Below are 144,179 nucleotides of genomic sequence, written 5' to 3'. Positions count from 1 at the left end.
TCCTACCTTTTGGCATGTTTCACATGAATTTACATACTCTTTAGTATCCTTACTTATTCCAGGCCAATAGAATGCTGAAGTGACCTTAGCAAGAGTCCTCTTAAATCCAAAATGCCCAGACAATGGTAGGTCATGGGCAAGTCTTAAGACTTCCCTTCTAAAGGGCTCAGGAACTATTAATTGCTTTTGTGACTGTAACAATGATCTATTCCTTTTAGGTATAAACTCTCTATAAAGAAGATCATTGTGCCAAAATATCTTACTGTCTCCAGGTTTATCCAGTGGCAAATTAACTTTCTCAGCAGTTTCACGACATTGTTGTAGATCTGAAGATGTCTTTAGCAAATTCCTAAAGACTTGTGAATCAAATTCCTCAGGTTGAGCCATACTTTCAGTCCCAAACGGAGACTGGTCACTTTGATCTAACTGCTGTGAAGCTTGCTCCCTCACTCCCTGCTCTCCTGCCTTCTCCTGCTGAGTATATAGTAGAGGGCTTCCTCACTCTGACTTGGCACTTGCATCTCAACAACCCTAGCCTTGCTTCTAGTAACCACTGGGAACTGCCTAATGCATTCCCCTGCTTTTGACATTTTAAAATGGACATCCATCCCTAGCAAAAAGGCAGGATCATCTCCTTGATGAACCAGCAATGGAATAACATCAGTCCAGTCCCCTACTGTAACCTTGGCATAAGTAACAAGCTGCTCTTTAGGCTGGGCATCATAAGTTCGAATTTCTATCTTCCCTTCTGGTTTTAGCCCTAAATCATGAAATGTGGTTTCACAAATAGATGACATATCAGCCCCACTGTCCCAAGTTGCTCTAAGGAGAACCTTCTCTTGTACCTCTACATAGACTGTTCTCTTTTTAGAGCACCATTCAGCTTGTTCTTGGCTGATATAGCATGAAATGGGTTTTTTAGGGACAGTAGATAAATCAATGCGGTTCACCTCAATTCTATCTTCTGATAGTTGGACTGTACCCTGGGACTGGCTTTGCTGTTCTCTTCCTAATTGCACTTCTCTAGCGGGCCAGTCACTACTTCCCCCAGGTCTTTGCTTACATACCATCTGGGTTTGAAGTGCTTCTCCTAAGGGGGCTGTTGCAAGACTCTCTTGGTGTTCTGTCTCCCTTTGCTTTTCTTGATGTTGGTCTTGATTTGCCAACTGATTTGTCAGTGGCTGACTTGCAATTCGATGGATCCTTGGTTGCTGCGAAGCACCCTTTTTCGCCAATAAAGGGCATCGAGCTCGAATATGTCCCTCTTGCTTACAGTGATAACAAACTCCCACTGTTGGCATAAGGCTGATGTGTTCCTTCTGTTCCTGACCCAAAGCCCCTGCTTGTGCTAAAAAGCGTTGTCTGGGAATTGGAACTGATGGTCTTTGCTGGTACTCTTCAGTTCTTGTTTGTCGTGGGGGCAGGGGTGGCCAATCCCTCTCAGACCTAATAAACCCAACTCTCTTGGACTGTAAAGGTTGACTTGCAGCAGCAACTTCATCTAACACCTCTGCAAGTATTCGTGTATTCATAGGTCTCTGGGCCCGAGCTAAAACTGCATGCTCTTGAGGAATGGCTTGAAAAATTTGTTCTCGTACTATCAACTCCAGCAGATCTTGAAATGTGTGTGCCTGTGCACTCTCTGCCCACCTTACACACATTCTGTGAACTCTGCTCACAAATGCACTGTAAGACTCTTCTGGTCTCAGGTTGACAGCACGAAAGCGTCTTCTCAGTTGTTCTGTAGAGAGCCCAAATTGCTGGAGGGCCAAATTCCTAAAATACTGATAATCTCTTGCTTGATCTGGGGCTAGTTGAGCTAACAACTCAGCAACTTCTCCATGCACACAGCGCCTAAGTACTCCCATATACTCTCTCTCAGGGAGACCATAGTCCTTTGCTGTTACTTCAAACAGGGCAAAAAAAGCTGAAATATCTTCACCTGACCTCAGCTCTGGGAACTTTAGACGGGACCATCTATCATCCTGGTTCTGGATGAGATGAGTCTGGAGCATATTCATCTGTTGTCCATTTTGCCCAAGAAACTGAGCTAGCAAAGTACATAGCTGATCCATTGGTGCTGCTGGTGGCACTGCTAGAGAATGCGGGCCCTGAGGGTCTGCAGATGACATTGAGTTAACTCCATTACCTGCCGGCTGTGCACTATCTGAAGACTGTAGTTGTTTAAGTGAGGTGCCCACGTAATCTTCCTTTATTCTATTTCGTGTTGCACTCTGCCATAAACATGGGTCTGTTTTCAAATACAGCTCCCGTCTCTGAGAAACACTTGGCAATTCTCTGTAGTCCAACATACTCGTTCCTAGGCCCTGCAGATCATCTTCAATGCTGAATTGTGGCTTCAAGGGTGATTCAGGAAAAAATTCTTTAGTACAGCTAGACAGCCCAATAGTCTCTGTTTTATAAATCACTTGGTCAGATGAGTTGCCAGATAGCGAACCCCCTTGACCCAAACTCATGTTAACTTTACTAGGAAGACAAGTAAAAACAAAAAACAAACTTGCTTTGTTTGTTAATCCTCAGAGCTACTCACAACTGCTGCAGTACGAACACATCCAGGGTCTCCTTCGCTGCCACCATGTATGAGCCAGCAACCTCTTGTCCGGGTTTGGAATGCTGATAACAGCCCTTCCAGCCCCCCCCCCCCCTGGGCAAGGTACAGCTCCTTTGACTACAAGGTTGAAAGCTCTTCTTTGTCCAAACCTTATTTCATTGGCCTTTGGTTCTCCCCTGGGGAAGTCGCACCACAACATGCACAGCTCCTCTCGTTAATTTTATAAAACAAGGTTTATTTTCAAAAAGATAAAAGCAACGTACTCCATTCAAAACAAGCAAAGAAAATAATTCCACTAACTAGTAAAGGCTGTCGAAAGAGAGAGAAAAAAAAGATCTTTTCCAAGCCGAGACAAGTGCCTTAAAAAACCTCCCCCACCAATCAAGGTTAAACACTTAATCACCCTCTGGCAAGTAACGTTCTTAAAGTCATATACCTGTTACTTCCATACAGGGAGGTAAAAGGAGATAAAGATGTCAGCTGATTCCTGCCTCCCCACTTTGTAGATCCCCACTTTGCCCACTGTGCCAGTGATCCCCTTCATGGGACTTGTGGGTACTGTAATGCCTGCTTCACTTCCTGGTGCTCACTTTCTTCTTCCTAAAACATCTCTTTCCCAATGCAAAGAGCCAGTCCTGGCTTTTCTCCATCTCATTAGAGCAGGAGTTGCTTCCAAAGAGTCCAGGAGGCCATCAGCTTTGTGTCTACAGGGAGCACCCATTCAGAAACAACTCTTTCCAGCATAGGAGGACGCTTGGCTTCTTGAGACCCACAATGGGAGGATGCCAACCCTCTACCTAACGTTTTGTGATTGGTCCCAACCCCGCAGCTACCATTTTGTTTAGTGCTCACTACCTGCACTCAACAAGGTTGGGGATTCCTGTCCTGTGCTGTTTTTAAGAGTCCACTGACTTCCAGGAATAAAATTTCAGGAGACTTAGTGGGCTGCAATGGAATGTGGGCGGGGGATTGGGGATGGCCAGACGCGACTGCCCTCTCTTCTAAAGGTTGCAAACATGTCAGCAAACTGAATGCATATTAGCCAACTTAAATCTAAATTTATTTATTTATTTATTTATGTACATTATTTATAGTCCATCTTTCAAAATGGGACATTCAATAACGAATGCATTAAGATATTAGATGTCTGGAACCACAAGAAAGAAACAGAAGCACAGCATATGGCACATTAAGTGGTGCAGAAATTACATAAGATGATCCTACTTACAATATTCTAATCTATATGAACCAATGGGTTGAAATTAAATCGAAAGAGTTTCCGTCTAGACATTAGGAAGAATTTTCTAACAGTTAGAGCGGTTCCTCAGTGGAATAGGCTTCCTCGAGAGGTGGTAAGCTCTCCTTCCCTGGAGGTTTTTAAGAAGAGGTTAGATGGCCATCTGTCAGCAATACTGATTCTGTGACCTTAGGCATATGATGAGAGGGAGGGCATCTTGGCCATCTTCTGGTCACTAGGTGTGTGGAGGGTGGAGGTAGTTGTGAATTTCCTGCATTGTGCAGGGGGTTGGACTCAATGGCCCTGGTGGTCCCTTCCAACTCTATGTTTCTATGATTCTATGATGCACCCCCCTTTCAACCACTTCAATATCCCACTCTCTCAGCCCGACTGTATACGCTGAGGGAAAAGCGTTGGCCTGAGTATATTTGTGAGATTATTTTCCTTCTCCTCCAGTCCCACACCAGCATTTACCTCAGAGAGAAATATGACACAATCCTGAACAGAGATTTTGGAGAGGGGAAAATGAGGAACTGAGGCAAATAATGGTAACAAGGCAGGAAGTCCTAGAACGTCTAGACAAACTGCAAACTAACAAGTCACAGGGACCAGACGGTATTCATCCTAGAGTTCTTCAAGAACTCAAGTGGGAAATTGCTGAACTTCTAACAAAGATATGTAATATGTCCCTTCTATCAGCCTCTGTACCAGAGGACTGGAGAATGGCCAATGTAACACCCGTTTATAAAAAAGGTTCCAGGGGGGACCCAGGAAATTACAGGCCAGTTAGCTTAACGTCTGTTCTGGGTAAATTAGTGGAAAGAATTATTAAAGATAAAATTGTCAAGCATATAGAAGGGCAAGGTCTGCTGGGCAAAACCCAACATGGTTTCTGTAAGGGTAGGTCCTGTCTCCCTAACCTATTAGAGTTTTTTGAAAGCATCATTAAGCATGTGGACAGGAATGAGCCTGTGGATATTGTGTATTTGGATTTCCAAAAAGCTTTTGACAAAGTCCCCCACCAAAGACTGCTAAGCAAACTTCATAGTCACGGGATAAGAGGACAAGTCCTCTTACGGATTGAGACCTGGCTGAAAAATAGGAAGCAGAGAGTAGCAATCAATGGTCAGTTCTCACAATGGCGGGATGTGAGCAGTGGGGTGCCTCAGGGATCTGTGTTGGGACCGGTGCTTTTCAACCTGTTCATCAATGACCTGGAGTTGGGGTTAAACAGTGAAGTAGCCAAGTTTGCAGATGACACCAAATTATTTAGGGTGGTTAAAACAAAATCGGACTGTGAAGAGCTCCAGAAGGATCTTTGCATACTGGAAGAATGGGAATTAAAATGGCAAATGAGATTCAATGTGAGTAAGTGTAAAGTGATGCATATTGGGACAAAAAATCCCAACTTCACATATACACTGATGGGATCTGTGCTGGCAGCAACAGACCAAGAAAGGGATCTTGGGGTGGTAGTGGATAGCTCAATGAAGATGTGAACCCAGTGTGCGGCTGCTGTAAAAAAGGCAAATTCCATGCTGGCCATAATTAGACGAGGAATAGAGAATAAAACTGCTGATATCATACTGCCCTTGTACAAATCTATGGTGAGACCACACTTGGAATACTGTGTACAGTTCTGGTCACCACACCTAAAAAAGGATATTACAGAGCTTGAGAAGGTGCAGAAAAGAGCAACCAAAATGATTAGGGGACTAGAGCAACTGTCCTATGGGGAGCGGTTAAGATGCTTAGGGCTGTTTAGCTTGGAAAGAAAGCGGCTGAGGGGAGACATGATAGAGGTCTATAAAATTATGCATGGTTTGGAGAGAGTGGACAGGGAGAAGTTTTTCTCCCTCTCCCATAATACTAGAACACGGGGTCATCTGCTGAAGCTGGAGGGTGAGAGATTCAAAACAGATAAAAGGAAGTATTTTTTCAAACAACGCATAGTTAAATTGTGGAACTCCCTGCCCCAGGATGTGGTGATGGCTGCCAGCTTGGAGGGCTTTAAGAGGGGAGTGGACATATTCATGGAGGAGAGGGGTATTCATGGCTGTTAGTTAGAATGGATATTAGTCATGCTGCATACCTATTCTCTCTAGTATCAGAGGAGCATGTCTATTATTTTGGGTGCGGTGGAACACAGGCAGGATAGTGCTGCTGCACTCGTCTTGTTAGTGGCTTCCTAGAGGCACCTGGTTGGCCACTGTGTGAACAGACTGCTGGACTTGATGGGCCTTGGTCTGATCCAGCAGAGCCTTTCTTATGTTCTTATGTTCTTATTACTTCAGAGAGATAGCTTAGGTGTTTTCTTCAATCAAGTTCCTTTCATTCTTAATTTCAAGCTTAGTTCTGTCCCTCAGAACTGTTTCTTAGATTCAGATTCACAGACTCTGTCCTCAGCCTAGCTCACAGGAGCGAAGGAAGTCTGAGTTCCTCCCTCTCCTCAGAGAACCCACAGAAGTTTGGGGAAATATCCAAAATCCCTCTTCCAGTCCTCTCTGACTACCCCACCTCAGTGGCTGTAATCCTCCACACCTCCCTGCTACCTCAGAATAGCTCTACCTCAGAGACTAATTCCCCTTTGTGACCTGAGAATGGGCCCTCTCTAACCCAATCCTCACTCCTGTCACTACCACAGGTTGTGTGTTTCAATAGCTTCGGCTTTAACAGAACCCTCAGGTTCACAGAGTACAGTCTGGCTTCTGCTCAGTTTCACTACCAAGCTCAGAATCTATCACAGCCTTCTCTGGCTGGTTGCAATCTTAGGACTCCTTTCACAGTCTCCTCTCAGGCTGGTTCCCAAGCTTCCAATCTATCACAGCCTCTTCTCAGGCTGGGTCCCAAACTTCGACTACTTTCACAGCCTCCTGTCAGGCTGGTTCCCAAGCTTCCAATCTATCACAGCCTCCTCTCAGGCTGGGCCCCAAACTTCAACTACTTTCACAGCCTCCTGTCAGGCTGGTTCCCAAGCTTCAAATGCTTTCTGTCTCTCAGAGCTCAGAGTGTCAGCTCTCTGGCTCCGCCCACAACAGCTGTAAATACTACAAGGCCCAATCATTTATCCAGGTAAGTTTGTGAAACCATTTTGTACTACGTAGTCTTATTACCTGCCAAGAAAAGCCCTCTTGAATAGTTCAGTTTTGCGGAAGGCCAGGAGAGTGGCAGCTATCCTGACCTCCTCAGGCAGGAAAGTTTCTCAGCTCAGTTTCCTTGCAAGCAAGCTGATGCAGTTTCATATTTACCTATCAAAGGATCCAGGAAGGTTGAAGAGGCAGGACTCTCACAGGTTTGTGAGCCTCTCAACCCTCAGACTCCTAGGAAGAAGGAGGAAGGGAAGGCAGAGCACCGCAGTTTGTGGCCCGGAGCTACAAAACAGGCCTGCAGTTCCTTGGCCCTTCGGAAGAAAAATGTTTTAAAAGTATATTTTTTCAACAAATTCTTCTAACTGGTCTTGTTTGTCCCGGGTGTGTTTGTCGGGTGTGTTTGTAAGTCTTTGTGCTTGGTCAGCAATCAGCAGTGTATTCTGCGCTCTTCCAGTGAGGAATTTCCAGCTGGGGCTCAAGGAAAAGTACTCCTGCATAGCATGATTGTGCATGCTAACAGTGTGTGTGTGTGAAGGGGGATCTCTTCCCCTGTATGTGTGTGGAACCCAGTCCTGTGCAATCTGGTTCTTATTCTCAGTAAGATAAAAGTAAGATAAAAATCCACAATCCATGCTTCTCCTCACCCCTATAATATCATGTAGGCCAAACACAGCTGGGATCCTCTGGTGGGAGAGGTCTTCTGTTGTAAAAATCCATTTGGACAAGCTTCAAAGAAGTTACCCCCTGAACCAAATGTTTCTCTCAATATTATTATTTGCCAGTGTTTACAGCTACTTGTCCTTAGAAGTGCCTCATGAAATGTACAACCATCACCCAATTCTGTGTTGTTGCAGTTTCAGCAAAAGTCACAATTTCTGATGGCAAATGACTCAGGGCCTGAAATCTATTTTGTTCAAAGATGGAGGCTTTAACTAGGCCAAGCCAGGGCCAAAAATGTACTGGCTTAACAACCGCTGGACCAGGCCTAGTTTGGCGACGGCATGAAGCTGCTAATTTGATCACAGAAACAGTGCTGGCATGTTTACTACCCCCCGGGCATTTTGCTAATCTAAATTATCTGAAGCTGCTGTAAACCTTGCAGTGGGAAAGGGCAGGCAAGTGGTGTACCCATCTTTTATCTCTTATAGGGATAACTGCAACCATGAGGGGGAAATGGTGAGAGCTAAATACCTGCTCCCCTGTTGCTGCTTCTCAGATCAAACGAACAGATCAATGCAATCGCTATAAAATAAAAAACCAAAAACCAATTGTAGGGAAATCCAGTCACTGATGTCCCAGATCACTTATAGTTTGGGCGCTGAGCTACCTGTGTACCAAATTTCAGCTTTCCTGCTAATGCTGAAGCATGCAAACTATTTTCAGTGTACATTTGTTTAAAGAGACACATGTATAGATTTATCACAGGGTTAAAAGGCCAGCATTGTTTGTGAACCAGAAATGACTCTGTTTCATTGGTTCTTGTAGGTTATCTGGACTCTGTTTCAGTTCCTATATTAGGGGAAGCAGCCTGAATCATCCAGTTTTGCCAGGGATGGTCAGAGTTTGGGAGCTAAGTAGGGCTGGTCACAGTCAGTTCTTGAATGGGAGACCACCAAGTAAGACCAGGGTTGCTTTGCAGGCAATGACAGATCACCTCTGCTCATCTTTTGCCTGGAACACCCTGTGGTAGGGTTTCCAGGTCCCTCTTTGGCACCGGCGGGAGGTTTTTGGGGTGGAGCCTGAGGAGGGCGGGGTTTGGGGAGGGGAGGGTCTTCAATGTCATAGAGCCCAATTGCCAAGGCAGCCATTTTCTCCAGGGGAACTGATCTCTATCGGCTGGAGATCAGTTGTAATAGCGGGAGATCTCCAGCTATTACCTGGAAGTTGGCGACCCTACCCTGTGGATGGGGCTACTATGAAAGGGTTGTGAACTGCACGTTCTTTTTTATTATTATTATGGGAAGACCATGCTGAGATTATGAATCGCTTGATGTGCCGGTTCTCATTCCTTCGTCTCTGAACTAGCCTTCTGTTTACAAAGTCTACATATGCATCTGAGCAATCTCTTCTTATTTCAGTTTATTCTCCTGTATTCCTTTCAGAATTTAGTTTCCATGCCTTCTTTAATGCCTTCTTTAAATTTAATCAGGAATAAAAGGGCAGCCACCATAATTCCTGCTAATGTGCTCGTCATCTGTTTACAAACCAGACAGGATTCTAACAACAATCTGATTTCTCCTTAGGCTTCTGTTTTCTATCGACAAGAAATGAAATGAAAGGATATGCATCTGTTTCCCATTTTGTGACCTTTGGTTTGTCCTGAACTTTCAAAGGAGGCTATTTAATGTGTCACAGACTATTGCTGATCATTTTGAAGACATTGATGAGACATAACTTTGAGTCACACGTAACGGCAATGGGTCTAATGACCAGTGTACTCCATTTATATATTTGTAACCCTTTCAGATTAACACCTGTCAGCAAAAAGGGCTAGGTCCCAGCTATGCTTTTCTGGGGTCATAGGAGGATCCTGGGGAAAGACAGGGCAAGATCTGCTTCTGCCAATAGAATGACAGCAGAATCATCATAATGAATAATAAAAATGAATAATAAAAATGAATAATAATAATAATAATAATAATAATAATATTGAATACATTCAGTGCTCACACCATATCCAATACTGTAGAGAGACCAATACCATATTAAAAAAAGGTAAAGGTAAAGGTCCCCTGTGCAAGCACTAGGTCATTCCTGACCCATGGGGTGATGCCACATCCCGACATTTTCTAGGGCAGGCAGACTTGTTTACGGGGTGGTTTTCCAGTGCCTTCCCCAGTCATCTTCCCTTTACCCCCAGCAAGCTGGGTACTCATTTGACCGACCTTGGAAGGATGGAAGACTGAGTCAACTTTGAGCTGGCTACCTGAAACCAACTTCTGTCGGGATCGAACTCAGGTTGTGAGCAAAGCTTTGGACTGCATTACTGCAGCTTACCACTCTGCGCCATGGGGCTCCTAATACCATATTACACTGGTTAATTTCCTTTCCCTAGATTTAACAGCCATTAGCTATTCATCTGCCATTTTGCACTTTAAAAAAGGAGGAAATGAAGATTAATTTTTTCGTGACACTATAAAGAGAAAAGTTGCCACATCTCTCACGCAATTCACTGATCTACTTGATAGCAAATAACGCAGTATCCACTTCTCAGAAAGTGTCATCCAAGTGTTTTATCCAAGGAGTGATATATTTATTTTATGCAATATTCTTTTGTGAACATGTTAAAACAATATGGGCTAGGGAGTCTACTTGATCCGGACCAAATGATCATTTGTGTTCTTCTGCGATAATTTTACTGTATCTTCCTTGCATCTCATCTGAATCTAAGGCATTACACCTTGCCAATAAAAAAGCTCATCTAAATTTATGGATTCTAACCAGGGGAAATAGTCTGGCAAAGAAAAAGTTCTGTTAAAGGGTATCTGGAAGAAGAGAGGTGAACATTTATGGTTTGCATCCTTAAACATTAAGGACTAATCCTTATTTAAGATCATGTTTTGTGATTGTTTACAGCTTGCTTTCCGAGTACTATTACTTGCAGCTTTTAATCTCTCTACTGGGAGGGAAAATCTTTTGTTTAACCGACTAGTCCAGGAGAACACAGTGATAACTGAGATTAACAAATGAAACGTATCAGGAGCTGTTGATGGCTCAAAAAAGGAGTACTAAAATTTAATGACAGATTAATATATAATAAATGATAGGTTTGGGAGCCCCAGTTCTAACAGTAGACTGGAGGAGGAGATACATCGTGGAATACAAAGCAAGTTTCTAAAAAATTTAACTTGAAGACTATCAAGATGATCTATATGGCCAGTGTACCAAACTGGAGCAGCATGTCTAACAATCAAATGTGTGATTGCTCTATATAGGGTCATAAGGGCCGGTACAAATTGCCCTCCTTTGCAAAAATAGAATTTTTTAAGGAAGATAAAGGAGGAGTTTAACTTTTGCATTAATGTATGGATATGCAAGTCCCAAGAAAGATTGTGCATGAACATAACCCTGAGGTACTTAACATTTCTTACTATCTCCATAGAATTTTCCTGCAGGGTTGAGAAATGCACCCTTTTAAGTTTAGATTTAGTGAAGATTAAAACCTTACTTTTATCAAAATTTATTGCTAAATATTCTTTAGAGCAGTAATCCTAAAACTTGTTTAAAATTTTCACTACACCTGGGAGTACTAGATCGTCTGTATATGCTAAGTATGGTATTGGCAGGACGCTTAGCTGAGGAGAACAGGAACTACAATCCTGGCTAGGTAGAAAGTCATTTATGTATAAATTGAATATATGTGGGGCCAGGATGCAGCCCTGCCTTACACCTCTTCTTACCTTGATTGGGTTCGAGAGGGTAGAGGTACCTGGTATACGAATCCATATAAAATTTTCAGAATATAAATTACTAATAAGCATCAATAATCTGCCAAACAAACCCATATTAAAGAGTTTTTCCCAAAGTCTAACAAGAGATATGTAATCAAATGCCCCACTGTAGAGAGACCAATATCATATTACATTGGTAAATTATGCATCAGAAGAACCATAGTGTAGATTATGGCCAAATCCATTCATTTCAGTGTGTAATCCCTTTGTCAGTTTGCATAAAAGTGGCTGCAGCATGGGCCATTTTTTTTTTTTTTTTGGCAACTGCGTGTAACAAAACCAGGATAGTTGGTAATTTTCAATTAGCAGCTCTAAACAACTCAATTGCAAATGATAATGTTTGCTATTATGGTATATTGATGAGAAATTCTCAGAACTTACTATTGGCTGTTAGTTCATAGCATGCCTAACTGCAAGAAGTGAACCCAGTATTTTACCTCTCCTGTTTTTCAGATCTCATTGTGCTGCTTTTATACAACTGTACACAAACAGAGAAGCAGCAAAGCCCTCTAGCGTCCTTTAGACTGATGCACATACAACCAGAAGGATAAATGCTTAGCTTTAAAAGAACAGAGCAAGGCTCCCTGACAACAATGTCAAGCCAAATCATTTTTATTGATTTAAATCTTTTTGCCTGAGTTTAAATATTTAATATTGCCTACCGTCTAACAAAAGCCTTTCTTGTACTGTGTTCCATACATTCAGCCTCGTTTTTTAAGGGAACCTTTTCATTACTTAAGCTGCTTTTATACAGAGTTACTTCTCTGCTTTAGCATCCAATATGGAACACTTGGGAGGGGCATATACACGTCGTCCTGCTATGGTCCAAGAATCCTTCCCTGTCCTCCATATGCTCTTTCCCAAACCTGCTTCTCTCCAGTCTTTTTGGGAAGAGTGCAGTCCAAGTGCATTATCATGCCATCTGGGCAGAAACATGTACACTTCCCAAGGCACTGCCCACATCAGTGCCATTTCCCTTCCAGCAGTGCCTCACAACCACCATTTCCCCTGCTGTGCCATTGGAGAGCTTTAAAAAAATATATAAGTAATTGCTACAGCATCATAATGTTAGAGCACTATAAAACTGTTGCACAATAACAATTAAAAATTTTCAAAAATCCTTACAGTAGTGTGGCAGAAAACAGTTCAAAGAAAATGGTGGCTGATGGAGGAAACTATGCAGAAAACGCTCATAATTGTTTTTAATGCCATGTTCCTGCATTTGCAGTAGCTGTGGATGAAAAACAGAGAATCTTTGTTATGCAAATGCACCTTTAGAAAGAGTTTTTTCCTCTCTAGCGATACATCTATTTTAAAGGAGCAAAAAAAAGCCTTCTCCCCCTTCCCCATTTCACACAGTCACTCCAAGACTATATCCTTGAAGCAACACATTCTTCATTATGTTTGCATAATTCTTCACCTAAAGAAGAAGAATCCGACAAATAAGTGCCATAGTGATAAGAGGAAAGTCACTGTTTCTTAGCAATAATCGCCTGAGTTGCTTACCATAATTGTTTTTAATGCCATCAAGTTGCCGCCAACTAATGGTGACCCCAGAGGGTTTTCAAGGCAAGCGGTGTTCAGAAGTGGTTTGCCATTGCCTTGCTCTGCATAGCAACCCTAGACTTCCTTGGTCACCTTTATCCAAGTACTAACCAGGGCTGGCCCTGCTTAGTTTCTGAGAACTGATGAAATTGGGCTAGTCTGGGCTATCATTGTCAGGGTCATAGTTGGAGGGGCATTCAGTCTGTAGCACAATAACAATTAAAAATGGAGGGTCATAGTTAGAGGGGCATTCAATCCCTCCTTGACTGTTCAGACCTTTCCTCTGAATTTTCAGCTTTCATTTCTTTTTTAAAAAATAGTTAAACTTTATTAGTTTTTTATTTGGGGAGAAACAAGAACAACCAATTTGCAGGCAACATTTGAATCTTATTGTTCAATTAGAAGTAAACTTCTGGTTTCTGGCATTTGTCCAGTGGATGCAAAAGTATGTGATGATTGACAACCATTTGCCACTGAAATGCTCTTTATTGTGTTAAAATGTTGAATACATTCAGTTCTTTCAAATATCTCAGATGAGAGGTATGTATGGTTTTTGATGTTCATGTTTTATTTATTTGTAACATTTTTATCCTGCTTTTGTTTCTTGGAACTGAAAGCAGCTTACAAGCTTTCCATTTTGGTGTGACTATCATGTCATGTGCCATCAGACCATAACCTGGGACCAGGTGAGTTTTGCAGTTTGCTTACATTGCCCCATCCCATATTTCCTGAACTCATCATGACATATCTGGCCACAGATCTTAACCAACACAAGACTCTCAAGGGATCTTGTTGGTAAGTTTTCCCCCTGCAGATAAATTTGCTCACCAGAAGCCAAGTCTAGTAACTTGACTTCTGATGAGCAATAATAGCCATGAGGATCAACCCATCATTTTGAAAAGGCACTGAAGGAGGGAGTACAAGCCAAATCTTACATCCGAGACAAATTGAATATTTTTTAAAGTCTTACAGCTTCTTCTGGTGTTTGTTATCGTCCTTCTACCTTACATACAATTTAAAAAAAATTCTGCATGATCTGTATTTTTTAAAATTTAATGAATTCTCAGCTGTGCTTAGGAAGCAGACTTGAACATGGAGGAAAGAGGTAATTTGTAATACTGTAGTATTAATAGTTTTGTACCTTTAGTAATACTTTGTATCACTATTTAAGGTAGTGTCCAAGCTACCAAACTATGTACACTGAGATAAAGATACTAAGATTTGTATTTACATAGGGTTGCCAGTTTCGGGTTGGGAAATTCTGGAAGCTTTGCGGGGGACGTGGAGTCTAAAGAGGGCAGGGTTTGGGGAGGGGACTTAAGTGGGGTATAATGTCATAGATTCCACCTTCCAAAGCAGCCATTTGCTCCAGGTGAACTGATATCTGTCATGTGGAGATCAGTTGTAACCCCAGGGGATCTGCAGCCACCACCTGGAGGTTGGTAACCCTATTTAATATACAACGGATGCTCTGTAAAGCTTAAATTAAAACAGGGAAGCATTCAGGTGTAGAGTGGCACCTCTGCTGCAGTTGCTTTGAGCTCTCTTGTAGCCCTGCCTGTGGCTGGCCCTCTGACCCCTGCTCTAGGCAGTTGTAGGCACTGAGGGAACTCATCCGTCTGTGACTGCTCAGCCTACTGCTGTTCCTCCTTTCCACTGCCTGCTGTTTCAAAGTCCTCCTCGTCTGAGGAAGCCTCAGCAGGCTGTCCCATGACAACTTTAGCCTCAATATAATCTGAGAATAATTCCATTTGTCTAACCACCACATCTTTTTTGGGGGTGGGGGGGGGCAGATATAGCAGGAAACTTTAAAGCTAGGTATTTTCCACAGCCATTAGAGATCCATCACAGGCTTTGAAAAGGCATACGCTTTAATAATTGCGATCACCACATTGGCCACATTCAGAAGCCACACAAAGCAACCACAATTAAACTCCAATTTGCCATCATGGGTGTTAACTGTAACGTGTCCCTTCTCAAATGGTCTCGAAAACAAACTTCAATTGAAAATAAACTCAGATTGCTTTTGGCATCTGGCTAGAGGTGCCAGGGCCACTTGGAGTTTGTTTGCTCCCACCCCAAGCTGGAATTCTAAACCAGGAATTAATCCCGGTTTAAAATTGCTGTCTTCGATTTTTACTTGAATTATACTTGTTTTTCTGTTTTTAAAATTAGACACATTGGACAGCAGAGGGAGCTATATGAGAAGGAGGAAGGATTCATGTCTGCTGAAGTCAGTTGAATATTTTAAAATGTTCATTTTAACACTAGCAAAACAATTGAACGGTACAATCTTGAAATCTTTAGCACATCGAAGTAGCAGGATAAATTACAGGCAGCTGTGATTTAATTAGGCAAACCTTCCTCTGGCACTTTGACCAGTCACAGACATCATAACCACTCTAATTGGCTTCACATGGACTACAATTCTATTTCTACAGTATCATATTAGTTCCATTGGCCAGTCTGGGATGATGTGATCTGGATTCCTTGATTCCAGGAGATCTCTAGGCCCCACCAGGAGGTTGGCAACCATAGCCTAAAACCATTTTATCTGGCTCTTCAGTGTGGTTTAAAAGTTGTAAGAAGCTGAAATCTCACCAATTGGATTGTTACAACCCTTATGATTTTGTATACAACATGTAAATGTCTAGTTATATGTAACACAGTTCCTGGGCTTTACTTTATTAATAAAACTTCTTTGACCTGAGATCTTGAGTCGTACAGTAGCATTAAATTAGTCGTACAGAGTTAATAAACCATACTAAAATGTATAAAACATGAACATAAAACATCATAGTAAAAGCTAGCATTGTTTCTTAACTCTGAGCATGAGAGCTCTTTAAAGATATTTCTGCAGACAAAAATTTAGATAGTGATCTTGTAGTTCCCTAGCAAATATCAGCTAACAGAAAGGAGACTGCCTTTGGTTCAGGAGCAAGTTGATACTCAGAACAGGGGTAATCCACAATTATCTAAGTTAGGCCCGATGCATACAAAATAATAACACAGGGTCAACAGTCAATCTTACCAGTAGAACAGCTACATAAGTGATCAGAGAATGGAGTTCCCCTATAGCCGTGTTGGCGAACCTATGGCACGCGTGCCACTTCCGGCACGCGTCGCCCTTTCCGCCGGCACTCCCGGCTCTCCGCGGCTCAGCTGTTCCTCACCCCTCCCTCTCAGCTTCCTCCAAGTCGCTGGCCTTTCCGGCTTTGCCCTGCCCACCTCCCGGGTGCCTCGTGGTTCCCAGCAGTCCGAGGCAGGAGCTGCCTGCCTGCCTGCTGCCCCCAGAGGCCCTCCCACGCCCGGCAGCAGCAGCTCGGCTGAACTTTCAACTGGGCGCTTACCGGCTATCTCTCCAACCCGACTTCTACTGCAGCTTCGTGGAGTGCTGCCCCGGTGAGCAGAACCGGCCCAACTGAACCGGTAGTGCTTCGAGGGAGGCCGGGTCCGCGGGGGGGGGGGGAGCCTCGGTGCCAGTTTGGGGCCAGGCCGGTGGAGGAAGCGGAGGCTGGGTGGCGGAGAACAGGGCGCCAGGACTGAGAAGAAGGAGCGGCGATGGGGCCGGTTCCATGGGCTGGTGCCACGGAACTGGGATTGGGCGGCCGGGGAGGACAGGGAGAATTGGGTAGCGGGGGGGGGGGAATCTGGGACAGCAGAACTGGGGCCGTTGCAACGTTTGCGTTTGCTCGGCATGCAGAAGGCCCCAGGTTCAATGCCCAGCCTCTCCAGTTAAAGGGACCATGCTGGCTGCTTGGGGGCAGCGGACGGAGGAGCGGTGGGGGGAAGGAGGATGAAGTCGGCTCCCTACTCGTGAGTCGCCTGCCCCCGTGGAGCGTGCATGCGTCTCCCCGAGCCCTCCCACCAGGGCGTCCGCCCGCCTCGCACGCGAGAGCTGCCGGGTTGGTGGGCGAGTGGAGAGCAGCGGCTCAAGTTTCAGTAGTAAAGCTCAAATGGCTTGTGGGGGGGGGGGAATCAGCCTCCGTTTGCAGAGTCTGGATTTTTTTTTGGGAGGTGTCGTTTGCCAGTGGAGTTTGCAGGTGGGAGAGGGAAGGGTCTGCTTCAGCGGGAGGGGTTGGGGTGGGGAGCAGGCGTCGCTAGGGTGGGAGCTGCCCCCTGGGGCAGGGGGTCGGGTGAAGTGGTTGGATTTTGGTCCCCCTCCTTGCTGTCCTGGAAATAGGGAGCTGATATCAGAGCAAGGGGGAGGGGTGGGTTCAGAAGGTACAGGGAGAATTGAATTGGAAGTAGCAAGAAGTGCAGGAGGTCCTGCGGGGGTTAGCCATATTCTGGGCGTGGAGCAGGGGTCACTGGGGGTGGGGGGGCCTTACCATTTGTTACATTGGAGCTCCGTATTATAGTTATTGGCAACTTGCCTGGGGAGGGGCCGTGGTAGAGCATCTGCTTGGCATGCAGAAGGTCCCAGGTACAATCCCAGCATCTCCGGCTAAAGGGACTAGGCAAGGAGGTGAAAGACCCCTGCCTGAGACCCTGGAGAGCCGCTGCCAGTCTGAGTAGAGTAGACAATTCTGACTTGGATGGACCAAGGGTCTGGTTCAGTATAAGGCAGCTTCATGTGCTTTAAGCCTCTTATTTATGCAAATTCCCCAAGAAGGGAATATCAATGTCTTTAGTGTTAACTAATAAATGTTTGTTATTTTTAGAGATAGATTTGTATTGGGTGCTTCATTTTTTTTTTTAAATGTGTTTTTCTTTTAAGGCAAAAGATGTTAATAATGTATGTGTTGTTTTTTCTAAACTAAAACCTCAGTATTCAGATTAAATTGCCGCATTGGCACTCGGCGATAAATAAGTGGGTTTTGGGTTGCAGTTTGGGCACTCGGTCTCTAAAAGGTTCGCCATCACTGCCCTATAGTGTCCATTCAGTTCTGCTGTAGGCAGAGTATTCGATCTGCCCAACATGAATGCACAGCAGCTGCTCAGGATGATTGAAATAGCATCCTTGTCACCTCTCTCTGTGGTTTGGCTGGTCCAAAGGTAGTGTGTTGTTTCAATTGAAACAGACAGTGACAGTTCTTGGACAAATGTGCTCCATCACTGGGAAGTTTTTGTTAGATGATACCAGTCTCAATATAACATTTGTCCACATCAGTTAGGGTTGGTTTATGCAGCAAATTCTGGCCATGGACTACTATCTTAAGAATAAGGTACCTTCCAAGAATAGGGAAGCTGACTACTCTTAATAAATTGATTTTTAAAATATATCCATCCATTATAGAATCATAGAGTTGGAAGGGAACATAAGGGTCATTTAGTCCAACCTCCTGCACAATGCAGGAAATTCCAAACTACCTCCCCCCCACACCCCAGTGACCCATACTCCATGCCCAGAAGATAGCCAAGGTGCCCTCCCTCTCATGATCTGCCTAAGGTCATAGAATCAGCATTGCTGACAGATGGCTATCTAGCCTCTTTAAATCTGTTATGTTGTGGTTTACTTTATTTTTATTATTACAAATGGAAAGAAAATGAAATTGTTTGCAAAAAAAGAATTTGGGGTGTGGATATAAGTTGATTTCCAAGAAGTGTTATCATTTCAGCCACCCTTTGAGCAGAACAATACTTAAATTTTGTGATACCCAAAGCCAGTTTGCCCCGACCTGGATAGCTCCAGGCCAGCCTGATCTCATCAGAACTCAGAAGCTAAGGAGAATTGACCTGGGCAAGTATTTGTATGGAAGACCTCCAACGAATGCCAGGGTTGACATGTGGAGGTGGCAATGGCAAACCACCTTTGACCATCTCTTGCCTTGAAAACCCCACCAGGGGTTACCATAAGTCAGATGTGACTTGACAGCAAAAAAAAAGGGGGGGCACTTCTCAGAATCAGATTGTTAGGCTAGCTTTCTGTCCTCACATATAGCTAAATTCCCTTCCCCCGCCTTGCAACTCTAAAAGGATTGTTCAATTGCTTTTATTGCTCAGTTATAAGCAAGTAATGTTTTAACTTCCTTCTTTTGAGAAACATCAATTTATAGGCTTTAAATTACTATAATTTAGCTTCTTAGACAGGGCAAAAAGAATTATTAGCAGCCAACATAATAGCAAGCCACTCATGCTTGACCACTTTGTCTAACCCAAACTGCAAGCGCTGTCTGTTTCTGTGCCTTGCCCCCTCCACACACACCCTCAGCATCCTGGCACTTTGGCAGGAAAAGTCAATAATAAATTGATTGCAGAGCAACGCAAGATTTCAAGAAGGAAACAGACCCCACATTTCTCAGGGGAAATTATAGGACAGTTTCAACAGGGCAGCAAAAAACTTCTTTTCATGTTCTTCTTCCTGATGAAGCATATTTTATGTCCAGCTGGACATTTTGTGTCCAGTAAGCAAAAGCTCTAGACACAGTAAAAATGTGCATTATGGAATCTAGCTGAGAATTGTGATTTCAACTCCACGGATTCATAGGTGGACAATAGCTACCCCCCAATATTCATGTAGTGTAGTGGTTAGAGTATCTGACTAGGATCTAGGACACCCAGGTTCTTGATGCCTGCCTAGGATTTCAAAATAAAGCACCTGGCAACCAACCAACCAAAATATTTTTGGCTGGTTTTGGTTTCATGGATCATAGGCTGTGCAAGCCTGTGAAATATTAATAACCAAGCTAGTTGTTCATTCAACAATAAACTTGGAGCCAATTCGACTTGTGGCTAATGAGGAGTAAAGACTATTTATTGAATGAAGAAATGTTTTGTATCTCCATTTGCTGCCTTTCCTCTTTTGATTGTTTCTCCTGCCCAGGACGTCTGTCACATCATGCTTCTTGGACCTTTGAAGTAAAATAAACACACATATTGTAGAAATATGATCACATCTTCATTAAGTACTGTACATGATTTACTTAAGCTAATAACTGTTCGCACTGATTTCAGACGGGGGGTTAACTTTTCACATCTGAAGAGAAACTCAGCTAAGTTTAGAACTTTCTCTAACTCGGCATATCAAGTTGAACTAATAAAAGGTATGATTTTATCTTGTTTTCACCTTTATTTATGAAAAGGATCAAAACATACATCATTAGCATTTCTACAGTTTTGATTATCTGAATGTCATTTTTATCTTCAAAAAGGAATCCATGGAATAAAAAAAAGATGTTCTGTGTATTCAGGACTAATTAATATTTGATCCATTGTAACTTATTTCTTATACTGTGATTACTCATTCATGTTATGTACAGAGTTAACTAGGAACTTTGGACTTCTACAGTCTCACAGCCATGGTTGTTAGTATAATATCCCATTAGTTCCATTTATTTTTTTAAGGGCATATGCCTGGTCAGATTGTTCAGTTAGATCTTAGGGAAGGTCAGGGACCTAGACAATATCTAACTCTCAGTATGGCTAAATCTGTGGAAAGCCAGCATGGTGTAGTAGTTAAGAGTGGTGGACTCTAATCAGAAGAACAGTGTTTGATTCCCCACTCCACCACATGAACGGCCGACTCTAATCTGGTGAACCGGGTTGGTTTCCCCACTCCTACACATGAAGCCTTGGGCTAGTCACTATTCTCTCTGAACTCTCTCCGCCCCACCTACCTCACAAGGTGTCTGTTGTGGGGAGCGGAAGGAAAGGAGATTGTAAGCTGGTTTGATTCTCCTTAAAAGGTAGAGAAAGTCGGCATATAAAAACAAACTCTTCTTCTGCTACTTAAATCCTAATACTGCAGCCATGAACAGACAAGACAGAGCTTTCTACAAACCTGCAAAAAGCCCCAGGTTTGCAGAAAACTCTGAAATCTAAATATATATATATATTAAAAATCCCCCCCATAAGAGAAGCAATGCCTGTAGCTTTAAAAAATGAATATTCTCACTAGGCAACCACAACAATACTGCCAGTCTTCATATCCTGGTTTTTGTCAGTTGAAGGCAGGGGGAGGGGCAGAGCACTTTCCAAGACTGTTTTGGCCTTTGAGGTAGGACTTATTAGGGCCAGGCCTAGCAGCCATGTGACTTGTATGACTCCCCCAGGACTGGCTGCTTGCTACTGTTCAACAACAGCCAGCCCATGAATGCCAGTGTGGTGTAGTGGTTAGAGGGTCAGACTAGGATCATTGAGACCCAGGTTCAAATCCTCACTCTGCCATGGAAGCTCAATGGATGACTTTGGGCTAGGCAAACATTCTTAGCCTAACCTACATAAATGAAGTAAGTAAATAATAAATGTAGCTGAAGATGAGGAGACAGATAAAAGATAGGTTGGTTGGTGGGTAGGAAGAAGAGAAGGAAGCAGAGAAAAGTGAAGATATGGGGGTTTCCAGGAAAAGGGAAACAGTGTGGGGAGGAGGATAAGGGGGAAACTGAGGCTCCTCTCACAAGTCATTGTAGTGGAGCCAGCATGGTATAGTGGTTAAGAGTGGTGGTTTGGAGTGGTGGACTTTAATCTGGGGAACTGGGTTTGATTCCCCACTCCTACACATGAAGCCAGCTGGGTGACCTTGGGCTAGTCACAGCTCTCTTAGAGCTCTCCCAACCCCACCTACCTCACAAGGTGTCAGTTGTGGGGAGGGGAAGGGAAGGTGATTGTAAGCCAGTTTGATTCTCTCTTAAGTGGTAGAGAAAGTTGGCATATAAAAACCAACTCTCCTTCTTCTTATTCTTGTGGGTTACCCACTGCACAATTGGGCTGGGCCTGGCAGCTAGCACTAAATAACTGTCATGACCCCCTCTGATCTGCCCAACGACTCTGACGGAGTCCTCAGGAGAAGAGACTAAGGAGGGCCAGAGGAACTAGGCAGAGCCCAGCACTGCAGAGCTCCCTGCTGACAATGTTCTGGCAGAGCCAGCAGCCACCCGGCCAGAGCCTGCAAGGGAGACCTTGCCACCAGCCCCTGAAATAGGGTTCAGTATCTTCTTCAGGCCACCTGACTGCAGAGAGAAGGACAATGACTTGGCTATAGTTTTCACAGTTGGTAAAAGCTGCCAGGGAAAGGGAAGGAGTGAAAGCTGAAGACAATCAGATACAGGTAGGTTGGCTGGTGGGTGAGAAGGAAGCAGGAAAAGGCTATGGAGGCTTTAAGGGAAGGGACAGAGGTAATTGTAAGTACCCTGTAAGTCCTTGCAGATCTCCCACTTGTATAGATCTAATGAAGCAGGGGAGGGAACCAACCTCCCTACTTCTGTCATCTATTTTGTCTTAAATAACCGAGTTAAAAGTGATCTGCTTCTCTATAGACCTTGCTCTACATTCTGACAGAACTACAATATCTCCTTTCTGTCAGCAAAGCCAGAAAAGCAGATTGATTCTTCATGGAAATGGAGCTTTTATTTCATTAAAAATAAAGTTGCATCTAATGCTGCTATTCCGTTATGCATATACAAAGGAAATCAATTACACTACAGTTTATGGGTGGGCTACCAGTTGACTTAAGGAATACAAAATATATTTAACATTGGTTTCAGTGATTTACATTCAGGGGACCAACCATAGTCGAAAGTCCAACAGAGATATAAAATCACCCTTAAGGATCTTTCCCCTTCCTATAAAAGTTCATTTGGTTGGACTGTGAATAATAACTTGTTTTGAAATGGCTGTTAACTAAAAAATATTTGACTTTTCTAGCCTTCTGTCTTCTGAGCCTGCTTTTAGGTGTTAGTCCCATATTGCCTAAAGAAATACAAGGCTGAGGTATCAAAGGTCACTTTGGGGGCAAACCTATGCATTTGGGGGGGAAAGTGTTAAATGTAGCTAGAATTTTCTATAAGTTTTCTTTGTTTTTATAAGTTTTCCCCCCATTGAAAACACCCAAGTTCTATGATGCTATCTCTTTTTAAAGTGGAATTCTGGGGGAAGTGTGGAGAGAGCAGAACATTGCAATTGTGCTTTATTGCTGAGTATGGTAGTCTATTCAGACCTCTGCTTTTGATCAATAAAAGTTGATTTTACTGCATTGCCCTGAAATGGAATGTAACTTGCCCCGCTTATCTCATTAGGATTTACCTTGGAGTAACTGTGCATAGGTTTTGCCTGTGTTCATTACCTGGGAACTGTCCACAGTTCTGGAATCAGCCTGAGTGTTTATTTTCTACATGCTTGGTCCTGACTAGTTGATATTTCTAGTATCTTCACTGGTAGATAGACAGGAAGCACATATGCTAATATGGAGAAGAAGTTAGAGAATGGGACTAGGATTGGGGAGTCTCCGGTTCAAATCCTCACTCAGAGATGAGGCCCACCAGGTCATTGTGCACCCCTCTCTCTCTGCTTCACCAATCTCAGAAAGTTTTAATTGGGATAAAATGAGGGAGGAAAGATCCACATACACTGTCCTGAGCTACTTAAAGCAAATGGGATAAAATATATATCTACAGAATAGAAACACTTACCTTAGGAAACATTTCCTCACAGTGTCCATACCTGTAAAAAAATTAACTGTGATGATAATAATGGATCGTAGAGTCATAGAGTTCGAAGGGACCACCAGGGTCATCTAGTCCAACCCCCTGCACAAGGCAGGAAATTCACAACTACCTCCTCCATACACCCTCAGTGACCCTACTCCATGCCCAGAAGATGGCCAAGATGCCCTCCCTCTCATGATGTGCCTAAGGTCATAGAATCAGCATTGCTGACAGATGGCCATCTAGCCTTTGCTTAAAAACCTCCAGAGAAGGAGAGCTTTCCACTTCCCGAGGAAGCCTGCTCCACTGAGGAACTGCTCTAACTGTTAGAAAATTCTTCCTAATGTCTAGAGGGAAACTCTTTTGATTTAATTTCAACTCGTTGGTTCTGGTCTGACCTTCTGAACAGAAAACAACTTGGCATCATCCTCTATATGACAGCCCTTCAAGAACTTGAAGATGGTTATCATATCACCTCTCAGTCTTCTCCTCTTCAGGCTAAACCTTTCCTTCAACCTTTCCTCATAGGACTTGGTCTCCAGACCCCTCACCATCTTTGTTACCCTCCTCTGGACAAGTTCCAGCTTGTCTACATCCTTCTTAAATTGCGGTGCCCAAAACAGAACACAATACTCTAGGTGAGGTCTAAGCAGAGCAGAGTAAAGTGGTACCATCGCTTCACATAATCTGGAAACTATACTTCTGTTGATACAGCCCAGGATCCCATTTGCCTTTTTAGCTACTGGATCGCGCTGCTGAGTCATGTTCAGTTTTTGGTCTACTAAGACCCCAAGATCCTTTTCGCACACACTACTGCTAAGACAAGTCTCCCCCATCATATAATTATGCATTTGATTTTTCCTACCTAAATGCAGGACTTTACATTTATCTCTGCTGAAATGCATTTTATTGGCTTTGGCCCAATTCTCTAGCCTGTCAAGATCATCCTGTATCCTGGCTCTGTCTTCTACTGTATTTGTCACCCCTTTCAATTTACTATCATCTGCAAATTTAATAACCATTCCCTCTATTCCTTCATCCAAATCATTTATAAAGATATTGAACAACACAGGGCCCAGGACATATCCCTGAGGTACTCCACTAGTCACTCCTCTCCAAGTGGATGAGGAACCATTAACAAACACTCCTTGGGTGTGGTCTGTCACCCAATTACAGATCCACCTAACAGTAACAGAATCTAAACCACATTTTCCCAATTTGCCAACAAGAATATTATGGGGAATCTTATCAAAAGCCTTACTGGAATCAAGATAAACTATGTCTACTGCATCCCCCTGATCCAGCAAGGTAGTAACTTTCTCAAAAAAGGAGATAAGATTAGTCTGACATGACTTGTTCTTGAGAAACCCGTGCTGGCTCTTAATAATCAGATCCATCCTTTCTAAATGCTCAAGGACTGCCTGTTTCATGATTTGTTCAAAACCTTTTCCTGGTGTAGACGTCAAGCTGATGGGTCGGTACTTACCCAGGTCTGCCTTTTCCCCTTTCTTGAAGATGGGGACAACATTTGCCCGCCTCCAGTCTTCTGCCACCTCACCTGTTCTCCAAGAATTCTTAAAAACAATGGACAGAAGCTCAGAAATTACATCTGCAAGATCTTTAAGTACCCTTGGAGGCAATTTATCTGGCCCTGAGGACTTTGTTTCATTTAAAGAAACTAGGTGTTTGTGCACTACTCCAATGCCAATCCTAGGCTGCAATTCCCCTCCCTCAGCATGTGTTTTGTTTATGCCACATTGAGCCCCATTTCCCTCACAAGAAAAGGGTGAGGAAAAGTAGGAACTGAGCAGTTCTGCCCTCTCTTCATCTCCTGTATCAATTTCACCTTCTGGTCCCCACAATGGGCTTATCATGTCCTTGTTCTTATTCTGTACATAGGAAAAGAACCCTTTTTGTTGTGTTTAGCATCTCTCGCTAGTCTAAACTCATACTGGGCTTTAGCTTTCTTAACACTCTCCCTACAAGCACTAGTTATTTGTTTATATTCCTCTTTGGTTATAAGGCCCTCCTTCCACTTCCTAAATTAGTCTTTTTTATTTCTCAAATCTTTAAAAAGCTGTTTATGGAGCCACCCTGGCCTCTTTAGGCTCCTCCCATTTTTCCTTCTCATAGGAATGGTTTGTGATTGCTCCTTCAGTATTTCATTTTTAAGAAACTCCCACCCTTCTTGAACTCCCTTCTCCTTAAGTATTTCTGACCATGGAATTCTACCCAGCATAAGTTTAAGTTTGTTAAAATTTGCTGTCCTAAAGCACAACCTATATGTCTGACTACGTACAGTTTTTCCTTTCCCCAAGATTGTAAATTCCAAGATTACATGGTCACTACTACCCAGAGTGCCTACTACTTTAACCTCATCAACCAGTTCTTCCCTGTTGGTGAGAATCAAGTCTAAGATAGCAGATCCCCTTATTTCCCTGTCCACTTTCTGGATTATGAAGTTGTCAGCAAGACAAGTCAGGAATTTATTGGATCTTGCATTTTTAGCAGAGTTAGACTTCCAATAGATATCCAGGTAATTAAAATCTCCCATGACCACCATGTCCCATCTCTTTGAGAACTTTGTAATCTGGTCTAGGAGTGTCTCATCCAAGTTCTCTGCCTGGTTTGGCAGTTGATAGCAGACCCCCACCATAATATCACTATTATTTCTTACTCCTTTTATTTTTACCCATAGACTCTCGACTGGACTTCCATGCTCAGATTCATGTATTTCTTCACAAATATACACATCTTTGACATTTAATGCTACTCCTCTCCCCTTCCTTATCTATCTATCCCTTTTAAACAAGTTGTACCCCTCAATCTTAATATTCCAATCATGAGTGACATCCCACCAAGTTTCAATAATGCCTATTAGGTCAAAATCCCCTTCCTGTATTAGGGCTTCGAGTTCTTCCTACTTGTTTCCCATACTCTGTGCATTAGTGTACAGACATGGTTTATGTGCCCCAAGGTTTTCGTTTCTGTACTTACCCGCGGGTTTATGTTTCCTCGTATACATGCCACTCCCTGCAAATCTTTATTGTTCTCATCTCCAGTTATTGTTATCATGCTAGGCTTTAAGTTTTTGTCTCGCTCCCCCATATGAATTAGTTTAAAGCCCTCCTGATGAGGTTTGCAAGGCTCTCACCAAACACATTTTTCCTACCCTCGTGAGATGCAAACCATCTCCTGATAGAAGAGCTTCTTCTCAAAAGCATAAGCCATGGTACAGAAATCCAAACCTTTCTTGATGACACCATCTACGCATCCAATCATTAATTTGTAGTATTCTTCTTTCCCTTCCTAAGCCATGACCTTTGACAGGCAGAACTGAAGAAAACACAACCTGTGCCCCCAGGTCCTTCACCTTCTTACCCTGAGCTGCATAGTCTCTTTTAATACATTCTGGGCTGTGTCAGGCAATATCATTTGTTCCCACATGAATGAGCAAGAAACAGTAATAATCTGTGGGCTTGATGAGTCTTCCTACCTATTCTGTCACATCCTGCATGCATGCACTAGGGCTGTTGATTCGGTTCGGCCCGAACTGAAAATCAGCCGAATTTCCCCTGATTCGGTGGTTTTTAGTTCGGGAGGAACCGAACTCAAAACTGGCGGGCAACCGGGGGGCCGAATTCAGCGAGTTCGGGAGTTCGCGAATAAATCCGGCAAATTCAGGGCAGTCAGTAAGCAGCATAACCGTCAGTAAGCAGCATTCTCCTCCCCCGGCCAATCGGTGGCCAAGCTGGGTCTTCTTCTGGCCAATCAGTCAGGATTGAGTACTGGAGGAATCAGCTGATGTGCGGCCCAGCCAGGGAGAGAGAGAGAGAGAGCGAAATCCTCATGTGTGTGTGTGGGGGTGCTTGTGCACATTTGCTCCTTTCTGTGGCTGCAGGGGGCGTATTTTTGGGGTACAGACACAAAACTTTCAGTGGAGCTTCAGATGAAGCTTCTTAAGATACCCCCCAAGTTTTGTAAACATTGGGTCAGGGGGTCCCGAGATATGGGCTCCCCCCTTTTTCTTTCCATGGCTGCAGGGGGCGCATTTTTGGGGGTACAGACCCCAAACTTTCAGTGGAGCTTCAGATGAAGCTTCTTAAGATACCCCCCAATTTTTGTAAACATTGGGTCAGGGGGTCTCGAGATATGGGCTCTCCCCCTTTTCCCTCCCCCCTTTTTCCATTTATGTGGCTGCAGGGGGCGATTTTTTGGGGATATAGCCCCCAAACTTTTAGCATAGCTTCAGACAATTATTCTTAAGATACCACCCAAGTTTTGTAAAGATGGGTTCAGTGGGGGCAGAAATATCGCCTCCTCCCTTTTCTCTTTCCGTGGCTGCAGGGGGCGCATTTTTTGGGGTGCAGATCTCAAACTTTGAGCGGAGTTTCAGACCAGTGTTCTTAAGAGACCACCCAAGTTTTGTGAACATTGGGTCAGGGGGTCCTGAGATATGGGCTTTCCCCTTTCCCCTATTGGGATGAATGGATCAGCCGATCCTGTGTGCATCTTCTCCAGAGCAAAATGTCCCGTGCCTAATTGGAATCATCTTGGATTACAAGTCCTCCCCAGCCCCTCCTGATGGAACAGAAGACAGCCACAGTAAGACCCCTTTGGGGGCTTTAATCTATAATTTTCTCCTGTGTATGTGTGTGTGTGTGTGGGGGGGAAGCAGTCTGTGTATGTGGGGGGAGGGAGCAGTTTCTGTGGGTGGGGGGGAAGCCAAAGGGGGCTTTCGTCGATTCTGCCTGGGGTGTGTGTTCCCCCTCGAGTCTCTCGCTCCCTGGTTTGAGGGGGGAGGTTTCAGTTGTGTGTCTTCTGGTTTTCCCTGTTGCAAAGGTGTTGTTTTACAAGGTTGTGTTGCTTTGCAAACTGTTGTCGGGGCTGGGAGCTTTGTGCGTGGGCGGCAAGCTCTGCTGAGAGATGCTCATTAAGGGTGGGGGGGACCCCTTTCAGGGCCCATATCTCAGCCCCCCCGACCCAATCTTTACAAAACTTGGGGAGTCTTTCAATAAACGTCCTTTGAAGCTCTGCTGAAAGTTTGGGACCTCTAACCCCAAAAATGCCCCCCCCCGAGCCACGGAAAGGCGCGATTGTGTTTTTAATGGCTTTATTCAGCCGAATTTTTTTCTGAACTTTGGATTCCCGTCGAATTGAACGGATCCGAAGTGGGGGAGTTCGGACTTCGGCATATCCCGAATCTAAACGGGCCGAATTCGGCCGAATCCGAACTATACCGAATTTTTTTAAATTCAACAGCCCTAGCGTGCACCTGGTAGACAGCAGACCTCTCATCAAAGATGTTATATATATATTTCACTGCTGTTTTCTCACAGAGTTTCTCTGATTAATCAAGGGAATTTTTTCCTGCCTTGGTTTTGAAACTAGAGTGCTTTTATGTTTATGGAGCATCCACATAACATTGTGCTTTAATCATCCTTTTTCCAGGTTTTCCCCATCCTCAATATGGTCTTTCCCAAACCTGCTTTACCGTGATCCCCCCCTTTTTTGGAAAGAACACAGCACAAGCACGATAGCACATCATGTAGAAGGAATGGTGCTCACTTTCCTGCTGCACAGATCCTGCCCACATCTGCCTCCATGGGTACCATTTCACAATAGTACTTTTTAGCTCAGGAATTTTAGTGGGTATTGTTTAAAACAAGCAAGCAAGCAAACAAACAAACATAGAATTGCTATTGCTCTGTAGTACTATAACAATCTGTCATTTTGTATCTAGTTCCATTTCAAGCTTTAATTCCTCTGAATTCCTAGTTTTTATTTTAAAAATATCATTCATTGTATAACGGGAAAGGCATAGGCAGTTTTTTTTCCAAATTGCTTGGAAAGGAACAAGGGAGGGAAATATGCAAGATGGCTGGAAGAATACTATTTTTTGTGTTGATATTACATTATTATTGTAAGGATCTATTGCCATTTATCTATTTCAGATTTTAATAGAGCCATTATAACACCATTGTGCATGCTTGAGGAACAACAACAAAAAGATTAGTAAGTCACTAATGGCAGCTGTGGCATCCATGTACCTAAGAGCCAATGTGGTCTTGCAGCATATCAAGTATGGCAACACTGGATAAAAGACAGTGGAGAAGTGTGCAGAAACTCACACTGGAAACTCCATCACCAGTGCACATGCCTGTGTATCTGCAGCAGCACTTAAAACAATGTGGAGAATCCTAGCTATGTGAAAATAGCTTTTGTCTATGGAAAAGTAAAATGTCAGTTTGTTTTCCCCTTTGCTGCCAATTTTCTTTTTTCATTATTTTTCTTCACTTGGTTGCCCCCCGCTTTTTCCCTTCCTGTTGATCCTTCATCAGCATGGATCCCAAGCAGCAGAAACCAAACACAGCATACTGCAGTCAGTAAAACAAAATACAACAAATAGCCTTAGGGGGAAAAAATAAGCTGCTGTACTTCCCCAGCTGGACAAAAATAATATAAATGAGGACTGAACAAGTGAAAAAATAATGGTGACTGGGCTTAAAAAAAACCCACAACTTTCCACCAAACCCATCACAGTATTTCCAAATGCTGAAATTAACAATTAATTGCTATAAAGGAAAGCAGAGTTAAAAATACCACAGCAGATGTTTTAAACAATTGGTATAATTTTCTTTAGATTTCAGAAGCTAATCATTGCTTCTTGAAAACTTCAAAGGCTTTTAAATGGACAGTCAAAATTTAAGAATTTTCTTATGATATATATCACAGCCAGTTGTATGCTTTTTTTTTTAACTAAGAAGGACATGTGAACATGTGTTGCTGCATTGTACTGAGTCAGGCCATTGGACAAGCTACCGTAATTCAGTACTGCTTACACTGCCTGGTAGCTGCTTTCCAGGTTCTCATGCAGAGAAAGGTCTTTCCTAAACCAGCTACCAGATCGTCATTAAACTAGATATGCCAGGGATAGATCTAGGGTGTTCTACATGGAAAGCATGTGCTCTACCACTGAGTCATGGCTTAGTGGTAGAGAAGGTCCCACTGAGTTTAATAATCTTACTCCAAGGTAAGTGTACCTAAAACTGCACCCTTAGGGTAGTGACCATTATGGCTACATTTTTGGGGTGGACATTTACTGAACCCATCCATTGGTCAATTTTGCCCATTAATATCTACTCTGCCTAGCTTTCCAGTGTCTCAAAGGGAAGGCACATAAGCTACTAGAATGTGTCCCTGCACAGGACTGGAAAGGACTCGTGACACTGATTCCAGTAAAGCAATACATATTCCAAACCTTTCCACTTGGGAAGGACAAAGGATCTTACAGATGAAGAGGAGACACAGGACTGAACAAGGACAAGGGCCTTGCATCTCTCTAGTTCTGTATATGTTTACTCAGAAAAGATTGATAGAAGTTGTCTCCTAATTGTGGTGAGGTGTGGGGCAGGCGAAAACACACAGGCAACCCCCAACAAATTCTACGTAGTGGGCAAACAGGATTTTCCTCAACATTTTGTTGTCCTCAATGGCCATATTGCACAATCCATGTGAGATCCCCTACGATTCCTTGCCTTGTTGCAGATGAGGAAACGAGTCATACAGTGACCTTGGAGCCCTAAAATAAAGCTTTCCAATGTTAATAGAGGTAGCTGGTGTCTACCAAAGTGGTAGATTTAAAAGCTCTGCCTATGCCCCCAACCCTCTTTCTCACCTCTCCCTCATACACCTTCTTCTTTCACCCAAGCCCTTTCCTACACCCACCTTACAGATTGTGAAAGCAGCTTGTCCAAGGCCAGCTAGCCAGGCTGAGACCAAGTGCTACTTTAGTTATCAAAAGAGAGCATCCACAAGGACGGATGGGGAAGCATTTCAGATTCCCTGGCACAATATATGTGAGGCAGGTGCCTTGGCATTAGGAGGTTGCCTTAGCAAAATATAGCAAATTTCTGCGCAAGAATCTTAACAGCATTCCACATCGGCTGGCAAGCTGAAAAAGGATTGACTGAAACGCGCGTCCTTGCCGCCGCTTTGCTTTTTCTAATTTCTTGCTTCTTTGATGCTTCCACGGGACTGCACTGTAATTGTTGCAAGCATTTGCTGTTTATACATTCAGTCAATCTTGCTGCAGTCCTCTGGCTAATATTGCCAGCTCCACAAGGACCGTATGAATATGTTTTAGACCTGGGTGGCTTGTAAATAGTAAATAAGCCCCAGGAGGCTTATTATAAGTGTATGTTTGATGCCTTAAGCCCTGCGTGGCTGTTTTCAAGTTTAGCCCTGAGTGGCTTTTTTTGTTTTTGTTTTGTTTGTTTCAGGCATGTGGAGCAACATGTCCTTTTTAAACAATTATTTTCAATAATTTTTCCAATAGGGATTGTTTTCAGTTTGACTATAGAACAAGTGATAATACAAAATATACGTTTTGCATTTATTACACAGTGTGTGTTTAACATTATAATCGTATGAGCCTTGTGCTGTTGTACTCTTAGTCTTCACTATTTCAGCATAGGTGTTTGTTCCCTTAAGTTTACTACCTGGAGGTTGGCAACCCTAGAAGGATGGCGTTTGTATTTATGTACAAGGCTTGGAGAGAAACAAGATTTACTTGGAGATGGGTGTGGAGGCAAGGAGGTGCAACTTGGCTGGTGGGGGAATGGCATGTGATGCAACAAGCTGAGTTTTGGATGAGGTAAAGGAAGCTGCACTGGACATTCTGCTCTATAGACAAAGGAAATCCCTGCCTACCCTGAATTTACCAACCTTTGGCATTTTCTGGGAATAAAACTCTGCTGAGTGTGAGTCTCTACTGCTGCCTTGGAAGCAAACACAAAAAGAAACTGTCCTGTCAGCTAAGAAAGAAGTCCATTGGTACCTTAAAGCCTGTGTGTGTGTGCGCGCGCTCGTAAAGTGCTGTCAAGTCGCCTTAAAGCCTAACAATATTTATTTCAGCATGAGTTTTTTTGAGTCTGAGCTCACTGCTTCAGACTTGTAGCTACCACTTCAGAATTGTCAGCTAAGAGACAGGCCAATTAACTTTCTTTACAGCCCACCTCCACTAAGACTCTCCTATCTCTACTGAGGAGAGTTCCCAGTACTTTTTGCATTAGCCACTAAGGGCAAGAACACTAATACATTTCTAAGGGACTGCTACGTATACTGGTAGAGAGCCCCCCCCCCCAAAAAAAGTAATGTCATATATTATAAGCAGGGGTAAGTTTTTATCGATCTCATCAATGGCCAATCCCCTTCTGAAAGCCAGCTGTGGCTTGATTTAGGGGCAGGACCTATGTGTACATGTGCAGTAGGAAAAGGGTTTTGTACAGACATGCAAAATGAGGAAGAGACGTTTTTCTTTAAGCGAAGTTTTGCTTCTTGATTTGACAGAACAGCATGGAGAGAGCTAATATGATGAGGTGATTAGTGCTGGACCACACCTGAGGGGGATCTGGGTTCAAATCCCTCTTCACCATGAAACTCTGGAGGACCTCGGGCTGGGCATTCTGTCTCACCTTATCTCACCTCACAGAGTGGTTACGGGAGCAAAAGGGGAGACCATGTACACCACTTTTGAGGGGTGTACATGTACACCACTTTTGGGGGACCATGTACACCACTTTTGACTTCTTGGAGAACAACTAGCACTGGTTTAAATCAGGTTTGGTGTTTTACTGCCCTTTGGGCAGTAGAGGCACCATCAATCTTTGTGGTGGATAAAGGTAAAAGGTAAAGGTCCCCTGTGCAAGCACCGGGTCATTCCTGACCCATGGGGCGCCGTCACATCCCAACGTTTCCAAGGCAGACTTTGTTTGCGGGGTGGTTTGCCAGTGCCTTCCCCAGTAATCTTCCCTTTGTGGTGGATACTGACCGTTTATCTAACCTTCACATGCAGATAAAGAGGATTTGTTGGCTAATTAAATTTGTGCCTATATAGTAGACTTTTTTTTTTCCTGCCGTCAAGCCACCGTTTTCATGGCAGGAGGCTAACAGAGGTGGTTTGCCAGTGCCTTCCTCTGCACAGCAACCCTGGACTTCCTTGGCGGTGTCCCATCCAAATACTAACCAGGGGCGACCCTGCTTAGCTTCTGAGATCTGACAAGATCAGGCTAGCCTGGGCCACCCAGGTCAGGGTATACCTAAACACACCTGGGCGTATACATGTGAGTACGTGCGTGCGTGTGTGTAAAGAGCCGTCAAGTCGCAGCCGACTTATGGCGACCCCTTTTGGGGTTTTCATGGCAAGAGACTAACAGAGGTGGCTTGCCAGTGCCTTCCTCTGCACAGCAACCCTGGTGTTCCTTGGTGGTCTCCCATCCAAATACTAACCAGGGCCGATCCTAGTAGAAAAGAGCAAGAGTCCAGTAGCACCTTAAAGACTAACAAAAATATTTTCTGGCAGGGTAGGAGCTTTCGTTGAAGAAAGTGAGCTGTGGCTCACGAAAGCTGCCAGAAAACATTTCTGTTTGTCTTGAAGGTGCTACTGGACCCTTGCCCTTTTCTACCACTGCAGACATACGAACACGGCTACCCATTGGGAATGATCTTCAGGGCCGACCCTGCTCAGCTTCTGAGATCTGACGCGATCAGGCTAGCCTGGGCCACCCAGGTCAGAGTATCCCTACACACACCCGGGCGTGCACATGCGAGTGCGTGCGTGCTCGCTGAAACGTTCAAAGAAAACAATCCAACAGGGACGCGCTCCCAGGATGGGGCCAACGGCGCGCTGCAGCGATGCAGGCTCCCTCCTCGACCCGGCTGCGCCGCGAGGCAGGCGGGGCCGTTCCAAACCGCCGCGCGCCCCTGGCGCACTTGCCATGGGAAAAAGCGGCGTCGGCGGCGTCCCAAGAGGAGAGGAGGAGACCGCCCAGCCCGCCGCCACCTCCGCCTCCGCCTCGAGCTGCACCTGAGCCTCGGCGTCAGGGGAGGGAAGGCCGGCGATCACGTGGGCTCCGCCGCTGCCGCCATTGGCTGGGGCCTGGCCACTCGCCGCGCTCTGCGCCGGGGAGCTGACTGGGGCGGGGGGGGGGGGCGGCGGCTTCCCCTGCTGTTTCTGCCCAGGCCGAAGAAAACGCGCTCGAGCCTCTCCTCGGAGCCGCCGGCATGGCTTCGCCGCCGCCGGAGTGAGTGCGTGAGTGCGTGCGCGCCCTTCCGCGGTGGCCCCGGCGAGCAGAGGTGCGTACGAGCGGCGGCGGCGGCGGAGCGGCTTTTCGCCTGCTCGCCCTGCACTGGCGCGTGGCGGGGGGCTGCAAACGAGAGCCGGCCTCCGTGGCCGAGGAGAGGGGCGCGGGAGGCGGCTGGCTCGCTTTAGGGCTGCCCTTCTCGCTTCAAAGCCAGAGCTTGGCTGGGAGATATGTGGAAGACACGAGGGGTGGGTGGGGGCGGGACGGGGGGGGTCTCGGGGTAATGCACAGGGCTTCTTCTGCATCAGAACATCACCCGAGATTCCCGGTCAGAAGGTGTTGTTTCCAAACAGGCTTTATTTAGCCCAGACAGCCTCCCCCCCATCCCTGTCATTTAAAGCCAAGTACTAAAATGAATACCTACTCTTACAGATCTTCATTTACGTTGTAATCAATATATATATATATATATATATATATATATATATATATATATATATATATATATATATATATATATATATATACACACACACACACACACACTGTTTTATTTTTTTTAATGTATTTTTCTTATATATACTGTTTTACAAGTAATTTATTTTAAAAATAAATTAAAAAAATAAAACAGTATATGTGTGTGTATATATGTATGTATATATATATGTGTGTGTGTATATATACAGTTTTATTTTTTTAATTTATTTTTATTACATATACTGTTTTGAAAGTACAAGTTGACTGTGCAGTCTTACTTAGGAAGAGGATCCATTAAAGATGTTTCTGAGCATATGTCAATTGCTTTAAATATGCTCTTTAACAGGTATGGCATTTAAAAGGTCGGCCTTATCGCTCTCTGCCTAATTTATGCTTGGTAGCCCTGAATGGATTTCTCATATTTCAGAAAACTTGAAACGTTTGGAGTTCAGACAGATTGTTAGTTTCTTTTTTTTTGCACCCATCCAGTAGCCCAGGTGGATTTAAGGGCAGTGCGGTCTGACATATTTACTTGGGAAGCAAACCCAGAGCTGATCTAACCTGAATGGTGTCCCACCAGATTGTAAGAATAAAATTTTAAAAATGCAAATATATGCTAATGAGGCGTTTAATGTGAACAGGCAGCTGAAGTCAGATGACTCTGATAGATGAGAAATACTCAGACCCTTTGTCACAATACATGGAGATGAAACATCTTGTTCCCAGATCTGATGCTTCCAGCTCATGGTGATAGTGTCCAGAGATGCAGTTGTGTGTGTGGGGGGTGGGGGGAGAGGAACTGGAATACACCCAGCATTACTGAAGGCCTGTATGTTAGGAAGGTTAATGCCCTCAGATGAAATTCCTTTGATAAAGTTCTTCGTTCTTTTTCTTCTGCTGCCAACAGCACGTTGCCTCAGGGACACCTATAAATGTTTAGAGTAGCAGCTGCTGCTTTGAATAAAAAGGGTGACTAATTTTGCAGCAGATGTAAAAAAAATAGGATGGATTGGAAAGTTAGTATTGAACTGGGAAGAAAATATGGCCGTGCCACTAGATAGAAAGAAATGTGCAGCTGTATAGATGTGCAGGTGTCAACAAGGGAATTGCAGTTTGGAATTGCACCAGGGTAAGAATGCAAAACCCTTTGCCCCGGGTGCTTGAATTAAGTGTTGCTTGTTTAATTCATGATGCTTCCCGAAGTAATTTGTGTCCAGAGCAACAGCAGTGGCTTTCACATTGTTTCGCAACAGCAGTGGCTTTCACACTGTTCTCATACTACACAAAGTAAAGTAGAGGCTTGTTGCCTCTCTGGTATCACACTTACAAGAGGTAGCTTATGATGAATAAGTGGACTTTTTCATTGGCTTATAGGTGCTGTGCCGTTGCTATTAAATGCCAGCTTGGCAAGGGATTGTGAAAGTGTTCTTGAACTATCTCAAAGTACAGTGAAACACTCTTTACTCTCTGCCTCCCCACCCCTTTGAAGACAAAGGCAATTTATTATGCACCAGCTGCAGGAGAGAGGGTTACACTTCACTATGAGTTTCTGGCTGAATGACATCTACCTTCTGGTCTCATCCAAGTTTGGGCATTGTGTTTAGGAATACAGCCCGTCGTAGAAAAAACATTATGGTCCTGGCAGGTTAATGCACACGATTAGTAACCAGCATTTAATGTGGCAAATACAGCAGATGCCAAGGTGTGTTAGTACATGTCTAACATTCTTTGATGCCATTTGTTGAGATCTGTACATCCGATGCAAGTATGATATTGACTCATTGGTATAAGCATGGTCGAAAAGATTGTAGAATTACAGCAGGCTTGCACAGCTCACTATTTATTTGATTTATATTCTGCACCTTTCCCGGCAGAAGCTGGGCTCAGGGCCGCTTACAACAAACAACACAACAATCAGAAAACAATAGTGACTACGAAAGTTTGTCTTTCCTAGCCCTTACAAACCAGAGAGGTCGCTCCTTCAGGCAGCAGCAGGGCTATCTGTCCATCATCTGACTGAGTGAGGAAGCCCTTTTAAAATTTTGGTTACATCCTGTAATTACACTTTTTTGTAGTCCTTGGGAACTGGGACTTTTTTGTAGTCAGTGGGTCACATAGAGACCGAGATTAGGGAGTAGTGGGATTATTTTAGAAAAGGTGGTCAGAGAGTATTGGGATGTAATGACAACATTTCACTGAGAACTGACTGGCTGATATGGCTGAGAGAGAAGGAATTGCTGACTCAGTGGTTATCAAAAGCACGAGGCTGTATCTGAGTTGACTGTACTGAGCCTCCCCCTTCCCCATGAATGGCCTTGGGCAAGAGCAAGTGGGGAGAGAAAGAAGAATGTGTTGGCTGCAGATTGCAACTGCAGGCTGTTTACATAGGGGACAAGGGGCAATTCTTGCCATTGACTATAGCATGTCCATCTTCCATTGCTCTCCTTTCAGTCCCTGTGGATTTACAATAATCTAGTGCAAGGTGTGAGAGCACAAGAATCTGAGGAGAGCGATCTTTGGATCAAATATAGTGCTTATAGGTCAGTTGCAAATGGAGGGATTGAGGTTTCCTGTGTTGTTGGCCTTCATGCTATAGCCATTGAAACTGCAACCTCTGCAGTCAGGTTGTGTGTAGATGACACTAAGTCTCACTGAGTTCCCTGAGATCAGGACTAAATGTATGGAGGGTAATTTAAGGGGCAGAACTGCCATTGGTGGATGATTATTGTTTTTAAATGCTTAATGTCATTATAATGGGGGATTATGATCATGAGAGCTTCATCTTCTGACAGTTTATTGCAGGGGTCCCCATTGAGGTGCCTGCCAACTCCTTTCCTGTTGCCTGCCAAGTGTTTTTAGAAAGTGGGTGGGCCAAGTGGGGCTTTAGCCCAGCGAGGCTTCTGATTGACCATGGGAGATTTGATTGGCTGTGCAGATTTTTTTAAATGCTGCTTTGGCAAGCAGCTGCTACCACAGCACTAGGATCTTCACTGTGTGACTGACGGTGAACTGCAGCAGCCATTTTGTGGCTGGCTCTGCTTCCTGTGGCAGCCATTTTGTGGCTGCACAAACCCACTGTGTTGGCAGGCTCAAAAAGGTTGAGGACCCCTGGTTTTTTGTAACTTAATGGAAATATTTAATTCAGCAAGCAATATAATTTTTTATCAGGAAAACTAATCTCATTTGTACAGTGCCTGAAAAGGCTCCCATAAGGAGGCAAAGAAGAAGAGTAGGTTTTTATACCCCACTTTTCTCTAAAGGAGTCTCAGTGGCTTATAATCACATTCCCTTCCTCTCCTCTCAACAAGCACCTTATGGAGTGGGTGAGGCTGAGAGAGTTCCGGGAAAACTGTGACTGTCCCAAAGTTTACACTGAGTACAAGAAAAAATCTGGTGGGAATATTTTGTAAGGGATTTTCATAGTCTCCAGAACTATGCATGCAATGTTTGGGAAGAAGATCTTTAGCCCCTGCAACAGACAACTAGGACTTTTGGCAAAACAGCAAAGGACGTAATAGTACATAAAATGTCAGCTTCCTTATTCTTAGTAGTAATGTTTCACCTAGCTTCTGGTAGGTTTGAGAGGACTTGAAAAAGTGACATGAATGAAGTAGTAGAAATGTTTCATTCTTAAAAAACTGAACTCTGGTTGTCCTTTAAGTTGAAGAAAAAAGCAAGGGCCGTGCTACTCCAGGGTATCTTGTCATGTAGAATAATAGAATTCATAGAATCATAGAGTTGGAAGGGACCACCAGGGTCATCTAGTCCAACCCTTCACAATGCAGGAAATTCATAACTATCTCCCCCACACACCCCTAGTGACCAGAAGATGGCCAAGTACTTTCTTTGATTCAGCTAATGCTTTGCTCCCCTGACCTGGATGGCCCAGGCTAGCCTGATCTCATCAGATTTCAGAAGCTAAGCATGGTTGGCCTTGGTTAGTAATTGGATGGGAGATCACCAAGGAATACCAGGGTTGCTATGCAGAGGAAGGCACTGGCAAACCCCCTCTGCTAGCCTGGAAAACCCTAAAGGGTCGCCATAAGTTGGCTGTGACCTGACGGCACTTTACGCACACGCACGCACAATGCTTCGCTAGTGATTCCTTAATTTATTAGTATTTAAAAGGATTAGGTGTTGGACAGAACTGTCAAGCTATGACACCACAAAGAAAGAACATATTTACAACACAAAATGTTAAATCGTGCTTTTAGGCTTGGTGAAGCTGTTTCAGATGTATAGCATAGTATACCATCAACTCTCCAAGGGTGTGTGATTTGCCTGTAGCCTTACTAAGAGCCTGTTGTCTATTTAAATTGTGTCCATGATTCTGAGATGCTTGGTGGGTTAGGGTTCAAAACTGTGTTGGGAAAGAAGGGGCAGTAGGGAAGGGGAACATGGATATTAACCAGTGCTTTAATTGTTCAAATTGGTGAGACCAAGAGCTTCACCTGCCTTCAAGTAATTCAAACCTAGAAACTCCTCTCCAATACCAGGCAGGTAAGGGGTCTGTTATTTCCATGTAGTGATGGACAGCCACTTTGCACTTGCCCAGGAACATTGAATATTGGCATTGCAAGAAGGACATATCTGGCTCAAATCTATTTGCATGCAAAGACCTTTTTCCGTAGACAGAGTTGCAGGTTGTGTGCAACACAGGTAGTTCTTCTTCTGGACTGTTAGGTTCTGGGGTTTATGTGTGTCTGAGCATTATGCCTTCTTCAGTCCTTTAATTTTAGATGGGGAGGTGGATGCAGGGGTTTAACAGAGGCTATGCTTGGTTAAAAATACGGTACCCCATATTGGCAAGTTTGCAGCAAGATGGCTTGCACTGAATAGTTAAAAATAAATTTCAGGGTGAGAGAAACTGTATGCGTGTGTGTAAAGTACTGTCAAGTTGCAGCCAACTTATGGTGACCCTGTAGGGTTTTCAAGGCAAGAGACGTTCACAGATGGTTTGCCATTGCCTTCCTCTGCATAGTGACCCTGGACTTCCTTGGTGGGTCCCCCCCCCCAATTCTAGCCAACCCTGCTTATCTTCTGAGGTCTGATGAAATCGTCCTAGCCTGGGCCATTCAGGTCAGAGTGAAACTAGGCACATAGTTGTCTCAACCTGCCCCCCCATGCCCTAACAACCCTGGGGCAATTTCTCCATTGCAAATGGGGAGGCAACTACAAAGTAGCATATCTAAAACATGTATTTTCTGCCTAGCGTTCTTACTTGTTGCTGCTGAAATCACTAATTTTAGGGAAGAGAAACAAGATAGAAAGCAGAAAAGGTAATGTAAGACAAAAGACTGAGCAAAGATAAGTCCAGTCATGGACAAAGAGCTCCAGTCCTTTGCAAAGCAAGCTGACCTTAATATCTTCATAAAGTAAGGCTTGGGTTCTAAACAACATGAGTGGAGTTGCTCTGAAGGAAGACAAATTCTTCACCCTCTCCTCTCCAAAACTGTGCTCCTGCAGTAGGACCCGAAAGGACCAGTGTGGGGAGTTGCAAGCAGAAAAACTGTTATGTTGGAAGAATGATGGAAAGAAGCAGTTCTATGGGAAGAAGAACAGAAAAGCCATTATATTGCTGTGCCAATGGAATGGCACTGTAGGATCTAAGCTTTACCTTTTCTTTAAAAATCATGAAAGCTGTAAGATATGGGCCTGGGAAAGGATGTTCTGTACAGTCAGTTTGGCATGCCATAATCACTTTGCCATGCTATAAATGCTTGTCCATTTCTCATGGTTGTGCTACTGTTGTGAAATTTTTTTCATTTTTCCATAACAAACCTCTCAACCCCATGCATAATTTTGTAAACCTTTATAATTAACCCTTGTAGTTGTCTCTTTTCTAAACTGTATAGTCCAAGGTGTTTCAGCCTTTAATCATATGCAAGGTATTCCAATCCCGTTATAACCTTGGTTGCACTCTTCTGTACTTTCTCCAGCTCTGCAATGTCATTTTTGAGATACAGTAACCAGAAGTGCCCATAGTATTCCAAATGAGGCAGCACCATGGATCTACACAGGGGCATTATAATAGTGGTCTTTTTCAATCCCTTTCCTAATTATCCCCAGTATAGTTTGCCTTTTTCACTACTGTGGCGCATTGGGAAGGACATTTTGCTGTTATTAAAAAGAGGAAATACTACAGAAAAGCCATTGGCCAACACTTGAACTGAGGAAAGACCGCTATTCAATCTAAGTATCATGATACCAGTTTAGATGGTTTCTAGTTCAGGTCCCCCCACCCCTGTATTACCGCAAAACGATTCAACCATTTGTAACAGACAATTTCAATCTAACTTTCCAGGTAGGTTAGAACAGTACAACCAGACTAGTCTACCTTGGTCTAAATCCATCATATTACCATATGTTTTTCTATTATATTCTTAAACAGTATCCCCACTGTTTGTGGCACCTTTTAGACTGGATTTCATGAATTGATTTGTGGTGAGATGTTAAGTGTAGAGTTGCCATCTGTTTTATCGTCGTTACGGATTGTTCAGGTACCCTGTTCATATAAATATAACATTTCAAACATGTTGTGAAAGCAAAATTTTGTGCCAAATAGCTTATTACTTACGTATTTTCATCCTGCCTTTTTAGTCCAGAAGAGCTTGCAGGAATAACAAGAGCAACAGCAAGCATGCTTTCAGAAAAACAAAAGATACTGTACATTATTTAATAGCAACTAAGTGCATTGTATTTGTATTTTTTAAGACCCATTCTGGAAATGGAAACTCTTCTAATGGGCCACACTTACCATTAGGCATTAATGTAAGTCTTCTAGCTCTGTATTTAATGGTGATTAGATATCATAGTTGTAATGAATGCATAGTGGTTGCAATGAGTGCTTTTGTCCTACTTGTTTGCTCTCTCCATCAGAGTAGGTTGCCTACCATTTTGCCAGATTGAAAGAAGCAACTTTAGGCCCTGCCCTGAACTAGGGAATTGAATTAGAGAGCACCTTTAGTGGCAGGTGTGCTGTGAGTTCAGAGTATGAAATCACTCTGTTCTAGTATGCACCACATTATACAAAGAAGCTTCTCACTTCCTCTTAGAGATGTGAAGGCAAAGGTAAGTTCAGAGAAAAACCTGGGTTGAATTCAGCAGAAAATTTCCACTAATGGAAAGGGGATAGATTTGTATGGATTCCCCCTCCTGCTCTGAATTCCCCCATGCAGTTCAAGGGAGTGGATCCCTGGTCCTTCAGGAGCAGTTTTTCAGAGGCCATTTTGGGCTGCGGTGGGTAGGGGAAACAAGGGAGTCCTGCTCCATTGACGGAAATTGCTTCCATCAGTGCAAATTTTCTGGGGGTGAAAGCCACTGTTTTCTCTTTCTCTATCAGGACTGTTTTTCATCTTTTCAAATGGAAAAATTGGAAATTTTGGGAAGTACTGGGAGGGAAAGCTCATGTGCAATATTTTATCTTCTGGAACAAGTGAAATGCTTTTAAGACCAGGTTTTCCTCATTCAAAAACATGTAGCATGAATATTTTTATGTAACACAATTTGCAGCATTAGATAATTATGGATGAAAGCAGAAGGGGATGATATTTATGGAGATTGACCACTATGTGTGGTAGCTGGATAGGCATAGTTGCACAGCCAGGAGTGAAAACTCTTTGATATGCTAGCACCTCTCTATAGGTTGCGTAGGTTCTGGTGGGCTGTTGCTGACAGAACCTGAAGATCAGATTGATTATGAACTTTATATGCACTTAGGGTGGGGGACCTGAAAAGGAGCTGTCCCTTCTGTATGTGTATCTATGACCATGAGAGAACTGTGACTATGCATAGGACAGCATTCTCTTTACACGTACACCCCTTTGAATCTCCCACCAGGGAGGGGAGATCAGATGATCAGGATTTGTAAATTCCAGATTAGGTAAGCAATTTTTCCATGTTTCATTTCTTAATCTGCATCCTAGTCCTATAATAAGAACATAAGAAAGACGCTGCTGGATCAGACCAAGGCCCATCAAGTCCAGCAGTCGGTTCACACAGTGGCCAACCAGGTGTCTCTAGGAAGCCACAAACAAGACGACTGCAGCAGCACCATCCTGCCTGTGTTCCACAGCACCTAATATAATAGGTATGCTCCTCTGATACTAGAGAGAATAGGTATGCAGCATGACTAGTATCCATTCTAACTAATAGCCATGAATACCCCTTTCCTCCATGAATATGTCCACTCCCCTCTTAAAGCCCTCCAAGCTGGCAGCCATCACCACATCCTGGGGCAGGGAGTTCTACAATTTAACTATGCGTTGTTTGAAAAAATACTTCCTTTTATCTGTTTTGAATCTCTCACCCTCCAGCATCAGCAGATGACCCACGTTCTGGTATTATGGGAGAGGGAGAAAAACGTCTCCCTATCCACTCTCTCCAAACCATGCATAATTTTATAGACCTCTATCATAATCTGTATTTACTCTGGAGTTGTGCCTCTAGAATAAAGCTGTATTAGTTAAGAGAAAACAATTGCCTTGATTCCTACCTATGTGCCTTACTGTTGCTCACACTACAAAAATAGCCCCATTTTTATGCTTCTCTTGGCAACCAGGCTAGTGAGGGGGTAGGGCTCTGGAGGTGGTGGCTGGCTAAATAAGAGAGATGTTCTGAACTCCACTTAAGAGGAAGTTTGGGGAGCAGCGAGGGATTCCTGCTCTGATGACCGGGTTCCCTCACCAAAAAGACTTCATCCCTAGCTTTTGAGCAGGGCCGGGCCTTTCTCGCTTGCTCAGGGGCTGTTTACCTGAGCAGGGAGTAAGGGTGGCCTTGTTGGGTGCTGAGGCAGAAGCACCACTGTGTATACTGTAGACATAAACAGTATTTTCTAAGATACATTTATTGTTTAAATGTGACTAATTTTATCCACATTTAGTGTACGATAAATGTAGGGACCATGTCATGCCAGTCTTGACCCATTTACACTGGCTCCTAATTTGTTTCCCAGCCCAGTTTAGGGTACTGGTGTTGACCGAAGCCATATATGGCTTTGGACCAGTATACCTGAAGGACCATCTACTCCCACATAAATCTTCCTGACTACTAAGGTCATGTTCTGAGGCCTTGCCTCAGGTGCTCCTGCCCTCTGATTAGGCAAGTGGCAGCCCAAGAGAGGGCTTTCTCAGCCATGGCACCAAAACCATGGAACTCTCTCTGCAGGGATATTCGTCTGTCCCATTTGTCACTGTCTTATGTCAGTGGGTGAAGTCTTTTTTGTTTTGATTGGCATTCTCCCAGTTATTCCTCCTCCCTGTCTTATGTTTTAATTACTGTTTTATGTGCTTTTAATAGGTATTTTAATTTTGGTTAATGTTTTTATGAGATATGTGAAGAATTGCCCCTCACCCCAAACTTTCCATCGCATTTTACTAAAAAGGGGTTTCTGATACCCAGGCTGTAAGGAAAAAGAGCGATCTTTTGCAAACTGGCAGGTACTCTTAGAGATAAAGATGAAGGTGGAAAATAAGTTCTTAGTACAGGTTGAGTATCCCTTATCTGGACATCTGATATCTGGACTGATCTGAAAACCAAACCTTTTGAGCCAACATGCAGGCAATATTCACTGGCCCTCAGCAGCACAATGTACACAAAATAATTAAAAATATTGCTTTAAAAAATTACATTCAGGCTATGTGTATAACGTATATATAAAACATAAATGAATTTCATGTTTAGACTTGGGTCCCAACCGCAATATAGCTCATTATATATATGCAATAATTTCAAAATACACAACTTGTATACAAAAAAGTGTATTTTGACAGAGGCTCTGTCACAGTCACAGAACGAAGGACTGAAAATACTGAACTCTTTCATAACATATTGCCCTTAAACACATCATAAGATATTGTTTCCAAAATTATTTTACCTTGCCTTAAGAAGCATTTTCCTCATTCTAAAAGATAAATTATTTCATAGAAGTTTTGTTTTAATCCTCCCCTGAATTTTCCAGTTTTTCCATACGAAACATTGGGGAGGAAAGTCCTCAGGGGAAAAAGAACTTTCCTCCCCTGAACTCCCCCCCCCCCAGGCTTTCACATCTCTATTCATATATCTCATTATAAGTGGGGCCTGGAGATCTCCCAAAATTTCAGCTGATCTCCAGACTACAGGGATCAGTTCCCCTGGTGGAGAAAATGGGTGGAGGACACCTCTATGGCAAGGGTGTCAAATATAAGGCCCGCGTGCCAGATCTGGCCCCTTGAGAGCTCTTACCTGGCCCGCGAGCCAGCTGAGGCAGCCACCCTACCTCACTCTCGATCTGGGCTGGCGAGGCCTGGGACATTTATGTCATATCCAGCCCTCATAACAATTGAGTTCGACACCCCTGCTCTATGGCATTGCATCCCACCCTCACCAGTTTATGCCCTGAAATCTCTAGGAATTTCCCAAACCAGAGTTGGCAACCTTACACATTTAGCCTTGACAACTATAAACTAACAATATTTCTATATTTGGGCAGAATTTTTTCCAAGGTAAAATATAGCATTGGAAAATATCCTGGGTAATTTTCTCCTCCACATAACTGGTATCTTCCTGGTCCCCCCCCCCTTCCACCATGGTTTCAAAAGTGCCAGAATTTTTTTCATTTCTGCCCTCCCACCTATTCCTTGGAATGGTTTTGCTATAACTGGGGAGCAGGTTGACGCAGTGTAGGCAGGCCTATTTTGTAGTCAGGCTTGCAGTCATATTTACTTTCTAGTGTAATGCAAACCCCTGTAGTAAGCAACATGGATGACACAGTTCAGCTATTCACAAATTATGCATTCCTTATTGTTTTTACAGTGATAGGCCCAGATTTGTGGGAAATAGGGCTGCCAGGTCCCCCCTCTCCTCCGGTGGGAGGCTATGGGGCTGAGGTTGGGATTGCGTGCGTGCCCTCCACTTCCGATTTACAACTGGAAGTGCGGCCTCGCGAGGGGCCTTTTCCTCTTAGTTTGAGTGGTAAAGCGGCCCTTTACCACTCAAACTAAGGAAAAGGCCCCTCACGAAGCGGCACTTCCAGTTGTAAACCGGAAGTGCCGTGCTTGCAGTGTGTAAACATGTGCACGTTTGCCCGCCGACCCTCAGGTGGTCGGCGGGCAGAGGGGTAAATTACCGGGAATTTGCCCACCACCACCGGGCACCTGGCAACCCTAGTGGGAAATAGCAGCAAATGGCAAATCACATCAGTTGCTCTTGGCATGAGAAAAGCCTTTTCCCATCTAGTAGAAGTAGATAACATTCAAGAGCCTGGTTAAATATGTTATAGTACTTTTTTGGACTTATCACTCTATTGTATCTTTTTAATTCTATTTTTGTCAAGATGCAGAAACTAATGCTCCTAATCAGAAGCAAGTTGAGCAGCTGGAGAGAAGAAATACAGAGAACAATGGTGGTAGAGGAAAATAATTCAAATGTGCATATAATTGAAAACTCTACCAGTAATCATTTAATAAGATGGGAAACTTGTGAGAATGTTGATTTCATCTAAACCAAGCTTCAGTGAAACTCTTTGTTCCAAATGCCATTATCTTCACATTTTTTCCTTTTTTGGGGAATACTATTAATACTGCCTTTGTACCTTTTCCATGAAAAATTCAAGATGTCAATATTCTGAATATTCTTATTTAATTAAACAGGGTCTTTTTGAAAAGACTGAGTTCCTTGATTTGAGATATTTTGCAAATGTATTTTAATTGTGTGTTTTTAACTATATACCCGTATTTTGTAGACTTTTTTAGCCCCTGGATAAATGATTATGTGAATTTCTGGGTCTCCCCCCCCCCCCCAAGTCATGGCTGCACTGATGGGTCTACTTTGTCTAATACCTTGTTTCTGTGCTTTCCTTTGAAGTATGTACTGGAAGAGACTTGTTTCAAGTACTGTATTTCTTTCTTTTTCTTGATCACATATGCTATTTGGTCATTTCCCCATCTAGCTGTGTGGTGAGCTGATGTAGGAATTTCTTATGGTTTTAGAATCCTTAGTCATTGCTTACCCTGCCAGCTGCAAAACAGTCCTTCTTCTGGTTACCATGTTTACTAATTTGTTCTTGCTAATATGCCTGTACCAGCAATGAAAGAGCATGCTAGTCCTGATGTTGTTTAGTCCTTTACGTTTGGACAGAGTTCTGAGGATTTAGGTTGCATGTGCTGCTGAATGTCCTAGTTGGGTTTAGTACAGTTTTAATTTGCACTGTGTTGATGTTTCTTCCATTGTTCCTGTACTAACACCACATACATAGTGAACCCATGTACAGGATAGCAAGATGTTCCTCCTCCCTCTCTGCACTGAGTATAACTTCTGAAAGGACCTACATGTGTACAAAGTATAGGAATAGCTTGCAGTTTGTGTGGTCTCTCTGAAGCTATGTGGAAATCAAAGGTGGCAGGACCAGTTGAGTATGATCCTACTCCCTGGTGTGAACAGTCAGTATACATTCATTTTTGCCCCGTACTTCTGGCTTCATTAAGTTGAACAGCTAGTAACATGTAAACGTGTACACCATATCTTCAGAATTTCCTATGTACGTATGTTGTTTGGGGTTCCATGACAGAACATACAACATTGAACTACAGTTATGTAAATACTGCATCATAATTCTTGTATAATTTTAAACAAAAATATATAGCTAAAATTGCCTTGACAAGGGATTTTTTTCTGGGTAATATGTTGTGGTACATATATTTGTTTGTTTGTTTATTTACTTCATTTATACCCTTCCTTTCTCCCCAAAGCAGCTTATATCGTTCTCCCCTCCTCCATTTTATCTTCGCAGGTTAGGTTGAAAGTGGGTATGAGTAGCCCAGGGTCACCCAGCAAGCTTCCATGGCAGAGTGGGGATTTGATCCCGGGTGTCCTAGATCCTAGTCTGAAACTCTTAACTATTACATCCCATTGGCTGTTTTATTGGTTAAAAATAAATTTTAGGGCTAAACAAGTCTGGTAGGGAGCTCATCTTACACACACACATCCCTGTATACCCTCTTTGGCAATTAGCTTTCTTTGTCATCTTCTCCTCTATGTGTCAACATTAGTGCTACTAAGGAGATGACTCACTTGTTGAGAATGGCACTGAAGCAGCAATCAGCCAGGACTGCAAGCACCAGAAAAAAAAAAGGGGGGGGGAAAGGAAAGGGAAAAAAAGCACTTTTGGCTACTCCATTTTCACTTCCAAATGTGAGACATTTAACATAGCTCTACAAAATGTACATGCAGACAATTAAAACAGGCTTTCACAAAGATAGTTAAAATACTCTTTAAAAAAAAGATCATTATCCACTGTGAGACAAGGCAACTATATGGGATAGGACAAACTTTCATCTGATTATTTAAAATACAAAATTGAATCATTCTGTAAGTACAAAGTGGTTAGAACTTGTAAGGGCTAGGCAGATCTCAACAATGTTCCCTCAACTGATATTGTTTAGGCTGCACAAGAAATGTCTTCCATTCACAGAGTTAGGGTGGGAGCATTCAAACAAATAGGGATGGTAGATCTTTCACTTTGGGGTCATAACAAATACAAAAAATCTGGAGAGGACTAGCGTTTAACCAAATGTGTGTGTATGTATGTGTGTGTGAGAGAGATTTATTTCTTGAAAACAAGTTTGGAGGACAAATAGCAGTTAGGATGCCATAATCTTAAATGTTTATCATGGAATTGTGCCATTGGAGTCAGTGAAACCACTCTCAGCGTAAATAATTTGACAGTTGTAGTTCAACTAGTTTGGGTATTGCAGTACCATTAAAACATTCAATGTGATTTATCTGCTTGTTGAAAGAAATTTGTCTTGAAACATAATCTGTGTTCCAATACCTTTGCTTGGGCATTTTGTCTATTAATTTCTAATGATTCCAATTTAAAAAAAATAAACCCAAGTTTCTTTCTCTTTGAAAGTGTACCTCCTACAGTTACTTGTTCTTGGTTGGAAGTTTCCGCTCTGAGGAGAGGGCATCTTGAAAAGCTTGGGTGATTCTCATCTATTGCTCAGGGAGGCAGGAACTAAATGTTTCCACTTCCTGTCTCCTTGACGTGAGTCTCCTGTAGCTCCCAGTTTTTCTCCTGCCTTGCTGGGGAGAGCACCTCATAGCCTAGCTGCTGCAAGCCTTGTTAGTTTAAAACCTAGCTTAGTCTATTCTACTCTATTCTAAACTATTCCTAACTCATCCTACTACTATTATTTAACCTATATCTACATCTTACTACTTTCTACCCAATTTTGCCCTGCCATTTCTTTCAAGTCTGCTTTTTCTTCTTGGGAAGAAGGAGACCTTAAAATGGCTGCTGCTGCAGGTTCAAAGGAAGATGACGCAGGCTTCCTCTCCAATGGAGACCATGACCTGGCTCTGCTCCCTCAGACCAGTAAAACCCTGGGTGAGCCCTCCTCTGATAGCCGTTCCAGTGTACTGCCGGGACAAGAAAGGGCAGAATCGGAAGAAAAGGTGCCTAAAAAACCGCGGCTCACTGCTCCTGGTAAAAAAGGTAGAAAAAGAAAACGGACCAGCAAAACATTGCTGCTGCGGTCCCTGACGGCTCCCGAACCGTTCAGCAGACCTGGGGAGGCTCCGGTATCAAAGCCTTCTGATGACAAAGCAGTGAGTAAAAAATCCCTTACTCATGAGGAGGTCGTGAATAAGATCAGTACTACAATGCCATAATCCCCAGGGGAACTGATCTCTGTAGTCTGGAGATCAGTTGTAATTCTAGGAGATCTCTAAGCCGCACCTAGAGGTTGGCAACCCTAGTACCTCTATATTACTCAGCATTTTCAGAATTTGTGTGTGGAATAGCAAAAGACCCTCCTGTTTTGCTCTTGATGCTTGTCAATTTCTTGTTGCATTTTTTTTATCACAACAGTAAATCCCCAGAACAAGAGAGAAATACTAAGATGTGTTTTTTCCATAGTCTTCAGCTGTGCTTGGTTTATCATTGCCAACTTAGGTCAGAAAAAAGCTGGCCTGGCCTGCTGTTTTGCCTTCAGCAGCAGCTTGACACATGAAGATTAGTAGGTGAATTTTTGAGGATGGAGATTATCACATGCTGGCTGCCCCATTTCAAACTGCTTCTAAAGGCCATTTGAAAAGTTAGGAGCCCTAATTTGTCTTACAGTTTTAAATGCCTAGGAGTCATCTTCAAATGCATAGGTTCTCAAATATCCTGGGATTTTCCAAGCCCTTTTTCCAATAGTAGTCTATAATTTTCTCTTCAGGTGCAAATGTATCTACTGTCCTTTATCTCATAATGTGTGAAAAGTCATTGTATTCTGAGATTCAGGGATTTGTCATGTGCTTCTGTGCAATGATAGGATTATGTGTTCTTTATGCTCTGCATGTGTAGATATGTTTATACTCATAAATGAAGCATGTAAGCACAGATGGCATGTATTTAGCTGCTACTGGGTGCTATTGGTCCTCTAAATTGTGTGCAGGCTGTCACAACCCAACTTTGTGGGGGTTAACTGGAAAAAACTATATTGGATAAAGAGTTGAGAAAAGGGGTTTAAGTACTGCTGCTCTGTTGTAATCCGCAGCCCCATCCTCACCCCAAGCACTGTAGCGTGGGAGAACCAGTCACAATTCTTCTGCCTCGCTTGTGTCTCGGCTCTTAAACTAGAGTGTTTCAGCCAGCCCTATTCACCTTTACTGTAGAAAAACCTTCTTCTACTTTGGCGAAACTGCCGTGCAAGTCAACGGTTGTGAACGATCATTTCCACATCCGAAATTTTAACATGGCCTTTCCCTCTCTTTTTATGTTTTTCTTCTGACACAAGTTTTTCATGCAAGGCAATCAAAGCTGTTTTTGAAGTACAGCAGTACCTCCGTGTTTTCTTCCAACAGCATTCTTAAAGCCTTGCCAACTGGTTTCCCAGCCTCTTTGACAAACAGCTGGAGCAGTCTGTCTGAGAGGACCTTCATTTGGCAGTGGCAGAAAAGCTTTAGGGCCCAAAAAAGTTCTTTGAGGGAGTAGATTGTATCTCTTGGACTTTCTGTAGGCTAGCAGACAAGTTACCTTAAAGGCTAGTGACATAATCAATATGAAACCAGCAGTCCTGTATTTGGTACAGAGGCTCTTGCCCTTGTTTGTTGTGTGTATTAATTAATTGTAATAGTCCTTGTTTCTTACTGTTATCATCTAAAACATCTGAGCTCTCCCGCTGTCCTTTATCGCCCAGCAAGCCACTCAAGGAGTTCATTTTGAGAGGAGACAATAAAGGATCTGGGATATTTCAGCTTTGAGGGAAAACCGTATTTTAAAATGCAACTAAAAGCATTTTTAAACTGAATAGTTGGCATGTTGGAAAGCTTATACTGTGTAAACCAGACTGTGTAAAGATTGAGAAGGGATCCTGTCAGAAAAATAGAAACTAGAAGTTACATTCAGTCATAATTGGACACATTACACTTATTTTTATTTATTTAATTCATTTGTACCCTGCTGGACAATGAAAGCTGATAGGAGGAAAGTCGATTCCTTTGAAATGTGGTGTTGGAGGACAGTGTTACGGATACCGTGGACTGCCAAAAAAACAAATCAGTGGGTTATAGATCAAATCATGTCTGAACTGAACCTAGAAGCTAAAATGACTAAACTGTGGCTATCGTACTTTGGTCACATTATGAGAAGACAATCATGCTTGGAAAAGTTGAGGGCAGAAGGAAAAGAGGAAGACCCAACAAGAGATGGATTGACTCTATAAAGGAAGCCACAGCCCTCAGTTTGCAAGACCTGAGCAAGGCTGTTAAAGAAATGACGTTTTGGAGGATATTGATTCATAGGGTCACCACAAGTTGGAAGCGACTTGATGGCACTTAAGACACACACACACCCTGCTTTTCTTCCCAATGGGTACCCAAAGTGGCTTGTCTAGTTCTCTTCTCCATTTACTTGCTCCACAAAATTTATTTACTCGGTGTTTCCAGAACTTTAGCATTTGATCATTATGACTGGATTGTTATCCTCCTCTTCCTCTAAGGAGTTCAGGGAAGGCATATATAATTCTCTTCCCCACTGTTATTTTGCTCTCGGCACAACCCTGAGAGAGGTTAGGTTGAGATAGTGGCTGGTCCAAAGTCACCAAATACTTTTTGGCAAAGTGGGGACTGGAACCTGGGTCTCCGGGTTCTTATCCATCACTGTTGACTATACCACGCTGGCTCTCACTAGTATTGCCTGCATAATTATGAGGAGCTAAATAGCTGACTGCCATAGCGGTAATTTTATTCTCTTCTCTGTGGCCAGCTGTTTCAAGGTGGGAACCACTTTCCAGCTGCAAGCCCAACCAGTAAAGGGTTTTTCCTACTTTCCTGAAGCATGGGGTGGATACTACATTGGAGAAGAGTGCTCAGAAGAGCCACAGGTGGCTCCTAAGCCTCTGAGTGAGTATCACTGTCATAAAATGTTCACATTGTGGTAAGAGTGTCTGAGAAGCATCTGGAAGATCTGGGTCTAATCCTCCTCCCTAATCATGAAGCACCAGACACTTATCTCTCAGCCTAACCATTCTCACAGGATAAAAATGGGGTGGGGGAATCTTTGGAGGAAGGGCAAGATAAAAAACATAGTACATAAATATGCTGTTCTCTGCATTTCAACCTAGGAAGGAAGGTTGAACAGAAGCAGAAGGGGCGTCTTAATGTACTGATAAATAAGCCCCACTAAAATCAGCATGATTGACTCCAGTTAGGATCATACTGTAAACATATTCTCTATTTTTTTTTCATAATCAAGAGTGATGTATAATTAGGGATTCTGAGGAACACATGACTTTTACATAGTATGGTCATGATCGTACAGGCCATTAAATCATAAAGAATGCAAAGTGTAGAACGTTACTGCCTTCAGGTTCTCCCATAAACCCAGTTAGAAAAACTAACTAGTAGACTTTCTGTAGCTTACTAAGCTTTTATGGGCTAGAATAAGATGTATGCAAAATTTGAAATCCAGTTATATTTAGAGCATCTGGTTTTTTGTTTTCCATTGGCTTTAATTAATATATTCTAGTTTATTTGTTTGTTTGTTTTAAAAGGAGGAAATCCTTGGAATGTGTTTTGTTTTTCTAGCTTTTATTGAAGTCCACATATTGCCATGTTTATGTAAAAGAATTTCATGTCATTATACCTTGTTTTTTACTTTATTTTGTCCATGATGACAGCCCGGATTTCACTTACGTGAACAGAAGCAGGAGTAAATGGTCATATGTTTACATAAACCTTGCTTGCAAGGTTGCTTTAGCCCAACCTCTTAAATTCTTTCCTGTCATTAGCATCTGAACATAAATGCTCTCATCAATGGATATTTACTATTTGTATGTGTTAGTCTAATTCATGGGGTTGGATCCATGGGTCATTTTCTGCCAGTGGAAGGGGAGGTGATTTTTACAGATTTCCCCCACTGACTACTTACCCAATATTGTTGACAAATTGGGAAAATGTGGTTTAGATCCTGTTTCTGTTAGGTGGATCTGTAACTGGTTGTCAGATCGCACCCAAAGAGTGCTTGTTAATGGTTCCTCATCCACTTGGAGAGAAGTGACTAGTGGAGTGCCTCAGGGATCAGTCCTGGGCCCTGTGTTGTTCAACATCTTTATAAATGATTTGGATGAAGGAATAGAGGGGATGCTTATTAAATTTGCAGATGATACAAAATTAGAAGGGGTAGCAAATACGGTAGAAGACAGAGCCAGGATACAAGATGATCTTGACAGGCTGGAGAATTGGGCGAAAACTAATAAAGTGCACTTCAACAAAGATAAGTGTACAGTTCTGCATTTAGGTAGGAAAAATCAAAAGCATAATTATAGAATGGGGGGGACTTGTCTTAGCAGTAGTGTGTGTGAAAAGGATCTTAGCGTCTTAGTAGACCAAACACTGAACATGAGTCAGCAGTGTGATGTGGTAGCTAAAAAGGCAAATGCGATCTTGGGCTGCATCAACAGAAGTAAAGTGTCCAGATCATGCGAAGTGATGGTATCACTTTACTCTGCTCTGGTTAGACCTCACCTAGAGTATTGTGTTCAGTTTTGGCCACCGCAATTTAAGAAGGATGTAGACAAGCTGGAACGTGTCCAGAGGAGGGCAACAAAGATGGTGAGGGGTTTGGAGACCAAGTCCTATGAGGAAAGGTTGAAGGAGCTGGGTATGTTTAGCCTGAAGAGGAGAAGACTGAGAGGGGATATGATAACCATGTTCAAGTACTTGAAGGGCTGTCATATAGAGGAGGGTGCCGAGTTGTTTTCTGTTGCTCCAGAAGGTCAGACCAGAACCAATGGGTTGAAATTAAATCAAAAGAGTTTCCGTCTAGAGACATTTGGAAGAATTTTCTAACAGTTAGAGCAGTTCCTCAGTGGAACAGTCTTCTTCGGGAGGTGGTAAGCTCTCCTTCCCTGGAGGTTTTTAAGAAGAGGCTAGATGGCCATCTGTCAGCAATTCTGATTCTATGACCTTAGGCAGATGATGAGAGGGAGGACATCTTGGCCATCTTCTGGGCATGGAGTATGGGTCACTGGGGGTATGTGGTGGGGGAGGTAGTTGTGAATTTCCTGCATTGTGCAGGGGGTTGGACTCGATGACCCTGGTGGTCCCTTCCAACTCTATGGCCCACTTTTCACGGAAGATTTTGATGCTGTCTTGCTGTGGAGCAAAAAAAAAAAAGCGATTTAAATTTATTTTTCATGGGTGCGATTTAAATTCATGTTTTTATATCCCCGTCACTCCAGAAGTAGTTTTGGTTTTTCATGGGAACAAAGCAAGCAGTATTCTACAACGGTTTGGTCTGTCCCCTTCTGAAAAGCTCATGGTTTATGCCCGCCCCCAACTCCGCCCCAACTCCACCCAGCGGATTACCCAGTGCAGTTCACCTCTGTGGACGCAGCCCCAGCCAAAAAAAGCACCAGTCCCTCCAGTTTCCTTATATAACTTTTCTATTTACCATGCTCCCCATTCCCCCCCTACTTGGCCACCCCCCCTTTCCCAGACTTTGACAGATGGTCATCATTGTGCCCCCACCCCTGTAGAGCTCCGGCCATCCATTGCCAGGAACTTCCATCCAGATAGAGAAGGGAGACCCAGAGCAGACTGGCTGCCCCTCTTCAGAAGGGTGACGGGAGTTTTGGCTTGGATTTGCCGCTCTCAGGATGCCCCCCCCCCCAACATACACAGGATCGCACAGGCAGGAGGAAGACCCAGAGCAGACTGGCTACCCCTCTTCAGAAGGGTGACGGGAGTTTTGGCTTGGATTTGCAGGAGGGAGATCTGTCCTGCCTTGGAGGGAGGCTGTCCCCCGGGCTTGAAACTCTCCCAGCCAATCGCCGTTCACAGGGGAGGAGAAATTATCCGACATGGGCGGGGACAGTTGGTCCGAACCCAGGAACGTTTTTCATGGAGCAAAAAAACCCGCGTAGCAACCACAAAGAACGGACCAACACAGGTTTGAGAAGACGTGGAGTTGACGTGGTTTTTCTGCTAAAACTCGAAGCGTTCATGAAAAATGAAAAATTTGAAGCGGGGCAAAACAAAGGCCAAACCTCTGTGAAAAAATGACCTATGATTCTATGAATTTACCTGTCATGCTGTTCCTGAGTGTGCTCTGCCCCCCCAGGAACAGAATTTCAAGGAGGTTACTGTGCTGTAGTGAGAAGGAGGAGGAAAGTTCTGCTTCACTGGGAGAAGTTCCTTTCCTTCAGCAGAATCAACCTTTGGATCCAGCTTATAATGTCTAAAATCCAAAAAAGTGTACCCAGCAGACTTTAAAAGTAAATTGTGCATGCTGCTGAAATGTACATGCTTCTGAAAATTATTTTCAGGTAATAAACAATAAGCATTTAAGGTGTGAAATATTACCATCTGCTAAACAGTTGAACAGACAAATTGTTAGAACAATAATGCAAAAATGGCAGTTGTATTTGTAGGAATCTGCTTTGCTGCAAATTTAATGGTTTTCCCCTTTATTAGGTTATTTAATGAAAATATCCAAGGCAATGCTGACTGTCGTGAATTTTCTTAATACTTTCACCCCTAAAGCCATTTATTTTTTAAATGATTTTTGCAGAAAATGTAGGATAGAGGTTATTTTTCTGGACTGAAATGTAATGTTCAATCTAAGACAAATTACTTATTTTAAAAAAAGAACATATTTTAAAGCCTGTTTACTGCTAGCATGCTCTTGTCAGATCTCAGAAGCTAAGCAGGGTCAGCCCTGGTTAGTATTTAGATGGGAGACCACCAAGGAATACCAGGGTTACTATGCAGAGGAAGGCAATGGCAAACCACCTCTGTTAGTCTCTTGCCTTGGAAACCCTACTGGGTTGCCATAAGTCATCTGTGACTCGACGGCACTTCACACAGATACACACTACTAGGTCATCCATGTAACTAGGAACACTTTCTGCATATATTCCTAGTTGCTTTCATAAAATATTCACAAGGGATCTAGACTTCATGTTTAATTTAACAAATGTCTAGAACTGTACATCAGAAACCTTCATGACTACAATTGAGAAACTGAAAAATAATAAAATCTTGTTTCCCATTTTATATAAAAATCCTAAACTTTGTAGGGAAAATAAAGGAAAGAAGCTTTTTGCTGGTGAATAATCATAATTCTGAAGAAATTTCAATTAAAAAAGGAGCTTGTGGGCACTGGCCAAGCTCATTGTTCTTAGAAATGCTAAAGCCTGGATTCGAAATCCAGCCAAAGCTAAATATTTTTTAGTTCCATGAATTTCATAATATTGGGTCCTACCATTAGGTCCTGTTGGCATCCATATGATTCTCCAGCACAAGGCAGCTACTACTAACAGAAGAAACCGGAGGAACACTTGGGTGCTAATGGAATGAAATGTAGGGTCCAGGCCAAAGTGAAGCATATGTAATTCTCCCACTTACATGCCAAAGTGTTAAATGAAGTGCTTAAACTTTGCCTAATTCTCTTATAAGAGTAGTTGTTACATAGGTCTGTGCTACATTTGCAATTAATTCTGAAGCATAATAGGCAAGTGACTCTCAAGGAATATGAATCGCTTGAGACAAACAGTTATGGACTCCATGTAGTTTTCTTCTTGGATCAGATTTGTCCTCCAGTGTCTGCTGTAGTTCAAATATCAGACACAAATATGATTATCATCTTTTCTTGGAAACGTGGCAACAATCTACAAAGCACATTCTGGTATAGTGACAAACCAAATGAGTTCCTTGTTGCAGTGGTTTCCAACTTTTTGGGTATGGTGACCCACTTAAGAAAAAGAAGCAGAACATACACAAATTAACAACACTGCAAAAAGCTTGGGGCCCATTTTCACAAGCTTCACTGCCAACAGGTTGGGAGATGCTTCACTAATGTATGTATGTTCAAAAGCCTAACTATTGGAATGGCTGGAAAAATATGTGCCATGAGGAGGGAAAATGCATTGCATGTTTTTTGGAGTACAAAGTATACAATTGGGCCATGGGGGAACAAGACCTAAGAGGCTGGTTAAATACAATTTTTATTGGTCAATTTGCAGTCAATAGCTTTACCAATGATACCTTATAAAAACGTTTTATCATTTGGCTCTCCTGCATAGTATTCTCCTTTTCAGTGAGGTTGTCCTCCTTTTGGTTCCATTGGATAACCGCTTCTCCCCATCACTACCTTGTTTGTATTATATACAGTAATGGAGAATGGTGAAATAAACACCAAGGCAGTTTTGCGTTTCTGAAGATTTGGCAGAGAATCAAGACATAGAAGCACATGAACAGCTTTGCATCCTGAAGAGAAAGGTCTAGGATGTGTCTCTTGAGTCATGAAGATGCACTGCAATTTAATGGAGGAAATGGTGTATGGATGTATCCCAGAAGAAAGGACTGTGCGCTACAGAATTATTTCTGGGCCTTCAGTCAGGGTAGCTGCATACATTGTACAGGGCTTGTGTTAAAGATTTAGTGTGCTGGTGCGGGGACACCATAGCACATAAGGTAGATACATACATCTTTATTTTAACATGAAAACATGCTGATGAGACCAGCAGTTAATCATAGCTCTCCAGAGCTTGTTTTTCTGATGAACACAATGAAATTAGTATATGTATCCACAGTTCGTGTTATGTGTACCTGTTAAAACCATAATGTGTAACTTTGAAGGATGTGATCTTGCTCTGCCTATGGGAAAGGAAAGGTTTGGAGGTATCCACTCTGTTGGCTGTACATCAGAGGATGGCAACACAAAACCTTCTGCTCCTCCCTTGGGAGATTTTGCTGTCAAAACATTCAGACGTCTGTTGCCAGGAACAAGAATCAGCTCCCTGCACAGTGGGATCTGAGTCATTTGATGTCACATGGGATGGAGGAGAGAAAGGGAGACAGCAAGGGAAATATGGGAGAGGGGAAACTGGGGGGAGGGGAAACTAGGTAGTGTTTACTTCTTTCCTTTCACTTTGCTATTCAATGATGGCAGCTGATATGGGTGGGCGGACAGACATGGGTATTTCACAAGTCTCAAGCACTGCTTTGCACGCTAGTAAACGGCAAGAAGAAATAGGCTGACCCAACCTTCAGTTGCTTCCCACTCTTGACTCTTTTGTTGTTTGTTCTTTTCTTGTTTGCTCATGGTTTTCCTTGTGCACTTCGTCCTCCATGTGCATTGTGCTCAAAACCTTTGATGAAATGGCTGTGATTCACAAGAGTGCCCCTGTTTTCTATACATGTTAATGAGGACCACTTTTCATATTGGGAGTAAAATGTAACTTCAAGTCATGAATTTTCAAATCATACAGCTCCCATGGACCTTGAAATGTCCAATTATGCCATAGTCTTTTAGGATGAGAAACTGTGCTGATCTGTTTAACCAGGTGTGACAAGTCTTCCCCCCACCTTACTGAGGGGGGATGCACACAACCTCCTAATGTTTTCAGGATCTAGGTTAACTTTGAGCTATAAACCTTCCCCTCCGTTTCCAGGTGTTTTACAGCTAGCGAGTGTGTAGGCTTTGGGTTCACTGCTGTGAGGTAAGTCTTGTGCACAAGGAGATTATTGAGATCACTGAGGCTGGATTAATATATTTACTGGTTGGTTTTAAAGGAACAAACCAGCAGCACAGGGCTCCAGGTAGACAAAGTAGAGACCTGGCTGAGGCACAAAAATTTAAACTGGTTATGACTTCAGAGAGTAGTTAGACTTTTCTACAATGCTTCCAGGCACAAACAGACTTCTACTGATTAGCCACTAGCGTGGATCCTCTCTCACACCCGGGATTCCACCCACACCAGCCTGCCCTTTCCCTAGAGTCAGACTAAATTGTACAAGGTGTGCTCATCACCAGAGACAGGCCTAACAATTGAGCACTCTCTTCTCTCCCAGAGACAGAGCTGAAGCGATCAAGATGTCATAGTCCCGTTGTACACGGCATTGGTCAGGCTGCACCTGGAGTATTGTTTGCAGCTCTGGAGGCCTCAATTCAAAAAATGATGTGGACAGAATCGAGCAGGTTCAAAGGAGAGACAGATGAGGATGATCAGGGGCCTGGATACCAAGCCCTATGAGGAGAGACTAAGGGAGTTGGGAATGTTTAGTCTGGAGAAGAGGAGGTTGAGGGGGGACATGATTGCTCTCTTTAAGTATTTGAAGGGCTGTCACTTAGAGGAGAGCAGGGAGCTGTTCCTGTTGGTAGCAGAGGATAAGACTCGCAATAATGGGTTTACATTGAGGGTAGAACCGTACCGGCTGGATATTAGGAAAAAACTTTTACAGTAAGAGTTGTTCGACAGTGGAATCAGCTACCTAGGGAGGTGGTGAGCTCCCTCACACTGGCAGTCTTTAAGCAGAGACTGGACAAATACTTGTCAGGGATGCTCTAGGCCAGTGGTTCCCAAATTGGGCAGTAGTACCCCGTAGGGGCAGTGGGATTAGCTAGGTGTGCACTAAGAGGCAAGGGAGCAGCAGGGGGGCACTAGAGGTGGGCCCGTTCAATTGCGTTGTTGGATTAGATAGGGTGTGCTGGGGCTGATCCTGCATTGAGCAGGGGGTTGGACTAGATGGCCTGTATGGCCCCTTCCAGCTCTATGATTCTATTATCTGCCACACTCCCAGGTAGAGCTACCCTTCACTCTGCTCTTTTTTCTGAGCCAGACCTGAGCTGTCACTCCTCTCTCCTTGAGGCAGAACTCAACTCCCTCTCCTCCTCTGTCCCCACCAACATCTCATCCCCCTTCTTGAAGGTAATTGGATGCTGGAGCAGCACTCCTATGGGCTCATCTGAGTGGCTGATTTTCTCTTCAGGGGTAGGACAGCCTCCTTCCTTTCTGTTACACCAGGTTTAAAAATGAATTGTTGAGGTGGGGAAATTTAGGAAATTTAAAAGGGGAAATCTGGCACCTTGACCAGTGGCACCCAAACCTGGAAATAAGATACGATCTGTGTTCTCAGCACTGGTGGTTGCTGTCAAAATCCTTTTGCCCTGTGTGCTATTAATACCACTTATATTTCTTTACCATGTGTTTTGGTCTAATTCAGAGCGGTTCAGCTCTGTCTCTGGGAGAGCCAGCGTGGTGTAGTGGTTAAGAGCGGTGATTAGGAGCTGTGGACTCTAATCTGGAGAACCAGTTTTGATTCCTCACTCCTGCACATGAGTAGCGGACTCTAATCTGGTGGACCGGGTTGGTTTCCCCATTCGTACACATGAAGCCAGCTGGGTGAACTTGGGCTAGTTAGAGCTCTCTCAGCCCCACCTACCTCACAGGGTGTCTTTTGTAGGGACAGGGAAGAGAAGGTGATTGTAAACCGGTTTGATTCTTCCTTAAATGGTAGAGAAAGTCAGCATATAAAAACCAACTTTTCTTCTTCTAATTGCTCAAAGCATTTGTACATCATGTTGCATAGCTCTGTGGGCAACTAGCTTGTAAATACATTTAGAAACAACAGAAGTAATGTAACACTGCTTACTGCCCTATGCTTACTGTGCCAGTGTGACATATTGGTTAGAGTGTGTGACTGGGCATGAGACACCTTGGTTAGAGTCCCTGCTCTGCCATAGAAGTTCACCAGGTGACCTTTGGCTCATCACATTCTCTCATCCTAACCTGCCTTACAACATGGCTATTGTGAGGATAAGGTGGAGGAGGGGAGAACAATGTGATTAGCTGTTTTGGATCCCCACAGAAAAGTGTAATATAAAAGTGTAATATAAAAAATCAGCTACAGGTCAGTTAAATGGGAAATGTGTTTTTAGCAGCTAGTACTAAATTGACTGTCCATTCCAACAACCAGCCCAAATCCCTAAAACGTAAATAAATACCAAGTGCTCTGATCTCTCCACCCCAGTGGTATTCAGTGAACAGGAAAGGCAGACTTGTTCTGCACCCTTGTCTGTTGTACTTCCTGTCTTCATTTCCCCTTTCTGCTCTGTGAATAGTTAGGTTTTAGTTTGGTGATTATTCTACTATAGCTTGTGGCTGGAGAGAGAAAATGATAAGGCACAGTCATTATAACTAATCCAACCCATTACTGTCTTGATTTTCCTGACATTTTAACCTGAATGTCTTACCTATGCGTCTACACCTTGGTGATTCGCCTGATCCCTTCTGAACCAGGCTGCATTGTAGATTTATACAAAACGGGCAAAATCCTATGCATTTTAAGAGCACCTTTTTAAAAACTTCCAGAATAAACGCGGAGGGAGAAATGTTTGAGAGGCTGAAAACATCAAGAATACTTGCTAAATGGCATCCCTAGTTAGAGCTATCGGAACATGCAGCAAGCAAGATCTCTCTGGTGGTCCATTATAAAAGGGGCGCTAGAGGGAGGGCCACATGAGAGAAATAAAGGTACACAGGCAGCCCTTTGCAAGTCCTTGGTAAGAGCATTTTTTGTTATGCAAGCACAGGGAAGCACAAACTCATAGTACCCCAAGCCTAGCGGTTTCAGCAAAACAAGCAGCACTTTCCACTGTTGGCCGCAATGGGTCCAAGGCTTCTAAGCCGCCCCCGCCACCCATCAATGTCTGTAAAAGGTACAGATGTAAATTCTTTCCCACCCAGACCCCGGGAATCGGTCTGGGTTGGAGATTCAGCGAGAGGCGGCAAAACGGCGCTAGAAACAGGAAACTTTGCCGGTTGTGCAACTACCTCCTCTCTTTTTGGGGAGAGGAGTGGGAGCGCGCCAGCACGGGCGCGTTTTAAAGGTTGGAGTGAAGGCGGGCAGATAGCGACCCCAAGCAGTCGCGAAGACGGCTCTGAGCATGAAGGGAGCCGAAGAGTCTTCCTCGCTCAAGGGTGATTTGTGGAGCTAGGAAACGGGGCGAAGGGCTGCTCGTTAGTCACTGGCCGACCGCGAACTGGATCTCTTTTTTCTTTCCATTTCATTTCCTAATAGGAAGCGCCTGCATGTCTGGCTACAATGGCTGAGTGATTCTCCGGCTTGGATTCACCTCTGTTCCCCCCACCCCACCCCTGTGGTCCGCGGCCCCATCCGTCCCCCCCGGAACTGCAGCCTTGGCGCACAGCAGGAAGAGGAGTGCGGTTTGATCAGGTACAGAAGGGGGGGGGGGATTTGCTAAACGGCTCCCTTCGCCCTAACGCGGATGGTGCGGCTTTATCCTTTCCTCCGTCCATCCCTTTTCTCCCCACCCCCGTCTGGTTGCCTGCATGCCATTTATACGTGGGAGGTTTTGCCTTGGGTTTGCCACTCTAGAGGCACTGTCCCCCACCAGCCATATTCTCACAACTCAACAATAAGCCCCCCATGCAGAGTTTCGAGAATTCGGATGGGGGGAAATGTGCATCTGTAGAGTGGCAAATCCCATGCAAAACCTTCCATGAATAATCCCGACTAGCAGCGCCGACTGCTTGCTTGCTTGCTGCGCGCCCGGCGCAAATGCGCAACTGACAAGCCCGGCTTGTAGGGGCGGGGGGGGGGGAGGCAGAGCGAGCGGCGCTGGGAAAGGGCGCGTTGTTTTCCTTGAGCAGGGCTTTGCAGTGAGCATGCTTCCCCGCGACCGGCTTATTCCAGCCTGCGAGCGCCGGCTGCTGCTCCCGGCCCTTTGTTCGCCCGCGCCGCCGCCCGAGGGGCTCGAGCGCGCCCCGGGGAGCCTGGCGCGCGATGGTGGGGCCGGCCCAGAAGGCGCGGGCACCGGGGCACGCCGGCCTCGGCCAGGAGCCGGAGGAGGGTTTGGGGGAGCGGCGCTGAGCTGCGGACGGGGCTTTGGGCAGGAGCAGGCGCGGCTCCGGCCTCGCCGGCTCGTCTCTTGCAGATTGCCAAAAAGGAACGGGAGGAGGAAGGCCCGGGAAAGGCTTGGTGGCCTCTCCCCTGTCACAGCAGTAAGTTCACCCTTCGGTGCGCCGATGCAAAAAAAAAAAGGGGGGGGCTGAGAGTGTAGGGGTTTTAACGGGAATCGGTTGATGCAGGAGCAGAGATCAGGGGTTTTCGGTGGAAAGTTCTTCTGGTTTAGCCGTCGGGAGTGGGTGGGCTGTCTTTTTTTGGGGGGGGGTCTGCTTCTCTCTCCCCCCCCCTTTGCCTATTTAAATTTGGATCCTGCCCTCTTCGAGCTTCCAACTCAAAGCTATGGTGACACATCTGGAAACTAGGTATGTGTGTGGAAGGATGTAACGTCAAGGCTAATTGCTACAGCGAGTGGTGAGCCGTATGTCATGGGTGAAATACTCCTCCTTTTTAAAAATCCAGAGACGGCTGCCACTGACTGCAGCAGGGTCAATGTTTTTGTGCAGTGATGTCCCTGCAGTGATCAATACTGCTACAGTTTAGTGTTTCCTCCATTTGCTCCCTCTTGCAAGCTGTCCATCAAAGCCGGCAAGATGCCAGTAGAGTTGCTTTAGGTAAGCAAAACCTGGAGGAGGGGGTGGTTGGTGGAGAGGAGGAAAGCCACTCTTGCCTTGAAATACCCACTGAAGAAAGCACCCTTTGGCTTTCGGGGGGGAAGGTTTCTGTCCAGGTGTAATCTTCTTTGCAGCATCTGTGAACACAGTGGCTCATTGGGTTCTATTAAGAATTTGCTTGTTTTTTTAAAGAGCGTCTTTATTGTTGAGAGTGTAGGAGTGTGTCAATAGAACAGTTGTGGTATAGACTATAAACTAAGCTCCCTGATTGCAGTCAGTAATAGCCAATAAAGTGCTCTCTTCCCAGTGGACACTTGATGTTGTCTTCTTGGTCAGCAGTATTCTTTTTGGTTCTAGGGGCTGATTAACATATAATGCCCAGTCTATGCACCGGATTTTCCTCAAGTAAAACTGCAACCTCACTTGCCTTGTTCCTTCTCTGCTCAGTAACTACATGAGAATCCTTTCCTGCAATAACTTTTCTCATCACACTTTTGCTTATGTTACACCTACATTTTGTTGTTTTATCTTAATGTTTCCCCCCCTTTCCTGGTATTCTTTCTGGGTATTCGTTTCCCCCTTGCATCAAGTAAGGATGTAATACTCCCCATTTGAGACTCCTATGCAGAGTTGCTTCAGTCTAAGCACATTGATTTCAGCAGACTTAGAGTGAAGTAACTCTGCATCTGATTGATAAAGGGAAAATTTACGGTGCAGTGGTTCTCTCAGTGTGTCCCAGATTACTGATGAATCTTGCACCATTTTTCCATTTGGGCACATGGAATGCAATGATGGTTGGTTGCTGAAGTTAAAAACAAAAAGATTAGGAATTGCTCATCCAAACAATGTCAGGCTGTGCAAAGATAAAACTAATAGCAATTTTTGCAATTCAGTCTGATAAGCTGTAGCTGAAATCAACAGGTCTTCCAGCATTTCTGTCAGAGTGACTTTCCAGGGTTGCCAGCTTTTTTAAATAGCAAGGCTCAGGGTAGCTGACATGCAGAAAGTTAGCAGATAAACCCTTTTTTCATTGCCTCATTTTCACAGTGGGAAAAGGTTCATTGCACGGGTTGCAAAAATTTAGTACACTTGTTAAAGGTACAAATGCCCCCTGGCCTTATTTAAGGAGTCTGTTAAAATATTGTCCATTCTCGCTCCGCTGCCGGACCAGCTGGAAGATGGAGTTCTTGCTAGAGGTGTGAGGCACTCATCTCTGCTGCAAATGACTTAATAGTTTTTCTGTTGTGTACATCTTTGTAAAGATCCTTTAAATACCCAAGGTTGTGGGGGCTCATGTATGTATGACAAAATGTGTACCCTGTAATTTAAGAATATAGTTAAACGGTGGGGGGAATTTGCTGCAGAGGTAAAGAAAATGTTTGCCTCTCTTCAGCCTGTAAAGAACCCAATGTCTTAGTTTCAGTGTTTTGGTTGCTTATTTGCCAGTGCTGAAAGGATAAAGGCCTATGCTGCTGTTTGGGTTTTCTTTTTAGTAATGAATTTTAACTACTGATCTCAGAAAGTACTTAATCTGCCTTTTGAAGATTTTTGAAGGAACATGAGGCTACCTGGCCTGCCAAGCCTTTTTCTGAATGTCAAATTAAACTTAATGGGAGGCAGATCTGTATATTTAAGAAAGTAAAGGGCCTGATCAGCATGTTAAATGCTTCAGGAAAGGTTCTTCTTGGCCCATAGGTTTCCCACTCTAGGTTTTTGCTCTGATTTTCCAAGATGGATGAGCTCTCCCTTTGAGCCTATTTATTCCATCCTTCTGAGGAAACTCTCATAGTAGTAGCGTGTCTATCAGGACAGTGGAAACCACATAGCTCGGCACTCAGATTCCTCGCTTATTCTCAAAATTAATAGTTCTCTTGAATTTCTGCCCAGATTTACCCAATCAAAGGAAGAGGTCTGGTACCACCTTGACATGTGCAGGATTCCTAACGTGTATGTTGACATTGCTAAGGAGATTAGAAGAAGAGTTGGTTTTTATGTGCCGACTTTCTCTACCACTTAAGGGAGACTCAAACCAGCTTACAATCACCTTCCCTTCCCCTCCCCACAACAGACATCTGTGAGGTAGGTGGGGCTGAGAGAGCTCTAACAGAGCTGTAACTTGCCCAAGGTCACCTAGCTGGCTTCATGTGTAGGAGCGAGGAAACAAATCCAGTTCACCAGATTAGCCTCCGCTGCTCATGTGGAGGAGAGGGGAATCAAACCTGGTTCTCCAGATCAGACTCCACCGCTCCAAACCACCGTTCTTAACTATTACACCAAGCTGGCTCTCTACACCACGCTGGCTCTCTTAAACTGTCAAATGCATTGTTCGTATTTCATAAGCCAGGATCTCAGGGTTACTGGAGGTATCATTAGCAGCTGGATCAAGTAGCATGTCAGTCTACTGTATCAAATTCAAAGGGGTGTACATTCATACCCGCAGTTACCTTTTGTTTTCTTGGAAGATATCTGTGTTGGGGCTGAATGGGAAGTTATAATGGCCCAGGAGAAAGCCCAGCTGAGTGGCCCTGCGCTGTGCTGGAGGAAGCAACTAGTGAGCTGACAGTGACCCTTGTAGCTGCTGAATGGTCTGAGCCAAGTGGCCCCCACAGTGCTGGCAGCTGCTGATGCTTGGCTTTGCTGTCAGTGGTCCTCCTGTGTAGGCTATCTGGAACTTCCCTCATAAGCTACATGGTCAGCCTACCTCTCATCTGTGTACTTTTATTCAACGTTACCAAATAGGTGCATGGGACTAAGCAGAGACTTTCTTCAGACAAAGGGTTCTTTAGCAAGTCCTCAAAGACCACCATAGAATCTCACTCTTTGGATGTTGAAGCTGTCGGCCAGGGGTCCCCAACCTTTATGTTTGGAGCACTGGGGGAAAAACCCTCCTATGGCATATTTTCTCTTTTAGACTAAGTAAATGCTGCTTAAAGCAAAGTTTTTCACACTCAAAATGTGTGTCATGAAAAAGTCTGAAGACTTTCCATTTTTCCAGTGGGAAATCAGAAAATTTTGGGGAGTACTGAGAAAAAAACTCCTACAACACATTTTTTGGGGGAGTGAGGAAAAACCTTATCTGGCAAAGCATTTCACTCATTCCAAATGTATGGCATGAAGAAGTCTGAATTTTTCCCAGTGGAAAGTTTGAGAAATTTTGAGGAGTGCTGAAGAAAAAACTCCACTTGTACTATAGACATATACAAGATTTTCAAGAATTTTTTTAGTTAAATGTAAATAATTTCAGCAATAATTAATATGCCATAATGTATTTCAGGATAATACATTGTTTAGGATTTCAATATTTTCAATGTGCTAAAGTGTAGCTTAATATTCAAACAGGCTGGCTGTCCTACCTTTTGTGTCTTGATGTCTCTACATAATATACTTTGTTCACTATAGATTTTTTTTCTTTTTCAACTTTTATTTTCTCTCTACTTCTAAGGTGGTAAAAATTAAAGATACACATGCTATGATACCGTATGGTGCATCAATTTTGCAAATCTTTCTCAAGTATTTGGATATACTTGCAATTTTTCTTATAGAAAATGAAGCTATTTATACTTTTAAATTCGGTAATATTCCAATTTTGTATACTAGCTAAATTATAATGTATTTTATGTTCGCTTAGTAAAAGAAGGAAAATAAAATTACATATATGTAAGTTCCCCATGATATTTAACTTTTTTTCTTGGGTTCCCTCCCATGACTTCAACATTTTTTGAAAATTTACTCCTTTGTCCCCAAGTGCTTTTGTACCAGTCGTGCATACTTCCAGTATCAGGGAGTCTGCAGGGAGATAAGCTGTAAGAACAAGGAGATCCTGCATCTGTAAACACTTTTGCTATTAAAGATGAACACCCATCCCTTTCTTCTTGTGTGATTAGGGCAGATCTGCATTTAAACATGCTATTGTCATATTTGGTTTGTGTCTAAGGGTAAGTTAGTTGTTATTTCATTTCTACACACACACACACACATTCCCTGCGCATGACCAGTCCCAGAGTGACTTGCCATATGGTAAGCTATAGCTTAAGTAAGTGACGTCTTGTCAAAACCTGAGCTGAGAATCCACTTTTTGGGCTATGCTGTCGTGTCAACAAAAGACTATAGAGAGATGTTTTTCTCAGAAGCTGGATAAAAAAGAAAAAGAAAACCTGTGTGTGGCCATCCTTGAATATGATAGAGTAGTTGGGAACACTGACTGCTATACTCAGGAGTTCAACATGCATAGGTGTCCACGATTCCCCCCTCCTCAGTCATTCTTAATAGCAGTTGGGGTACATGACTGGCTTGCTATGGGTCACCATTGGCACACTCTTAAAGAGCTTTTAATGCACTTTAGTTAGTTATGTAGACAGTTTCTTATGACCTAATTCTGAATTTAATGTAGTGTACCTAAGGGACAAACTATTTTAAAGTGGTGCTACTTCTCCCAAGCCCTGGGGTCCCAGGACATAAATCAGGTGCTGTGAAAGTTCCAGATTAATGACTTTTATTATTGCAATTTTTATTTGTTGGCCTGGCTTTTAATGAGATTCTTTGGGATTAGGGAGAGCTATGGTAATCCTAAATGAAAGTTACTTATAATTCTAGATTTAAGGTTTTGGATGTTCTCATCTTTAAAAATGTACTTTTTAAAAGGCAGCTGGAAGAAAAAATGAAGAGTGGTTGTTTCTTTTTTTTGTTAATGATGAAGTCATCCAAGTAATTGGATTTAAGCTACAGAAAAGTAGATCTTCCAGGAAGATAGTTCTTCAGCCTTTCCCCCCTGTATTTCACCTTGGTAACTTGTTTCATTTCTCCCAGACTTCTAAGAATTTGAAAAATAGTGCCCTTTGTTACAGAACTTGCAATGATCCACTGTTTCATTTGAAGTCTCTGGAGATCAATTATACAGCATTTATCATAAGTTCTCTGCTGTTGTATGTTTGCACTATAAGCCCTGTCCCTTAAGGAATTCTCTGTGTGTGTAGATAACAAGTTGCTGCTCTTGAATGTAACTCGGAACCTTGTGCCTTTTCTGTTTCGTGTTTCGTATATGAAACCATGTAGGTTGGAGGAAGTTTGCATGGTGGGAAGCAAATAAATTATTTTTGTAAGTTCCATTGTGTCTAATAGAGAGCTTCTAGTATTCTGACAGGGTTTAGGGGCTTCTGAAGAAGCACCACTGACTCAACTGTGGTGTCCACTTTTGCTTTAGGTTGGAGCTACTTTTTGAGGAGAAGCCCTGATGGAGGAAAAGGGTACAGAGCCTATAGAAGTTCTTTTTTGAACATTACAAGAAGAACCTATGAATCTCCCTCCCTGGGTGGGGCCTGTTCCCTGTGTGCAATCCCATGCTCCTCTGGCCACTGAATGTTGCTTTTAAGAGTAAATCAGCCTAGTGGCCAGACTAGAGCAAGTAGGCTTACTTTTATTAACAATCCACAACCCTCTTCTTGCTTGTCTTGGGCTTGTCTCCAGCTCTGCTTCTGAGAGACTGAATTTTTCACAGTCATTCTTATTCCACCTCTGGCTGCTGCATACTTGCTTCATGGTCAGGCCCTAAGGGAACTCCCCGTCCACTATCCATGATGGAGCAGCCTGTGGTGAATCTCTTCTGTCCAGTCAGGAATACCTTTTCCTTTACTCCTGGAATGGTATGGACCTCTGGGGTTGAAGCCTCTAGGGCTTGCCTGTTAATCTGTTTCCAGGCCGCCATATTTGCCCCTTCCTTCACTGTTTGCTGCTTCTTCTGCCTTTGCTTCCAGCCTCACCCACTTGTTGACTCATACCCTACCCTTGAGTTGCCTTTTAAACTGTCTGAGTAGCCTTTTAAACCAGTCTTCCAAACTGGTGAGTGCTCACGAGACAGTGTCCTTCCTCATGATGACCTCTGTGGGCCTGTCCCAACCCACCCTCATCTGTGCGGCTGACTTGTTACTCCTTCTTGTACTCCCTCTTTTATCTGCGTTCTGTCCCGTTCATCGTTCCCCCCCCCCCCGCAAACTCAGGGCATGCTAAGGTGTGCCAAACCCCCTGCTCAGTGTGACTGACTATTGGTTTGCAACATTTCTTCAAGAATGTCTGAAGCCTTTTTGAACCAAACTGGGATTTCTGAGTTGGGGATGGGATTTCTAGGCGGGGATGGCCCGAGTGCTTCAGGCAGGAGGAAGGGGCGTGAGTGCTTGTTCTTTTGGACAGTTTTTCAGAACTATGAGAGGAGAAGTAATAATTTAATAAAATGTATGGCAGGGAGTTTAAGTTGATTCCTGGCAGGGTGGGCAGAAGGCACTGAAAGGTGCAACAGTGGATTTCTAGCCCAAATAATTCTCTGTGAAAGAGAGATCATTAACCTGAATTTCTGGAGATGAGGGGTGCTTACTGTTGGGACTTGTCTTTTAATCGCCTTTCATGGGATAGCATAACTCAGAGGTAAGGAAGACCAAAGTACTACAATCTAGCTTGAACTGGAAGAAGGTTTTTATTTTTGTTTTGCTAGAGGCGACTGTGATGTTCTGTGTGTGTTTGTATGTATCTGTGTGCCCATAATTTCCAGTTAGGCCTTTTCTATTTGAGGACACAAAAGCTTGGTTGGGCTTAATTTAATTTCTGCCACTACCAAGCAGTTTAAACAACAACGAAACTACAGTAAATTCCAAAATAGCATCTTATAAATGATAAAACAGTAGAACAAGATAGACATCATACTTCCCAGAAACCTGGAAAAAGAAAACCATTTTAATTTGCCATCTACACATTAAATGATGCCAGACATATCTCTTTGGCTGCCACCATAGAAAAATTTATGTCCCCAGTCACTACTGCCTAGCTCTTGAAAGAAGGGACACCGTTTTAGTTCTTAATAAGTGGATTTACACATACACTTGTTCCAGGCTGTTCAGGTTTCTATAGTGCAAAACAAGCTGTGTGAATCGTGGTCAGAAACAAATTAGGATCCAAGATATGTGCAGTCTAGTGGGTTAATTACCCAACCATCACATTCTGAATCGATTTAAGCTCCCCCCCGCAAAGGCACTTGCATGTCTAATATATTGCTGTAGTTCAATCTAGATGTTATCAGTGCATGAATAACTAGCAAGATCGGTATTCCCGGTTAGGGTTGGAGCTGATGCACTAACTAAAACTGATGGAAACACTCTGAGTTACTATGTGAAGATGGACCTGCATATAACAGCACCCCAAAGCTGTGAATTCGGTTCCTAACTGTTTTACAACCCTGTCTATAACAGAATGTGACCATCTCCAGGTCTGCAGACACGCAAAAACAATATTGATTCTAGGTAGATCCAGTCCATTAACAGGTTTAGAATATTCACACCCACCCTTAAATCAGAGGGGGGGGGGAAAGAAGAAATAGATTCCAGATCTCCAGACAACCTAATCCCACCAGTTTCATTTAGATATTAAATAGCACCAGAAAAATAATAGAGGTCCTATAGTACTCTATAACATTTCATGGACTAGAGGAGAAGTTTCCAGTACCGCTGCTTGAAACCTATCTGCTCGGTAGGAGTGGAACAACCTGAGCCATGGTGGGTGGGTCCATCTTCTGTGTCAGGCAAACGGTCGACTGATAGAAAGCTGCGGAGATGTCTAGGAGACCCAAGAGCATTACACTTCCCTATGTGGAGCAGAAAGCAAATTAATTTACGTTGAGAAATAATGTTCTTTTTAAAAGATACTTGCTTTAAGGATTGTAATATTGATTATAATACACCATCATTCCGTACAGATCAGTCCATAGCATTTGAAATGTTAACTTATGCATCATTTTAGAATCTGTTTTACCCAAAGCAGTTATCCGATCTAAATGCTCTTTGAGAGACCTGTGCTAGTATAAACATAAGTAAATATTAAAGCTTCATAGGAACAAATGAACAAGTTACTTTTTATTGTAGTTCTTTTATTTTTTTCTGTCTTCCCCTACACTTTCAACATGATTCATGACAGGAAATTTCATAATATGTGAAGCAAAGCTAGGAGACAAACACATTATTGGGTCATTTATGCAACTTTATCGATGTAACAGAGGTATCTTCGATGTGTTTTGTCAGAGTCTGACTTTAACTGCTGCTGCTTATGTAACACCTGCCCTGGTCTTTAATATTGATGGTGCATTTTATTTCATGAACCTAAAATCACCTGTGAGGATGACTGCTAAGATGTAACTAGCAAAAGCTACCCCCATGGTCTTTTGTGTCTGTTTTAAAAAAGAGCATAAAGGAAGAGTGGTGAGACAGAGTTCAACAACAAGGTCCCTCTTTAAATCTGGCAGTAAATCTTCAAGACCTTGTTCATCTGTTCCATTTTTCTGTCCCCAAGTCTAGAAGTGACCTTGGCAGCATCCTTTGTTTTGAATAGAGTCTTGCTGGAGACAGATCTGCATTTGCCTACCTCCATGTAAAATTAATGGCTTCAGATTTTGCAACACAGGTATGTCTCTTTCCCCCAAATTAGTACAATAAAACGTAAAAGAGAGTGCTCTTGGTTCAGCTTGTAGGCTTAGGGTAAGTATAATGTTCCCAGTCTCCTAACCATGGGTGGAAAATTGTGGTCATGTAATTGCCCCCTCCTTTTCACACAACACCCCCTTTTCCTTTTTGGACCAACTCTGTTTAGCCTGAAATGTGAATTTGCAAATCCACTTCTAACCCTGGTTGCAGATTCTGGTTTGAAGATATCTAATTCAGTGCAGATATAAAAGTACTCCATGGGTTGGCTCTGAAAAGAGGAAAAGGGGGGAGATTGTTACTTAAAGGCAAGTCATGCAATTCTACAGTATATTCTCTGTTTCCATCATTAACATTATACCTTCACTAAAGCATTGCAAGCAAAGTACTTTTGTATGCAAATATGTACTAGTTATCGGTTCTTGTAGGTTATCCGGGCTGTGTGACCGTGGTCTTGGTATTTTCTTTCCTGACGTTTTGCCAGCAGCTGTGGCAGGCATCTTCAGAGGAATAACACTGAAGGACAGTGTCTCTCAGTGTCAAGTGTGTAGGAAGAGTAAAATATAATCAGAAGGGGGTTGGGTTTGTCCATATCATACCAGGGCACTCAGGTCTATGCTGGAAAGGCTGTGGCAACCCAGCTAATTTTCTGCACTATTGGTGGACATGCCCAAAAGTTAGTTTATTTTGGGACAAGATCTTGTGTGAGAGAGAATTAATCACGCTATACAAAGTCCTTCATGATGCTTTAATTGTCCTACTAGAAAAATTTGATATTCAACAACTCTCTACCCAAAAACGGGAACTGATTTTAATACTGCTACTGGCAGCAAAAATTCTGATTACCTCATACTGGAAAAAAGCAAAGATGCCTTCTACTGGGCAAGGGTATGAGAAGGTGTGGAACCTTTTAATTTTAGATAAGATATCTTCACAACTCAAAGTAGCGAATAACTTATCTTATTCTACAAAATTTTAAAATAGATGGCTGCCTTTTCTAGAATATGTGGAGAGGGGGGCATCACGACTTAAACGGTGTCCACAAAACTATCGTATGATTTGGATTTATTAAGTTCTGCTAAGTGGTATTTTTTTCTGTTAAAAGCACTGATGTATAATGTTGGAACAAAGTATAATATTGGAACATATTTTGGAACCAAGTGTTGAAACATATCTTGACTGTACTACGATGTTTAACGTGTTGCTGTTGTATTTTTATATTTGTTGTTGTCATAAACTAAACACAAAATAAAGAGTTTAAAAAAAAACTTAGAGCATGAAGAAAATGTTATCTAAACAGGGTGACAGTGAGCTGTATTAAAACCCTTTGTTTGGCATAAAAGGTAATACCATAATTTTAACCTTGCTAAATGCCTGAGGACTTTCCTTGGGAATGCAAAAGCTGGGATTCTAAGAATTTTTAGTAAAGTCCATTAAGTTTGGGTTTAAAAAAAAAGATTGGGAGAAGTAGTGGTGGCAGTTGTGAACATTGACTAGTCTTGCATTAAACTGTCTCAGAATTGGATGCACACAGTGTTGCCAGCATAGCCCAAACAAAGTGGTTGAACCGAACTAATACTGGCATAAACATACGTGCTGTAGTGGTTCTTGAAAACATAAAGAGCAGGTTCAGTTGTGTGGAAGAACACTGTGTTCATTGTGATTCATTTTGTTATTTGATCCACTTTGATTGGGTAAGAGTGGCAGTTACTCATAACAGTTGAACTGCAAGCTGTGTGGCATCAGTAAATTTAGCAAACCATCTCACCCATTTCTTGGCTTTTATGAGGCTAACATGCAGTCGACAGGGTGATGGGGAAGAGGGAAATGCAACATGTGATTCTTCCAGCTTGTTAAGGCACCGTAAAACTATGCCTTGGTGCAGATAAGCTTAGGGCTGAGGACGTTGTTAATATTTATGATGGATTTAAATTCCCATTGTGGACAGGCAGCTTCTTCAAGAGGGGAAATTCTCTCCTTTCTGAGATTTGGGAAAGCATTTATCCAAGGACTGAGTCACATGACTCTTCCTGGAAGGGGTTGCCACTGCTTACCCCCAGTTCCTGACTGCTAGTGCTGCATGAAAAAGTAGTAGCATTGTTAACAGGGATCCCCTTCCCAGATGTTTGCTGTCTTCTCTGACTCCATCTTGGCTAAATTTGCTTTGGCAGCCATTTTAAGAGAGAGCAATGCCTTGCTTTGGAGAAGATGAGGTCAAGGTGCTCCTCAGGCTATGCTAATGAGTGGCCAAAATTTTGTGTGGGAGACTGATTCACTGATGGCACATTGCCATGATGGCATGCAAAGCCAGGCACCCACCTAGATCTGTCAGTGAAATTTTATCAGCAAGGGCAAGTCTTCCTGAGTACAAAATCTAATTACTATCAAGCAACCAGGTGGGCTTGGTTACTTTTTCTGACTTTGTCTGAATGTCTCCTCCCAACCTGACTCAGGTGTGGTTGGAGCCCTGCCAACCCTTTTGTGCACTCGGCCTAGATGCAATCCCCGCTCTCTTCCCCGTCCGTATTTTTCCATATTCCCCATGTATAGGACAACCCCTGATTTCTTAATTTTGGGTTAAAAAAAATAGGGATCATCTTATACATGGGGGCGTCTTATACATGAAAAAATACAGTATATGTGTTATATAGATTATTATTATTAATTTATTTTTGCCTGGGGATAAGGGACTAATATGAAAGTTCACTAGTTTTGCTTTTGATACAGTTGCAGTAGGTGAACAATAATAGTGTGGAACAATAGTGTGGTCTGGTCCTAAAAATGCCAGTGGGAGAACTTACACTCAGAACTTCCACATTCTGCTTTTAAACAATTGCTGTTCTACAGGAGGAAAGTCCTTCTCAGGACCAAGTTTCTCAATTGAACATTTTTATTGCTGGTTTAAATTTAGTATTTAGTGCTGTTATTTTATGCTGTCTTTATGCTGATTTTGTCCCATGCCATTTTGTTTTATTAGATCAGGTACCAGGTAAAAGTATATTAATGTACTAAGACATTTGACGCAATTAAGAACGGTGGTGGTGGTGGTGACAACTGAGTTTCCCCCCCTTGAACCCTATGTATAAATATATTATAATTACTCAAAGGGACAACAACACAGAATGTAAGATAATCCCCTTTTAAAAAGTTACACATCAAAGAAAAAATGTTTACTGGACATAGCTGCTACAAATGTATGACAACCCCCCCTTTGAGGGCATACCTGGGGTGGAAAACAATTCATGATTTGCAATAGATACTCCCCCCCCCCCAATCTTGCTTCATTGGTTTTTATGACTGTTGTTTTATCAGTTGTTGGGTTTTAATTGAATTTAAGTTTATTGATCGAACAGATTTTATATTGCTTGTAATATGGATTTTATTGTTGACTTTATGTTGTTGTATGCTGCCCCAGGAACCTGTGATTGAGCGGTGGCAAATAAATGTTTTGGGCACCATTTCAAGAAACCTTGGAAATGCAGAGTGTTAAGTACCTTAAATAAATAAAATTAGAGTCTGCCCTAGGGTTATCTTTGTTTACTTCCAAGGGAGGCTTTCTTTTTCAATGTGATAGTTCCCTTAGGATTTTTGTGTCTTTTGTTTTCTTTTCAGATAATGCAAAACTTTCTGTTGACTATTTTAGGGCTCGTTTGTGTTGCACCAGTTAGGGGTGACTCTTATTTCCAGTTGCTGCCTGCAAGGGAGGAATAAAGCAACCATTTTAGTGGTTACCATCATCTCTGACATTCATAGCTTTTAGTCTTTTGTGTGTGTGTGTAAAGTGCCTTCAAGTCGCAGCCGACATATGGCGACCCCTTTTGGGGTTTTCTTGGCAAGAGACTAACAGAGGTGGTTTGCCAGTGCCTTCCTCTGCACGGCAACCCTGGTATTCCTTGGTGGTCTCCCATCCAAATACTAACCAGGGCTGACCCTGCTTAGCTTCTGAGATCTGACGAGATCAGGCTAGCCTGGGCCATACAGTCTTTTAGTCTTTTACACACATCTAATGTGAGCTTTACAAGCGCACCTATCCCATTATTCATTCACTGCCTCTTTTGCCAGTTGCAGCATTAATCAGGTGGCCAGACCTGAATGGAATAATAATTTCCATTCTAAAATACTAGGGAACTTTTTGCAGCGAGAAAGTGGGCTATGGGCCATGTAATTTTTCATATAATAGTGACATTGAGGCCAATAGCAACTTACTGCAACCCCTTGTATCTCATTTTGTTCTCTTCTTGGGTCTGCAACATTACCCTTTGAAAGACAAATGAACAATAGGCTGTAAAAGTAATGAAATATATTTTTCTGTTTATTCTTTTGCGCAAGAGTCATCTAGCCTGAACGTTCAGAGCTGTTCAGTTTTGTCTCCTAACTTGTAAGAGAAACGAAGAGTTTATGTGTGTGTGTGTCAGAGAAAGAAGCAGGAGGCTAAAAAGTGTGTGCATTATTTATTTATCATTACTCTATCAAAACCTGGCAATCTAGGAAGTGGGGAGTTCTCACTCTGAGGAGGAGGGCATCTTGCAACACTGGGTGATTCCCACTGGTTGCTCAGGGAGGCAGGATCAAATTTCAACTTTCTGTCTCCTGGACTAGAATCGCCCCTTCCCCAGTTCATTTCCTGCCTCGCAAAGGGAGAGCAGCTTCTGTGCAGCTCTTTGCTGTCTTAGGTCTTCTTTTACAAAACCTACCCTTTATTTCTTTCTACTTTAATTCATATACTCTACCTCTCAGATATACCTTTATTCTCCTCCAGCTTGCTAAATTTCTCCTCTGATCTATTTTTTTCTTATCGGATCCTTATCTGACAGAAGCTATTTCCTGCCAAAACAAGATGGTGGACGTCCTGTTTGACTAATACATTTCTCCAGAGGACTGGGACCCGGACTTACTCATGGCTATGCCACAGTCCCAAGATAAGCCCTCTTGCAGCTACTCTTGTGGCTTTATGGAGCAGAGCAAGAAAGGGGGAATTGGAGCCACAAAAAGAAAGAGAGTTGGCTCGACTCATTAAAAAGGCAGGGAAAGAAAAAAAAGGACTATAGCCTCTAGCCACTTCCCGAAAAAGAGTCGGCTCGACTCATTAAAAAGGAGGGGGGAAAGGGCTTCAGCCTCCGGCCGCTTCTCGAACCCTTCCATCTGCCAAGAGCGAGAAACAACTCCCACAGCTGTTTTTACGACAAAATGGAGGAGGAGAGCCAGGGCCAGGCCAGCAGTGGCAAAACCTCCTGCAGCCGTTCTCATGGCAAAATGGAGGAGGAAAGCTGGGGCAAGCTAACTGCAACCACAGGAAAGAGCGCAGATGTGGCAACTGATAAAGGCCTAGCAAATGTAGCACCCCCTGAGTAACAGCTTGGTTCATCTTCAGTCTTCGGTGCAGCCCCACATGTGGGGATTGCGCCTGCGCGCAGGCCTGCTGCCGGTAACTTTTATTAGCCTTAGACCTCTAATTGGGGATGCCCCTCCCCTCCGGCATGCGGGATGGCTTCGCGCCGAACCACCGCGTGCTCCTGGGCGGGCATCCCCTCCCTCCTCAGTTCCTTCTTTGCCGCCACCGAGAACAGAGCTTTTCGCCTGACCTCAGATTTCTTATCCAGAATTGCTTTCGTTTTCGTGAGTTTTTTGACCCGGCTGCCGCTTAGGTCCGCCTAGCCAGCCCTCCGCTATTTCTACTTCAGTAAACTCGCTCCGGAGAGTTAAAGTTTACCCTGTGCCTTGGTCCCCTCGTTCCTGTGCTGAGGGCTGTGATGGCTCCCAAAATGCCTTTCAAATTATGTCCTAAGTGCGCCACAAAGATACTGCACACGGACCAACATGATCTCTGCTTACTTTGCTTGGGCGAAGGGCATAATGTGTCAACCTGTAAGATATGCCAACAATTTTCCACCCCGGCTCGTAATGCCCGTGCCAACCGCTTAAATGCAGAGCTTTGGAAAAAGGACCTGATGGCTCCCTCCCCATCAGCCGGTTCCCAAACGTCGCGAGACGCCAGATGCGTTTGCTCGGCTCTGATATCGCCGACCCCCGGATCCAGCTCGGATCCGAGACTATCGGATCCGTCCCCTCAATCGGATCCGACCCATGTTGCCAAGAAGCATAAACACAAGACCAAACATAAGGACAAGCGCAGCGGTTCCAGCCACCCAAACTCCAAGCCGGCCACACCCACGCCTCCCTCCTCAGATCTGACGATCCTCCAGACGGCACCGACCCTGGTACGAGGACCCCCTCTTTCCATTCGGGATCCCCTCTCCAATACTTCTCGGATGTCGACCTCGATCCTTTAGAGGACCCGCTGCTGCCATCGGATCCGAACCTCTTGGATCCGACCCCTCGGATCCTTCCCCTCCGGATCCGAGGAGACCTCCACAGCCCCTACTGGCTCCTGCCGCTCAGCCGACTATCTCTCAGGAGTTACTGCAGGAGTGGATTGCTTTCTGCAGCTATAGGCAGCTCAGTCTACAGGGTAGACCACTGATTTTTAACACCCCTCAACTGCAGTCTCCCTTCACTCCCCTGACTCAAAGGAGCCCCAGAGTGGACTCGGATCCAGACAACCTGGAAACAGGAGCCTCCATAGACAGGTCAGAAGGTAGATCCGAACCTTCTCCGGATGAACTAGTAGGGGACACAGAAGCAGTCTCCCCCTCTGAAGACCTAAAACTGAGGACGGAGCAGATGATACGGATGGTGGAGGCCCTAGATATCAATATCTCCACCTCGGACAACAAGCCAAAGGATAAAATCCTCAGCCGCCTATATCCTGATTCTCCTGGGATTGCCGCCTTCCCCATCCTAGAAGGCCTCACCGAGATTGCGAGATCTGTATGGAAGAAACCAGCTTCCACCCCGCCATCAACTAAAAAGGTAGAGAACCTTTACCAAGTCAAGCCAGACTCTGCTGAATTCCTGATGGTGGATCCTCCCCCTTCCTCTATAGTCACGGGGGAGATGCAAAATAGACAAAGGCAAGGGCAACACTCTACTCCTTCAGATAAGGAGAGTAAATGACTGGACCAGCTGGGAAGAAGGGCATACACCTCCTCTGCCCTAAACTTCCGCATCGCTAATTACCAAACAGTAATGAGGGTTATCAACTCTTCTTCTGGGAAAAGGCCACCCCTCACCTAGACCTTCTACCTGAAGAGTCCAGGTCAGCTCTGAAACTCATCCAAGCAGAGGCAACTCGCTTGTCCAAGCAACAGATCAGTGCAGGCAACCACGTCACTGAGACAGCAGCAAGATCAATGGCCTCAGCAATTACTTTACGACGTCATTCATGGCTACGCACCACTGCACTCCCCCTGGATACAAGATCCCAGATTGAGGACCTTTCCTTTGATGGCGACACTTTGTTTGCATCAGGAACTACTGAGTTCCTGACAAATATCAAGAAAGACCGACAAACGGTGAGATCCTTGGGCGTTACCTCTTCCTTCCAATCCCAATGGGACAGATACCAGCCCCGCCAACAGAGCTTCAGGCCTACTTTCCAGAGAAGCCAGCACTACCAGAGGTTTCAACTGTATCCTACCCAGAGCAAATTCCACCACCAACCTGGCCATCAAGGACAACGCAAGCAGGGCTTTAAACAAAGACCCGCTACTAGTCCCCACCAGAAGGAGCAGAGGCAACCCAACCAGAGGTTCTGACTACCTGACCCGGCCAATCAGGAGAACTTTCCCTTTCTGAATAGATTGGCCAAATTCGCCAAGGCTTGGCGTTCTGTTTGTTCAGACTCTTGGGTCCTCAAAGTAATTTTAGAGGGCTACCGCCTAGAGTTCAAAGTCCAACCTTCTTGTTCTCCCACCAGTTCCGCACGGGACAACCCGTTTCCAGATTTTGCCCCCCAGTTTCAAGAGCTCCTGTTGAAGGGCACTGTTCAAAGAGTTCCCCCGACTTGTTTTGGCTTCTTTTCCAGAATTTTTATGGTGGAGAAAAAGGACGGAGGTTCCAGACCCATCACTGACCTCAGAGTCCTCAATAAATGTTTACGGATCTTGAAGTTCCGAATGGTCTCATTGACTTCTGTTGTGGAACTTATTACCCCCAAGACGTGGTTCGCAGTCTTAGATCTCAAAGACGCGTACTTTCACGTGTCCATACATACTGACCACAGGAAATACCTTATGTTTTGATACCGGTCAGAGATTTTTCAGTACTTTGCTCCCCTATGGGCTCGCCACAGCCCCTAGGGTTTTCACTAAATGTATGGCCACGGTTATATCCTACTTTAGGAGCATGGGGTGCTAGGCCTTATGGTTAATCTAAAGAAATCCAACCTGACCCCATCCCTACAGGCCCAGTTTATAGGAGCAGTACTGGACTCTAGCAAGGGAAAGGCCTTCCTACCCCAGGAGAGGATTATAGCAGTCAGGCGCTTGGTGCAACATTTTAACAGGTGTAGACACCAGCCGGTTATATCTATCCAGAGGCTCTTAGGCCTCATGGCGTCCACCACTGCGGTCACCCCATTTGCTAGATTACAGATGACAGAACTCCAAAATTGGTTCCTCAGAAGATTTGACGTATCTCGTCACTCCCAACTGCATAGATTCTCAATCCCTAGACGGATTGTACGATCCCTACAGTGGTGGCTTTCCGACAGTAATCTCCTCAGGGGCATATCCTTTGGCTACTGGAATCCTGAGTTTACCCTTACCACAGATGCTTCCATGGAAGGCTGGGGTGGTCATTGTGGAGATAGATCCATACAGGGAAGGTGGGATGCCACGGAGTCATCCTTACATATTAATCTCTTAGAACTTCGAGCAGTAAGTTATGTACTTACCTCTTTCACAGATATTCTTCGGGGCTCCCGAACCCTCCTTCAGTCCGACAACACCTCCACAGTGTTTTACATCAACAAACAAGGAGGCACCGGATCAATTCTCCTGTGCTCAGAAGCCCAGAAAGTCTGGCAGGTGGCCCTCCAGAACGACATCCACCTGAAGGCCATTCTTATAGCAGGGATAAACAACACCTGGGCAGACTCCCTCAGCAGACGGTTCCTCACGAACCACAAATGGGAACTCCAGGGTCCCTTTCTACACCCAATATTCCAGGCATGGGGGACCCCCCAGGTCGACCTGTTTGCCACCAGGGAAAACAGAAAAGCAAAGAGGTTTTGTTCCCTAGCAGGAAACGACCCGATGTCCCTCGGGGACGCCTTTCAGATCATCTGGTCGGGCACCCTTTTCTATGCCTTCCCTCCCTTCCCACTCTTACAGAGAGTTCTGGAAAAGGTCAGAGCAGACAACACCTCGTGCATCTTGATAGCACCCCTGTGGCCTCTCCAGATCTGGTTTACAGAATTGGTCCAATTGGCGGGGGGGGGGGGGAATTACAGATACCTTCCCAGACACCCAGGTCTCCTCAGGTGTGGCGACCGCTTTCACCACGATGTGAACAGGTTACACCTAGCAGCCTGGTGAATAATGCCCCAACAGAGACTGGCTGCTCTTCCCCCGTGAAAGAAGTCATCCTCCAGGCCAGGAAACCCTCCACTCGATATTCTTATGACAGAAAGTGGGAGAGGTTTACCAACTGGGCCGGCTGCAGAGGGTTTTCTCCCTTCGTTTCCCCGCTTCCCCGTGTTTTGGACTACCTATTGGATCTGACTCAGTCAGGACTCTCGGTGTCCTCCGTTAGAGTACATTTGGCTGCTATTTCAGCCTTTCATGACAAAATAGAGGGTTACACTGTATTCTCACACCCGCTTTCCAAGCGCTTTTTAAAGGGACTCAATAATTTGTTTCCTTCCTTACCCAGATTAGTTCCGCAGTGGTCCCTTTCCTTGGTTCTAGCCAAACTCATGCTACCTCCCTTTGAACCTTTGGCTCAGATTCCTTTGTCCATGCTGTCGGCCAAAGTGTCCTCATCGCAGTCACGTCAACTAGGAGGGTAGGTGAGCTTGCCGCCCTTAGAGTCGACAGCCCCTTCCTCAAGGTGTATAGTGAAAAGATTGTGTTACACCCCAGTCTCAAATTCAAACCCAAGGTAGTCTCCAGTTTTCACCTGACACAAGATTTGGTACTCCCTGTTTTTTCCCCTAGACCAGCTTCTCCAGCCGAGAAGACCCTACACACCTTGGACCTTAAGAGGGCTATTTTATACTACATTGATAGAATGAAACATTTTAGAAAATCAAAATCTCTTTTTATTTGCTACCAAGGCCCTAAGAGGGGACAGCCAGCATCCCCGCAATCCATTGCAAGGTGGGTGGTTTCAGCAGTGAAGCTAGCGTATAACGCAGCAAACACGACATGCCCCCTGGTAGTCCGAGCCCACTCCACCAGAGCGCGGGGCTCTTCCGCTGATCTCCACAGAAGGGTTCCAATCGGTGTCATCTGTAAAGCACCGATATGGGCAAGTGAGGACACATTTGTCAGACACTACGCGTTGGACCTGCAGGCAAGAAAAGACGCGGCAGTGGGAAAGGCAGTCCTCCAGACTTTGTTCTCCTAGATCGACACCCACCCTTGTATGGTAAGCTTGTTAAAATCCCACATGTGGGGCTGCACCGAAGACTGAAGATGAAAACAGAGTTGCACTTACCTGTTACTGCTGTTCATTGAAGTCTTCGGTGCAGACACACATCCCTCCCTCCAACCCCGCTGTCGACCTAAAAAAAAAAGAAGAGAAAGAATTATAGTAGGTTAGGGAATGGGCTTGCCAGAGATACAGTGTAAAGACTCAATTATCAGAGTCAGACTCCGCATTCCTGGTGTGGACCAGTAGCCTTAGGCTCTTCCACCAATTTATGAGTAATCAGGTATGTCCTGTGCCATGCTCTGCATGGTATGTCAAGTCTACAGACCCTAGATGTTCAGGTCGGCGGCAGGCGAGGAACTGAGGAGGGAGGGGATCCACGCCCAGGAACACGCGGCGGTTCGGTGCGAAGCCGTCCCACGTGCCGGAGGGGAGGGGCATCCCCAATTAGAGGTCTAAGGCTAATAAAAGTTACCGGCGGCAGGCCTGCGCACAGGCGCAATCCCCACATGTGTGTCTGCACCGAAGACTTCAATGAACAGCAGTTACAGGTAAGTGCAACTCTGTTTTCTGCAAGGCCTTGAGAGTTCACCTGGCTCTCCAGAGGGCAGCTTTTTGAATCAGATGGCTCCAGCTGTGTTTTTCATCAAATAGTAATGTACCATCTCCTCTCTCTGGCAGAGGCCATGTGGGGGAACCCAGCCTTGCATCCTAATTACAGAGTCTGTATAAATGCCCTAGAGAAAGGGTTGCTGTTCTCCCCCCTCCGCGTTCATTTGGGGAATGCAGGGTTCTCTCCTAAGCTCTCCCTGCAAGGACCTTCTGATCAGGAAAGCATAAAAATGGGACCTCAGGCTTATCAAGGCCAGTCCCATAGATAAGGGTCCAGTAAGGCGGCTAGAAAGATTATCCCTTTGGGCACCCACTCCAGCCACGCAGCAGAGCATGCTCCCTTCCCCCTCCCGTCCCTCATGATGAGGCAAGGGAGGCAGGAAAATTCCTTTCAAAGGGACAAACCAACAAATTGAGGAGTAATACCCAATTTCTCTATGAAGAGAAGTACTATTCCATGCTGGGCACAGTCCTTAAGGCGCGGGTTTGGTCAATACACCCCGAACTCAGAGGAACCAGAGGAAGGCATCTCAGCCTAGGGCTCTTATGTTTTCACATATGCATCAGTCGAACTAGTTCTGCTCTCACCATGTCTGAGTCATTGGACAAGGCCAATGAGAAAACCCCCCTGAGCAGATCACTACTAACATTACCAAAGGGCCTTATACCTTGGTTCCCCACATCATGGCTATGCAGTAGGTGACATTGGGGAGGCGCCCCCTAGGGGAACTCCCCAGCAGATGCCTGGGGTTCAACCAAGATTCCTTGGTTAGAGCACTCTTAGCTCCTGAGAAGGCACATAGGTACCAGTCTTTGACATTCAAGCAACAGTGTTCGTAGCCATCATCACTATTGCTGTGTTAGCCTATGCCACAGGTTATCAGTTTAACTCAGGACTGCAGGGGCAACTCAGTTCCAGGGGCAAGCTGTGGTTTCACAAGGGTATCCTTCCAGGCTGTATCTCTAACCTCATGATTTCTTTCCCCTCGGCAGCCGCCTTCCCCAAAATTGACTAAGATATCAGTAGAATTTGGGACAAGAATAAGGCCAGGCCCAGGCACATTTGCAGGGAGGCCAAGGGTTTCCACACACTTTCATCTCTTCCTACCCTGGCAGTTTTTGGAATAGGGGATACACAGTAGTCAAACAGCAAGGGTCCCCCTCTTTTTTGGGGGGGGGGGGTCTTTCCTAAGGACAACCGTCTGCCAACATAGTTGCTCTGATAGGACTGTCGGAGCTCACCATACATGGAAGTAGCAATATCAGGTCACCAGTGATAAGTGGAAGATCAAACCAGTCCCTAGATCATGGCTTCCTTCACTTCCTGGCCTCAATGATCAAAATTGGTCATATCCCACAGCTCCATTCTCCACCAGGACCACTTCATTTGACCCTGGCAGTCATTCAAACATTGGAGGCTATTCTTGGTTTATTTCTATAAGGAGTGCTCAAAACAGTGCGCTGTCGAATGTGCATTAGTCACGGCCTTTGTCCCCTTTCCCCCTCTGTTAAGGTAAAGGGTATTGCATAATGTACTAGACCCCAACTATACCAACACGTCCATAGTGCAGAAATGCTTCTACAGGGAGACCTGGTGGGTTGATCAGTATAGACCTACTGTTTTGGGCCCCGCCTTCGGCCTCCTTAATATCTAGGATTTCCCCCAGGCATTTATGTGTATCGTAACCCAGAGGCCTGAGCCCCAATCTTCGATCCAGCTCACCAACTTCCTAGAGGATCTTGGGTAAATGGCTTAGGCCTTTTGATTTCATGCATAGGTTTGGTTCATTAGGCCTCTATTACACAACAGACCACTACAAAGATCTCTCAGAACTTATCATTAGACAGCTCTGACAAGTGGGTCAAGAGATCACAATTACCACTCCTGCTTAACAGAGCCTGACCTGGTGGGTCATTCCAGCAACCTGACGAGGGGTCAGCATGTTCCTGTTACTATTTAATTCAAATCTCTTGGTCATCAGACCAACACAAACACACCCAGGTCGATCAGTTTATGGTTCATACTCTTGCATAGGTGTCTGAAAATACTGGAACTCAGGGCTATCCCTAGAACACTACTGTTACCCGAATTGCTCCTTTATATGGGGTAATTAGCTGAGCAATCGGTAACTATGTATTTATATAGCGGGTTCGCACTCAACTCTACCAGAATCCGTTTAATGAGACCTTGAATAAAGACAGAGACTAAGAATTCCAAATTAAATAGTGTCTATGTATTCAAGCATTCAAATGGTGCAATACACACATACAGAGTGGCTAAGAAATAACAGAGTAGTACAGGGACGTTTGCCAATGTGGCAGGAGGTCGTTGATTAAATATTTACCGTATCTAGACGAGGTGTTGTCCAATTTCACGTAGGCTACAAACAGATTGAAAAGGAGGACCGAGATAGGGGCAGGGGTTCCGTAGACTTGACCAGCAAGGCGGGAGGGAGCGTGGTAAGGCTGCGCAGACCAAACCAACAGAGTAACGGCAAAGGTGCCAGGAAAGACCTAAGGTGACTAGAATGGGCCAGGGGCATCCCAGTTATACTATTTTTCTGGGGGCGGGAAGAGGGGTTTTACCCCTCCCAGGTTCCCAGGTGACAAAAGGTGACAAAAGGATTAAGCTGTGTCTACCGGGGCAGGGTAGTGAGAATTTGGAAATCTTTTCTAATGCCAATGGCTTTCGCAACCCGTGATGGTCTGGAATCTCTCTGCTGATGTGATTTACATTCAAGAACAATGGGAGCGATCTATGCAAACATCCAGGGATCGCTGCAGCTGGACTGGGAGGGAATGACTCCTCTTGATATCAGGATCGCTGCTAACGACCCATTGAGCAACGAAGAAAGTTGGGAGGGGGAGCAGTTTGCATTGAGTACGTGGCTGTCAGCTCTCTGCGAAATGGCTGCTGCTGGAACAGAGGTTTACAGGAACATGGCTCCTCTCAGGTTCACTAGAGACTGTCCTTTGCATCTGGTTCATAGCGGCTGGTTGCCCGGGCTGGCGAGAGCGGTTGTGTCAGCTTCCAAATAAACCGCGCCGCGACCGCCCAGTAGCGTTTGGGGCAGGCGGGTGGCTGGAAAGCAGTCAGTGCGCTTGCATAACGGGTTGCCAGGTCCAGTCCTGGAGATTTAGGCAGGCCCGTATGCTATCACTACAGAGGTGCCTCCTTCCTGTCGAGGGCAGGCTAACCAACTTGGGTGGACCAGATTGCTTGAGCGCCTCACACCTTAGGAGCTAAGCAGAGATTTGTCCCCTTGTTGATATTCTGTTCGTGTCAGAATAGGCTACTCTCTGATAAGTCAACATAAACAAGCTAGGAGGGCATAGACCTCTTCCTTTTCCAGAAGATTGAAGAAAATGCAGACACCGGGACTACTTACTTCCCATCATTATCTAAGACCACTTCTGTTTCCCACAGAACTTACACAGAGGTTGCATGTAGTAGAGGGGGAATGGCTAAGCCATCTGTTCACAGACAAATGAGTGCTCAATCAAGTTTTCTCCATCAGGCACTGCCCAGATAAGGCTTCCACAAACAGACCCATCCACGCTAACCTCTAATCTCTATGACCCAGAAATTTCTCCTAGTGTCACCTCACAAGGGTGGAACAGAAGGGATGGATCACTCCCTTTTCCTCCTTAATCTAAGGACTGTTTAGCTTTTCTCCTCTTCAGAGTATTCCATGAGCCTGAGAAGGTTATGACAGGAACAAGCAGTAATCATATTTGTGTACCTATGTGGACTAAGATTTTAAAAAACAACGACATGTTTTCAGTCTGGGGTAAATCGGTCCATATAGGTCTGGCAGTTACTCGCATCCTTGTAGGAAGGAATACACCAGGGTGCCCAGTCCTTCACTTGTGTAGTCAGTGACAACCACTGCTGCATTAACTCCTGGTATAGCAGGACATAGTGGCCAAAATCTCAAGTCAATCCGCCTTTGATTCTCGGGCTCCCTCCTTGGGGACGTCTCTTCCTCTAATAGGTGTTTCCAGGGTTTCTTTAAAAAAAAAGAGAGAGTAACCTGAAGGAAGCTACACTTAGGTGGCTCCTATTAAGTCTCATTCTAACACCAGTTGTGTCAACCCAAGGGGTACCAGAACCAAAAACCCTATTGTTCAGGAAGGTTTTATGTGTGTGTGTATTTCTTAAAGACATGGTAGTACCATGCCCAGTTCCTACCTTCATCCTTAAAGGGAAACTGCTTGATTTATAAGGAATAACTAATACATCTTCCTTATTCTCTCCACAGCCACAGCATGTCAAGGAGAAGGGCACATGCTCAATCTGCAGGTTTTTAGTCGCACTTTTATCAGTTGCAACCAACCCATGAGTAGGTCTGATGGTTTGATCTCTTATCAGACTTTCCAGAATGAAAGGGAAAAGGTTAAGTCTTGAGAGTCCATCAGTCATAATATTGGACAAAATATCATACCGGCATAACTGCGCATTCTACACCTACCGCGCACTTTTCCTTCACCATTTGATAGTCAAGCTTGACAGAGGAGCTATGCATACTATAATGTGGTTTCTCATATCTGCCTTAGTCAGACAATACCGACTACAGTTCATCGTATCCAGCCTTAGCGCAAAGAGCTCCACTATGAATGGGGGAAGAAGACTAGTACCCACCCGACAGAAGGACACAGCCCTTGGAGATCCCAATGTTTCAAGATGCTCTCCTCATCAGGGCAAAAACGAACCTTGGATTACTTACCATGAAGGTTCCTTCTACTCTGAGGTAAGGAGGGCATCTTGCTCGCCCCAAAATGAATAAAATTGACAAAGAAGTCAGTAAAATGACGATATGGTTGCAAAGCTTGCCCTGCACCTAACGGGCATAAATCGACATTCAGGTCATGGAATGATCTTGAATCAAGGTTTAAGAATGTTTATAGGGAGGACAATCTGGGTCAATTAGTGATCCCGTGCAGTTCTTCTATTGTCCTCCTGTTTTTGTTTAACAATTGGCGCCTATTCTGGTTCCTTCCTGTCTCATTGTAGCTTGGGAAGTCTTTGAACTGAGGAAGGGTTGATTCCAGCCCAGGAGACAGGAAGATGAAATTTGATCCTGCCTCCCTGAGCAACCAGTTGGAATCACCCAATGTTGCAATATGTCCTCCTTACCTCAGAGCAGAAGGAACCTTCACGGTAAGTAATCCAAGGTTCGATTTGGTAATTCTGGACATGTCTATATTGATGGGAGTCCAGAGTTAATAAGTTCCTGAAGGGGTTGCAGAAGCTGGACGGTAAGCTTTTAACTGCTTTGTTCTAGGCAGTCTGAATACACATGCATGTGATCACTGGGAGCAAGCTTGAAACTAGGGATTGTATCCTACCACTCCATGCATTAGCCTTAGTAGAGCGGTAGGATACAAGCCTGGAAGCTTAACCAAGTTGATCCTAGAAAAGAGATTATAGTTGCAACCTGCAAGACACGGTGTAAAAAGGGGTGCTCAAACTACTTCAGGTGCATAGATTTATGGAAACTTCTAATTGCCATCAACCAATAGTTGGCTTATTTTAAACTCTGAATCCAGTTAGGTTTGGTTTGAATTAGGCAAGGCCCTGAACTTTACAAATTGGCATAAAATTGGAGTCCAACTCATCTTTAATAATCTCAGTTTTTACCTAAACATTTGTTTTGACCTCTTATTTGATATCTTATGTAGAAACCTTGAGAAGGGAGGCTTTGTTCACTTCCCGGCATTGTCGAGAATGCGAGGACTGCACATCTTGTTTCCAGAACAACCTACAGCTGCTGATTAGCTGTTTTGAAGGCAGGCTTTGCTTCCTTTCATGAGGCTAATATTTCAGATTCCAAAAGTATCTGGGTGTTTCCCCTCTCTACAAAGTCCTATAAGGGTAGATGTTGGAAGGTATTCTGTGAGAAGAGAAGGTGGCTGTCTTGCATCTGCAAAATGGCTTTGGAGATCCTCTTTGCTGTGTAATGCTTGGATAACAAAATATTGCCATATCTTCTGCCATGCAGTTACTCAGATAATATTATTGGTAATATAATTGTGGAATTTTTAAATAAAATGTACCATATTGGGAGCCAGTTTTGATTGCAAGGCTGGCTGTGTGTGTGTATGTGTGCACGTGTGAAGCTGACTATATAAGGGGTAAATATTAAAGTAATAGGATATATTCAATATATTGTTTCTTTTGAAAAGCATGTTTGGTTTGGTGTTCTCATCTCTGATTCTTTACTTTGCATTACTTACTTGAAAGCTGAAACTGCAAATGATGACTCAGACAGAGCTTTGATATCATCTCAAACATAATGCTTCTTTGTGGAGACAATTCACACATTCAAACTGTCAGACGATGAGATGCTGTTCTTGATTAAGCACTATAATGTGATCGACACAGTTTTAACCAGAGCGAGCTAGGAAGTAGGGAGCAGGTTTGCATGGTTTTTCCTCCCGATTCCCTATTCACAAAGAAAGTTATGGATGCACTGTGGAGATCCATCCCAATGCACTTTTCCTTTGTAGTAAGAAGAAAGTGCACAGACCAGAATCCTACTTCTAGTCTCTGTCTGGACGGAATCTTTAAGATCTTGTAACCTGCTACAGTTGGGACCTGCTGGGACATTACAAGAATATTCCTAAGCAGGTCTGCTCAGAATCTTACTCAGGTCTATTCAGTGGGGCTCATTCCCAGGAAAGCCATTTTAGGATTTTACTCTAAGAATGAGCAACATATACTTACTCTGTAAGCTCATTTCCTAAGATTTGCCTATGTGTGATGGCAGAAATCATTGTAGAAGAGGAATTTTCTCTTGTGTATGAGAGGGGGAACATCTCTTGTAAGATGATGCTTTCCTCCTTGTATTAAAAATATTTTTTAAAATAAGTTGCCTGGTTGATCTGGACAACCAGATGTAAAGTTTTTAAATAACAGTTTGATTTTATTGCTTAGTTCAGGGGTGGGGAACCTTTTTTCTGCCAAGGGACATTTGCATATTTATAACATCGTTCCGGGGGCCATACTGGGCGCAGATCTCCCAGTGGGGGCAGTGGGAGGGGAGAGGCTGGGGTTGCTAGGTCCTCTTCGCCACCGCCAGAAGATTTTTGGGTGGAGCCTGAGGAGGGCAGGGTTTGGGGAGGAAGACTGCATAGCCATAGAGCCCAGTGGCCAAAGTGGCCATTTTCTTCAGGGGAAATGATCTCTATTGGCTGGAGATCAGCTGTAATAGCAGGAGATCTCAAGCCACCACCTGGAGGTTGGCACCCTAGGAGAGGCTATGCAGAGACGGCTTGAAGGATGCCTCTGCTTCCGCTGGTCCTCCCCCTCCTCCCAGGTGGGAGGGCAGCCAGCAGTAGGCCCGGGCAACCGAGGCGTCAGGGGGGGCGCAGCTTGCAGCCCACGGTCGATCTGCAGGGAAGGAAGGGAAGGAAGGAAGGAAGGAAGAGAGGGAGGGAGAGAAAGAAAGAAAAATACAGAGATAAAGAGAGAGGGAGGGAGGGAGAAAGAGAGAGAGAGAGAGGGAGAAAAAAGGACGGAGGGGGAGAAAAAAAGAAAAGGACGGAGGGAGACAGAGAAAGAAAGAGGCAGAAAAAGAGGAAGAAAAGAGAGAAAGGCCATCCCCCACACACACCTGGTGGCGCATGCCGCCCCGCGTGACCGGGCTTTAGCCTTCCCGCCCTCCCCAGAGTCCACGAAAGGCGTTCCAAAGCCTCTGCCTGATTGGCTCCCGCGCACATGCTCCCCTGCCAGGAGCAGCTGGCTTCTTCTTCTTCCCCCCTCCCTCTCACCGCTCAACAGCTGACAGGCGGCGAGAGGGGTTTAAAGTGTGCTGCGACGTTCCTGCTCGCCGCGGCTGTAGGGGCAGCCTTTGGGGAAGCGTCTTTCTCCCTCCCCCTCCTCTTGCCAATTAACAGCTGACAGTCGGCAAGAGGGGGTTTAAAGGGCGCCGCAGCATTCCAGCATGCTGTGGCTTCAGGAACAGTTTTGGGGAGGGTCGTGGTGCGCCATGTTTCTATGGCAGGGCCCTGGAGCTCCTGCGGGCCACAGAAAATGTTCTCCGCCTTCGTACCGGAGGTTCCCCATCCCTGGCCTAGTTGAATAAACATTGCAGCCCTATATTTTCCTTTAAAATCTTAACAAAAAAGCTCAGCAGAACTTGAAATTATGCTTTTTAATGTGTTTAGCTATTAAATTGAGGTTGGATGGTTCTCTAATTAGTTCTTCAATGAGTAGCAAATCTATCCTTTTAGAGCATGGGTCACAACAGCTTTCTTTTGGGAGATTGATGGGAAATGAGCAGCTTTATGAATTGGAACTTATTTTAGTGTTGCTGTTGTGATAACCCTGAAAGCATTTGTCAACTAGTAAATTAGTGTACTATGATGCTTGTCATAGTCTACTGACAACCTTAACATCTTGGCTAAATAATGAACAATAGCATGCTAATTAAACTGGTACATACTATTAGTTTCCATATCTGATAGAAGCTGACAAAACCAGATTTGTTGGGGATCATTCCTACAGCTGTCTGTTCTTTTTACAGTAATTTTTTTTTATAAAGGTAAGAAACATAGAGTAAGGTTGAAGGCTATCAGTTTTAGCATGGTTGGTATGGTCCAGAAGAGTGACTGTAGCACAAGACTTCTGCTTTAGCCGGTGAGATCACTGGTGTTCTTGTGGCAAAATAAAAATGCATGGCATGCATGATGGTGCCATTAAGAAATGCTGTCCAAGGTGCTGAGGGCCCAAAACCTCAGTACTATGTCTACTTCAGAGAGATTTATGTGCCTGCACTGCAAAAAAGCTGTATAACCGTTTTATTTGCAAGGGCTTTTTATGGTTCTTAAGATGCAGAGATTTTCTTGGGGATGGCAGTAAATGGGGTTTTACCATATTTTAATTTTTTTTTAAAAAAAAATTGGAATTGTAAGCTGCCTTAAGCCAGTAGGGAAAAGCAGGGATCTAAATATTTTAATAACTACACTGGCTGCAAAAGATGTTATAGAAAGGAATAGTTGCAGTGAATGAGCTTTCCAGTGCAGTGTCCGAAGCATTTTACAGTTTGGTTTCAACACCTTTCCCCCCCCAAAAAGTAAAGATGTCTCGCGGTGTGTGTGTGTGTGAAGGCAATAGGAAAAGAGGAAGACCCAAGATGAGATGGATTGACTCTCTAAAGGAAGCCTCAGTCTGCAAGATCTGAGCAAGGCTGTTAACTGTAGGACATTTGGAGGACATTAGTTCATAGGGTCACCATAAGTCGGGAGCAACTTGACGGCACTTAACACACACAAAGATGTCAGGTTGATCATCGTTGGGTTATCCAAAAGTAGTTTGTAGCAGAATTGAACAAAGAAAAAAATGTGGTAGAGATTTCTGTCAAATGTCAAGAGTCACTAGGAAGGGTTTTTAAAAACCATCTCATGCCTCCTGGACTTGGACTGCTTCTGGTATTATGTTAGAGCCACTGGGGTCTGCTTGCCACTGGCTAGAGTGAAGAGCTTCCATCCAAGTAGCCTTGAACAAAAATAGAATCCCATTTTCTATCAATGGTAGTATTAACCCTTATTGGTTGATGACATGCTGTCAACAAGAAGCTGATTGTCCCATTTTTTTGTGTTATAGTTATTGATTTCTGTTAGTGCTGGAATAATTTGTTGCACATTTTAATCTGAACTGACCCTTATGAAAAAAATTCTGTGTTATAGCAGTCAGTGCGCATCTTAATTTAAAACAAAGTAGGTAAATTTGGCCTTCAAATGCATACCTTTTAAAAAAATCTTTAGTGATCAGACAAGATAAAAATGTTACTTTTATGTAATATTCTGTCCAGAATTGCTTCTTGAATCACACTGTACTTAATCAAACACCAGACAAACTTCCCCCTTCTAGAAAAAAGTCTGTTGACAATTAAGATCTTAATTAAGACTGTGTATTTTTCCTATTGTACTGTAAACTGGAAAAAATGCACAGTAGGCCATTATTTACATGCTAATATGATATTAGCAGCAATGAGAAACAAAGGAGCATCTTGGGGGTTTTTTGGATGCAGTTTAGCTGTTTCAGAGTAGGAAGTTTCAGCCTTTTTTCATAGTGGGTCCTGGATCATAATTGTCCATCTCAAGAAACATTTCTGTGGAATCAAAAAAGTTGCTTCAATGGAATAATTCTAAGTGATTTGCAACTGTGCTAATGTATGGAATTCTGTGCAGAAAATACTAAAATACTTTGTTCTTTAAGACCAACATACATTTAGAAATTGTGCAAATGTCTAATGTACATCTGTTAAGTTTTTGTTCTTTTTTTTTTTGAAGAATTTTTATTATTTTCCATAAAATCATACATAAGCTTTTTAACAAATATTCAAAAATAACTCCATAGACATTTGTAACAAAGTATAGTGTTGAAAATATATCATTATTAAGTAATTAAATAAATGAAAACTTCCCCTTCATCCTCCTCCATCTTTCTATTTACTTGTTCAGTCCTTTGCATTTAGAATTCTAATCTTAATGTTATTTTATATTATATCTAGCAATAATCTGCTTGTTACATACTAATTCCTTCATTACAATCAAGGAAAAATAAGATAAAATTTAGTATTACCATTTTTAACTCATACATTATTGATAAGTAGATTAGAACAACGAATAACCTTGTAGTTTTCCCAAGTAAATTTCAGTTTCACAGTAAGCCCTCCATGCCTCCCATTCGCCCATAAACTGAGCATTGTCTTTTTGATTTACCAAAGCTGTAAGTTTTGCCATTTCCGCCATTTCTAACATCTTTTGTATCCAGTCATTTTTGTCTGGGGTCTCAGTCGATTTCCATTTAGCTGCATATATCAGAAATTATCTTTGAGTTATAATAGAATCTGGTATCATCTCAGGTGTTTTAGGTATATGGTTTTGTATAATCAACCTTATTTCATTATAGATCATGTCCCAAAAGTTTTTTGCTTTTTCGCATGTCTACCACATATGATGAAATGAACCTCCTACTTTGTTGCACTTCCAACACTTTGAAGTCATCGATTTGTAGGTCATTGCTAGTTTTTTTGGTATTAGGTACCATCTATACATCATTTTGTAAATATTTTCCCTTAATGAATGAGATAATATAAGTTTCATATCTCGTGACCAGAGTCTTTCCCATTTATTCAGTGGTATATCATGACCCAACCTTTGTGCCCAACTAATCATAGTGGGCTTTATTCATTCTTGTTCACAGTAAAATTCTAAGAGTAACGTGTACATTTTAAATGATCATTTGAGTCCATCAAAAGTGTTTGAAAGATAGACTTGTTTTTTGAAAAGCCTGTTTTTAAGTCCTGTATAAAAACAGAGTTTATTTGATGATATTGAAACCAAGTCAGATCATCCTTAACATCCTCATAGTCTTTCAGAGTACATTTATTTTGATCCCATTTTAAAAGGTCGTAATATGTTACAAATTGAGCTGGTCTTAATGGTCGCAGTGTCAGCATTTCTTGCGGTGAAACCCATAGTGGTGTCTTGGGTTCTAAAAACTTCTTATATTTTTGCCAAATTTCGAAAAGGGAAGATTTAACTATATGTTGTTGAAATGATGCATGCACCTAGATTTTCTCATACCATAAATAGCCATGCCAACCACTTCTGTTGTCAAATCTTTCTAAGTCCAATAAACGTGTATTAGTCAGCTTCATCCAGTCTTTTAGCCATACTAACGTACAAGCCTCAGCATATAATTGAAAATTAGGGAGAGCTAAGCCCCCCCTTTTGTGTCCACCAAATATTTATAAGCAATTCTTGATTTTTTTCCCTTGCCAGACAAAATTTAATTAGTCTTTTTTCCATATATTGAAATACTTTACATGAGAAATTATGGGTAAATTCTGAAACAGGAATAACAATCTTGGTAATATGATCATTTGGATTGTTGAGATACGACCCAAAAAAGACAGTCTTTTATCTTTCCAATTATGCATTCCTCCCATAATTTTAAATAATTGTTTATAATCAAATCTTTATTTTTTGTGGATATCCAAATCCCCAAATACTTTGCTTTGTTTGTCTTCTCCCATCCTGTAGTAGTTGTAAAAACTTTCTCCACTTCTGAGAGATTTTTAAATATTATTTGTGTTTTTTCTTGATTTATTTTGAAGCCTGAAACACCTCCATACATATTTAATATTTCCAATAATTTATCTGCTGATTGAGTCGGGTCATCCATAATCAACAGCAGATCATCTGCAAATGCTCTCATTTTAAATTCATGTTTATTTATCTTCAGGCCATTAATGTCTTCAGTTTCCCATATTTTACAACACAGAGTTTCCAACACCAAAATAAACAGTAAAGGTGAAAGTGGGCAGCCTTGTCTTGTTCCTTTTTGTATTTCACAATTGTCTGATATTGACTCATTAACCAGTATCTTAGCTTGTTGTTTCGTATATATAGCCGTAATGCCTCTGCAAAATCTTTCTCCAAAGTTCATGTTCTCTAAAACTTTTTTCATAAACTCCCAGGAAACCATATTGAAAGCTTTTTCTGCATTCAAGAATACATACGCTGCTTTGTTTTGAATATTAGAATCATAATATTCCAAGGCATCCAAAAGGACTCTTAAATTGTCTTTAATCTGTCTTCCTGGAACAAAACCCGCTTGATCTTCATGAATTAATTCTGTAATCAATTTTTTAACTCTATTTGACAATACGGAGGCATAACTTTTGTAGTCCATATTCAATAATGAAATAGGCCTGTAGTTAGTTACATTTTCTGCATCTTTCCCAGTTTTAGGCATCAAAGAAATAAAAACATGTGACCATGTTTCAGGTAACAATGCTGTATCCAGTATCTTATTACAAATCATTAATAGGGGATTCAGTAAGTTTGGCTTAAAAGTTCGCAAAATAAAGCTGTTATTCTATCTGGTCCCGGGGTTTTATCTATTTTTTGTTTGGTAATTGCTTCTTGTTAAGATTTTGTTCTTTGATTTGCATCATTAGAATACATTGCTAGCAAACTTTGTTCTTCATTACAATGAGGGCTAGAAACGAAAGAAAGAAAGAAAAAAAGAAAGAAAGAAAAAAAGAAAGAAAAGAAAGAAAGAAAGAAAGAAAGAACGAAAGAAAGAAAGAGGATTTCAGCATCCTAATCAGAGTTTGCAGGGAAGCTTTTTGTTGCTATAAATAGTTTCTAAACTGAATGTTGCTCATCACTGCCTTAAGTGTTGTAACAAACCCATTTTTAGCTTATACCCTATACCAGTGGTCGCAAACTCATTAGTCAACAGAGCCAAATATCAACAGTACAACGATTGAGATTTCTTTTGAGAGCCAATAGGTGCTCTACCACCACCTAAAAAAAAGGCCTTCAAACTGAGAGAATGGGGCTTGCTGATCACATGGACATTTCGGCAAACAGCTCCAGGCCTGAATGCCCCGTCTGCATGAGGGGGGGACGGAGGCGACGGCCGGGGACTCCGGTCGTTACGCTGCCCCATGAGCCCCTCCCTCTGCCGTGGACCAGGTGCCTGGGGAAGCACCCTGAGTCCCCGAGCATGTGGAGGGTGCTTCCTGCCGGGCAAACGCGCCCAGCGGCTTCACAGGAGGGAGGGAGGGGGCAGGGGCTGCGGCCGGAACAGTGCACGCAAGGGAAGCCCTGCTGCCCGCTTCCGCCACGCGACGCTGCAGACCTGGCGCGGCTCGGGACGAGGCCGAGTCGATGGGCGAGCGCCGCAGCCTTCCGCCGGCCCTGCACTCTGCTGGAATGCCCGGGCGCGGGTGGGTCCCGGCGGTGGGAGGAGCCCAGGCGTGGCGAGAGGCGCCCAGCTGGGCGGAGAGACGGGAAGTGGCCCGGAAGCCTGCACTCAAGAGCCGCACTCAAGGGGCCAAAGAGCCGCATGCCGCCCGCGAGCCGCGGTTTGCCGACCACTGCCCTATACCTTATATCTCCGCTTTCCCTTTTCATTACTTGAACGAAATTTTGCTTCATCTGTATTCTCTAGTGGAACATGGTCTACATTTCCTGATGACTCGTTAAGTATTTATTTATAGACCTTTATTCACACATTAATTGCTAAAAGCAGATTTAAGGTGACTAGCAAAACCTATAAAATGTGTAGCCCAAAGCATTTGAAGACGCTCAATTACTGTTATCAGTGACTATTGTTCCCTCAAGCTTGAATGATGCTGTCTCACGTAACAGACTCTTGAAAAAATTAGAATCTTCTACTATAGATCGGAGACTGCTTGTCCTCATACGTACACTTCATGAGAATAATCATTTGGCAGTGAGATGTAACATCCATGGCCATTTATCACACAAGATACCAGTTAAAAGAGGAGTGAAGCAGGGATGTATTTTAGCTCCACTGCTCTTTAACTTTTATGTAAACTCTATGGTACGATGCCTATCTAACCCTAATTTCCACCCACCCAACATGGCAAACAGACCAATCTCCACACTCTTGTATGCGGATGACACGGTAATCTTAGCGCATACAGAGGTAGGACTTAGAACAGCCCTTAGAGCTCTGGCGTTTTACTGCAAAGAGGAGCACTTATTAATTAATTTTACTAAGACCAAAATCATGGTCTTCTCTCACAAGACCAGAAAACATAAGTGGCAGATAGACAGCCATGACACCGACCAAGTCAAGATGTTTAGATACCTTGGCATAACATTTCAAGCCTCTGGCTTATGGTCAGCTCAGCTGTCCCAAGTGTCTGAGACATCCCAGAGGACTGCCATGGCAACTTTGAGATTCTCCCTTACAAAAGGGGGTGCCCATATACCTTCTGCCATGAAAGTCTTCCAGGGGAAAGTGATCCCTCAACTCACGTTTGGGTCGCAGATATGCCTCTATAACAGTTTTCACAAATTAGAAGTAGTCCAGTCAAAATTTCTCAGATCCTTATTCAGTGTCCCTCAATGCATTTCAAATGCACTGATTAGACTGGAAGCCGGGATAGTACCATTAGAAACACGTTCCATGCCATTTCCTATTGGTTAAAGATGAAATTGTCCACATCTGGTTTAACTCCCCTAATCTTTGCAGATAATTTCTCCTCAAGATGGATTATTCTAACCGAGGATAAACTCCAACATTTAGGTTTATCAAGTACAACTCTTCTAAATCTTGGCTATCAAGGAGCAAAAACAATAGTCAAACAGAGGCTTTGGGACATTGCCCTTCAAGATGACAGATCAAGGGCTTACTCGATCCCAGTAGTGGAGAACCGTAAAAAAAATTCGGCCCCTCCAAATTATCTCTACACCTTAGAACACCCTAAACACCGGAGAGCCTTCACCTTAGCACGTTTTAATGCCCTTCCATCTGCTCTTCTTGATGGGAGGTATGCCAGCCTCCCTTACGAATTCCGCCTCTGTCCATGCTAATCTGGAATGGTGGAAACGGTTGAACATGTGCTATTACACTGCCTATTTTATCAAGACACACGCAAAACGCTCATTGATCCAATTTTGTCTAGCTTCCCAGATAGAGACAGGGTTCGCTATACCACTTTATTATTAGATGATTCTGTTAAAGATATTACATATCAGGTTGCGAGATTCTGTGCTAGGGCATGTGCAATAAGGCAGAAGAAGCTGTTAAAACGACTTTTACGTCAAACAGACTATTTTACCAAGAGCTGTTGTAACTGAATTTACGATTTGTTGAGCAAATATCAGACATTTTGTTTTAATTATTATGATATCTCTTTTTGTAAAAACTGGTCTTTGACCGTAATAAACAAATGATGATGATGATGATGAATGATGCTGATCAGCTGCCTCCTAATAAAATATACCTGGTTATTTTGGACGATCTGATGGCTGCTGCTTCAGCCAGCTTCAAAATTGAAAACACTTTTACCAGATATGTGCATCATAAAAATATGAGTGTTATTTACATAGTACAGAATTTATTCAGCCAGGGGAAGGCATCGAGGACAATCAGTTTGAATGACCAATACGTTGTTTTATTTAAAGCCCCCAGAGATAAACTGCAAATAGCCGCTCTGACCCACCAAATGTACCTGGGGAAAGCTAACATTTTCATGGAGGCTTTCGAGGATGCAACCTTGGCCCCCATCTGGGCATGGAGTATGGGTCACTGGGTGTGTGTGGGGGAGGTAGTTGTGAATTTCCTGCATTGTGCCGGGGGTTGGACTAGATGACCCTGGTGGTCCCTTCCAACTCTGTAATTCTATGATTCTATGACCTCTAAACCTTACAGGTATCTCATTGTTGATTTGAACGCTGACATGCCTGAGTCCTGCAGGCTTAGAACTGGATTGTTTCCCCCTTCCCTTCCTGCATCGTACGTTATTAAAAAATCAGCAGGCAGGCCCAAAAGACATTGACCTCCGCTCCCCAGAGCATTTTAAGGAAAGGCAGGCAGTGAAAACACACACACAGTTATGTCTGCTTGCCTAAAGAGGAACAGAGACCTTTTGAAAGTGGTCTCCAGGTCTTTGCCATGTCTCAGGAAAGCTATTTTGTTCCTTGCTCCTAATGACCTCATCAAGGCCATAGCTGAGATAGCCCTAAACGTCTTAAAAGGCATCATTCTGCTGGCACTGCCTCAAAAAGCCATACTGAGGAAAAAGCGCAGAGTCATCAAGACTCTGAGCAGTTCTAATACACCTCTTAGGGGGAAAAGGCTATTGGTAAAGCAGCTGGGTGGCTTTATAGGATCTCTGTTGGGTTTTGCGTTGCCTCTGATTACAGGACTTTTAACACGTAACTGATGGAGCACGCTGAGAAAATGTACCTGGTCCCCAGTCAACAGTTACAATGTTCAAATGCACGGAGCCCCTGGGATGAGGAGAACATCAGAAGCACAGTTGTGCATTCCCTGGATAGAGAGATGAAATCTGTTCTTGATAGGCAGATCTGAGCGTGAAAAAGCTAGGCTCTATGGAACGCTTCTCCAGAAATATCTAACTCACATCAGAATGGGAGAAGAAGAAAAAACCAAGTTGAACCTATGTTTCCCTGCACTTGAGTTACCTCCAAACCCCAAGCCTGAGCATAAAAAGGCTGACAGCGTTTTGGAAGAACTGCTAGAGAATCTCCTTGCACGCTACAGAAGCTGGGATAAATGTCCTACTGAAGAAACTTGGTCAGAATAATGAAATGGCCTCCTGGGATCAAAAAGGAACTTTTGTTTATTAAAAGCACACCTGTTGCCAGCACCAACATGCTTGACCTCATAAAGATTATCACCCAGAACCATGCGCCACCTGCTGCCAGCCTGCCAAAGGGTATGAATGTGTTTTTGAGAGCTCTGGCTGAACTGAACGTACCTGCGACTCGAGCCTGGAACTCAACTGTTAGGATGATGCTGGATTGTATGAAAAGCTCCCCCTCCCTTGCTTTAAAGAAGACGCCTGTCATTTCTTGTAAGAAATGGCAAGTTACACCCCTTTTTGTCCCTTCTAAAAAGAAAAAGGACAGCCAAAGTTCCTAACGTGTTTAATAAATTGTTTTAAAATCAAACCTTTGCCTCTGTCTATTTGTTGAAAAAAAGCACTCGGTGTCATTTTATTTTTAAAAGAGCTTTTTTATTCAAATCTACAAGAAACACAAGCTTGAACAGCGGTGTACGTGTTTTGTAAAGTGCCAAATAAGGAATAATACAGAAATTGTGGTTACCTAGCAACAACCACTGAGGGAAGCTGTTTCTTAAAGCTAAAGGCTCTTCTTTTACTGTTTTTGAATTGTTTAAACTCTTTAATCTTTATTTTATTTTATTTATTTTATTTTTTGGATTACAATTTTTTCTGCAAACCTGGGGCCCTTTTCAGGTTTGTAGAAAGATCCGTCTTGCCCATTCACAGTTCCAGTCACTGGATTTAAGTATCCTCAGATTTGGCCAACTTCACTATTAGAATATAAGATATTAAAAAAAGAAAGAAAAAGAACTCCTGTAGGGTCAGATTAAGCGGGGTGGGGTGGGGAATTAATAAGCAAACAAGTCACTGCTATTTTTCCAAATTGAAGATACGGTCATGCTATAAAGTCTCTGCAGGATTCAGTAAAGAACATAGTGCAGCTGCTGTTTGAGCAATATACTTGAGATAAAATCTACTTTGAAGATGTTGCCCAACCTTCTTAATAGCGGAGACCAGACCTGTGCATTACTTCTACTATTTTCCCCATAAGATAAGACCTGTTATTTCTATCTGGCATGCTCATACATGCATTGTCTCTCTCTCTGTGTAAAGTTGATACAGAGCATAATGTAGCCAAAGATTAATGTAGCCAAAACCCTTCTAAGTTTCTTGCCATGGGTGAAATAAATGAATTCAATGGGAACAGCTGGAACCAGAATGTAAAATAGATAATTATTTTCTGAATAAATGTTCTTCATTTTTTGTTTGTTGGTTTCAAGTCCATGGAAATTTCACTCTTAAAAATTTCCAAGTGTTAAAATTGATTAAAGATCAAGCTTGAATGAAGTCCAAGGTTGCTTCAGAGGTGCTGGTTCTGGATCTGCAACTACTTTTATATAGAAGCGTCAGAGTTTTAGCCAAATGCTGTTCCTTGCTACAGTAAGCCCTCATGGTTCTTGCAGTGAATTTTGTTTCCTTTATTGTCAGTAGCCGGACCCCTCCTGCTAATGGGTGCCAGGAAGGTCCCTATAGAGCAAAACACTGCTCTACTCAAAATAGATGCCACTCAGGGAAGTCCAGGATCCATCTTGTGTGTCTGAATGGGCAGGAAGACAGATGGCAGCTTTGCATTTTCCCATGGCCCAAGGTATTCCCGGCTGGACAATGGGCATAGCTAATCTCCCATTGCCTTATCCTAAGGTGATATAACTAGCACTCCTGGCCGACCATTAACTATATTAACTACACCCATCCTGGGCAATTGACCAATACTCAGGAGAATCATCCATGCATTCTTCTGTATCCTGAGAACTCATCAAGCCTCTCCTGTCTCTTTGTTCAGACTCTTGAGAAGCCATCAGTTCTTTGTCTGTGGTGGGATTCCACTGCTGGTTACCTCATACCACCTCAGGACTCCTTTTGTGGTATAAATATTAGTCCTTTGGCATTCATTGTGTGTGTTTGTCCTGGATCCGAACATACACCCCCACATACATGTTGGCGCTCCTCTTTTCCACTCCTGGAAACTCTGGTTGTTTCCTTCTTCAGTGCTGCTTTCCCTGGATGTTCTCAGTTCTGGAACTGGTAAATATTGCCCACCCCTAATGCTGTCGATCCAATTTTCCACCCTTACTTCCTTAACTTTTATGTGATCTCTGTGTGTTTGCTTAATACTTAAAAGAATACTCTTTACTATTATTGTTTCCCTCAGGAGGCCATTTTGCTACTTATTGCTACTTAATGCCACTCTACTGAGGCTATCATATTTTGGTCACGTCATGAGACGACAAGAGTCACTGGAAAAGACAGTCATGCTAGGAAAAGTTGAGGGCAGCAGGAAAAGAGGAAGACCCAACAAGAGATGGATTGACTCAATAAACGAAGCCACAGCCTGCAATTTGCAAGATCTGAGCAAGGCTGTCAAAGATAGGACATTTTGGAGGACTTCCATTCATAGGGTCGCCATGAGTCGGAAGCGACTTGATGGCAGTTAACACACACACACACACATACACACACACACACACACACACACACAATGCCACTCTCTTTTTGCTACAAACTGATTATCTACCCTTCGTTCTTTTCCTCCATCTTAGCCTTGGTTTACTACTTCATTGCATTATCTTCATGTTAGGATATCGAATTTTATGACATATCATATGCTCAGCTCCTTAGTTTCTGTTATTTTCCAAAATTGACTTTTATTTTTCTTCTCTTTGTTTTCCTTCTTCCTCACATATTTCTCTGGACCCTTGTCTTTATCCAAAACTACTGCTTGTATTATTGACTCTTCTCTTTAAAAAAGACCCCCCCCCCCGATTTCCTATTCAGTCTGTTGGTATTATAATATACATGACAACAATATTCAGTATTCTTCATTATCTCCATGCTGCCCTCTCCTCCTTTGTTATCTTTCAGCTTGTTTTGCTATTTCATGAAAGTTGTCTTCTCACTCTTTTGAAGTTAAAACTTTAAAGACGGGATTTCTTGTTTTGTTCCAGACTCTTCTCTTCCCATTTTTAAAGGTCTTTTAAATGTGCCAAACTTTAAAGGTGACTGTTGCTGTGACTTCATCTCTCTTTCTGAAGTTAGAGGTTTTGGTATTATTTTGATCCCATTATTTCTTTTTCTTCTCTGGTTTTAGCTGCATCTTGTCATTTTTACTTGTAACATGTTGGTACATTTCCCTTCCCCTCCACCTATTGATTCTGCTTGTACTCTGTCCTTTCCCCTCTTACATTGTCTCAGTGAGATTGCTGTAATGCTCTTGTAGCTGGTTTTCCTTATTCTCATAATTCACTGGAATCAAAATGTTAAAGTGATGATGGAGACCAAATTGGAATCTGAATTCTTTATCAATTAATGTGAACGCTATACTATGGGCAGATTTGGTGAGCCCAGGCATATGTGAACTTCTGAAATCTGACTTGGTCAGATACAGGCATATATTAAATGGAGAAAAACATTTTTGCATAAAGCTTGGCAGAATTTAACTGTTATGTTTTGATTTGGACAAAAACCTCTTTCTGAATTTGAAACATAGCTCTCAAATATGTCATTCCTCAAGCCTTTGGGAAAAATACTCTTCTCAGTTAGAGAAAAAGCAAGACAATTTTCAGTTCAGATAGTGACGGTCTCCAGACAGAAAATAACTGTTACACTTAGAGAACTGAAATAACAGACATAATTGTGGTTGCTCTCTGTGACTATAACAGAGTAAAACAGGTTACACAGGGTGGTTTCTTTTTTCTCTGACGCAGGCAGCTATGGAGTCAGACAGGATTGCACCTGAGGCATATAAGGTGAGCTATGTGAATAAGATTATATGATTAAAAATGCCTGCATATTCTCTATGTTCCAGCTTTTTAAATAATGATGGTTAAACTGTTGTAGAGGAGCAGGGGCCAGAAGGTTACCCAGCACCACTAATGATGTGATGCTGCTGCTGTCAGTAACTGTTGATGGAGTCATGGAAAATCTGTTAAATGGATGTGTGCTAATGAATTGCCAGCAAAAAGCTGAGGACCAGATAGAATCTTTACATACTTACAGCCCCAGAACTGTTAACTCACTCATATTAAACAATTAGAGATACTTCCTCACCCCTAGGCTGCCACTCAGTTGAGCATCAGTCAGGGGGCTAAAGGGTCCTGCTGCCAAGCCCTTGGTCAGCACATGGCCCTGCCTACCAACATTCAGCCCAACGTTGGATGGCCAGTTACAGGGCGTCCCCATGGTAGATTTTTCTGGCTATGGGTCCTGTCCACCACTGCTCAGCTGGGCATTGAGTTGGTGTCTGGGGGATTGGGCCATCCTGCTGGTGCCTGACCTCCCCAAGGCTGGGCCAGGCATTGGTAGGTTCCTTAAAGGGGCCACCCTTTCTGTGAGGTATCTGATTGAATGCCAGCCTTTCATCTCCCCTGGAGCAGTCACTAGTCAGGTGGGACAACATCATCATCCTCAGTGATGAAGAAGAAGAGTTGGTTTTTTTACCCCGCTTTTCTCTACCTTTAAGGAGTCCAAAGCAGCTTACAATCACCTTCCCCTCCCCACAACCGACACCTTGTGAGGTAGGTAGGACTGAGAGAGTTCTGAGATATCTGTGACTAGTCCAAGGTCACCCGGCAGGCTTCATGTGTAGGGGTGGGGAATCAAACCTGGTTCTCCAGATTAGAGTCCACCTCTCTAACCACTATGCCATGCTGGCTCTCCATCTCGTAGAAGCAGTCCTAGCTTGAAGGAATAATCCCTTTTTAATATATGAAACATTTTGTAACCTTTTAGTCCCTTTTAAAAAACAAAGCTGCTATGACACATCCCTGAAATCAAAGTTTGAATTGCACTTTCTTGATACAATGCTTTTTCTAATTTTTTCCCAATTTTCAAAAAAGGGAGGAAGGATGACCCAGGAAACTACAGGCCAGTCAGTTTGACCTCTGTCCAAGGGAAGATTCTGGAGCAGATATTAAAGAGATCAATCTGTGAGCATCTGAAAGACAACTCTGTGATTCAGGGAAGACAACAAGTCCTGCCAGACCAACCTCGTTTCCTTCTTTGATCGAGTGACAAGCTTACTGGATCGAGGATTGATGTTGTTTACCTGGATTTCAGTAAGACTTTTGACAGGGTTCTCCATGATGTTCTGATGGGTAAACTAGAGGACTGTGGACCAACTCTAGAAGAGTTAGGTGGGTAGGGAACTGGTTGGAGAACCGCACTCAGAGTAGTTGTCAATGGCATTTCATCGGAATGGAGGGAGGTGTCCAGTGGGGTTCTACAGGGTTTGGTTCTGGGCCCAGTACTTTTCAATATTTTTATAAATGATCTGGATGAGGGTGTGGAGGGACTACTCTTTAAATTTAAGTATTTGAAGGGCTGTCATTTGGAGCAGGGAGTGTTCCTGTTGGCAGTAGAGGATAGGACTCTCAGTAATGGGTTTAAATTGCAGGTGGAGAGGCACTGGCTGGATATTAGGAAAGGTTTTATAGTAAGAGTTGTTTGACAGTGGAATCTGCTACCTAGGGAGGTGGTAAGTTCCCCCTCACTGGCAGTCTTTAAGCAGAGGCTGGACAGTCACTTGTCAGGGATGCTCTAGGCTGATCCTGCATTGAGCAGTGGGTTGGACTAGATGGCCTGTATGGCCCCTTCCAACTCTATGTCTTGCATTCCTTGCAAGACTATAGGATTTACATTTATCTCTGTGAGAAGGAGTTAATGTATGTTTTAATTTTCTCCCAAGAAAAGGACAAATCTGTAAAACACACACGCAGAAAACCACATAATTAGTTTGGCAATGGTTGTTGCTCTGCTAGCCTTAGATTGCACAGTAAAGATCTGCAGAAACAAGTTTCAGTGGGTAGTTATGTACTAGGGAGAAATGTTACCAAGGGAAGTAAACATGCTGTCTCAGAGCTGATTGTTTGCTTGATAACGAATCTGGCCTCCAAATGAATCTGGGCTCCATGGTGGCCATAAGAGTAGGAACCTTAAAATGGAATTAAAATGGGTGCCTTTGATCATCATGCCTGGTAGAAAGACCACCTTTGTGCTTTTGGCGTATTACTGAATCAACAGAATCAAGTGTGGTGATTAGCATCTGGATACTGTGTAGTGAAACCAGTGGAGGGATTCTAAAGACATGTACTTAAAGCTCTGCAGTCATTTGAAAAAAGCTAGATTGTGTGCTAAAGGGGAATGAAAGTAATTTTGAAGTGCAATTAAACAAGATCCTTCCTTGTTATACTGTTGAGCTTCTCTGTGTTGAATTTTTAGTTACAGAAGGGGAGGACAGCTCAGACTCCCCTTCCAACTGGTCTGAGGCCGAGGAGATGCCCCTAGGCCGACCAAGCGAGGGGAGGGGCACCCCGGGACGGACACCCATGGAGCCTCCGCCTTACAAAAGCTATTAATGTATTTTTGGATTCCTATAATTTTCCCAAGTTTTTGCTGTTAGCACTTTGTACCAGCTACTAACTTACACCTTCCTTTGTTTTTTGTCAGAGCACCTTAGAAAGGTTTACTACCACTACCTGTAGTATGTATGGAAGCCCATGTCCAGATTTTAGCTTTCAGCTTCTCACAATAATCCATTGTCATCCTGTATGCATAAATCCTGCCATATTTTCATTGGCATGTGGTATACATTGGTGCATTGGGCACGGCCATGGGTGGGGGCAGACCAACTAGAAAGTGGAGTTCTGGGGTCACCCTGGAAACCCCTGGAATTGGACAATTGAAGTGACTTTTAAAATATATTGTTCAGATTGAGTACGGGTGGTATGAAGTACATAGAGGGAACTTTTGTGGCTGATCTTGACAGCCCTGCCCCTGTATAGTATTTGTTTAAAATGTATTTAATTCTTTATTTGTTAAATTAGTTCCCCCCCTAATTCCTGCCAGAGCTGGCATACATGTTGTACCCTGCTAGTCTCCTATCCAAATACTCACCAAACCTGGCTTTGCTTAGTTTCAAAGATGGGATTGCATCAGACAACTGCAGTCCATTTCCTAGACCTACGTATATTTAGGTATTATATGTAACTCTGTATAGGACAGCTGTTGCCTTGCACATAGGGCAGGTTGCAATGAGACTTAAGATTTGATATTTTGAAATTAAAAAATCCAACTTTCTGCCAAATTCACATGTAAATATTCAAATGTTGTGTCCTTGCCGACCAAATTTGAAGCAGGATCTTGAAATTTATCTCTGACTGCCATGGGTCGTAATGCTCTTGATCCTTTTGTGTTACTTAAATTTTCCGTGAGCCTCTGCCAAGGAAGAACATGACAGCTAATCCAAGAAGGGTCACAGAGCTGGTGGCGCCTTTTTCTTTGCATAAACTACTGTGATTGCAAACAGTAGTCTCAGAAGGGGGAGGAGCTTCACTTAGCTCTGTGTTTGGCCTTTGCTTCAGTCTTTTGTTGCCATGTTTGAGAAAACGAGCACAAGATCAGCATGAGAGGGACTATGCACATCAGCAAAATCCAAAGGTAAAAGTACAATCCATTAAATACATGTACTTTGGTTACAGTGCATTATTTATACTGAACTATTGTTATCATGGATATTGTACTTGTCCTTTGGGTCAATTATCTCATTTGCTCTCCTTCCAAAGTATTATATTATGAGGTACAAGCATAGCTCAGAAATTGTCTCGATTCTGTGACCATCAGCTGTTTCCCAGAGCAGCCCTACCCCCTGGCTTTTGCTATAGAGATGGTCATTATTTGGAGTCATAAAGCATCAAGTATGATGCCGAATGTGCATGAGAACAAAGGTTAAGACTAAATTGGAATGAAACAGAAGTCCCCTGGCATGAGTTTAGCTGCTTCAGATAATATGAAGGGAAGTCGCTTTGCAGATTTTTTGAAAGGAAAATTGCACTAGATTTCTGTTTAATTTTGCTACAGTAGACTGACACACCCTCTGAATTGGATTGTCATTAAAAAAAAGAGTATATTTGCATAACAGAGTGACTAATGATAGAGATGAAAGAAAAAACTAATATTCTTTGTCCTCTTCCTAACTTGTCATTCTTTGTCCATACCGGTATTAAGATCCTTTTAAAGCTTCAGATGCTAAAAGTGTGTGTTCATTTGTTAATGTACATACTTCATAGGCACGCCTCCAAACTCCAATTGCTGAAGTGTTCTTCCCCTAACTTCAGACCTTCCTAACCACTATTTTATTTTATGGATTTATTTTATTTACTTCCGTTATACCCCGTCTTTCTTGCCAACTGGACCCCAAGTGGTTTACATTGTTCTCCCCGCCTCCATTTTATCCTCACAACAATATTTTGAGACAGGTTAGGCTGAGAGAGCTGTGACTGGCCCAAGGTCACCTGGCAAGCTTCCGTGACAGAGTTGGGATTCAAACTTGGGTCTCCAGATCCAACTTCAGTACTCTAACCACTACACAACACTGGCTTAAATGCTAAACTTGTAATCCTGGGATTTACTTCTGGCTTTTAAAGAGTCTGAGGAACATGTAGGCTTTCAGCACATGAAGGGAGGGGCTCTGGGAGAGCTTCCCCCTATGGGCTGAAATAGGTCACATGAGACCCCCTGCAGCATGGGTCCTTTATGTGGTTCCTATAGGTGCCATTGTGCCTGCTGACACTTCCTGGTGCCTGCCAAGTGCTTTTAGAAAATGGGAGGGGCTAGGTAGGTGTTTGCCCAGCTGGGCATCCGATTGGATGTACAGATTAAAAGCATCCTTCTGCCTGAAATGTCAAAGATATATACCGTATTTTTCGCTCTATAAGACGCACTTTTTTCCTCCTCAAAAGTGAGGGGAAATGTCAGTGCGTCTTATGGAGCGAATGCAGCTCCGGCCGCCCCGTGAGCCAGCTGGGACGCCGCCAGCTGGGGCCGGGAGGCCCCTCCCAGCCACTCAGGGCAGAGCAGAGCAGTTTAACCTCCCCCCACCCCGCTTCCCGGTCCCGAGGCTCAGCTGTTGGGCGGGTCCTCGGGACCGGGAAGCGCGGGGGGGGGGGTTTAAACTGCTCTGTGCTGCCTGCCCTCCCGTCACCAGCAGCCCAAGTTCAACGCCTTCGTCCCTGGCCGGCCACGCGCAGTGCAGGAACCATGAGGCATGCCGGGAACCCGAGGTAGAGATGGGCAGGGCAGAGCCAGAAAGGCCAGCGGCTTGGAGGAACAGCTGAGCCGGCCACAGCTCAGCTGAGAGAGGGAGGGCCCAGACAACCCGGGAGGCCTTTTGAAGTGCAGGACGGGAGGCTCGGGAGGGGGCGGGTGAGCCACTTACCCGTGCGTGCCCGCAGAGAGGGCTACGAGTGCCGAAGTGGGCACGCGTGCCATAGGTTCGCCAACACGGTTATATAACCTTGTCTGAAATGTCAAAGATAAATAACCTTGCTCCTTGACATTTTGTGGTTGGCTCTCCCTCCTGTGGCAGCCATTTTGTCATTGTGCCAACCACCCTGTGTCAGAATTCCAAAATTCTGTGTCAGAATTCCTGTGTCAGAATTCCAAAATCCAGTGTCAAATTCCAAATTCCTGTGTCAGAATTCCAAAATCCAGAATTCCCGCAAGCTCAGAAAGGCTGGAGACCACTGCCGTACAGTGTGTCCCTTTTTTTTTCTTGTTTATGTTCTTTAGTGTAGGGGATAAACTTGGCATCTGCTATCCCCTTCCATGCTGTCTGGTGGGGAGAGGTGCCTCTTGTAGCCTCTTTAAACTTGAAAATGCTTGCTGGCTTACTCTGAGAGCTTTGTGGTATTTGAATGATTTTCCACTTGACAGACTCTGAGGCTGCATCTGTCCGGTATTACATCCTTTCAAGAGACTCTACCTTCCATACTACTGGTTTGGAAATAGCTGCTTGTTGCCTTAAATTGGCCTCCTTTAGGGTCAGTAGAAAAGTACAAAACCTATTGCACGTGTGCGTTAATATTTCACTTGAGCTTGGCCTCTCAGGTGAAACTGGAGTCTCATCTCATAGTGATAACGAAACACACAGTTGTGCATTAAGTATGCTCAATCTGTTGTATTGCCACATGATGGTCACACAAAGTACTCTGGAAAGTTTTTTCTTGGAGGCAGGATATTGGAAGTAAACAGACTTCTCAGAAAAAAAAATGGCAAAGTGACGAAATACTTCAGAAGCATTATATGGTTTAGGAGCTTGAGAGCTAATCATTAGTTTGTCTGGTCATTCCAGGTTAAGTCAACATCACTAACTTGCAGTGTTTAGTCGGTTAGACAATAGCTGGCATTGCCCATTTCCCTGTCTCCCCTTCACATTTACAAAAACCATGTTCTGTGTTAGTTCTGTCCTTCTGGTGTACATGCTGCTGTTGCTGCTTCCGAAGATTTCAGGGAGAGATAAATGTATTTATTCCATTCTCCAACGGACTTGGAGTTGTTCAGTCCTCACCATAAATCTATTAGGGCAAGCTAAGTTTAGGTTGAGACATGGCCGAGTTTTGGGGGGGGTGGGGATTGAGCCTGGCTTTTCAATATCTAAACCCAAACTCCATCCACTACAGTGCTTGTCTACAGTCTCACTACTCATTGGTGTTAATGTAAGACAAGACCCTTTTGGAGACATGCCTTTGTATCGAGCCCTTTCCCCATGTAGCTGATTATACACATTCACTGTTTTTCTGGATGACATATTATAGCCTGGGGTTGTTGGGTTCAAAGTAACATTGCTGCTGCCTCATTCTTATGCCTGTTTCTTAGTAGCATGTGTTCCCTCTTCCAGCTAATAGACTGCACTTTGGAACCTGTGGGAGTTACTAATCAGTGATAAATGGCTAGTAAGCTATGGAGGCTGGTGCCTTTTGAATCTGTCACTCATCTATTGCTGTCCAAATTCTAAAGTCTAGGAGAAGAGTTTAGCCTTCACTTCTATGATTGCTGATTACCATATTCCTCTTTCCCCCCACATCCTCTTTAGTTCCTGTTTTTTTCTCTTGCACACACATCCCTCTACCTCACACCTGCAAACTGCCAGCTGCACTGATGAACTCCTATGGTTTGGCCTTTGATCATTGGCCCATATAGCCCTGTACTCTTTAACTGGAAACGGTTCTCCCAGTTCTTTGGAAGAGGTCTTTCTCACCTCTGTTACCTGAAATTCCTTAATTGGAAATGGTGGGGGTTGACCTTGGAACCTTTATAATGTGCCAAATGTGTGTTCTCTCACAGTGTATGGGAGGGGTTACAGATTGCTTTTGGAATGAATCCTGTGGAGCCATATGTGCTGAGAATATTCTGTCTGAATTGGTCAGCCACATAAACATTCAGGAAAGATCTATGGAGCAGAAGCCAGGAGAAATCTAGTATTTCTGCTCTGCATGGGTTGTATGTGTTTGACATATGGAAACTGTTCAAGAAATATTTCAGCCAATGATGACAGGATTGCAGTATGTATTCGTATGCGATGCTTCAAATACTCCAGTCTATAGAAAGATGGATATAATGCTGGGACTGGTTGAACTGAAAAATATTTTCATTTTTTACTGCATTTAATATCCCAGCTTTCTTTCATCCTGGAACACACATGGCAGCATGCGTGGAGTTATCCGGAAGTGTTCCATTATTGATCAGACCCAGTACCAGTTTTAAGTGCTCTTTAACCATATCCTGGTTGCTTGGTAATCCTCCTACTGCTAATGAAAATATATATATATTTTTTAAAAAGTGTTGTTAAAAGTCAAAATTACTGGCTTGGGAAATATCAAATTTTATTTCAGGCCTTTGGGAACCTTGAGTCACTGGCTTGAAATTCCCGACTTGATAATATTTTCCAGCTGAGGCATGACTTTCTTTCTGAAGGGTTTCTTTGAATCCCTGGCTGCAGTTTAATACCTGTTTAAAGAAGAAGAAAAAAGATCTTTGCTGTGTGTTGTAATTTGGAACTGAAGAGAAGAGATGAAAGGTTTTCTTAGTAAAGGAGTTCAATAATCTCCCTCTGATCATTATAAAGAACATTTTGAAATTGACACTAAGTGGAGCTTATCTAACACCTGAAGGAAATCCTTCTTTTTACAAGTAATTAACTAATAGGGATTGTCATCTCAAAGATTTCATTCTAAGTATGTGTACGTTCCTTATATACACCTTTTTCTTTCTTTCCTTTGCGAATGGAACATGCAAACTATAAAATCAAAACTTTGATTTTTACTCCTTCAACTTTCATTAAACATTATTCGATCGATGTGGACTCCAGCAGGGATACAGCTGTGGGAAAAGCAGTGTTACAGTCGTTATTTCGGTAGCTGGTCCCACACCCACCGCCTGGAAAGCAAGCTTGTTACTCTCCCATAGAAGCCACAAAGATGAAAACAGAGTTGCACTTACCTGTAACTACTGTTCATCGAGTAGTCTTCTGTGTAGGAAGAATACTTTTAATAGTTGTGAACTTTGATCTGTCACAGAAAGTCTGGGTGGGGGTTATACTAAGAGGGGTTTTCCTAACATCTAATTAGAGAAAATTTAACTGGGTAGGCAAACTATTTATATACTAATAGTTATACTTACTAATTTAACCTAGGCCTGCAATTTAGTTTCTTAGTATTATCTTTATTGTCTGTGGATCTGTTAATTGCCACTGGGCAATCAACACAATCTGACCTGATTGATTTCACTGCACGTAATTTCTTTGGATTTTCAAAGCCTTGTTAAAAATGGGGAAGTGCCTTTTTCCTTCAGTGGTACAGGTGCTTTAATTGTGTAGGTGCTTTTTTAATGCTGTTAAATTACCCTTGTTCATAGACCGCTGGTTTACTCTTAGAGCTATTGACAGTTGTGCCCCTACTGGCAATGCAAATGGTTCGTGTGGCCAGCTGTGGTTTTCTGCCTTATCTCCTTGAAAGGGATTATGGCCAAGATCCAAGCTTCTACTTAAGCTCACAAAGAGACTTGTGAAAACACATATTTCTTTCTAAAGCTGATTCTCACAGCCAAACACAAAGAGTTTTTGACACCCCCCCTTCAGTTTCTAAATCAGTTGGCTTTGGGCATGAAAAAACTGCTCTTTGCAGAAAACCACATCTGAGACCCCTTCTACATGTTATTTTTTCCAACAATATAAAATCTGTTTACACGGTGATTTTTCTGAGTGCTTAAAGCACTTAGAACAGCCTAGCAAGGTAGGCCAGTAATTTTATATTGCAGATGGTGGGGGGAAGCTCTGAGGGTGGTTGAGAGGGTCTTAAAACTACAGAGTTCATAGCTGTGCTGCAATTGGAACCAAGAACTCCTTGGGCCATGGTCACATGCTATTATCTCCAACATGATACTAGCTCTATATATTCTCCACTTTTTAAAATTCTGCAGGTTTATGATCCTATGAAGCTGAGATTTCATCTACTATTATGTTCTCAGTAGAATGTTGTTATTAACTCAACACTGGGATGGATCCTGCAATCTGCCAGTGTAAAGAGTTGGTGGCTGTAGATCTCCCCACATTCCTCTCTTCCCCCAGAAGTCCTTTCCAGCCTTGGGAAATTTATTTCCATGGTTGCAGGAACAATTAGGGTTGCCAGCTTCAGGTTGGGAAATTCCTGGAGATTTGGGGCTGGAGCCTTCGGTGGGCAAGGTTTGGGGAGGGAAGTGTCCTCAGCATGGTACCATGTCATAGAGTCCACCCTCCAAAGCAGCCATTTTCTCCAGAGGAACTGATTTCTGACATATGGATAGCAGTTGCAATTCTGGGTGATCTCCAGCCCCCACCTGGAGGCTGGCAACCCTAGTACCCCTAGAGGAAAAGGCTTCTATGGCAGTACACCCCTCTGAGGTCCCTCCCTTCCTGAAATTCCACCTTTCCCAGGCTCCATCCCCCAAATCTTCAGGCATTTCCAGACCTGGAGTTGGCAACCCTATCTCTTTCCCTCCCAACCTACCTTTATCTGCCTCTCTGTCTTGGACCTCCCCCCCAGCAGCCTCTGCATAGAAAAACTGTAACCCAGTTGTGTGGTTCTGGCTACTGGGCTAGGCTCACTTGCATGATAGGGAACCTCAAGGAGTTGTGGAGTGGTACCTCACTTTTCCCTGTATCCCCCTCCTCACACTATTTCCTCTTCCCCCCTCTCCTGGCAGCCTCATTCTTTCCTTCTCAGCCATTGACCAACCTATTTTTTATCTGCTTCCCATCTTCAATGCCAAAAGAAAAGAACTGGGGGGGGGGGACTGTGAAATACCCCAGTAAAATCCAAGAACAGCAACAGTATATAGCTGTAAAAATCCATATAAATTCATAGCAGCATAAATTTTAAAATTAAAAGTCTTGTGAAATCATACAAAAATTCAGAGAGAAAAATTATCTTGCATACCATCCAAAGATCTGAAGAAATAAAAAGTCTCGATCTGGAGAGAGATTGCCAGGTAAATAAATGGAAGGAGTGAATTCCACAGATGAGGTACCACCATGGCAAAAATTCTGGCATCGGTTACCATTCCCCCCCACCCAGCAGGGGCATGTGGATCAATACCTGTAATGGAGAGCTTCACAAACAGGAATTTCCATATGAGAAAAGGGAACTACAGTCCCAATCTGTTCATGCTTCTGAATACACTTGCTGACACTACTATAGATGGATAGGTTTTATACTGCTGTAGCTTAATCTTAGGGATTTTAATTAGAGGGCATGGATGCTTTTAATAGTTCCCTAATTCTGCCCCCCCCCCCACTACAGTCCTCTGTGTATATGCCTGTTAATCATGTTTAAATGTTTGAATATGCTCCTTGAGTAGGCAAAAGGGTGCCTGGAAGGCATAAAAAGAAAACTCTTTTGTCAAAATGAGAGAAAGTACAATTAATTCTTCATAATAGAAACACCAAGGTTTTGGTGCAGGCCATAGTCTGTCCTGACTCTTTTAATTGAGAGATTTTCTTTAAGCAATGTTTTGTCCAAGAGCCCAACTTTATGAACACTAAGGGAGCAATCCTAAGCAGATCTGCTCAGAAGTAAGCGCCATGTTATTCAATGGGGCTTACTCCCAGGAAAGTGTACTTAGGATTGCAGCCTAAAACACATACCCAAGCTTTAATCTAATTTTGGCTTGTTCACAAAATATGTTTTATTCCACTTTGATCAAGAGTTGTAGTTAAATGCATGACCCCTGCCAAGAACCAGAGAAACGGTTATGAAATTTTAAAAAATGCATTCCAGCCTCCACAGGGTATTAAGAAAATCTACAGAATTAATACACTGGCATAAACTGGCTTGGTAAGCACTTTAAAAACATGACTAGAAGATCTTGCTTGTCCTTTCCATTCTAATTGTTTAAATATTACACTCTCTAAATCTGGAGTCTGTAAAATGCAGTTAGGTGCTTATTGAGTCAGTAAAACTGAGGGACAGAATGGCCGGTGTTGGGAAGAGTCACTTATGAAGCTCATTTACAACTTGGCAGAATGTGGTGTGTTGCTTCTATGTTCCTTATAGAGAGCTTTCTTTATTTCCCCCTGTTCTTAGACCGAGGTCTTGAACAGTAAAACCATAAAACTTAAATAAGACCCATCTCTAAAAACACCTCCCTTCAACTCTTCTCTGCAGCCTCCCAAAAAAAACAAGCAACAAAAGTACACTGAGGGTCAGAGTCCTCTAAGAGGAACTGAAACTTTTGCTCCAAAGTTGCTCGAGAAAATGCAGGCCATTTGTTAAAACATGGTATAATCCATTTTAGCCTAAGTTGGTACATGTAAGGACAATGCAAAAGGATATGTACCAAGGAGTCCACTGACTGAAGAGGGCAGGGACACAGCCAGTCTGAAAAAGGGATACTTAGCATACAGCCCATCAAAACTATTGAAAAAGGGCAATTAAATCTTGAATGCATAAACTTTGGACTAACCAGAGAATGCATAAGCTTTGGACTACATAACTTTGGACTAACCAGAGAATCTTGATAGGAAGGAAGATTACCCTTAGATAACAGGCCCAGGGCACACAGAGAACATGTCCTCCAAGCATCAAAATGAGTGTAACTTATCTCTGGCATAGATCAGTTTGGCCAGATGTTTTTTTCATTGATCTACAGAAGAAGAGTAAAGGTCTTCCATGTTCAAGTTTATAAGTGATATCTTATGTTCAAAAATGCTGGAGCCAGGGAGCCTTATAATAGTCCTTGGGAGTTAAGCTTACCAAGCTCCCCTCTGGGGCTTCAAAAAATAGATGAAACCAAAAATTAAAGGCACATACCCAGGCACAATCTTCTATTGCGCTAAGACCAAACTCATAATGAAGGGCTGATGATGAAATGCACCTGGGGAGCCCGTAGAGGGCTTTTTTCAGATACACAATGGGATAAACAGATTGCTTTCACAATGGAGGGAAGTAATCAGCAAGATTCTCTATGTTTCTGTAGCAGTACTGGTAATGTTTAGCTTAATCAATGGACTGGAGTAGGTATTGGGTGGGGTGCAGAAATCTTTGGTCACAAGTGATGCCAAATTAGCCAAGATGTTGAAATTCAGGGAAGACTTGTAAGGACTCCAAACTAGATGACTGGGCAGTAGAATGGTAGATGAGACATTGCATAAATGACTCTAAAGTGGTAAACTTGAGGACAACAGCCCCTTCCCATTGAGCTCACAAACTCTCCTCAAAACCTGTTGACTAGTCCAAAAAGGTTAAGAGAAAATAGACAGGGAAGTGAGCAGCGTCTGGTTACAGTTGTGTCAGCCAGCAACAATTTATTGTCTCTTTTTTCTCTTACAGGAATGTTTACCCTTGCAGAAGTTGCATCTCTTAATGACATTCAGCCAACATACCGTATCCTGAAACCATGGTGGGATGTATTTATGGACTATCTAGCGGTTGTTATGCTAATGGTCGCCATCTTTGCTGGAACCATGCAGCTGACCAAAGATCAGGTGGTCTGTTTGCCTGTGTTGCACTCTGCTGTAAATTCAAAAGTGCAGCCCAGCTCCCTGGGAAGTGACAAAGCAGCAAATGTTGTACCAGAGTCTGAAGCATCTGCTATTGAAGAGAAAGAAACATGGGCAGCAAGGACAGTTTCCTTTGAAGGGGCATCTGTTGTTACACCTGACATACCTCTGAGCAGAACTACCTATTCACCATTGCACTCCACAATCACAAACCAGGAAGCGAAGAAGGAGCAAAAAGATCCTCTGGGCCGAAAAACTAATTTGGATTATCAGCAATATGTTTTCATTAACCAGATGTGTTATCACTTGGCTCTTCCTTGGTATTCAAAGTATTTCCCCTATTTAGCTCTTATACATACTATTATTTTAATGGTCAGCAGCAATTTTTGGTTTAAATATCCAAAAACTTGCTCAAAGATCGAACATTTTGTTTCTATCTTAGGGAAGTGCTTTGAGTCTCCCTGGACTACAAAAGCATTATCTGAAACAGCATGTGAGGATTCTGAGGAGAATAAACAGAGACTCACTGGGGCCCAGTCTCTGCCAAAGCATGTTTCGACCAGTAGTGATGAAGGAAGCCCAAGTGCCAGTACCCCTATGATAAGCAAGTCTGGCTTCAAATTCTCAGCAGAAAAGCCAGTTGTTGAGGTCCCAAGCATGACCATTTTGGATAAAAAAGATGGCGAGCAAGCCAAAGCTCTTTTTGAGAAAGTACGTAAATTTCGGGCCCACGTAGAGGACAGTGATTTGATTTATAAACTTTACGTTGTACAGACAGTTATAAAAACTGTGAAATTCATATTTATTCTCTGCTACACAGCAAACTTTGTCAATGAAATCAGTTTTGAACACAACTGTAGGCCCAAAGTAGAGCATCTAACAGGCTATCAGGAGTTTGAATGCACACACAATATGGCTTATATGCTGAAGAAGTTGCTCATTAGTTACATTTCTCTCATTTGTGTCTATGGTTTTGTGTGTCTGTACACCCTCTTTTGGTTGTTCCGGTTACCCCTGAAGGAATATTCTTTTGAGAAAGTTAGGGAAGAGAGTAGCTTCAGTGATATTCCAGATGTTAAGAATGATTTTGCATTTCTCTTGCACATGGTTGACCAATACGATCAACTGTACTCCAAGCGGTTTGGTGTCTTCTTGTCAGAGGTGAGTGAAAACAAACTGAGGGAAATAAGCTTAAACCATGAGTGGACTTTTGAAAAGCTGCGGCAGCATGTGTCCCGTAATGCCCAGGATAAGCAAGAATTGCATCTGTTCATGCTGTCGGGGGTCCCAGATGCAGTGTTTGATCTGACGGATCTGGATGTGTTGAAGCTTGAGCTGATTCCTGAAGCAAAAATCCCAGCTAAAATCTCCCAAATGACTAACCTTCAAGAGCTGCATCTCTATCACTGCCCTGCAAAGGTGGAACAAACAGCCTTCAGTTTTCTCCGTGACCACCTGAGGTGCCTGCACGTGAAGTTCACAGATGTGGCAGAAATCCCAGCTTGGGTGTACCTGCTTAAAAATCTTCGGGAGTTGTACCTGATAGGCAACTTGAACTCTGAAAATAATAAAATGATAGGACTTGAATCGCTCAGAGAACTAAGGCATCTTAAAATTCTCTACGTGAAAAGCAATTTGACCAAAATTCCCTCTAACATCACTGATGTAGCACCACATCTAACCAAGCTCGTAATTCATAATGATGGCACCAAGCTCTTTGTACTGAACAGCCTTAAGAAAATGATGAATGTAGCCGAGCTAGAACTGCAGAACTGTGAGCTTGAGAGAATTCCACATGCCATTTTCAGCCTCACTAATTTACAGGAACTAGATTTAAAGTCAAATAGCATACGCACAATTGAAGAAGTCATTAGCTTCCAACATTTAAAAAGATTGACTTGTCTGAAGTTGTGGCACAATAAAATAGTCAACATTCCTTCTTCCATTACGCATGTAAAAAACTTGGAGTCACTCTCTCTCTCCAATAATAAACTCGAGTCTTTACCAGCTGCAGTGTTCAGTTTACAGAAACTCAGATGCTTGGATGTAAGCTACAATTCCATTGCAGTGATTCCTTTGGAAATAGGTTTGCTTCAGAACCTACAGCATCTGCATATCACAGGAAACAAAGTAGATATTTTGCCAAAACAGTTGTTTAAATGCTCGAAGCTGAGGACTTTGAGTCTGGGGCAGAACTGCATAACCTCGATCCCAGAAAAAATTGGTCAGTTGCTGCAGCTTACTCACCTGGAGCTGAAAGGGAACTGTTTAGACAGGCTCCCAGCAACACTGGGGCAGTGTCGGCTTCTCAGGAAAGGTGGACTCATTGTGGAAGATCACCTCTTTGACACATTGCCTTCAGAAGTCAAAGAAGCATTGAACCAAGACACAAGCATTCCCTTTGCTAATGGGATTTAAACAGAGGTAGAACTCGTAAGAGAATAGCATAGACAATGTGAGGTATCAAATCCCTGTGTTAAGAAATCTGGACTCTTTTTTGTAAAGAAGGACTGTTAGAAGGTAGAAGCAGTTTGGTGTCCGTAGTATTTTAAAACATAATTTCCAACATTTTTGAAGGGGGAAAAGGGTGGGGTGGGGGAATCTTAAACAACTTTGATTCTTTCTCTTTTAAGTTGTTTGTAACTTGGATGCTGCCGCTTTTGAATGTTTACAAATTTGCTCGCCTACTTAATATATATGATTAAACTGGTGACCTTTTCATACTATAAATAACTTCAAGGCCTCGGTCCACTTCCTATTTGAAATATCTTTTCATTCAATTTCCCAAAAGATGTTAACTGGCATCAGCAAGGAGAGTCGTAGGCACATCCAGTAGTTATTTATCCATTATGAGCCTCAACTGCACTGCTGTGTGAATGGAGAGGGTGTCACCATGCAGATGGAACTGTACGTCCCTGTCTAGTAGTTCTAGATCTCTCGTCTACTGCATATTGCATGCAGCACTGTCTTCTGGATCATGGCCAATGGCTTGGCTTAGGTGTGTAGCAAAAGGATGTTTATTTGGCTGGTTCTCTTTTTACTATTGTTTATGATAGCCTTACCTTCAAATAATTAGAGGAGTCCTGACTTTTGCAAGGTACTTCCTGCTCAGCCCAATTGAAGTACATATTTACTGCTACTATGAGCAGCACATCATGCCATGCTGTTCTAAGAGGATTTTTAAAAAAATATAAAACAATATTAAAAATTAGCCTCTAAAAATATTAGAAAATGCAGTAAATGGAAATTGTGGGTTTTTATCACACCATTGTACAATTTAATGTGATACAGTATGAAACTGTCTTACATTCCTTTCCTAAAAGCTGGGAGAGGTGGGCTTAGATTGGCCTTCATGGAGAGGAATTTACATAGCAAAGGGCCCACTGGTATCATGGCCTTGCTGTATCCCCTAACCAAACATGTAGGTGGTACATGGAACAAAGTTTCCTACTGAGATTGTAAAGGAGGCAGGAGGGTTCACATAAGGAAGAATACTCCAAGTGTAATGCTAGGCCTATGGATTTTCTGAATATAACCAGCATCTTGAATCATGTCTGGAGGCTCACAGGCAACAAATACAACTCAACTTTTTTTAAAGCATTAGCCAGATTTAAAGCACACTCTGTGGAGTAAAGGAATAGGAAGTATTAGCTCTATTCCATAAAACAATAACAACTGGGATTTGATTTACTTTGCCGATTTATTTAGAAGATTTATAGGCCACTTTTCCAGAGCCTTATTTGAGGCAGCTAACAAAGTAAAGAAAACCCAAGAAAACCAAAAAAAACTATCAATAAAGACCAGCTGTAAAATTGTTCATAAAGTCATGACCAACAATAAGAAATTCTTTAAGTACATTAGGAGTAGGAAACCAGCTAGGGAAGTGGTTGGACCATTGGATGACAATGGCAGTAAAGGAACAATAAGGGAGGATAAAGCAATTGCTGAGAAACTAAATGAATTTTTCTCATCTGTCTTTACTGTTCCTGAACAGAGGTTTTGGGGAGGGGAGAATGAGAAACTGGGGCAAATTGTAGTAACAAGGCAGGAAGTCCTAGAACGTCTAGACAAACTGCAAACAAGTCACAGGGACCAGACAGTATTCATCCTAAAGTTCTTCAAGAAATCAAATGGGATATTGCTGAACTTCTAACAATGATATATAACATGTCCCTTAGATCAGCCTCTGTATTAGAAGACTGGAGAATGGCCAATGTAACCCCAATTGATCAAAAAGGTTCCGAGAGGACCCAGGAAATTACAGGTCAGCTTAACGTCTGTTCCAGGTAAATTGATGGAAAGCATTATTAAAGATAGAATTGTCAAGCATATAGAAGGGCAAGTCCTGCTGAGCAAAGCCCAACATGGCTTCTGTAAAGGTAGGTCCTGCCTCACTAACCTTTTAGAGTTTTTTTGAAAGTCAATAAGCTTGTGGACAGGTATGAGCCTGTGGACATTGTGTATTTGGATTTCCCAAAGGCTTTTGACAAGGTCCCCAACCAAAGACTGCTAAGCAGACTTCATAGTCATGGGATAAGAGGACTAGTCTTATGGATGGAAAGCTGGCTGAAAAATAGGAAGCAGAGTAGGAATCAGTGGTCAGTTCTCACAATGGAGGGATGTGAACATTGGGGTCCCTCAGGGATCTGTTATGATTGGTGCTTTTCAACCTGTTCATCAGTGACCTGGAGTTGGGGGTGAACTGCGAGGTGTGCCAAGTTTGCAGATTACACCTAATTATTTAGGGTGGTTAAAACAAAAATGGACTGTGGAGAACTCCAAAAGGATCTATTCAAACTGGAGGAATGGGCATTAAAATGGCAAATGAGATTCAATGTGAGCAAATGTAAAGGGATGCATATTGGGGGTGGGGGATCCCAACTTTACATATACACTGATGGGATATGTGCTGGCAGCAACATACCAAGAAAGGGGTCTTGGGTAGTAGTGGATAGCTCGATGAAGACATCAACCCAGAGTGCAGCTGCTGTGAAAAAGGCAAATTCCATGCTGGCCATAATTAGACAAGGAATAGAGAATAAAACTGCTATCATACTGCCCTTGTACAAATCTATGGTGAGACCACACTTGGAAAACTGTACAGTTCTGGTCACTGCACCTAAAAAGTGTATTGCACAGATTGAGAAGGTGCAGAAAAGAGCAACCAAAATGATCAGGGGACTAGAGTAACGACCCTTTGAGGAGTGATTGAAACGCGTAGCACTGTTTAGAAGGTGGTTAAGGGGAGACATGATAGAGGTCTATAGAATTATGCATGGTAAGGAGAGAGTGGACAGAGAAGCTTTTCTCCCTCATAATATTCAATTGTGGGGTCAACTTCTGAAGCTGGAGGGTGACAGATTCAAAACTGATAAAAGGAAGCATTTCTTCACACAGTGCATAGTTAAATCGTGGAACTCCCTGCCCCAGGATGTGGTGATGGCTGCCAACTTGGAAGGCTTGAAGAGGGGAGTAGACATGTTCATGGAGGAGAGGGTTATTCATGGCTACTAGTAAAAATGGAAATTAGTCATAATGCATACCTATTCTCTCTAGGATCGGAGGAGCGTGCCGAATATATTAGGTGCTTTGGAATACAGGCAGGAAATGCTGCTGCAGTTGTCTTGTTTGGGGGCTTCCTAGAGGCACCTGGTTGGCCACTGTGTGAACAGATTGCTGGACTTGATTAACCTTGGTCTGATCCAGCATGGCCTTTCTTATGTTCTTACGTTAACACGATTTGGCATTAAGAACTTTGAGCACTGTGGGCACATATTGGCTACACCTTGTATAGAAAAAGCAAACCACGGCCCACATGTTTTTCGCTAAATTTGTTACATACTTAACGATGTGTGGCCCAACTTGCGTTGTGTCGAAAATATAATCCCAAGTACTTTAACTGCCTAACCTGCTTTATTTTATTTCCATTGATGTTCCATTTAAACGGTTTCCATGTTTTTTAAAAGTCTATTACCTTGGACTTCTCGTAGTTCAGCGAGAGCCTGTTGGACTCACAATATGTTAAACAATGACGAAGTAGACGTTTCAGACCAATTTGTGAACAAGACAAAATAACAGCATCATCTGCATGTAATGGGCCAAGTTTAGGGCAATGGCCACCTATGCCAGACAGTGATGGAGCAAGATAGTTAAGGAAAAGGTTGAATAAGAAGGGTGCTAGTACACAACCTTGTTTAACACCTTTGCTGATCAGAATCTTTGGTGTTAGTTTCCCAGATGGGGTGGTTTTAACCTGACAGCTTGTATGGGAATATCACTTTCTAATTAAATATAGCAACCTCTTATTCATGTCCATTTTGAGTAACTTGTCCCACAGGAGATGTCTGGGAATGGAGTCGAAAACCCCTTTAAGATCTAAGAAGGCAGCATATAACTTGGTACCATATCTCCCACTATATTTATTAACTAGATGGGTGAGGGTAACACAATGATCCAAGGAGGACTTCCCTTGTCAAAACCCTATATGTTGAACCCCCAGGATCTTAGGATTTTAGGCAGGATCTAAGCCAAGGTGTCCAAATATGTTTCAAATGTTGGACTAAATAACTCCAAAGAAAGGCAGAATGAGTAAGTGCTCCAGTTGTGAAATAAAATATCTAGAAATCTATCCAAAATCTATCCAAATTATCACTGTGTTGGTCTCAGTATAAGGAAGCTTACAATCTTCATAAGGATGCATTAGAAATGAGGGTCAGAATATTCATAAGATGTTTTTTGTCATCCTGTATTTCTTTCTCCATCCTACCTTCCATGTGAAAATGCTCAATTACTGTTATCAGTGTATAGGATTTATACCTCACTGAAAGGTATGTTTCCTTGTTAAAAATAGCCACCCCAAGCAATGAGACAATCTATTTGAATCAGACTCTTTTTATTGCTAGCTTCAGAGTATATAAAAGTTGCATTGTATGAAACATCCAACAAAATATTACAGAATATTAGCAGAATATAATCAGAATATTACAGATCTGTTCAGTAAAAATTACAGTAAAAATACAAAGTTCACATACCTCTGGATGGGCCATGCTGGGAAAATTCTTTAGACAGACAGCGTAGAAAAAGAAGAGGAGTTGGTTTTTATGTGCCAACTTTCTCTACCACTTAAGGCAGAATCAAACCAGTTTATGATTACTTTCCCTTCCCCTCCCCACAACAGTCACCCTGTGAGGTAGGTGGGGCTGAGAGAGTGTGACTAGCCCAAGGTCACCCAGCTGGTTTCATGTGTAGGAGTGGGGAAACCACCCCGGTTCACCAGATTAGCCTCCACTGCTCATGTGGAGGAGTCGGGAATCAAACCCAGATCAGAGTCCACCGCTCCAAACCACCGCTGTTAACCACTATACCACGCTGGCTCTCTAATCTGCTAAAGAACTTCCAACTACTGAACCATTTCTAACCCCTTATATACTCTTTCTCCATGTAGGGTTGCCAACCTCCAGGTAATAGCAGACGATCTGCTATTACAACTGATCTCCAGTCAATAGAGATCAGTCTACCTGGAGAAAATGGCTGCTTTGGCATTTGGACTCTATGGCATTGAAGTCCCTCCCCTCCCCAAACCCCTCCTTCCCCAGGCTCCGCCCCAAAAACCTCCCGCCGGTGGCAAAGAGGAACCTGGCAACCCTATCTCCATGAGAATTCAAATCTGTTCCCATCTGTTACAGCTTTCACATCAAATCTTTCCCAAGGATCAAAGACATCATTCTCATATATCAAAAATACAAATCATACAAAATTCCCCCCAATAAGCATTCATTCCAATCTTCCCATCCATTGTACCAAATTTACAGCTGCAAAGTTGCATAGTCAATTGATAACAATATGCATTTGTAAGTAAGTTCACAAATCTAAAATCTCATCTTTAAACAGTTTCTCACTAACTTCAAACAGTAACTCATATCATGATATGAATGGCTAATTATACAATATGCTGAGAAATAGTTTGATTCACACTTAAAAGGATTTGAGAAAGGTGCTCGTATGCGTCTGCTATTACAGCAGTTTAAAAGGACCAAGGTTTTTCGCTGTTATCTTTATGTTTAAGAAAGGTCTCTCTGGCCGAATGCCCGGATTCAGATAGAGCTCACTGTATCTGCTTCACTTTCAGTTCTGTGCTAACCAGAACAATTTATAATTGTACTTGCCAGGCTCCAGTCGGGATCTCAACCCCAATACTGTTAAACGCCATAATTTGCAATGCATTTAATATATATTTTAACCTAATATTTGCCTAACACACGGGATGACAGAAGGGAGTGGTGATGTGTTCTTATGCCTGAGCAGCATCATTCTTGCCATGCAACGCTGGTATTTCATTCCGTACTTAACCGGCTGCCCATCCCTGCCCAAACTACCAAGGTTTTAGAAGAGATTTGAGGCTTGGGCCTAGGTCTCACTGAGGGTGATAAACCTGTCTCTGGGTGGTTTAACTTCAGACAGCAGATGGGAATTCACACAAGTGCCTCAGTCTGCCATGAAGCTCACTTGGCGAAACAGTCAGTCACTGTCTGCCTAACCTACCTTTCATCTTGAAGGTAAAATGTGCAGGGAGGAAAGGCCTAGAATCCTAGGCTTGGTTTCTTTCAGGCACAAGCAGAGCAGCATGAGGTGACGTTATCTTTTCCACTTTACTGGGAGAGGTGGCGGCAGAAGTCACCCATTTCCACTGACAGAAGTGCACTTCCCCAGCAGAAAACAGGATATTTTCTTTTAAAACTTGGTCCAAGCCTCCTCTTTCTACAAAATGAAGCAAATTCCTTGTTTAAACCGAAGAAATGGCTGCTATCTTGTTTTGCCCTTGATGAATTTTACAGTGACTCCTAGTGCTGGAAGAAGGACAAGAGCATTTGCCCTGTCGTGATTACACAAAGCAAGCTGTGTTGCCAGAATCCAAAATATTTGCTTGTAGATTGCATTGTGGTCACCAACATGTCTTAGACAGGTTTCTAACTCCTTGAAAAGCAAAATACCTTAGAACTTAACGGGACAAGAAAAATACTCTGGTTTAAATCAATATTTTGCTTAAAAGGAACAAAATCTGCAGCATATTGCCAATACAAAGACATTTTAAAAGAGCCTGAACCTCTCGGCACATTTGTTTGAAAATGTCCTTCTGGCTCTGAGTTTAGAGATGTGCTCCCAAGGTATAAGACTGAATGATTTTATACTGGAAGCTGCAAAACCTTGTTCCAAAAATGTTTTAATCCAGTGGCAATCAGCAAGCATGTTGCAAGTCATGGACAAAACAAGGGATTGCCACTGAATAATAATCTTTTTTTTTTTTTTTTTAATGTACTATGTTTCCATCTACAGGCACTTGAGAACATTTACAAGAAATTAAAACAAAGGCTTTTGTGGATGGCTTTTATGGATAGATAAAATTGTGCCCTGAGAACTCCTCTGGGAAAGATCTAGTCCTTTTGTAGTTGCAGGAAGCCATGATTAGACCTCTTAAGAAACTGCATTTGGACAAGGGGGTGTAGGCCATTACAGACCAGTGTGCAGGCTTCCCTTTTGGGGTGAGGTGGCTGAGTAGGTGGGAGGAGAGCACCTTTCTGGATGATACCTCTCCCCTTGAACTGTTTGTCTGACGTGGCTTTAGGACTGAAATTGTGTTATTAATTCTTATGGGTGAGCCCCAGTTATGAATAGATAAGAGTAATACATAGTTGTTAATCTTCCTGGATATATCAGCAGCATTTGATGCAGTTAACCATGACATTTTGTTAGATCAGCTAGAGTCTATGCTTGGTATACGTACAATTTTTGGCTGAGATCATCCATAGCTTTCAGTTCATTGATATACTGATGACATGTTATATTTCTTTATCTCTGAAGAAGGGTCAGTACTATGGCATGGCATGCTAGAAAGGGTGTGAAGAGCACTATTTCTTACCTTTCAGAGGGCATGGAAGAGTGATTTGTGCCAGAGAGCTTTTTGGGGAGGGTAAAATGTAGCTGCTGTTTTGCCATATGTATATTGTGTGTGGCAACTTTGCTACATTAATGAAATGCATCCTGCCACTCTGCTGAGCAAAGTTTGAAGCCTTCCTCCAAGCTAAGGAGCCTTTGTCTAATTTAAGTAGCTCTTCCACCAGAAGAAGAGCCAGTTAAGTTGCCAAAAGTCTCCTTAGGATAGAAGGCTTCAAACTTTGCCAAGTGGGTGGTAAGACAGATACCATTGTTTTATTTTCCTACTGCAGCTTTGTTGCCTCTCTGTGCCACCTTGAGTCGTAGGAGAAAGGTAAGATATAACTATTTTAAATAAGTAAGATGAAGACAGTCTAAACTGAATGTATTTCTGTCCTGCATCTGGCATGAAATGATATCATTAGACGAGGCACAAGCTCCAAATAACAATGCCTATGAAAATAAAAAGGACATTTACTGCCACACAGTGAAGTGGCCTAATGGGCTTACCTAGGGATGTTGTTCCATAATAGCTGTGCCTTTACAGAGAAAGCCCTGCTCCATACATCATTAAATCTTACCTCTCAAAGAGGTGTCCTTGGAAGATTAGGGAGAAGTGAGTCTGATACTTTGTACAATGCATTTGCCACCCTTGCCATACTTAGTGTCTTCTATGATTTTATTTACTTATTTATTTAATCATATTTATATCTCCCCCTGCCTAGGCAGGGCTCAGGGTTACATCATAAAATGAATACAAATTCAACAATTAATTCATAAATATATAAACAACGATATAATATAAAATGTAATAAGTCAATAAACAGATCTAGGCAAATCTAAAAACAAATACAGAAGTGATAGCGCCTTAAAATTTCATGACATCCTCCCCACATTTAGAAAGATTATGAATTTAAAAACGGACAACAAGTTGGGGATTAAAAATGCCCCTCAGCTGCCTGGATGACAATTGGAAGGTCTGGTAAGGAGGCTGGGTAGCAGATGACAGAAGGGAAATCCAAACATTCAGGCTAGCGGCTCTAAAACTGTTGCTGTCCTCAACTATAGGCCTGGTGGGACATCTCTGTCTTACATGCCCTTCGAAATTGGTCCAGATCTTTCAGGGCCCAGCTCACTTTTGGCACTATGTAATACCAGGTAAGGGCCACAGCCCTAGGCTCTGGCCTAGTCAAAGACAGCTGGATCGACTCTGGACCAGGGATCACCAGTAAGTTGTCTGTAGATTCGTGTAAGGTTCTCAGGGGATGTATTAGGAACTCAACAAATTTCCAACTGGATTACTCTCTCTGATGCTGAGTGAAAATTACCAAACAAAATGGTGGAAGGGAATTATAGGTAAACTACTTTCATGTGGTAGTAGAAAAGGGCAAGAGTCCAGTAGCAACTTAAAGACTAACAAAAATATTTTCTGGTAGGGTATGAGCTTTCATGAGCCACAGCTCACTTCTTCAGATACAGCTAGAATGTGAATCCATCTGTCTTTAAGTAGGGGAGAGTGAATTCAGACAAGCATTAGTATGTAAATGTTAACAGTACGTAAATGTGAATAGCAGGCGTGATGGGATTAGATGTGGTATGCAGAAGAGTCTGTGATGTCCAGGGGAGAGATGGGTGTGGAGAAATCAGCATTGGTAATGAGCCATGAATGCAAGGTCTTTATTCAGCCCAGGTAAATGCATTGACTTTAGTTTGAATATCAGCTGTAATTCAGCAGTTTCTCTTTCCAATCTCCCTTTGAAATTCCTTTGTAAGAGAACTGCTACTCTTAAATCTGCAACAGAATGTCCTGGAAGGTTGAAATGTTCTCCCACTGGTTTTTGAATATTGTGGTTTCTGATGTCAGACTTATGTCCATTTAATCTTTGTCTAAGAGACTGACCTGTTTGTCCAATGTATATTGTGGAAGGGCATTGCTGGCATGTGATGGCATAAATCACATTAGAAGATGAGCAGGAGTATGAACCTGAGATAGTATGGCTGACATTGGTGGGTCCAGAGATGATGTTTCTAGAATCTATATGAGGGCAAAGTTGGCACCTTGGTTTGTCGCAGGCCTTGGTGCCAGAGTCCATGTTCCTGTTAAGTAGTTTATCATCATGGGTGAGAAGTTGTTTTAGGTTAGCCGGCTGTCTGTAAGCAAGAAAGGGACCCCCCCCCCCCCAGTGCTTCAGCGAGGGAAGTGTCACAATCCAGCATTGGTTGTAGGTCCTTAATAATACGTTGGACTGGTTTTAGTTGGGAGCTATAAGTGGCAACCAGAGGTGTTCTGTTGTCATTCTCTCTGGGCTTATCTTATAGTAAGTTGTGCCTGGGTATCATTCTGGCCTTCTCAATCATCTTTCTCACCATATCAGCAGGATATTGTGGTTGCAAAAATGTTTGCTGTAGGTCTCTCAAGTGTGTATCTCTGTCTGAAGGATTGGAGCAGATGCGACTATAGCGTAGGGCATGGCTATAGACAATGGATTGTCTGATATGGTTGGGGTGGTGGCTGGACTCATGTAGATACGTTTGCCGATCCGTCAGTTTCCGGTACAATGTGGTGCTTGTGTGTCCCCCACACCCATCTCTCCCCTGGACATCACAGACTCTTCTGCATACCACACCTAATCCCATCACGCCTGCTATTCACATTTACATACTGTTAACATTTACATACTAATGCTTGTCTGAATTCACTCTCCTCTACTTAAAGACAGATGGATTCACATTCTAGCTGTATCTGAAGAAGTGAGCTGTGGCTCACGAAAGCTCATACCCTACCAGAAAATATTTTTGTTAGTCTTTAAGGTGCTACTGGACTCTTGCCCTTTTCTACTACTGCAGACAGACTAACACGGCTACCCACTGTGAATTACTTTCATGTGGTCCCTCCCCGATTATCTCTTAAACTTAGAAGTAGGGAGGGTCAAAAACATTATAAAAGAGCGGATCTGGGATATAAAATGCCAAAATGACATTAATCAATCTTCAAAAATTTATTGAATGTTACGAGATCCTCAAAGACAGGGCCGGATTTAGGTTTGATGAGGCCCTAAGCTATTGAAGGTAATGGGGCCCTTTATATGTCCAGCTGTCCTTTGTCTACAACAGTATTTATATATAGTATTATAGTAGCAAGTGGGGGTAATAGGGAACTGTACTAGTAAAAATATAGGCCTACTACTACATAATAAAGATCAATATTTTTCCAAAGTAATTTTATAATGGGCCCATTATTTACATCATAGGAGCCTACACAATACAAAACACTGTACCTGTATGTAGGTTTTATTTTATTTGTTTTTTATCTTATATTTTGGAACTGAACATCCAGTTTTTTTTTCCTTTAATTTTTTTGGTGGCCCCCAAGAGAGTGGGGCCCTAAGCTATAGCTTGTTTAGCTTATATGTAAATCCAGCACTGCAGAGATCTTGTTTAATAATTTATTTACATTTACTAGATTATCCCAAACATTGCTGGGCATTTTCTAGAGCCTACTTTAATGCCCTCCCTTCAGCTTTACTAGACAGCAGATATCACAAGATACCAGCTGAACAGAGAATATGTTGACGTAGTTCAAATGAGATCGAAACAATTGGCTGTGTTCTCTTACACGGCATGTTTTATTGTGACATCCGAAGAGAGCTGATCCAACCTCTATTAAGAAAGCTACCTGGTCGTTCAGAGGAATTTTATGTTAGGTATCTCCTCTCAGATAAAGATTCGAAAGTCACTAACCCTGTTGCAAAATTCTGTTTTATGGCAACAAGGATAAGACACGCTATGGTGATAGCAACAGACGAAGGATAAATCTTAATTTTAAATAGTCCTCAGATCTTAGAATGATACTTTAATGTAATTTAACTATATTGTAGTCTGATTTTATTTATCATATTTGTCTTTTATTTCTTGTTATTGTTATGCTGGTCTATGACCGTAATAAAGTCTGGAGGTGACCGCTGCATGGATGACTGTGTCTAGGTCAGGGCGAGGCAGGTAAGGTATAGGTTTTTACCTCTTGTCTGCTGAGGATGGAACAAGCAGCAGCCCAGTGCTGAAGAGGCCAGGAAGTATGACTGATAAGCCACCCCAACGGTCTGTTAAGGTTGGTATATGTTGCCACATTATCCCTTTTGTAAATGGGAAATGTGCCCGTCTTTGCTTCTAGTGAGATATTTATTCATGTCCATTTTTGTCCCGACCTTCCTCCAAGGAATTCAAGCTGAAGTGAATGGTTCTCCCCTCTTCCAGTTGACCTTCACAACAACCCGTGAGGTAGGTTAAGCAGAAGGAGAGAGTGATTGGCTGAAGCTCGCCCAGTAAGTTTCATGGCAAATGGGGATTTGAACCTGGGTCTCCCCAGTCCCGGTCCAACACTTTTAACTACCATGCTACACTAGCACTATATGCACATATTATTTATTTAAAATATTTATTACACGTCTGTGATAAACTTATAGCGGGGGGAGGGATATAAAGTACCTGCTCCTTGTTATCCGTACCCCCCAATCTGGGACTAATGGTCAGACCAGACAGTGTTTTAAATGAAAAGGCAGACTGTTCTTATCAAAAGAGAGAGTGCAGAAGATTTTAGTAAAGGATTCTTTGTGCTGTCACTCTTGGTATGCTTCAGCAGTTTGTTTGTATCTCTCTAATCTGCCTAATTGAAAGTTTTAGCACCATTTACTCTAAAGGGCAGCTAATTGCTAATTGCTGTGAAAAGACACAGACCAACAATAAATGAACATGAAATTTAACAACAATTTAAAAAATGCTATCCTTGGGAAATGGTGGGTGATCAAAAAGGGGGGGATGGATGTGCAAATCAGGCGTGAATAAAAAAAATTAGATCGTCATCATATCTTTGTGTTCAGGTTTAATTTGAATCTGATTTTTGAGTGTTGTTGATCCCACTCTCTCTCCAATGAGCTCAGGATAGTGTACATGGTCCCCTTCATTCTATCTTCCTAACAACCCTGAATGGTAGGTTGGGGTAAAAGAGACTGGTCCAGCATCACTCAATAAAGCTTCATGGCAGAGTGGTGATTTGAACTTAGATCCTCCCAGACTTGATTCATCCCCTTAACCACTGTACCACAGCATATCGCTCTGCTCCTTGGCCTCTGGGATCCCACAAGGCTCCATCTTGTCCCCCATGGTTTGTAACATCTGCATAAAGCCTGAGGGAGAGGTCATCTGGAGACTTGGGCTGAGCTGCCACAAATAAGTTAATGACACTCAGCTCTAGCTCATGCTTCCATCAGATCCCAGGGAGGCTATGACCGTGAACAGGTGCCTGGAGGCAGTTTTGGAATGGATGAGAGCTAACAAACTTAATACCAACAAAATGGAGATGCTACTAGTGGGGGGAAGGTTTGACCCAGAAAATAGTACATTTCCTGTTCTGTATGGGGTTGTCATATCCCTAAAGGAGAATGTTTGTAGCTTGGGAGTGCTGCTGGACCCAGGCCTCCTGTTGAATAAACAGGTAGCAATGGTGGCCAAGGGTACCTTTCACCAGCTTTGCCTGGTTTGCCAATGGCCCTTACTAGAATTGAAAGATCTTGTTACAGTGGTGTGTGACCTGATAATATCTAGATTACTACAATATGTTCTGTGTGGGGCTGCCCTTGACAACTGTCTGGAAGCTAGTTGGTACAGAATGGTGTAGCCAGAATGTTGACTGGAGCAGGTCAGACGGACCATATCACTCCAGCCTTGTTCCATAGACTTTGGCTCCCAGTTTATATCTGGGCCCAATTCAAGGTGCTGGTATTGACCTTTAAAGCCCTATCTGGCTTTGGGCCAGCATACCTGAAGGGTTGCCTTCTCCCATACAAACCTACCCATCCACTTCAGTCATCTTCACAGGCCCTGCTTCGAGTGCCCTTGCTATCCGAGGCTAGATAGGTGGCAACTCTTTGGTTGTGGCACAAAACTTTGGAACTCCTTCCCCAAGGAGATTTGTCTGTCTCCCTCTATCAGTGTCTTCTACCAGTGGGTGAAGATTTTTTGTTTTTGTTTGGCATACCTCCAATAACTGTTATTGGCCCTCCTCCCTGTTTGTGATTTATATGTGTTTATGTTTTTATATGTTTTACTTTATTTTAAATGCTGATTTAATGTGTTGATTTTCGTCACTTATTGGGTGGAAAGGCAGCGTATCTCTAATAAGTGGATGATAATGTAGAACTGCTCTACTGGGATGATGTTAAAATTACTGAGCTACTTCATTTGAAGCACTAATATTTGTATGATAAGTCCAGTCTGTCTGCATAGAACTTCTGCTTTTTTTTCTACAAAAAAGTAAAAAGGCTAATGTCTCCCAGCTGAGGTAGTGCAAGCTTTTTTGCAATTGACCTGGACTGAAATTTTGCACATCCTTGGCCTTCTCCCAACTTCCTTCTCTGATTGCAGCCTCTCCACTTGGTTAATGGCAAAGTTTACCATTGCACCCATTCACTTAGGCACATTGTTAATTTACCCTTTCTGCTTCATATCTTCAGGTGCTGTTTTATTCTCAGTATTCTTCCCTTCCTTTGAATTAAAGTATGTATGGTGCTGGGCATACTCATGGATGTACATACTGATCTTTTGTTTTGTTTTTTAAGAAAAAAAATTAAGAATCTCTGCTTGCAGAAAAGGGAAGCAGGTATGTATGTGAAATGTATGAAGAATAGTATCAGGAACTGAGAGGTTAACTGAAACATGAGAAAATGCTGAGCTAGATGTGCCTTTATCAGTAATCTGCATTTGTGTCATGACTCAGCCTGCGGAGACCTCCTCTGACGAAGAGGAAATAGAAACCAGAACAGCGGAACATCCACAGGCAGAAGTCACACAGGAACAACCACAGTGTCTACAGCCTGCCAGAACAGAGGAACAGCCATATTCAAGAGATGACTCACCATACCTGCAGCCTGCTGGCTCAAGGACTCCAGCTGGACCTGACACCTTGCAACCTGAGGCCTCACCAAGGCCTCTGGCTCAGAGAAGGAGACAGGTTCATCTGACACTGCAGCAGCAATGGCAAAGTGCGAGACTGAAGGCCCCACATAGAGGCCTCCTTGGAAGCAGTGATGAGGAAGAGCGGGGCTGAAGCACCACCTGTGAGATCAGCCTAATTGGCAACTGGCTCTGCTACAGCAGCAGGAGAAGGGATTTCAGCCATCAGTTAGACTTGTCTGTTATGCAAGCAACTTGTCACACCAACCTCCTTGTGCATCAACCTCGTCTCCCTGGTAATACTTTGGATTCCTGGTATCCTGACTTCTTGGACTGACCCTAACGCTTTGGACTGCCCTTGCCTGTGTTGATATCTTGGACTCTGCCTGAACTGTGAATGAACTTGGACTGCTTCCCATACTACACTTCCAGCTTCCAGCCCTTGCTCCTTGCCAGCAACACGACAATTTGGCTTTGTAGTAGTCAGTTCATAACAGCTCTATAGCCTGTTGTGGCTTGATTAAAATTGCATAAACAGTATTATCGAGTGTTAATTTCTAAATATTATGACACAGGAGCTGAGCAACTACATCAAATCCCATCATGAAGGATGCCTGTCAAAGTTGCTTCTACCATGGCACATAACACCCAGGTTTGCCACTAAACGTAGGCCTTTTATGCACAGGTTGTTTCATCTGCAATTATCCCCCAACTACTTCGTGACTTCATTTTCATTATGCATGTTGTTTCCGACCTTTAGAAGTTATTTCACTCTCTCCCCACGTTTTCTCCAGGAAATGTGGGGGAGGCTGAAGTGACATGGCTAATGAAAATGAAGCCCTGAAGTAGTTGAGGGGTGATCACCATGGAAACAACCCGTGCAAAAAAGGACATAGTCTCCACACAGGGAGTTGTTGCTATCCTTGGCCTTTTACGCATGGTCTGTTTCCGCTGGATCTGCTGCTCTCTAACTGCACAGTATTTGGAGTTAAGAACATAAGAAAAGCCCTGCTGGATCAGACCAAGGCCCATCAAGTCCAGCAGTCTGTTCACACAGTTGAAATCTCAAAACACTATGCACAGAGGCTTTTTGCCTCAAAGAAATTCCAGGAGTACCTTGTGATCAATTATGCATCCCAAGCGAAAATGCAGAGCTTCTGAACCACGCATGAGTCCCTCACCCCCTGAAAAGGCTGCTTTGTACTTGGCTGTAGTGTATTTTTTGAAATGTCACCAGCTCCCACCAGCACCACAGCAGGATTTTCATTTGATTTTTCATTTGATTTGAAGCAAGTGGCCATTTTACAGCCAAAGCATAGAAGGACCCAGACAACCCCCCTCCCAACCAATTTGTATCTGTGTAACTCAATGCAGTGATCATAAGAACATAAAAACACTCGCATGGTCATTTGTGACAGTAACCGTTCCATTGGTAGTCTGCACTCACAAACAAAAAAAGGCTTTCATGCCTATAAGAGGATGCATATGAGTGGGGCGGCAAATCAGCCCAGCTCTGTCCCATCCTGCCAAGAACTTGCTGGAGCAAGGGGGAGGGGAGGGGAGGTGTGATGAGATCCCTCCCTGAAAATCTCGCTCACCCAGTAAAACACATGCCCAAAAGACAAAAAAAAAAAAAAAAAAAAAAAAAAATTCAAAAAGGCCAAAGCTGCTTCCGCAACTGGTGTGGCTTTTCGAGCCCCCCCAATCCAAGATAAGCCCCTCCAGATCTTTGCAGCCCCTTCCTCCTCCCCCACCACAGCGAGCCTCCTTCTCCACGACTCCCAGGCATCTATTGCTAGCTGCAGCAGCGAGCAGAATCTGATCCCCTCTAGGAGAGCTTGGGGGCAGCAGCTCCTCCCTACTACCTCCTGGGGACTTAGCGTACAGCCGCCCCCAAAAGCCCCCTCATCCTCCATGCCCATCTCTTTTTCATTAAAAAATAATAAAATGAAGTGGGGGGGGGTTGCAATCGATGGAATCTGGGTTTACTTGTGAGTTTGTGCCAGAATCTGGCCGACAAGCATAGGTCATTTTTGATTATTTCAGCATTCTCTCAACTGTTCGATGTGAAACTGACCAAATAAGCAGCTTCATGGTATGCCAGCATTATTCTCTGCTAGTGCACTCGATAACAGGTTGGATGAGGGGTATAGACACGTGGGAGGGAGAAGCGAGAATGGGTGTGGGGAGAAAACCCTGAAGTGACAAGTATGCACAGGATCGGCTTTCAATTTGGGATCGAGGTAGACTTTAAACTCAGGGTAAAACAACATTCTGAAAACAAAGGGAAAACATGAGGGGAGAGCTAGGTGACTTCTGAAGGTCAGAAATACATGCATAATTAAAAGGAAGCCCCAAAGTAGACAGAGCATGACCACGATGGGAACAAACCATGCATAAAAGTTCACGTCTTTCAGATGAGTGTATTATTCACATTTGTCATATTCATTCTTCACAGTTTTAGATGTGCATACTTCTAAAACCTTAGGTTTAATCCACTATAGATGTTTACTGGGCATGGGCATTTCCCCCCACAACTTAGAAGAAATCTATGTTTGATAGGAATCCTGTTGTAGGGAGTGAGACATGACGACTTGAATGTAATATGAGAGGGAAAATCTTGTTACTCCTTTATGGTCTCCAGAGATGGACTTTGTACCTGCACAGAACCTCTGTTTGGAAACTTGTAGATCTTCTCCTCAGAGACACACCCTCAAATACATATACCTGAGGGAGAGATGTGGCATCTTCCCATCAGGGTGGTGTAGTGGTTAAGAGCAGTGGACTGTAATCTGGAGAATCTGGTTTGATTCCCTGTTCCTCCACATGAGTGGTGGGCCGGCCTCTAATCTGGTGAACTGGGTTTGATTCCCTACTCCTCCACATGGAGCCTGTTGGGTGACCTTGGGCCAAGCACAGTTCTCTCAAAACTCTCTCTGCCCCATCTACCTCACAAGGTGTCTACTATGTGTGGTGGGGGGAGGGAAGGTGATTGAAAGCTGCTTTAAGACTCTTCGGTAGAGAAAAGCAGGGTATAAAAACCAACTCTTCTTCTTCTACTTCATCCCCTGTAGAAGTAACAGCACTTGGGAAATTCTTTTGAGCCTCCTTCTCTCTATACAGATGCACACACTGTTATTCCTCCTCCTATTTCTTCTTCCGTGTTCCCCCTTTTCCTGTCTGCTCTCCATATTTTTCTATGGCACCCTGGTGCCAACAGCAGAGAAGGCAAAATTTTAAAAACATCAATGGAGGGGGCCTGCCTTTTTTCCTGAAAGCACCTTTGGTGTCTCCTGTGCCTCAGCAAACAACACACAATCAAGGCTTGTAGCCATTGCCTCATATTCATTAAGCAGATAAGGTACAACCAGTTTAGGAGAGCTAGCGTGGTGTAGCAGTTAAGAGCAGCAAACTCTAATCTGGAGAACCGGGTTTGTTTCCCCACTCCTACACATGAAGCCTACTGGGTGACCTTGGGCCAGTCACAGTTCTCTCAGAACTCTCTCAGCCCCACCTACCTCACAAGGCATCTGTTGGGGGGAGGGGAAGGGATTGTGATAGTAAGCTGCTTTGAGATTCCTTAAGGTAGAGAAAACTGAGGTATAAAAACCAACTCTTCTTCTCTTCATCAGGCTATATCAGCCTCGGAGGTAATGGCAGAACAATCTACACTGACCATATAGAAGCTTCTCTTTTCAGTTTTGACTCCCCAGCTTCAGCTGACTCCAGAACTACTAATATTATCAGCAGCAGTCAAGAGAGCCAAAGCTTAAATGTCCAGCCACTCTCCCTCTGAACTGAGGAAGAAAAACACACAAAGAGAAGCATCAGCCTCAGGTTCATAAATGGAAATTCTCTCTACCCTTGATCTTAACTCCTGTGATGCTTCTCTTTGCATTCTGGAAATCCTCAGTACAGAACTTTCTGAGTCAATCTACAAATCATCAAGGAGGCCATCCCAGGCATGAGAACCCCATTGGCGAACAAACCACCTCCCCCCATGTATAGCTTGTGGGAGTCTTCTCGAAAGGGCATTTGGAAGATTCTGCAACACTGATGCACCCATTCCATCTTAATTTACCATTGCCATCATCTCAGTTTTTAAAGTCTGCAATAGAAATTGGGCACTAAGATTTCTGCACCTTTTGTATAACTAAAAACATAATGTGTGAAGAGGCCCTTTCTATAGCTTCTTCCAAGGTGCAAGAATGACTGGAGAGATTCTAAGGGCCACTTGTTCCAGATAAATTAACCCTGTATTTAATGACTCTTTGACCTTTCTGTTTAATGGAATCACTAAATACATTAAACAAAGTATGTTCTAGTCCATGAAAGCTTATGCTAGAAGAAAAACGTGTTACTCTTTAAAATGCCACAAGACTCCAGTTTTGTTTTGTTTTTTGTTTTGTTTTTGTTTTTTGATAAAGAAGAAAAAGAAGAGCTGGTTTTTATACCCCACTTTACTCTGTCATGAGTCTCATAGGGCTTACAATCACCTTCCCAGCAACAGCCTAACTTGTTTTCTCTGGAATTCTTGCATCTCTTAAGTATTTCCTGTAAAATTTGAAGTACATTTGTTTATCTGATCTACAGCTGGCAGAAATTTCTGGGTGCATTCTTAAGATGTTACAGACCAGACATACTTGACCTATGGTGAGAAAGTGGTAGTGGGGAATTACTCACACCTTGCCCTTCTATACTGCCTTATGAATTATAGACAGAATAGAGCCAGTTTAGGTGTAAGGCAATCGTCATCTCCATCTGATCTTTTTCTCAAAATGACCTTCCTCTTGTATAAGGGGAAAGCTGGCAAATACCCACACATTTCAACCTCTTGTTTCGACACAAATGTTGGCCTTTGCATATTTTCCATAATGGAAATGAAATGTGTAAAGTCTGTGTAACTTGGATAAAAGTTTTATTTTTGCTCATTTTGGATGTTTGCTCTTCTCTGCATATTTTGGAGATATTTTGGAGATCTTAAGTAATGTTATGCAAGGGCAGAAACATGGAAATGCTGCCCAAAAATAAGAAAATGGGATGACTCTTTCCAAAACTAGCAAACAAGACATACCATTTTTCTGAATGCTGAAGAAGGTTACCACCAGGTATGCAGGCTAAAGCTGTTTTTAGTTAGGCACTACTGGGATGCTGAAATCATAGTGAACATATCTTTGGAAAACCCTGAACCTTGGCTTTAACCTCAGCAGATGGCTCCCATCCAATAACCCATACACTTGTGTTCCAAATACCAGCCCCTCTTATTCCAGTGGGCAGATTTAGGAATCTTGCTTGAGAAATGTCATCTGATTAGATGCAGATTACAGAGGAAATAATTAAGCAATCCTTTCTTCAGAAATTTGAATGTTAACGTGAAACGCAGAAAAAAATTAAATCTTCTGGCTTATCATAAGTTGTTCAGTATGCAGCCATTCATGAGTAACATAACAAATGAGTGAAATAACACACTGCATTGTTACTATTTTTAAATTATACATTTTTAAAGGAACCAAATAACTCATTTCCAATCTTAACATAAAAAAATCTATATTGCTTTTCCAGTTACAACTGGTCAAGCTGCTTTTTAACAACAAACGGTCTTTCATCTTTCTGTAGAACTGCAGTTGACCATGAGTTGGAACTCCTAGGTGGGCCGTGGAGCCCCACTTGCTGAGTCACCCTCCCCTACCCCCCCGGGCTGACTTTTTTGGCTGCTTTTTTATAAGACTTGCTGCCAGTAGAGGGGAAGGGTGCAAAACCATCTTAGAGAACCAGCAGAATGGTGAAGTGAGATCACTGAGTGCTGAAGAATACAGGTAAGTTCAGGGGAACCCCACCACCACCACCAAAGTGCTCCCTTTCCTTCTCTCTACCCCCACCCAGCCTTTGCAGCCTTGCAACCTCTAATGTGTCCACATCCAGGAAAAGCACAGAGCCCCTACTGGTGAGCTAATAATTCACACTCCACCTCAGTGGCGGACCTACATTTTTGGGACCCTGAAGCTTGAACTGTTATGTGGGGCCCTTCTCAACCAGCAACACTAGGGCAACATCCAACAAGGCCCCTTGCAAGGATCCCGGGGCCTAAATGGAGAACAGGGTGGTGGGGTGTTGAACATGGGCCATACAGTGAGCCCCTTCCCACCAGCAACGAGATCTGGGTAACCTCTGTTATCTTCTTCAGTGGGGTTGTTCTATGGCAGATGTATTGGTTCATTCTCTAATAGAGAGGTAGAAGGTCATCAGAGGAGGCTCGTTAGGATAAAGAAGTGAAAATCTGGTTTTGGGTGTTAAAATGCACAAGCAAGACGAGCGCAGCCTGAATTCAGATGCCTTTTTATGGTTCCAACTGGCTGTAGCCTAAGGGCTGAGCTATAGAACGATTAAGTTGTGCACCAACAAAGGATTTGAGAAACCAGCGGCCAAAATGTAGGCTATGAATAGATTCTGGTGAGCTCATTGAGTCCATACAGCTGGGGGTGGTGCTACAAGCCCTCGAGAAAATTTTGAAATTTGACCAATTACAGGATCATTTTGAGGTCATTTGTAATGGGTATTAGAGCATATTCTAAGGTCAACATTAAGTACTTCAACCCATTGGCTTATGATTCTATCACTAAAATAGCCTTATGTTAATAACAAACACCTTGGGTTAGTCACACTGTCTCAGCCCCACCTACCTCACAGGGTGTATGTTGTGGGGAGGGGAAGGGAAGGTGATTGTAAGCCAGTTTGATTCTCCCTTGAGTGGTTTGAGAAAGTTGGCATATAAAAACCAACTCTTCTTCTTCTTAAAAAAACCTCCAACTATTTTGTTGAAAAATTCACTCATTTAAAAAAAAGTTGTTTCAGGGCCCCTCTGGGATTAGGGACCTGAAGCTTAAGCTTCATTAGTTTCATAGTAGATTCACCACTGTTCCACCTCATCTTGTGATTACTGATATAACATGACTTTCTGCCACATGCTTGCAGCCCAGTTTGTTCGACACTGCTATTTGGGGGTTTAATGATGGGTCCTGGATCTGGAAAGGCTGAAGACCATGTAATGTGCCCTAAATGCCAACTTATCCCTCTACAGTAGGGAGAGGAAATGGCTACTGTGGGAGAAATAGCCATTGAATGGGCAGGACTAGGGAAATCTGAACTTTTCCACCTATACAACAACCACTCAGGCTTTGCTGTTATCAGTCCCAAAACTTTGCAGCAAAGAAGGTGCAAGAAAGGTCAGAGAAAAGCTGGTAGGTGTACAAATGAACCATGATACTGTGGGGAAGCGCAGGGGGCACATCCCAACAGCATCGAACTTGGGACTGTTATGGATGAGAGCTGGTGGAAAGTTTTCATCTTGGAAGAGCCAACATGTATGGAGACAAACTGGTGCTGATGGAGACTGCTAGGCTGGGACAATCGCTATCACCCAATCAGTATGCTTTGGCGACCCCATGAATGAAAGCCCTCCAAAATGTCCTATATTTGACAGCCTTGCTCAGATCTTGAAAACTGAGGGCTGTGGCTTCCTTTATTGAGTCAGTCCATCTCTTGTTGGGTCTTCCTCTTTTCCTGCTGCCCTCAACTTTTCCTAGCATGAATGTGACCATTCTGTCTTGAGTGACTCTGCTAGGAGTTTAGTCTCTTGATAGAGTCTAGACCCCTTACGGTATTGCTCTCAGCTTCTCTGACACACACACACACACCCTCACCACTTTAAGGTGTGCATCCAGAAGGGGAAACCCTATCTATGCATACACTCATTTGCTGTAGCTTGAGGGGTGGGAAGAAAGGACATGTCAGTTAACTAGTTTTCTAAGTTAGGTAAGGCATCTTCCTTTGTTTTTATTTTCTTTCTTAGAATCTCTTCTAGGATTGCCAGATGCCCCCTGGCCACCGGCAGGGGATGAGGGGGTATGGTTGCCAGATCCAGGTTGGGAAACTCCAGGCAAATCTCTAGGTTTGAAGATGGAGGCTACGGAGGACAGGGACCTCAGTGGGGTACAATGCCATAGAGCAGGAATCCCCAACCTTTTTAAGCCTATGGGCACATTTGTTATTCTGATACGGCATGGGGGGCACAGGAAATGGCTACCACAAAATGGCTGCCACAGGAGGTGGAGCCCACCACAAAATGCTTGCCATAGCTTAACTTCAGTCACATCGTTAAGAAGATTCTTGTGCAGTGGTGGCAGCTGTTGCCAAACAACATTTTAAAAGATCTGCACAGCCAATCAAATCTCCAGTAGTCAATCAGAACAGAAGCCTTGCTGGACAAAAGCCCTACTTGGCCCCACCCACTTCCTAAAACACTTGGCGGGTGCCAGAAAAGGTGGCAGCAGGAACCATGGCACCCCCGGGAACCATGTTGGGGACACCTGCCATACAGACTACCCTCCAAAGCGTCCATTTTCTCCATGGAAACTGATCTCTGTAGTCTGGAGATGAGCTGTAATTCCAGGGGATCCTCAGGTCCCACCTGGAGGCTTGCATCCCTGCACACTTATTTCTGCAGCCTGTATACCTTCTAGAGATGTTGATAGTGGAATAAAGCTAATGTGCCCCAATCATATTTTCAACTTTGCTAAAATAAAAGCAATTATTCAAAGGTAAGAATATTATATCTAATTTACACATAATTGAGTGGGGGTAGACTTGCTGTGGAGGGACTTGGGAGGAGGGAGAGGAATTGGGTTTGCTTGTTTAAAGGGAAACGAGGGGGATGATATGAAATGCTAAGGGAAAGTGATTAATATTACTTTTGTAAAAAAAACTAGCCTCTTTTTCAGTTCAGATTTGGTCCTAGAAGCTGCTAAGAAATACAACTGCCAGTGTGGTGTAGTGGTTAAGAGCAGTGGTTTAGAGCAGTGGACTCTGATCTGGAGAACCAGGTTTGATTCCCCACATGTGCAGCAGAGGCTAATCTGGTGAACTGGATTTGTTTCCCCACTCCTACACATGAAGCCAGCTGAGTGACTGTGGGCTAGTCATAGCTCTCTCAGCCGCACCTACCTCACAGGGTATCTGTTGTGGGGAGGGGAAGGTGATTGTAAGCTGGTTTGATTCTTCCTTAAGTGGTAGAGAAAGTCAGCATATAAAAACCAACTCTTCTTGTTCGTCGTCGTCTTCTCCATCTTCTTTGTCTTCTTCGATACGTTCAAGTATGGTCAACCTGCAGAGAACTTTAAAATACAAACAAGCCCAAAGACTCTCAAAATGGTGGGGCGCCACTACTCCACCTGGTGGAGAAAGGATTCCCCTTGTTGAATTTGCCTAGACCAAAACAAGGGTTCTGTCTGTGCCTCTGTTATGTGATCATCATATTGACACTTCCTGGCCCTTGGTTAGCAAATACAAAAAAACACTCCTGTGTTGGGTCAGTTTAGGTCAGAGGAAAAGTGGGTGAAGCATTAGTCATGCCACTCTGGCCAGGCTCCCATTAATTAAAAGCAGCCCTTTCATTCATATGCCAATCAGATAACAGCTGCTGCTGGCATTCAAAGAGTGGGCACCAGCTCAAGTTGGAAATCTAAAAAGCATTATTGTTAGGCATTTTATGTGCAAAACTCAATGCACTTAACATACGCCAGTTACTCTTCCATTGCCTTGCAAAGACTTTTTAAGTTTTTTTATGCATGGGAATTTTACTTTGGGTTCGATGGCTCACGAATTTCTGATCTTTCCACACACACTACTGCTAAGACAAGTCTCCCCCATCCTATAATTATGCTTTTGATTGTTCCTACCTAAATGCAGAACTGTACACTTATCTTTGTTGAAGTGCTTTTTATTAGTTTTAGCCCAATTCTCCAGCCTGTCAAGAACATCCTGTATCCTGGCTCTGTCTTCTACCGTATTTGCTACCCCTCCCTATTTAGTATCATCTGCAAATGTAATAAGCATCCCCTCTGTTCCTTCATCCAAATCATTTATAAAGATGTTGAACAACACAGGGCCCAGGACAGATCCCTGAGGCACTCCACTAGTCACTTCTCTCCAAGTGGATGAGGAACCATTAACAAGCACTCTTTGGGTGCGATCTGTCAACCAGTTACAGATCCACCTAACAGTAATAGGATCTAAACCACATTTTCCCAATTAGTCAACAAGAATACTATATGGAACCTTATCAAAAGCCTTACTGAAATCAAGATAAACTATGTCTACAGCATTCCTCTGATCCAGCAA

General features: G+C 43.2%; 1 protein-coding gene across 1 annotated transcript; it reads left to right on the top strand.

Moving 5' to 3' along the window:
- The first annotated feature begins 63,062 nt into the window (after nucleotides 1-63,062).
- Nucleotides 63,063-119,879, top strand: LRRC8D (leucine rich repeat containing 8 VRAC subunit D). Its single transcript, XM_056844264.1, has 2 exons — nucleotides 63,063-63,093; nucleotides 116,956-119,879. The coding sequence occupies exon 2, from the start codon at nucleotides 116,958-116,960 to the stop codon at nucleotides 119,541-119,543; it is 2,586 nt and encodes an 861-aa protein (XP_056700242.1). The 5' UTR covers nucleotides 63,063-63,093; nucleotides 116,956-116,957; the 3' UTR covers nucleotides 119,544-119,879.
- The last annotated feature ends 24,300 nt before the right edge of the window (nucleotides 119,880-144,179 follow it).

Source organism: Euleptes europaea, chromosome 2 (assembly GCF_029931775.1).
Source record: "Euleptes europaea isolate rEulEur1 chromosome 2, rEulEur1.hap1, whole genome shotgun sequence".
Lineage (NCBI taxonomy): Eukaryota > Metazoa > Chordata > Lepidosauria > Squamata > Sphaerodactylidae > Euleptes > Euleptes europaea.
The sequence above is the reverse complement of the archived record's forward strand: the minus strand, read 5'-3'. Positions and strand labels throughout refer to the sequence as shown.

Excerpts from the sequence above, each read along its gene's own strand:
- LRRC8D (XM_056844264.1), top strand. The coding sequence starts at position 116,958 with ATGTTTACCCTTGCAGAAGTTGCATCTCTTAATGACATTCAGCCAACA.